This window comes from Sphaeramia orbicularis, chromosome 7, assembly GCF_902148855.1.
Source record: "Sphaeramia orbicularis chromosome 7, fSphaOr1.1, whole genome shotgun sequence".
In the NCBI taxonomy this organism is placed as follows: Eukaryota; Metazoa; Chordata; class Actinopteri; order Kurtiformes; family Apogonidae; genus Sphaeramia; species Sphaeramia orbicularis.
The window spans coordinates 37,012,563-37,143,163 of NC_043963.1; the positions used below are offsets into that span (position 1 = coordinate 37,012,563).

General features: G+C 38.2%; 11 protein-coding genes across 25 annotated transcripts; 9 read left to right on the forward strand and 2 right to left on the reverse strand.

Moving 5' to 3' along the window:
- Positions 1 to 563: 563 nt before the first annotated feature.
- Positions 564 to 14,847, reverse strand: troap (trophinin associated protein). The gene is made up of 16 exons (XM_030139831.1): positions 14,714 to 14,847; positions 13,966 to 14,059; positions 12,072 to 12,309; positions 11,527 to 11,983; positions 9,443 to 9,561; positions 9,226 to 9,277; positions 8,256 to 8,401; positions 7,116 to 7,170; positions 6,765 to 6,910; positions 6,613 to 6,667; positions 6,435 to 6,517; positions 3,762 to 3,848; positions 3,257 to 3,361; positions 2,893 to 3,151; positions 2,605 to 2,807; positions 564 to 1,103 (listed from the first exon to the last, which is right to left on the reverse strand). Exons 2-16 carry the CDS (start codon positions 14,025 to 14,027, stop codon positions 1,047 to 1,049), a joined length of 2,124 nt encoding a protein of 707 aa, XP_029995691.1. The 5' UTR covers positions 14,028 to 14,059; positions 14,714 to 14,847; the 3' UTR covers positions 564 to 1,046.
- A 1,065-nt stretch (positions 14,848 to 15,912) lies between these two features.
- On the forward strand, positions 15,913 to 28,344 carry LOC115423110 (differentially expressed in FDCP 6 homolog). Its single transcript, XM_030139833.1, has 11 exons — positions 15,913 to 16,008; positions 17,998 to 18,138; positions 18,240 to 18,425; positions 20,106 to 20,333; positions 20,431 to 20,577; positions 22,685 to 22,793; positions 22,912 to 23,210; positions 24,068 to 24,234; positions 24,983 to 25,181; positions 26,058 to 26,148; positions 27,571 to 28,344. Exons 1-11 carry the CDS (start codon positions 15,913 to 15,915, stop codon positions 27,765 to 27,767), a joined length of 1,860 nt encoding a protein of 619 aa, XP_029995693.1. The 3' UTR covers positions 27,768 to 28,344.
- Positions 28,345 to 30,530: 2,186 nt separating this feature from the next.
- ppardb (peroxisome proliferator-activated receptor delta b) lies at positions 30,531 to 41,357 on the forward strand. 2 transcript variants are annotated; one of them, XM_030139837.1, is made up of 8 exons: positions 30,531 to 30,926; positions 32,995 to 33,404; positions 34,082 to 34,233; positions 34,338 to 34,476; positions 34,952 to 35,154; positions 37,252 to 37,458; positions 38,194 to 38,437; positions 39,596 to 41,357. In XM_030139837.1, the coding sequence occupies exons 2-8, from the start codon at positions 33,074 to 33,076 to the stop codon at positions 39,841 to 39,843; spliced, it is 1,524 nt and encodes a 507-aa protein (XP_029995697.1). In that variant the 5' UTR covers positions 30,531 to 30,926; positions 32,995 to 33,073; the 3' UTR covers positions 39,844 to 41,357. The 2 variants fall into 2 exon arrangements, with proteins under 2 accessions (XP_029995697.1, XP_029995696.1); XM_030139836.1 differs by having other exon boundaries at positions 33,015 to 33,404.
- A 163-nt stretch (positions 41,358 to 41,520) lies between these two features.
- On the forward strand, positions 41,521 to 47,144 carry mkrn4 (makorin, ring finger protein, 4). 2 transcript variants are annotated; one of them, XM_030139838.1, is made up of 8 exons: positions 41,521 to 42,069; positions 42,730 to 42,858; positions 42,985 to 43,235; positions 43,306 to 43,397; positions 44,307 to 44,563; positions 44,654 to 44,761; positions 46,480 to 46,579; positions 46,680 to 47,144. In XM_030139838.1, exons 1-8 carry the CDS (start codon positions 42,029 to 42,031, stop codon positions 46,791 to 46,793), a joined length of 1,092 nt encoding a protein of 363 aa, XP_029995698.1. In that variant the 5' UTR covers positions 41,521 to 42,028; the 3' UTR covers positions 46,794 to 47,144. The 2 variants fall into 2 exon arrangements, with proteins under 2 accessions (XP_029995698.1, XP_029995699.1); XM_030139839.1 differs by having other exon boundaries at positions 46,480 to 46,569.
- Positions 47,145 to 47,554: 410 nt separating this feature from the next.
- fance (FA complementation group E) lies at positions 47,555 to 55,692 on the forward strand. Of its 2 annotated transcripts, none has more exons than XM_030139834.1 (10): positions 47,555 to 47,946; positions 52,209 to 52,794; positions 53,200 to 53,244; positions 53,334 to 53,390; positions 53,488 to 53,631; positions 53,712 to 53,835; positions 54,484 to 54,559; positions 54,686 to 54,752; positions 54,843 to 54,968; positions 55,064 to 55,692. In XM_030139834.1, the coding sequence occupies exons 1-10, from the start codon at positions 47,660 to 47,662 to the stop codon at positions 55,166 to 55,168; spliced, it is 1,617 nt and encodes a 538-aa protein (XP_029995694.1). In that variant the 5' UTR covers positions 47,555 to 47,659; the 3' UTR covers positions 55,169 to 55,692. The 2 variants fall into 2 exon arrangements, with proteins under 2 accessions (XP_029995694.1, XP_029995695.1); XM_030139835.1 differs by having other exon boundaries at positions 53,712 to 53,832; positions 54,481 to 54,559.
- Positions 55,693 to 56,924: 1,232 nt separating this feature from the next.
- Positions 56,925 to 72,669, forward strand: LOC115423114 (piwi-like protein 1). The gene is made up of 20 exons (XM_030139840.1): positions 56,925 to 56,997; positions 61,927 to 62,029; positions 62,127 to 62,255; positions 62,369 to 62,583; positions 62,796 to 62,917; positions 63,062 to 63,142; positions 65,532 to 65,729; positions 65,833 to 65,941; positions 66,148 to 66,274; positions 66,374 to 66,491; positions 66,773 to 66,887; positions 66,987 to 67,174; positions 67,689 to 67,761; positions 68,000 to 68,200; positions 68,517 to 68,620; positions 70,472 to 70,542; positions 70,618 to 70,771; positions 70,855 to 70,980; positions 71,057 to 71,204; positions 72,521 to 72,669. The coding sequence occupies exons 1-20, from the start codon at positions 56,929 to 56,931 to the stop codon at positions 72,635 to 72,637; spliced, it is 2,568 nt and encodes an 855-aa protein (XP_029995700.1). The 5' UTR covers positions 56,925 to 56,928; the 3' UTR covers positions 72,638 to 72,669.
- A 4,359-nt stretch (positions 72,670 to 77,028) lies between these two features.
- Positions 77,029 to 79,802, forward strand: rpl10a (ribosomal protein L10a). Its single transcript, XM_030139620.1, has 6 exons — positions 77,029 to 77,098; positions 77,894 to 77,965; positions 78,039 to 78,119; positions 79,059 to 79,207; positions 79,302 to 79,474; positions 79,589 to 79,802. Exons 1-6 carry the CDS (start codon positions 77,094 to 77,096, stop codon positions 79,757 to 79,759), a joined length of 651 nt encoding a protein of 216 aa, XP_029995480.1. The 5' UTR covers positions 77,029 to 77,093; the 3' UTR covers positions 79,760 to 79,802.
- A 1,228-nt stretch (positions 79,803 to 81,030) lies between these two features.
- On the reverse strand, positions 81,031 to 87,424 carry ngrn (neugrin, neurite outgrowth associated). Its single transcript, XM_030139989.1, has 3 exons — positions 86,952 to 87,424; positions 85,744 to 85,854; positions 81,031 to 81,936 (listed from the first exon to the last, which is right to left on the reverse strand). Exons 1-3 carry the CDS (start codon positions 87,173 to 87,175, stop codon positions 81,363 to 81,365), a joined length of 909 nt encoding a protein of 302 aa, XP_029995849.1. The 5' UTR covers positions 87,176 to 87,424; the 3' UTR covers positions 81,031 to 81,362.
- Positions 87,425 to 93,796: 6,372 nt separating this feature from the next.
- On the forward strand, positions 93,797 to 100,750 carry nfyal (nuclear transcription factor Y, alpha, like). 11 transcript variants are annotated; one of them, XM_030139436.1, is made up of 10 exons: positions 93,797 to 93,913; positions 94,686 to 94,790; positions 94,940 to 95,026; positions 96,188 to 96,334; positions 97,013 to 97,144; positions 97,235 to 97,337; positions 97,436 to 97,605; positions 98,859 to 99,032; positions 99,530 to 99,640; positions 99,758 to 100,750. In XM_030139436.1, the coding sequence occupies exons 2-10, from the start codon at positions 94,710 to 94,712 to the stop codon at positions 99,821 to 99,823; spliced, it is 1,071 nt and encodes a 356-aa protein (XP_029995296.1). In that variant the 5' UTR covers positions 93,797 to 93,913; positions 94,686 to 94,709; the 3' UTR covers positions 99,824 to 100,750. The 11 variants fall into 11 exon arrangements, with proteins under 11 accessions (XP_029995296.1, XP_029995299.1, XP_029995301.1 ...); XM_030139439.1 differs by having other exon boundaries at positions 99,761 to 100,750; XM_030139441.1 differs by having other exon boundaries at positions 97,436 to 97,587.
- A 1,252-nt stretch (positions 100,751 to 102,002) lies between these two features.
- Positions 102,003 to 125,179, forward strand: ahcyl1 (adenosylhomocysteinase-like 1). 2 transcript variants are annotated; one of them, XM_030138203.1, is made up of 17 exons: positions 102,003 to 102,613; positions 111,743 to 111,857; positions 112,719 to 112,862; positions 113,482 to 113,582; positions 113,673 to 113,775; positions 116,561 to 116,655; positions 116,786 to 116,892; positions 117,648 to 117,764; positions 117,882 to 117,945; positions 119,662 to 119,750; positions 119,893 to 119,963; positions 120,219 to 120,313; positions 120,389 to 120,487; positions 122,079 to 122,147; positions 122,336 to 122,414; positions 123,984 to 124,104; positions 124,188 to 125,179. In XM_030138203.1, the coding sequence occupies exons 1-17, from the start codon at positions 102,422 to 102,424 to the stop codon at positions 124,192 to 124,194; spliced, it is 1,668 nt and encodes a 555-aa protein (XP_029994063.1). In that variant the 5' UTR covers positions 102,003 to 102,421; the 3' UTR covers positions 124,195 to 125,179. The 2 variants fall into 2 exon arrangements, with proteins under 2 accessions (XP_029994063.1, XP_029994064.1); XM_030138204.1 differs by lacking the exon at positions 102,003 to 102,613 and adding an exon at positions 108,326 to 108,467.
- Positions 125,180 to 125,566: 387 nt separating this feature from the next.
- Positions 125,567 to 128,885, forward strand: hspa1b (heat shock protein family A (Hsp70) member 1B). Its single transcript, XM_030138198.1, has 2 exons — positions 125,567 to 125,919; positions 126,811 to 128,885. Exon 2 carries the CDS (start codon positions 126,831 to 126,833, stop codon positions 128,748 to 128,750), a length of 1,920 nt encoding a protein of 639 aa, XP_029994058.1. The 5' UTR covers positions 125,567 to 125,919; positions 126,811 to 126,830; the 3' UTR covers positions 128,751 to 128,885.
- Positions 128,886 to 130,601: the final 1,716 nt, after the last annotated feature.

Sequence of the window (130,601 nt, forward strand, 5' to 3'; positions counted from 1 at the left end):
TCAAAAATAGTTGGAGTGTCCATAAAGACTGTTTATAATGGAAAGAAGAGAATGACTATGAGCAAAACTATTACGAGAAAGTCTGGAAGATACTATTAAAGAAGAATGGGAGAAGTTGTCACCCGAATGTTTGAGGAACACTTGCGCAAGTTTCAGGAAGCGTGTGAAGGCAGTTATTGAGAAAGAAGGAGGACACATAGAATAAAAACATTTTCTATTATGTACATTTTCTTGTGGCAAATAAATTCTCATGACTTTCAATAAACTAATTGGTCATACACTGTCTTTCAATCCCTGCCTCAAAATATTGTAAATTTTGCTTCCCCACCCTGTACATTCCATACATATATGGTTCTAACATGTATTTCTTTATATTTCTTCTTTATAGTTCTTCAACAGTGGAGGACACGCATTGAAATGTGTTCCCGACAAAATGGCAGTCATATAGAGCATATTATATAAATAAAAATGGTTTATGTCAAGAAACGTTTATTTTTCCTATGTATGGAGACTTATGGGACACCCTGTACATCATGACTATAATACTGACTGAGTCTGTACTGACCTTTTAAAATGCAATTATTCTTCACACATTCAGTTATTCTAAAAAGTATCCATCTACGTTACCAACAAACATGAGTGTACCTGATATAAAAGATGCATTTTCAAGTGTTTTTTTAGCATCTAGTGTAAGACGACGAATAGAAGGGGTCGTTTCTGACACCAGCAGCTTTCAGTGAACGTCAGGCACAAGGAAACAGAGGACAAAAAAACATACTCCATAAGGTCCATTTAAGTTACTCTGGCTGAGTTATACTAAATATTGTAGTGTAGCTCCAATTAATGAAGTCCATTCCATCTTTTCTTGGAGCTGCTGTTACAATTGTTGCACTAAATTAAAATATTTCTACATAAATCTAGACCTCCTTCATAAGGCAGTTTTCAGTGTTGGACAGATATTTTCAGTTATATGAAAAATATACTCATTAGTGACCAGAGAACCTGATCCACTCTAAATATTCAAAGTAGAATACTTTAAGTGCAAATTATCTGTCATGTAGAGGAGAACCAGCAGACATGTCAAAGCTGATTGGTACAAATCTCTGAAAAAAAAGAAAAGAAAGGAAAGAGAAACACATTATATGATGGATCACATTGTATATGCAATAAAGGACCTAAATGTGAAGCTTGTTGGGCTGTAACACTGCACAGGTTTTATTGTGATTTAAGATAAATACCTGTTTTATTCAAAACCTGGTATAGTGTGAAAGTTACATTGTTTTGGCAGCGATTCTCTGTTGTTTCCTCAATATTTCTACATCAATTTATGTTTTTCAAACATTACCTCTGAATTTTAATGTCGAAATTTATGACACAGATTAAGATAAATCAGGGGTCTTAAACATATTTCAGGAAAAAAAAAAGACCCCCATCCCCCCAGGTCAAAGAGAGCTGGGACCTAAAACTATACCACAACAAGGTACAGGTCAGTCTATGGTGCAGTGACAGAATAAACAGAAATTGTTGTCCCTATAATACCAAATACATACATTATATAATATCAAATTACTAAAAAAAAATAATCAGTGTCAAATTAATATTGTAATAGTTTAATTTTCAATAGTCACAGTCACTGATGGAATTGAATAGTTAAGCTTAATTACATGGGTCCATGTAAAGAAGATACAAAACTTTGTGCCTCAGTATTGTCTTAAATGTTTGTTGTTTTTTTATAATTTGTATGAGCTAATGTTGTTGGACACATTAATACTTTAAAATATTATCAGAAATAATTTGGAAGCACCTGTTGAGGATTCGCTAGGACCTGTTTTATACCATGCTGATAAATCCATGACTTTCCTCTGACACCACCAGAAAACAGCCTGTTCATGTGAATGTTTGGGATGAAATTATAACCAAATGTTTAGCATCTCCAAATGTTTGGGTATCACAAAGATACTTATATTTTATGTGGTCTCAAAAAGAAAACCAGTAATAAACTGAAGGCCATTTGTTCTATAATCACATATTTATCATTTCTGCAGGTATCAGCAAAACTAATTTAATGCTTTTTAAAGCCACTTTAAACAAATTCAATGCCTATGTCCAACTGCAGATACAGTTTTATGACGGTTTACTGTCGACAGGTTTTAACCAGGGTCTGAATAGTCCCTCCTCCTATCACTTCTGCTGAAACTTGGATTTTCCCATTTTTCCAACATTTGCTAATATTCCCTCCACTCTTTCGCCATGGCATGAACACACTCATAGCATGTTGCGTTCCAAGCATCCGGTGCTGTGACTTTGTTTATCGGCCAAAAATAATAGTCAATTAAAAAGGTTCCACCTGTCAATCATCACACTATACTTCCAATCAAAATTATTAAATGCTTATATAATCCAAATAAATCATGAATAACAAAGCTATTTTTCCATCAAGTGTATTTAACTTTTTAATGCCTCTGGACATCGAATTTAACGCTTTTTAATGCCATTTAAGGCCTTAATTTTCACAAAATTTATTAAATGACTTAATGGTTTTTAATGACCCACAGAAACCCTGTTCAATGCTGAATGTTTCCCTCCAAACAGCGATTCACTTACTGTAGACTCGTCAAAGTGCAGGATGGAGGCCAGTGGGTTTCCACAGCGAGGCCGAGGGGGGACAAACCCGGAAGCGTCCGGGACAGATGCCGAGGTGTAGGTGGCCACCTCCTCATCCAATCGCAGGTCCTCCAGAGGAGGAAGACGTTTACGCAGCATGGCCACTGCAGGATTGACAGCACAACTCTTCTGACCAATGAGATCTGTAAAGCACACACCTGTACTTAGTCAAATATTCAGGAATACTAATTGTGGCATTTTTAGTTACACACACTAAAATAAATTCACCTCTGTGCAGGGTCTGAACAGAAGTACTGAACTGTTGGTTCGGTTCTGACACCGGTAATGTCTCTTTACAGCTGCGAGACTCCTCCTCCTCCTGCTTCTTAAAATATGGAGCTCTGAAGAGCTTTTTGCCCGTTGAAAAAAATATGACGGACTCCCTCTCTGAAGCCTGGATGAACGGCTGTCCTCCTCTAGTCCTCTCCTGCTCCTCATCCTCATTGGCTTCAGTCATTGCTACCATTTCTTCAAAGTGGGAATTAGCCTAAAGGTACAAAACAACACACTTAGTTTCTTGTAATAATTTGATAACACTTACGAAGACAGTGATTAAATGTAGAGCGGAGGAGAGTTTCAGTGTTTGTCTTACAACTGAGGACTGAACTGGAAGCTGCTCTGCTTGTGTCTCAGGGACTTGGTCTGTCACATCCGAGCTCTGCTCATCAGGATCAACAAATAATCTCTGAACGACCCCCTACAATAGAGAAAGGGAAACAAATCTTAAATGACAAATGACTTGACATGACCTAAACATTGATCACATATAACCAAAATCACAATAATACAACAATAACGTGACGCTTGAAGCACAAATCACATAAACCCAATAAAATGCAAAGATCGCTGGCACTACGAAAATTGTGGGTCATGTCATAATCACAATATCTATAAAAATGAGGGCAAAATTGTTTTGTTTTTTTCATACTGTCTTGCCCTGTGTTGATTTACAAACATGAAAGATAATTCAGATTTTGAAAGAATCTACTACTTGAGTTTTTTGTTTACATGCTTAGCCCTGCTTTAGATTAAAAATACATTTGTTTAAAGATCCTCTGAACAGGTTAAAGGAATCTGTCCTAATATTCTGTCCTCACCTCTTGGTCTGGCTGAATGTTTGTCTTGCAGCCCTTCAGTCCGGGTGTGATTGCATACGGTGACTGCTGTGATGACATATGCCACTTCTGAAAAACAGTATCATTGTAAAAGCGACTGCAGGAAATATGCCAAACAGGTGGCAACTCCAAGTTATGACTAACGTCCACTCCAAAAATCCGTATTTAGAATGGAGAAAGGGAAAATAAAAACTTGTAGAATGACTGAAATATATAAGTCTGTGTAATGTTGCTAGAAAATTATTCACCTTAAAAAAGCTGTTTTCTGGTGTACTTTTTGTAAATGTCCATTATTAAAACTAAGCTGGATAGAGTCGTGTTGATTTAATCTGTATCTAAACTATCAGCCTCCTGCACCATTTAACTCTTTCAGTGCCATGGGCCAATTAAATCGGCTTTACGAAAACAACCTGTAAAGTGCCACGGGCCGATCAGATCGGCTTTGGAGAACACGCCACATTTGTGTACAAACAAACCATCCACCCCCATTTCTTTCTCACATTTCGATGACGTTCTTTCTGTGTCCCCCTTTTGAGACCAAGCAGACGGGAATTTGAGGTCACGTGACCGAATAATATTTTTATATCTTTTTAATGTCTCTTATTCTCCGGTGTTTCATCAGAGGGAGCCCTCCATGCCGGGGGGCGGCTGTGGACTCCGGGGGCTGTGGCGCCTTCTCTCACTGGGGTCCGCTCCTTTCTGGTGGGTGGGGGTCCCAGTTGGCCCTCTCCCACTAGTTGGGATGCGGGGCTGTGTTGCTGGTGCCTGGTCGCCGGCTGCATCCTGGTGCGGATGGCTCCCTGAGATAGCGCCTCCTAAATTGATGTTTTACTTTTACTTGTACATTTTTGTTCTGGTCTACCCGTGCTCAGTCAGTCTTCTTAAGTATGTGTGAGCTTGTGGGTTTGCATGTATATGTGTGTGTGTGTGTGTGTGTGTGTGTGTGCGGGTGAGTGGGTGGGTGTGGGTGGGGGGCGGTACTGATTTTTAAACTGATATGTAAAGCACTTTGTGCTACAGTTTTTAATGTATGAAAAGTGCTATATAAATAAAGATTATTATTATTATTATAAATTATGCAAATTACGATCAATAATGAATCGGCTGCGTCCGGTGCGTTTTGAATCTAATCAGCAATCGGTCGGATGTTACCGAGCGGTTTCCTGCAGGATTCTTCAAATATTATAAAAACGACGCGAAATACTGAAAAACGGCCAAATTCTGTGGCACTTTTAAGGCTTATTAGCCCCTTAACTGTCTGGCACTTAAAGAGTTAATATCACATTGATTAAGACAATGTGAACATACTCTGTCAGGGGTGTCAAACATGTGGCCCTGGGGACAAATGTGGCCCGCCAAAGTGTCCATTCAGGCCTATGGGATGAATTTGTGAAATGCAAAAATTACACTTAAGATATTAACTATCATTTTAGTTCAGGTTCCACGTACAGACTAATGCAATCTCAAATGGGTCACATCAGTAAAATACTATCATAATAATCTATAAATAATGATAACTCCAAATTTTTCTCTTTGTAAATGTAAACATTTTCCTGTAATTTTCCTGTATTTATACTAAAACAATCATTTCACAAAAAATGTTAATAACCTGAACAAATATGAACAACCTGAAATATTTTAAGAGAAGTAATTGTAATTTTAACAATATTGTGCCTGTTACTAAATGTTTTGTGTATTTGTAGATCCACTGTGATCTGTAAGTTGTAATGTACATGTGTACATGATACACTGAGGCAGAATATTGTTAAAATTGCACTTCTTTCCTACAGGTTTCTACAAGTTACATTTAAGACTTTTTAAGACTACTTAGAACACAATTTAATACCCATTTCACAGCCTATTCAATGGCCATACTGGCAAAAATTTGTGACCTCTAGAATATAGGAAAATATATTTATCTATATCTGCAGAGATTGAATATTACATACATACTGTACACAGAAGTGAATGCTCTGTGGTCATTTCTCACCAGAGGCTGCCAAGTTAGGAATAATTGGTTCCTACTTACCTCCACCAAGGAGGTTATGTTTTTGTCGGCGCTGGTTTGTCTGTGTGCAAGATAACTCAAAAAGTTATGGATGGATTTGGATGAAAATTTCAGGAAATGTTGATACCGGCACAAGGAACAAATGATTCAATTTTGGTGATCAGGGGTGGGGGAGCCACTGATCTGCCTTGGTGGAGGTCTGCGCTCTCCGAGTGCTTCTAATTTCAATATAAATTGTCAGGTTGGAACGGGTGGAACTGAGGTGACTAACGTTAGTTCCTTTGCAGCTTGGACATTTAAACACAATACAGCAAACAAGTTTATGGCAACATAAATTAAGACCTACCATATCAAATTTAATACCTTTTAAAGACTTTTTTAAGGTATTAAATGCAGATTTGTAAATTCAAGACTTTTAAGACTTTTTAAGACCCTGCGGGAACCCTGTCTTAAGGAATTTTAGGCTGTTCATGTTATTTACATTGTTTTAAAGGACAGTTTGTAAATGTAAACATTTTCATTATGGGAGGGAAGTTTGGAGTTGACATTATTTATATACCATTATTTTACTGGTCCAGCCAACTTCAGACCAAATGTGGCCCCTGAAACTAAAATGAGTTTGACACCTATGCTCTATGTCTACATACCCTGGAGGACATGGGCTGATGTCTGGTGTCTTGGACTCTCTGTGGAGTCCATATCTTCAGTGGAGTCTCTGTCTTTGGTACCACTACGGATAAAACACCAGCGTCAGATTGTGTCCAAATAAATAAAGAGATGGAACTGAATTAAGACATTACCCAGAGCAACAAAAGCGCCTCTTACCCACTGGACCTCCATTTGGCTTGGCATGACTTTTTTTAACTGGCACTCTCTGGGCCTGAGAAAAAAAAGCGACAGAGCAAAGGAGCTTGTGTCATGTCACAAAACAAGAAAGAGAACAAGCAGGCACACAAGCACATGCAAAGTGTACATACTGTGTAGATTGAGGTGCCTCTGCCTGAAGGACGCACAGAGATTCGGGGTGTGACACCGATGGGTCCTGCAGCTTTGACCCCCTCAGTCTGCAGGATACTCTGCAGCGCAGCGGGGTCTGGAGAGAACTGGACCGATTTAACACATCCTGTAAGAAAAGCAGCAAGAATGCACACAATGAAATCCACAACCTGTTCTCCTTCTCCCTACCATTAACTTTCTGTTACATTTCATGACTTTAAAAACATGGTGACGAGTAACTTGATTTGAATTGGTGATTCCACTAAATAAAAGAAAATGATGAATTCAGGGTAAAAAGGAGAAGTGGTGCAACAACAGTAAGTATATCTTACCCCGTGCTCCTCCATTTGTCTCCGCACAATCTTTTTTAACCGGCACTCTCTGAGGCTGGAAAAAAAAACAAAACAAACAAACAGTGAAATGAAAGTCAGTTTGTCTTTCAAAATGAATAGAATAACTAAACCGCAGAAGAGAAAATGTGACGGAAAATGTAACAAGATTGAACAAATAACCTTCACAAGTCACATCAATTTAGTGTCAGGACTTATAATATGTGTTCTGAACACTTTGAAGGAATTTAATTATAGAGAACTGAAGTCCCGCCCCTTCCACTGTGTCCCAAAGGACCTTCCTATAAGTGGTGGTCAATGGCAAGACAGGATTTTTTTGATCTTGTGTGAATTGTGTCATTGACACATATGTTTGTCAATTAAAAGACAATTTTACAAGACTGTTACAGTTTGTTGTTAAAATTGCAACATCTAATTGTGTCTTGACACAGCTCAGTGGACTGCATTCCTTCTCGCATGTGATACATATCACCAAAACAGCTGTTACTCAGCATATTTCACCGTTTTCTTCAAGGAGGAGGTGACAAAGCATCAAAAGAAGTGAAAATCACTACAAGCTCACTCATACTGAAGAATTCATGGAGAGAGACAGTTCTGATGGTGTCACCTCTGCGACTTTCGGGTATGTAGTCTGTGTATTTATGTGTTTTTACTGGCTGATACTTCAGTTTTACCACAAACTGTGACTTTCTTGGAAAATTATCTTTGAAACTGACAAACATCACATGTGTAAATGATGGCATTATTCAAACAGAACCAAAAAATGTTTGTTTTTCACCACTGACTGTAATTCAGTGTTTCCAAAATAAAATCCCAATGGACAGAACTTCAGTTCTCTATACATATTTCTGTGAAACTTTCTGTGTATTTACTACTGAGGCTATGATACCAGTGAGAATCATAATTGTCCCTGGGTCTGTTTTCACACCTGCTGCCTTCAGTTAGTTTGAATGAACCTATTGTGAGCGTACTCCTTAGTCTTGTTTGTTTGGGTGTGAACATAGTATTCACACTCCACTGTGGGTCAAAACAACCCACAGTCGAAGACGTGGCGTCAGCCCGCTACGATATTAGTGGTAGGAATAGAAACCGAAAACACAAGCACATGCAAAGTGTACGTACTGTGTAGATTGAGGTACCACTGCCTGAAGGACGCACAGAGATTCGGGGTGTGACACCGATGGGTCCTGCAGCTTTCACCCCCTCATTCTGCAGGATACTCTGCAGTGCAGCGGGGTCTGGAGAGAACTGCACCTTTTTAACACATCCTGTAAGAAAAGCAGCAAGGATTCAGACACATGGAGAATCTTTACATTAGACTTTGTGCCATTTTCCCAACATTTCCCTTAGTTTTGTTACATTTCACATAAAAAGATGACGAATGACCATACTTTGAATTAGTGATTAGACTAAATATATTTTATGTCATTTTCGGCTCCTGTAACTTATGCTGAAGATCGTTCTTTGTTTCAGCTATGTCTCTGTTAAATTACAGATATTTGCATGACTATATCCAAAGACGATTTACTTCATGAATGACAAGACCCAAAAGAGACAAGATTCATCTGATGTTAGGTTGTCCTCATTTTGATGGTGATAACAGGTTAATTTAAACATAATCTCATTAAGTCATCGTGCTATATTTATTCATCACAAAGAGTTACTGCCTTAAAGAACTATTTGTTTTTTCTTACATATAACTGTATGTTTCCATAAATGCTAAATTGTACAAAATATACTGTGTATAAGTCAGTATATGCGTTATAACTTGTAATGCACCGTTTTAACTGTATTAGATATACATAGCTTTATTACCTCCACCAAGGAGGTTATGTTTTCATCGGGATTCGTCTGTTTGTTTGTCTGTTAGCAAGATAACTCAAAAAGTTATGGAAAGATTTCATTTTCAGGAAATGTTGATACTGGCACAAGGAACAAATGATTCAATTTCGGTGGTGATTGGGGGGGGGGGGATTTGTCTTGGCGGAGGTCTGCGCTCTCCGAGTGCTTTTCTAGTTTCATCTGCGATCATAAACTGAATGAATTACACATTAGGTTCCCTTTTTCTTTTTAGCTTCCTTGTTCCGCTAACCTGTACTGGGTCCAGCTTTCTGTTGACTCTTGAGGACAGAGACTCGCTGTGGCTGCAAATTTAAGGGAAAAAAAAAAAAGAAGAAAGAAACAGAAAAACAGGCAGATGATCAGTGGGCAGTCTCATGATCTGCCTTTCAATGACATTTGTCAATGTCATTATCTGCACAAAGAAAATGCATTGAGTTTATGAAGCCACTATAATGACCTCATCTTACCAGATAGTTATACGGCTTGGACTGTGGACTTGCAGATACGAGGCCAGTGGTGCTTACTCCCTCATTTCGGAGGATACTGAGCAAAGCTGCAGGATCAAGTTGGAAGGTCTCGACTTTATCTGAAATACAAAGAAATAAACCTTATACAAGTGTTGACAACTATTCAATAAGCTGTCAACAAATACATGTCAAATCCAAAGTGAAGTCTGACAGGTAATCAAGAAAACTGTGATATCTTTAGTTTTCTAATGAATAAGTTTTAAGTATGTTGTTGCTCAAGTAAGATTGATTCCATTACATGAAGAATATGAGGCCGATAACAGAACTAATCAAATATACATATACCATTGTAGAAGATGTTGGCCATATCTGTGACTGATGGCACTAAATGTACACAACTGTACATAGTGATATAATCAAATGATCCAATATAAACCACAACATTAAGATTCACAAGGCTGATTATTTGGCATTTTGAGATATTTACCACTGCCTGATTATTTTTGTGTATTTGTACATTTTTTGTGTGAAGTATCTTTTATTAAGTGTTTTTTTTTTTTTTTATTCCCTTACACTTATTGTTGTTTTCTTTTATTTCCTTTTTTCACTGTTATTAAGTTTTTCTGTCAATACTGTTTGTCCTCTTGAAAATGTATAATATTTCTAATAAAGGATTATTTTACAAAGCAAGTTTAACTCACTGTGTCACTGAAAAACTAGAACAGATCTTTCAAGGTGGAATGTTTTGTTCCCTGCTATTGCATGAGCTAATGCTGTGAATCAGTCAAAACACTATAAATGCCTGACCTTTTACTACTGTGTTTGTTTCACTGGTTCTCCCAAATGGTTTTAACATTTTAGTAATGATTTAATTGTCAAGCATTTAATACAAGTTTACAGATTTCTAGTGAATTATATACTGGTATTGTATTTTCTCACTGTACATAGTTCAGGTACACTCCAGATACATTACACATATGAAATATTAGTGCTATCATTTTAAAGTGTCTTTAAAACACAATAACATGACATGGTTGGTACACTGACTTTTCACTTTAAGAGGTGATAGGAGTTGAGTTGGCAGTTTTTCAATTCATTCCAGGACATATTTATGTTCAGATTGCTAAAAGAATGTAGATTTAAGCATCTGAGATGACATATGAACGTGTCCTGAGTGATCAGATCTCAGTGTCTCGATACTTGATCTGATCATCCAGAACACATGTTAATGCCCAGTGTAAAACCGGACCAGTCTACACCGCTGTCTGCTCAACCGATACATAGTGTGCCATACACAGTGTTAAAAGTATTGAGAACTGTGAAGACGGTCTGGAAGTAATTTTTTCTACAATATACATTTTTCAGAAAAAAACTGTGATATGGAAGTCAAGAGATACATCAACTTTTAAAATCAGGATAACAACAATAATGGATACCCTTCACTTAGAGAGGACCAGATACACACTTAACGACAAACTGGGAGAATATGAAAAACTTTGGAAACCAGTGATGTCATTTATGGAAGGGTCGGACAGATTAGATCCACTATATAAGCAGTAGTCCACAGCGTAGCACTATACCGAGCTATCTCAGTGGCTCTGGGGATGGGGAGGAGGGGTGGGGGTGGGGTGGGTGAGATGTTAAATTGTGTGTGTGTTTTTTTTCTCTCTTTCTTTCCTCTTTTCTCACTTTATCAATGCTATTTTCCTTTCCTTTTATTTCTGAATGCATGTTTGTTATGTTGATATTAAAAATGAAGCATAATGTACCAATCAGGGGATCTCAAATCTGTACTATCATAAGGCTTCGCAATAAAAAATATCTGAATCAAGAACATGTTATTGTACAGCTGTGGCTGAAAAGAAGTTAAGGAGGAAAGTGGTTTTGAGCAAAAAAAAAAAAAAACCCAAAACAAAACAAAACAGAAAAAACAAAACCAAAAAAAACCCAAACCAAAAAAACCTGTGATATTCAAAAAAATAAACACAATATCAACATATGCAATAAGCCCATATTGGCAAAGTAATATATCTAAGCTGGCTGTAAAACTGAAAAATAGTCAGAAAAAAAGACAATTAACTCACCAGTCACACTTTTTGCGGAATTACTTCGGAAATGCTGACTTGCACTCGAGGTCTTAGATGCATCATTAAGGCTGAGGAGGTTCATGTCATCTGAACAGGTGTCTGCACTAACGGCAGCTTGTGCTGAGATATTCTGATGCAGAACATTAGTGGGAGCAGAGGATGGAGGTTTAAACAAAACAGCTGAGGTCTTATGAGGTCCCATCTGTCCCGGCTTTTGTGAAATGCCTTCTGGACCCTTGGTGGACTTCCCATTGTCTTTTAACAGAGCCGATTGTTTGGAATTGATGCTTTTTGCTTTAAGATGAGAAATGCAAACATTTTTGTCGGAGTTGATAGTCCTTGTTTGCAGAGTAGTAAGAGGCTGCTGATTTTTTGAGGCTACTCTGGTGTTCTTTGGCTGAGACAGGTTGAAAGGTACAGGCCTTGTGCATGGCTTTTTCGATTTAGCTTTCCCCTGCAGCAAAAACAGAATATGATAAAGATGCAAAAAACATGGAATTTAACACATCATTTAACTTGGTGGAAGATTCAGAAAGACTTACAGTGAGGGGTTTCTCCTCCCATCTATGGTGGGACTGAGTGAATTCAGAAGGAGTCTGAAGATGAAGTGACTTTACAAGCACTGGAAGCCTGCTCACAGTTGGTCGCACAGGAGCCTTCCTGCTCTTTTCTGAACTTCTTGGATCATGGTTCTCAATATTTTGGTTCGGAGGGTGAGACGCCGACATGAGTTTGGAAGGCTTTGCTTCCCCTGCCATTTTGTTTTGTTCATTTTTTGTTCTGTGTAGTACAAAATAGTCAGTAAAAGACAGACGTAACCATCTTGGAATCTCAGTGGCACACACTCATTTTCATACAACTGACCTAAGGGCCTGGCCAAGCAAGTAATGGAGTGAGAAAGCTCTGCAGCAATACTAATCATTCCACATCTGTTTTTAAAAAATAATTTAGCAGCAACCATAATAGCTCACATTGTAGCTCTAAGCAACTTTAACATGCCATTAAGGAATTATAACCAAATATTTAACAAAACATGAATTTATCATCACTGACAAAGTAATGGAGTGAGAAAAAATATACAGCAGTTATTCAAGGTTTGGAAAAAATACCAAAAAGTGCTGTTCCTCAAGGAAAGTGCAAATATTTAGCATACCACTTTTCTGAATATATAAGAGTACATTATGCCCAAAATGAAACTGATATCATTGTTATTTTAGTTTTAAAAGACATTAATTCATGGTAATGGAGTGAGAAAAAAAAGTAATGGAGTGAGGTGTTTTTTCAGTGTGATGCACCAGAATAATAATCAAAGACTTTATGAAGATACTAATAAAATTATCAGTCTTTGGCCATATATGTTTCATTACTATGTTTAATACACATCTTTCTGCTGTTTTTTTTTTTTTTTTTTTTAAATAACATTCAAAATCATTATATTTGATTATTATGAAATATAACAGACATAGGCATACAGGGTGGGGAAGCAAAATTTACAATGAAAATTTAGTTGTTTTTTCTCAGCAGGCACTACGTCAATTTTTTTGAAACCAAACATATATTGATGTCATAATCATACCTAACACTATTATCCATACCTTTTCAGAAACTTTTGCCCATATGAGTAATCAGGAAAGCAAACGTCCAAGAGTGTGTGATTTGCTGAATGCACTCTTCACACCAAAGGAGATTTCAAAAATAGTTGGAGTGTCCATAAAGACTGTTTATAATGGAAAGAAGAGAATGACTATGAGCAAAACTATTAAGAGAAAGTCTGGAAGATACTATTAAAGAAGAATGGGAGAAGTTGTCACCCGAATATTTGAGGAACACTTGCGCAAGTTTCAGGAAGCGTGTGAAGGCAGTTATTGAGAAAGGAGGACACATGGAAAAAAAACATTTTCTATTATGTAAATTTTCTTGTGGCAAATAAATTCTCATGACTTTCAATAAACTAATTGGTCATACACTGTCTTTCAATCCCTGCCTCAAAATATTGTAAATTTTCCTTCCCCACCCTGTATATTTTGAACATATTTATTCATACATTGCTATTTTCATTCTTAATTTACAACCTTTACTGTTCTTAATTTACACTGTATTCTCATATATTTTCTTATATATCGAGGTGTAATTCAGGTACAAATTAAATAAACAAGGTTTTAGAAACTTGAGATATATATCTTTCATGCTGAGTAGTCAAAAATATTGTTTTAGAGAAAAAAAAGAAATTGACCCTGATGTTCACTTTCGCTTGGCCAGGCCTTTAAATAAAATTACTAAAAGTTTTACCCTGAGCTGTCATTTGACAAATTGCATTTTACATTCTGTGCTACAAATAAATTTAGACCAATCCCAAAAATACTACTGCACTTATCATAGAAGCAAGCTGTACAAAGTAATGTTATATCAATCCAATAGTTTGTAAAAAATCGTCACCTCAGAATGTCTGTGCAGATTTTCTTCTGGCTTTGTTGACGAAGGACTGGAGAGGAATCCATGCTGACGACAAAAGGAAGAATCTACTGATGATCTGAAGGTGTGAGAAGAAGCAACAAATGGTACTCAATACATTAGAGCAGGGGTGTCAAACTCTGGTCCCCGAGGGCCAGTATCCTCCATGTTTTAGACATTTCCCTCTTCCAGCACACCTGGTTCAATTAATGATCAGCTCATCATCATGCTCTGCAGAAGCCTGATAATGATGTAATGGCTCCCAGGTGTAATGGAAGAGGGAAATATCTAAAACATGCAGGACACTGGCCCTCGAGGATCTGAGTTTGACACCTGTGCATTACAGCAACCAAGCAAGAAACACAATAGAGGCTAACTGCAAACAGGATATCATGATAGTCAAAATACACTGAAGGGAATCTACAGAAGCAGAATAATCTGTAAACGCAGGAACCAACAAACAGTGAGTAAATGAATGCATCAGGACCTCCAAACCAGAATAAGAGGACCTGAGAACCAATGATTAAGAATAAAAATTATTAAAATAATCAAGACTCATCAATCAAGAAAGATAATAACTGCTCAGCCAACTCTAAGTGTGATTTGCCAAGAACAAAAAGTGAAAACAATTTTGTCTTGAACAAATGGCTAAAGTTATAACGCTTACTTCGTTAGCAAATGCTACATACGACATAATGCTGCGCTAAATACGTCATTTACACTCTATACATACGATAAAAATAAAACGACGATCCTGGTACTTCCTTCCGTGCATCCAATTAAGACTTCCAACACAGTTAATTCCAATTCTATGGGGTTTTAAAAGCGTCTCGTGAAGATGGAACTTGAAGACTGCTCGTTGAGTCCTTTCACACAGCAGTGGTTTGTCAACTTCCTGAACCCGCAGCAGTTTGTAAAAAGCGCGCTTCTGTATTGGCCAGACTGGGAAGCTATTTCAACCAATGACTGCGCACAATTTAGTCCTCGAGCTGCTGTCCACCAATGGTTCCCCGATTTGAATAAACAGCTCCATGGTAACGACGCAAAGTGGTTTACCACGTGATGTGGATTTTGCCGCGACCTCCCCCACTTCAGGAATGAAAAAGAACAATACACGATAATAATAATAATAATAATAATAATAATAATAATAATAATAATAATAATAATAATAATAATAATTATTATTATTATTATAAATACAATAACATAATAATAAATAATATTTAAATAATATAATGATAATATTTAAATACAATTGAATTTGTTTGGAGGGAATTTAAGATAGTGTGTAAATAAGGGTGAGTTGATTTTTTTTTTTTTTGTCCTTCTACCATCCCAAAGAAATTGAGCAGCAGCTAAGTTAACACACTTTTTTGTGCCATCAATTCAAACAGCACAGTCAAATTAAAGATAAGTAACTATGTCCGACTAAAGAATTATACATCTTTATTTTTTCTGTTTATTTTAATTCCACCACTTTAATAATGTAATCAAATTATAAGTTGTAATCTGTTGTTTTCAGCATTACTACCCGAAAATGAACATAAAATCCTCCTCATCCAGGACCAGGCAAACCTTTGTGAAACCCTTATACATCAATATTAACACTTTATGGTAAAATTATGTGTATTTATATGTCTGCAGAATTTATGAATTCAAGACCATTTAGTTTTTGTGTTGTTTGTGATTCTGAATCCTTGTCAGGCTGGACTTCATGCGTTCATCATGCACCCATCCGACCCTCCCTCCTCGTCAGTGACAGTAGATGTCCACTAGGGGTCACTATCAGCAGAATGCCAAAGCCTCATGTCTGCCTGACAGCAGCAGCACAGCGTGGGTGTCTGCCTGTCACCCAGGGGCCCGTGTCAGCAGCAGAGGGAAGAAGAAGACACGCAGAGGAGGAAACCAGAAAGTACGGCTGTTACAGACATGGACCTGCGGTCTGAGCTGCTCAAGTCCATCTGGTACGGCTTCACGGCCCTGGATCTGGAGAAGAGTGGGAAGGTGTCCAAGTCTCAGCTGAAGGTGAGTCCACGACCCTTAAAGAAGAGCTTTTACAAAACTTTTTCATAAGTTTCACTCATTTATTTATTTACTGTTTGTCTCAATATCTAACGCAGATCTTACTACTTCACATTGTGAGTTCTATGAGATGGAAATATTTGAAGCACCCAACAAATAAAATGTCACCACTGTATTTGTTATTTAGTCTGTGTTGAATTTCTGCTTCAGGAAATCAGGGCGTACACAAACCTCATATTACTTATCTGAATATTTCCTGTATGAAAGTATTTTTAAACCACATGCCCTCCAACAGCGAACAAATTTGTTCCTTATATTTTGAGTAAAATGCTTTTCACTGCTGAGATGGCCAGCACAATATGCACCTCTGTCTGGCAAGAGCACCAGAGTAACAGTTTGCTCTCAGTCTTGATATGAATGGAAGCCCTCATCTCCAAGCTGGGCTTGAGACTGGGCCACCGTGTACCAGCTTGTAGTGCAAAGGATTCTCTGGCACCGGACTTGAGCAGACAAGAGCCTGTTGAATAGAGTATGTTCCCAGCATGAGTTTGTGTTATGTCAAAAGAACATTGTTACAGGCAGTGAGAGCACACACAACACAGAAGCATGCTGGGGATTGTTGTCTCTTGCCACAACGCTTCAATGAAGCCACTGTATTTATGTTGATCTCATCGTTATGTCACTTGGTCTCGGTGTGGCTCAGACTTCATTCCAGCCACCTCCACGTTTTAACTGCCTGTTTGCTTCTGGCTCACACACTCTCAGCCCCATGACAGGGCTTATCCCCCTCATGCATACAGCCCGACACAGGCCCCATGTTCTCAGACAGAAGCAGGCAGTTTGCATGCAGTGGCTTCAAAACTGACAGATGTTGCAGCGCACAGGAGACCAGATACAGGATGTGGTTATGTCTCAACACCCGGAGACTTGTTTTCTGATAACATGTACAAGATATATTAAGATGTCGCAGACACTAGTTTTTTTTAAATGAAAAGTCTGATTTTATGGAACTTTTTTGCCTCACTTTTAAGACATCAAGTTTATATACTTCTACTTTCACTACACTGAGTTCACATGACTGCATATTTTAGTAATGTACTCATTGTATTTCATTACTTTTTCATTATATTTATTGTCTTTCATTGAATGATTAATGTAATTTAATCTCTTCTTTTTGTATACTGTGTCAATTCACATATTGATACATTTCTTCACAATTTCTTAATTTTATCAGGGTTATAACTCTCCCAGGGATGTAGGCTACTTTAACCTGTTAACCTCCACTTTTGTCACAGAACTGTAACCCTAATCAAAAATTAATGGAACTTAAAGCTAGATTTAGACTTATAAAAAAGTGTAAGTCTTCATTTTTAAAAGGAGCATCTTCTAATATTTGAGTTTAGCATGTAAAACTAAAACACAACCTAAACTCCAGAACTTCACACATGACTTGGATGTAATACTAACCCTTAAAAATAAATGAGTCTGTAGTGACCCGGTGGATGTAAACAGGATAAACTGCACTGTTCTTCATAAAACCTGCTATAGGAATAAGGTTAATTCAACTCATGATTTTGCTTAAATAATCCTTTTAGCAGTTTCATTACCCTCTAGGTAAATGTTGACCATGCACTTTCTAATTATGAAAAATGTCTTGCTGACTCTGGTCACTGTAACCTTTTGTATCTGTCACAATAATGTGCAAACAAAACTATTTTTAAAAAGTGCAACAAGAAACAAAAATTCAAAACTTACTAGGGTTTTCTTTGTGTTGGTTCACATTTCCTGATGATTGATGCAAATTTTTATCTCTTATCAGTACAGCATTTATGCCTATAACACTGTGACACATTTAACTCTTTTTCCATCTGTCTGACAAAAAAAGAGAAGGAAATCTGTGACACATTTGTTTTCTGCATCTTCTTTTATTTTACTTTGTTGTTTTTGTACATTTTCAACTGTTATTCTGCCTTGCATGCTGTTTCTTCCCAGGTACTGTCCCATAACCTGTGCACAGTCCTGGCCATCCCACATGATCCCGTAGCTTTAGAGGAGCACTTCAGGGACGATGATGATGGTCCGGTCTCCAGTCAGGGCTACATGCCTTACCTCAATAAATACATTCTGGATAAGGTAATAACGACAGATGTTTCTTAGGTTTTCTTATATCATGGTGCCCTACGCTTCTGTACTTTTAGAAGTGTTCGGTCCTTAACCAAATGGAAATATTTCAGGTCATTGAAGGCTCTTTTGACAAGGAAAATGTGGATGAGCTCTGCTGGACTCTGACGGCAAAGAAGAACTACCAGCCAGACAGAAATAGCAGCACTCTTTTGCCGGAGAGGGATGCTTTCCGCCTCTGGTGCCTTTTTAATTTTCTGTCTGAGGACAAATACCCTCTGGTTATGGTTCCTGACGAGGTGGGTTGAATTAGAATACTTTGTTACAAAAAAAAGAGATTCAGATGTGCAGTTCAGTCACTGTTGAAGTTTTCACATATGAGTAGAAAATATGATTTAACCACAATTACTGTTACAAAATACACCTGAAATGAACATACTTAATATTACAATGAAAACAACCAGTTTACTGAATCTTAACAATATAGTTGATTATTAACGTTTGTTGATTTATCTCTAAATTAAACCACATTGGCTTTGACTGTTTTAAGTTGCTGTTGTCAGTTGTTACACACAATTTTTTAATCTTTTGTCATTTCATCTAAGCAAAAATGTTACAAACACTAAATACACCCAGGATGAAACTTTTTTTCTTGCCATCATGGAACACCGTGCTCTTTTCAAGCAGCAGTGTGGGTTTGTTTCTCACTTGCAAACTCTCATTTTGGTTTCCTGTGGTGTGTTTTGTGCTGCTGCTGCCAAGAGAAAGCCCTAAATTTGAAGGGCAGCGTAGTTTCTGTCATGCTGAGTTTAAGAAAACTATCCTGTTTTATTTTGGCACATGGTTAACACACACAGGCCACGGTACAAAATCTGTGGTCTAATGTGTACTATGATGTAAATGTTGTCAGTAAGGTGTTACTTAAGTGCTTTAGTTAAGACTCATGAATAAAAGAGACTTTTGTGAAAGAGCAGCAGCAGTACTTACTGATCATCACTGAAGGGTTTTAATAAGATAAGTAATACCAAATGATAGTGATGTTCTTTAACTATTTATTAGAATTTACTCTGTAACTGTAGAGGTTCAGGGTGAATCATAAAAACTAAAACTAAAAAAAATCTGATTCACAAAAAATGTTATATTAAAAAGTAATTATGTCACTGTCTGTAAAGACTTGTCCTCCTGAAACCCAGGAAAGTAATTATGCTTTTTGTATTAAATACTTTTGCTAATACAGCTTTTTCACATACATTTTTACTTATTTTTTGTGGAATGTCCTTTGTAGTTGATAATGTTTTATATTAAAGAGGTCAAAAGTTTGAAAAAAAAGTTTGAATTTGAACCCTCCAGGTGCTGCAAAGCTATCTTTATATTCTGGCAACAATTGAGTGGATTTCTACAAGCCGTTTCAATTCCTGCTTAATTTGTTACGTTTATAACTAGTTACGACAGGACATTTGCACATTTAAGGTCAAGACTTCAGACGAATATTTCTCTGAGTACGCCATAACTGTTTGTCAGCAGCAGCGGTTGTAGTCCATACTGAAAATATGTCCAAACTTTGAGCTGATTACCTAAAATGTTCAGTTGTTCATTTTATTTATGAACTCAAATGACTGAATGGGACAGAGCAGCACAGCCAACAACCTGGAGGGGGTGGGGTGTGAAGTGGCTCATTTGCATTTAAAGGGCCAGCGCTCAAAACGAACTTTCTGGTGTCATTACTCAGTACTAGAGTTGAAGATGGACCTGTGGAGTTTAATAAATGAAGAATTCAGACCCAAGCATAAGCATTTACAGTTTATGTAGACCACAGGGAATGGTTTTAAAATGCAGAATTGATTTCAAAAAAGCAAAATATCACTCCTTTAAAACATTGTCAACTGTATTGTCAACAATAAAGTTATGGAAAAAATGCATTGCTCAGTTACAAGAGGATATAATTTGAGTGAATCGTCTTCATTGCTGCTCCTGTTCAGGTGGAGTACCTCCTCAAGAAGGTCTGCATGTCCATGAGTATTGAGTTCAACTATGTCGAACTGGAGGATTTCTTCTCCCAAGACTCAGTGCAGCAGAGCGGCATCACTGTTTGGGTTTTTCTGGAGATGATGAACTCAGGAAAGATAACAAGAGGAATCGATAAGAGCATCGTCAGCATGGCTATAGAGGAAGTGTACAGGGAGATAGTCGGTGATGTCCTTAAAGAGGTAGGGGGGCCGGTTGGTTCATACAGTGGTCTGTGTTTTGACTTGTGATTTGTCTGTTTGTGTCGGTGAGAGTTCATGATGGCTTGGGTGTCTGCAGGGTTATCTGTGGAAGAAAGGCCAGCTGAGGAGGAACTGGAAGGAACGCTGGTTTACTCTAAGGCCGAGCAACTTGGCCTACTACACTGGAGAGGACCGCAAGGACTGCCAGGGGAACATAGCTCTGGATGGGAACTGCTGTGTGGAGGTAAGCAGCTATGGAGGATCACAAAACATTACTTATACTGCAACAAAAAAATATGACAACTTTTATGCAGCAAAGTTTTTTTTCGCAGTCCAGGAAAAAAATACATGTCTCTTGTTTCACAAAAGTATTAAACTGCAAAAATAAAACACAAAGTATGACCTTGTTCCTAAGCTGCATCTGCACTAATATATTTTTATTTTGAAACGTTCTTTTACAACAAAAGCATCTCCATCCATGTTGCGATTTTGGCTTTCAAGGGGTTTGATTAGTAGCAACAGATATGGGAATTATTACAGTAACAGGTCATCTGTGGTGAATGTAATCACACATATCATAATAAGAAGCTGAATTTTATTTTTTATTTTAGTGTTCATATTGAATTAACAGTGGGTTATCATGGCTGATGTCTTGTTTTGTCACGTGAGATTGATATGGTAAATCTGGGCGCAGTGGCTGCATCATTTTTTTATATTCACGGTACAACACAAAGCAAGAGTTTATAAATTAAAACAAACTCAACAGCATTTCCATAGGGATCCTAAAGCACTGTATTAGCGTAGCCATAAACTGCATCTCTCCAGTGTCAAAAAAAGTGAAAAACAGCTTTAGCTTGTATAAGTTTTTATAGATTGGCTTTAAAATTTAAGGGGTTCCTTCCTGTCCTGTGCTTCTCTGTTCCACCAGATTTTATTTATTTATTTGTTTATTTATTTCAAACATGCAAAGAAACAAAATAAAACAAAAACAAAATAACATTTAAATGAACAGAGTCTGTCTTCAAGTACAAACAAGTCTAAATTTGCATGGTTGAAAAGGAGTAGGAAGAAGTATAAAATGAGGAAGAAGTATAAACTCATTGAAATCACTGTGAGAGTTTTTATGTAATACTGCCAACAAATAGGAATGATCTGAAGTCCTTTGCAATTATAGAGCACTAGGGCTCAGTGAACATTTTTTTTCTGTTTAGATATGTTTATTGAATTTCTAAATACAGAATACAGAGGTATTCACACTCATTAAAAAAAAAGAAAAAAATCAAACAAAACCCACTTAACACTCCCAAACCCCTTGCTGTCACTAGAGCTGTATGTATATACAATATGGCACTGTAGATAGAAATAAAATTACATATCATAGTATTACATAGACACATACATCTTAATTTGTTAAGGGCCTTGTATATGCATCGTAGGATTGTCAAAAATCTTTTGGAGGAATGATGCTCCTCCCTTTAGAGTTCAAAGACTTGTCGAAACAATGTCAGTGAGCGTCGAAGTTATTGCGAGGGCATGTGGTAAAGACAAAACCGACATGACACTTCAGGTTGGTTTTTCCTTTAATTCCATCTGTTTATCATCCTGTGGGTGGGGAAATTCCCAAGATGTTGTGAGATGAATCTATAAAGGTCATCTCACCACTTCAGGATAATTTCACCACTTCAAGAATTATAAATTAAAATGCTGAATTAAAATAATCTGAGACTAAAGTGAAATAAATTGATTATTATAAGGAGTTAAAAGATAAAAAAGGCAGGTAACTGCTGCATTATAATGTGTATAAAAACAACATTTGGAAAATAAAGGTTCCTTTGTTTCAGGTTCACAATCAGATTTCCTCACAAATCTCACTGACCTCAAGTGAACTTCAGATTAACCTGTAGGATTTAGAAACGGGATGGTTTTGTAAATGCAAAGCCCGGTTGGGTTGGAGCAGAGTGAGTGAGTTACAGCAACAGTTGATGTGAACACTGAGTCAATTATTAGCTCATCAATGCCAAACGGTTGTCAATAACACACAGAACACTGACCAAAACAAAACATCAAGTTCTCTATGTTGCAGTAAAAAACACTACAGAGTGAACCATGTGTCACTCCACAAGAAAGTGAGCAATCATTTGTCTAAAATCATGCTTTATTATAGGAAGTAGACGATGATCAAATATTGTTTGGTCGTTCAAAATGGATGAAAAGCGTCCTAGATCCAGTGAGTTCTCAGTTTTTCTTTCTTCCCCACTGTATGAAATAAAAAAAAAAAAGTTCTCACATGTAACAATGAGAACTAAACACATCATGATGTAACATTGTGGGATCTCTCTTTTGTGGGACAGGTGCTTCCAGATCGGGATGGGAAGAGGTGTATGTTTTGTCTGAAAACTCTCTCTAAGACATATGAGATGAGCGCCTCAGACACCAAACAGAGACAAGAGTGGACTACAGGTCAGACCAGCCTCAGGTTCACCAACACTGATCCATCCATAACAGTCATATTCTCCTACATTTATTGACCTTAACGGCTCGATCATCTTATAAAGGTTTTAAACATTATCCTCCGCAGCCATTCAGACAGCCATCCGCCTGCACACGGAGGGGAAAACGTCGCTCCACAAGGACCTGAAGCTGAAGCGTCGTGAACAGCGTGAGCAGCGAGAAAAGAGGCGACAGGCCAAAGAGGAGGAGCTGCAGAGGCTGAGGGCCCTGCAGGAGGAACGGGAGCGTAAACTGGCTGAGCTGGAGCTGCTGAAGGAGGCGCAGAAGCAGGCGCAGACCCTCCTGGAGCAGGACGAGCAGAGGAGGCGCCAGCAGCACGAGCAGCTGCAGAAGGCCCTGGAGGTGCAGCTCCGAGAGGCAGAGGAGGTGATTAGATTTAGTCTTTGGCTTTGACTCTTCTTTCAATTTCAGTTTTTGTTTTTGTTTTACTGTATCGATTCGTTATACTGTTTTATACTCATGCAAAGATTCATGGCAGAAAGTTTGTAGTATTTATACATGTGAATGCTGCATAGAAAGCTCATAACCTGTCCTCACCTATTTGACTTGACTTTTTAATTCAGATTTTATACCTAAGATGTTAAATTAAATTAAACACAATAAAAATAAAATAAAATATAATATTTGCCTTGCTTACAGAATCACAGTATATTGAATTGTAACCCATATCTCATGATGCACATAATACATTCCTGCCCTATTTTTAAAGTGCCACTTAACTTTATATTTAATTTTTCGGAAAACTCTTACTTTCTTAACTTTTTTTTTGGGAATATGGGGTGTTTGCGGGGGTGACGTAAAAAAAAAAAAAAGTCATCAGTTCGTCATCTGCCTGTCTGTCCGTATGTGTAAAAACTCTGGTGTGGACTGAAGGCCTAGGGTTTTCAAGTGCATGCACATTATGTTTAAAATATATATTCAGGTAGGACAGATGAACCACACCCACAACAGCTTACAATAAAAAAAGTGTGTGTGTCTGTCAGAGTGAAAACCTTTCTCTGTAATTTTATTTTATTTTATTTTATTTTTGTAATCATATAAAGTATACAGTTGTTTTTATTTCAGTTAATACAAAGGTTTCTCCCATATAGTTTTCATTGTTTAGTTTTTATTAAGCAGAAGAAGAAAATATTGAGTGAACAAGGGTGAAGTGGACACTAGCAGTACTGAGTGTATGTGTGATTAAATTATATTTGTGTGTGTGTGTGTGTGTCTGTGTCCAGGCCCGGGTCAGCATGCAGGCGGAGATGGCTCTGAAAGAAGAGGAGGCAGAAAGGCAGAGGAAGAGGATCCAGGAGCTGGAGGAGATGCAGAAGCGACTGGAGGAGGCACTGCAGCAGGAGATCAAAGCCAGGCTGGATGAGGAGGCTTTCCGATACGCTCAGGCAGGGTAAAGTCTAAACAACACACAATCAGAGACTTCCATACGCTGTCATCCAACGATAAGGAGTCAAGATCCTGTCAACTGGGCTTCATCAGCTCTAACTATGAGGCATGTTTCTTTACTACATATAATATGCTTCAGCTGCTGACTGGAGTTCATGTTGCGTTATGTTCCTGAGGAAGTTGAACTGACAGCAGAGGAAGTAATGAACACAGTGTCATCTTCTAGATCTTTTGTGTTGCCATTTGTGTCCCTCCATCTTTTCAATCTGATGAAATTATCACAAATACGAAAAGCGCTCTTTATCGGACTCTATGCATGTTTACTTTTCTAAATCTAGGGTTTCTGTAGCGATTGAAAAGATTTAAAGCTAAAACTAGGAGCAATTTTCATATAAAAAAAAATCTAAAGAAATAAAACTAATAAAAACCAACAGAAATAATGCAACCGGAGCTAAAAATAGAATTGCAGATAAAGTCAGTTTCATGGTTATATGGTAAATTTAATAAACACTACTACTACTACTACTACTACTACTACTACTACACAGTACTTATTTTTTTTATCTTCTATGAATTATTTTCCTTATGGTACCTGAAAAACTAAACTCAAAGTCCTCAAAATAAAAATAAAACTACTGCTCTTGCAAACTTAAACTGACACCAAAAACAAAGGTAAGAACTATGATAGTGCTGCCTGAATTTTTGAATGACCTTTCCTGTAACTTGTTGTTTGTGTTTCCTGTTGGGTCCAGGTTGCTGGCTGAGGAAGAGGAGAAAATGAAGGCCCTGATGGCCCTGCAGGAGGAACAGGAGGAGTACATCCTGAAAACGCAGAGGGAGAAGCAGGAGCTGAAACAAGAAATGGAGGCCAAAACCCGGGCCCTGGATGAAGCGCAGAGGCAGTTGGAGGAGGTCCGCGCCAACAGGCACAGGGTGGACCAGGATGTAGTGGTAAGAACCAGAAAAAAAAACGACAACAAAAGCCTGGAGCTGAAAAGGAAAATCAATTATTATCAAAATGGCAATGAACTGAATCCAAGTAATTGGTCTCATGCTGGTAACTCGCTTGTTAGGAACCTCAGCTTCAACTTCATCTATGGTTTATAAAGCACTTTTGTTTTCATACTAAAAGCAGCCAAAAGTGATTTACAGAGCAAAACGACACAGAGAAACGGGTAAAAACAAGCATAGTTACGTTAGTTAAAACTACATAATAAAGATAAGATAAGATAAGATAGGTTTTGTTTGTCACATGTGCAGCCAATAGTAATACAAAATAATAATTACACACGCAGCACACAAGATAAAAATATAATATAAATGTATATCTAAAGAAATGTAGACTTAAAAGGTCTTGTATATACATTAATATTAGTGCTCTTGTCTATATATACACACATATGCTACAGTCAGTTAAATAGATAAATAAATAACAAAGTGTTTGTGTTAAGGTTTCATGTGGCATATCTCAGTCTGAAACAAAACAGAGCTTCCATATCCTGTCTTTCCACAGTTCAGTGATTACAGCGTTCATCCTGGAGTTAAAAACAGTCTGTCTCCTGAGATTTGTTTCCCTCCTTTAAAGACTTGCAACTAATGCCAATACAGAGTGACACCAGCTCATTTAATACAATATATTATGTTATTTCTGACCGTAAGCCAACCAGCACTGCACACCTACACTATAACCATGTTAAAAATGACTGAATGTTTTTTTTTTTTTTTGTGTGTCGAAGGATTTATTTCAGAATGTCTCAAAGTTACATGATGATGCTATAGGTATTTCTCACATTGTTTTAAAGATTTGATGTTTTTTTTTCCTGACAGGCTGCCCAGAGAAAACTTCGACAAGCAAGTACCAACGTCAAACACTGGAACGTACAGATGAACAGGCTGATGCGACCAATCGGACCGGGCGGTACGTATCATAGTCACTTAACAAACATGTAATCGAATATTTTCTGGAAGTCATGTGCAGTATTTCCTCATTTAACCTTTTAACAACTACACTCTCTCCGGTGCTGCATTTTGCACTTTACAGCATTCAAATGACTGTAATTCCTGAACTGTTTGTGCTATCCACAAAATTCAAACAGCATCCAAAAGCTGAGATCCTGAGTTTTTTGACACTATATAACACTTTATGGCAGCGATGTGGGGACTCTATTACAAGTAGAAAGGAACTGTTACAGTGGCTTCCACACAGGCTAAAAAATGCCTGGAAATAAATAATATGAATCCATAATATAGATACTGAATGTTTAAGACCAAAAAGCATGTTTGAGCAGATGTAAAATAGTTGAAAGTTTATTCTTGCAATCCCAAAAAGCTTCGTATTGGACATTTACAGTTGTTTCTAATGATAAATATGCTAAAAACTTCAAGTCTGTTTTTTCCTTTTTTTCTAAAACACATTGTTTTAAGTATTTATTATTTATAATAATGATAATTAATGGCCAGATATTGAAAGTTGAGGTCTTTCTGAAAACAAAAGGGCAAAAGAATTGGCAAAAAAGACATTTTCTGACACTTTTATTGCAAAGTAAACATGAAGACACCTAGGCGACTTGTTATAATGGCAGTCTTAAAATGTACTGTACTGTTGTTAACACAACCATGATGTAGTTGGGTTGTTATTTCTATTCATCCCCTTCTGAAAATTGTATTAAATTATGAAGTTAAACCATCAAATGACAGGAAAAACCTTCCTCCCGCAGCTCTATCCACTCAGTGAAACAACTAAATATAAAGATAAGGATGTGACACCGTGAAGGAGGCGACTTTTTAAAGCTTCTCTGTTGAGCCACTGAGTAAAACAGTAGAGTCATATCTGATGGATTTTCAACAGCGATTAATAATTATAACTGATAATGTGAAAACATCTAGAAGCAGCCCTAACTTCCTGTCGTAGGGTAGATTTTCTACAGCCCGAAAACACATTGGAGAGTAGATGCAGAAGTCTCGTTTCCCCTCCAAACACTTGAAATACAATAAGCTGAACCACATAAATGAACTGTTTCACACAGTGTTTGTAATTCTTCCACTGAAGAATTGTCCTACATTTGACTGATTCCACAAAGAGAAGCCTCATCAAACTAATTAAAGGCCCATTCATGATCAGAGGGAAATAAGTCTTTAGTTGCAGCACTATGGTCTTTAGTTAAATATGATGAAACCTGCAAAAGCTCTGAATAGCCTGATGTCATGTGTGAGATCAGTTTTTTGAATAGTCAGTATTTCATGTCTAGTTCTGCTCATTTACTTCCCTTTTTCAGCACTCGTCTGTTTACACGTACTTAAGTTTCATGAAGTATTTTATTTGCAATGTCTGTGTTTCCAGAGAAAAGACCCTCATTGGGGAGCTCGTTCTCAGCCTTCCAAATCCCAATGCAGAGAGACCCCGGACTCCGTCTGATGAGAAGAACCGGGTCAGAGGAGCAGAACGAGGAGAGCAAAGAGAATGTCGACAACAGAGCTGGTTGTGACTCAGACAAACGCCACTCTCATGCCTCCAACGGAGACATGGATATCCCCTAAAATACATGAGTCAGAGGGTGTAAAGTCATGTCTGTTCACTGTGACGTGAACATATGACCCAACCTGTAAAACAGGGGCATGTCTACACCTAAAACTGAAGTTACTACCATTTTACTAAATGGATTTACTGACCTCAATTCACAAAGAGCAACAGTTAAAAACATGTTTACAGCTCAATAATGCTTCACTGAAACCTGTATGAGGCCTGGTCTGGACATGAACTATACCTCAGTGCAGAAAAATGAACTATAAGAAAGACTCTGTTGGTACAGAACCATTTCTAACATTGAAATGTTAATACATACATGAAGAGAAGCTCATTTATTTAGCTCTGTAATATATATTAATAATGTTATTTTGTTTTTATATTTTTTTGCTGTAAGTCTATGGCCAGTGGTTTGACTTCTTGACTTTTCAAGGTGATTCAGTATTAGAGTTTGGTGCAGTTTCAGTGTAAGAGTGGCACTGATAAACAGGAAAGACACAGAGAAAGAGAGGCAGAGACACCTCATTAAACTTCCTGTTTCTACTGTCAGCTGACGTGTAAATAAAATTATTGATGGCTGCCTAAATCAAATTTCTGTCTGTGTTTTTACTGTAAAGACTTATTTGCAATGGCCAGGTGAACAACTGTAAGATAGATAGATGGATAGATGTACTTTATTTATTCCACACTGGGAAATTACAGGATACACTAAATACATTAAATGTTATTAATATTTAATTCAAAATACTTAAAAAGTTTTTATTACAGAAGCACATCCCCTCTAGTTTCTATATGAATCCGCCTCTTTTTACTTGATCTGTGTCATCAAACACTTATCTGATCCCTCTTGGGTGATAAAAACCTGATACTCATATGTGAACAGAGACATCACCTGACAAACACAGCAAACTACACATATCAAAAACTGGTTAATATTAATTTTCACAACTGCAGAAAAAGACAAAGATTCCAGATGGAAAATAACTAAGTGGATACTGGACTCCACTGCATTTGTCTGACAACTTATGTTACTTCTCAGATTCTCCTTTTTCATCCCTGTGCTCATCATTCCTTTATGGGTTGAGTTCCTGTTTCTAAAGCTAAATAAACTATAAAAAAATAAATAAAAAAATTCGGATTTGTGGCAAAATACACTGTCACAAAGATGAAAACTTTATTTTTCTGAATATATTTTTCTATTTTTCAGGAAATGTTACCATTTTAGAGGTGTATTGCTCTCACAGGACAGAGATGCTACATAATGGAATTGCTTATAGAACATGATACATTAGTGCTGTTACTTAAAGCAGCATTAATCTGAATCCAAATACATCACATATTATAGTAAAACACACCAGGGACCATTTTACTACTCACTGGCTAATCTTATATCCCATACTTTGAGAACATTTTACTGATAAAAATAATACTCACAGACCTTTATTTAAGAAATGTTTTGAATGTAGAATTTTACTTTTTCATTCATTTTTATTGCATCGTATTAGTAGTTTTCTAAGTCAATCTGCTTGTACTTCATATAGATGTTTCTGTTTGTAGATAGTGGAATTTGAGGTTAACCATTGAAACAGTCTGGCCAAATGTTTGGGCAGTGACATAACTTTTATTTTTGCAAACATGTCTGCCTTAATTTGTTTTTAAAATTGCCACATGTGTCTGAGGTACATTGAAGAACAATTAAAAGCATTTTACAGTTTTCAAATCATTTTACTGAAAAACAAAGTACACTTAACCCATAAAGAACCAGTGCTACTTTTGTGGTAGCTCCCAAATGTTTTTTTTTTTTTTTCTCTATATTTAACATTTCTTAAGTGATTTGTCACCATTTATTATGAAATAATCCTCTGTATTTTACATTCTTCCAGTGAAAATCAGGTATTTTCCTAAATTTAATTCACTGATCATGTAGATGTTCATAAATGCTCAGGTTAAACTTGAGGATTTTCATACCAAAAAACAGAGAAAACTGAAGAAAAAGTGACTTTTTCAGTAAAATATGTTAGTAACTGAACATAAAACAAGTGTCTATGACAGCTGTTATTTATCAAACTCCATGGGTTGCAACTGCATTTTACTCCCGTTATTTACATGTATTGATAGGATTAGTGGATTAACAGGTATTATACATTTTAGATCAGTAGATGGGTTTGGTCGATGGTGGATGTTTGGGTCTTTATGGATTAAGGAAAGACTCCTTTTGCAACAGTGACATCAATTTTTTGCCACAAATGTAGACTAAATAAAATATTAAAGTAAAATTAAAAGGTTTTGTCAATTAAAAACTACTGAAACATAAAGAAGTGATGGCAAGCAAAATCAGCTTTTGTTATGACTTCTGATAATTACTGCATGTGCTTTTTACTTCTGAATATAGATATTTTATTTTTTTTACTAGTGGGATATTAGTATTTGACTGAAATAATACTTTTGATGCAGATGCACCTGCATAAACAAAATACAAGTGGAATTTGGTAGGAGAAAAGTGCTAGGCCTCCTTCTTTAACTCATGCAGCCTAATGTGGTCCACAGCATGTTCAGCTGTGGAGTGTGAGTGCAGCTCCTCAGTAAATGTGCATGTTAGATTATAGACACAAACTGTTCACAATAACTTGGAGAGACCTTGACTGTGCCCACAACTGTTTGCAGGCTCCGGTCTGCGGCGTGTTGTGTGTGTGTTGTGTGTGTGTTGTGTGTGTGTGTGTGTGTGTGTGGGGGGGGGCTGTGTACTGGCATGTGACAGGGGAGGGAGGGAGAAAGGAGAGGAGAGAGGAGGGGGGGGAGTGAGCCAAAGCAAAGCAAAGCAAAGCTGGGAACAACAAGGGGAGAATCGGGGAGGGATTATCAGTTAACTATGCTTATCTGCATGTGATATGGCAGCCCACTGAGGTGTCCAGACGGCCGTGTCTTTCCTCTTGAACCCGGTGGTTTGTCAGCTCGTTGTCTACATGAAGGCCCGGATCAATCTAAGTTAGAGTTAGCAGTCTGCTGTTAGCTCCTGCTGCTAGCTAACTCCTGCTACTGACTTCAAACAACTTGTCAACAGCCGATCGATCCCGGACCGGACACGGGGCTGTTTTCACCGCTTGTTTGTTTTAGCCGGTGGACGATTTCTTTTACCCTGAAAATCTCCCGAGCCAGAAGCACTATTGAGAGAGGTAAGCTAAGTTGGCAAACCAGCTAACGTTATTTAAAGGAACACACGGGAATGTGGGTCAGCCACGCTAACAGCTAGTACTATTCAGTCAACATTCAAGGTTAGCGCTAACTAGCTAAGTTAGCTAGCCGTGCCACTTCGACGACCGACTGACAGGCTAAAAAAGCTACTAAGTTAGCACTAGTACTGTCTGCAGAGGGAGACAAAACTTTTGGTAGCTAAGTCAGTACTTTTACCATCATATCATGCGTCGAATGCTTGTATCCAAATTACAGAAATGTCAGTGACTCATAAAATTCACAGTAATGTTAGCTGATATTTCCGAGAACCAGTGTGACAGGTTGTTTGAAGTATCACTAAGTTTTCACGTTACTCATTTATTATGTTGTTTGTTGGAAACGACACAGAAATTAACTTCTGTGTTTGTTTTACTGTGGGCCATAAAGTACAACAAGCATTCCCACATAATGTGTATTTGTCTTCAGTAAGAAGCCGCTGTGGCTGTTTGTCAGGGCGCAGCTACATACATGGACGGATTAATCCACTAGGGGGCCCGGGGCAAATATGTAACCCCCTCCTTCAAAGCCCACTCCCCCACCACTACCAGCACAGCAGTGACCAGCAGTGTGTACATAGTGTATGCACCCTGTCCCCTTAAAGCATCCACTCAGTACAATGTGCACCCTGCCATGAACTGAAGCAAACAATAATAACAGATGTCTCCTGGCTCCAAAAAAAAAACACAGTTTACTTTTTGAGGTAATCTAACTAAAACGTCCAGACCAAACACTGTAGCTTGGCTGTGTTGTCATAGGCCCAGGATGTTTATAGTAATAGGCCGCCTATTTGTATCAAGGGTTATGCTGTTTGTGTTGATTTTAGATCGCATGATGCTATGTACATTTGTCTTTTAGGATTTTTTGGCGGTTCTCTGCATTCTTAAAGTTGGAATTTTAGGCCTTAGGATGTCTTTAACATTACATTGACAAATATAATGTGGGTTGACTTCCATGTGCTTGGTTGAAGCTTCTTGAGGAGAAAAAACTAAATTCTTATCGAAAATCTAAAGCTTGCTGCACCATAAGTAAGAAAACAGTCAAATTAGGAACTGGGTAAAAAGCCATTAGAGTTGTTTTGGAAGTAAAAAACAAAAAACAAAAACAAAAACCCAAAGCCATAAGCAAATGCCTATCATGACTCGGTATTGTTATGTAATCACATTTGGCTGTGAAATAGGTCTTATATTGCAAATATTATCTTAAAAATGCATTAAAAAGTTTAAAGTGAACATGTAGAAAACTGCAGGAACATGTTTTTCATCTAGGCCTACAGGTTTTACTCTATTTACTCTCAGCAGTGGATGCATCAATGAGCATTATTCCATGCAAATTAATTTATTAAAACAGGAAGACTATTGGAGAAAATTGTATTGCCTTGCTCAGTAGTCACATATGACAAATTTGCCTTCGTGTTAAATTGGGTCTTTCTTTTTTCAGCTGGCTTGGTTGCTCTGTCTCTGCTTGTAGGTAATCCTGGCATGACCACTCGTCGTTTGTATATCTGTGTCATAAGCCTCTTACGATCAAGGGCATTCCCTGGCTGCTCAAACACAACTAGGAGTAGGGGAGAAGAATCCGGACAAGACAACCTGAAATAAACCCAGTGTTTAAGAATTAAGAAATTATCTATAGTAAGACATGAAGCCCAGTATTCTGAGTCTACTATTTAATAGTTTGTAATTTATCATAGCAGTATCTCTTAAGAGCAAAATAATGTGGACAAAAATTGAATTAATGTATGGAATTCATACATCCTGGTTATTTGTTGATACAACACTTAATCAAGTCAGAGTCTCGTCAAAAGCTGTGGTTTAACAGAGTATGTGTTAAAGGACTATAAAATAAAACTATGTGAAACTAACATAGCAAACAAAAAATCTAAAAACTTTAAAAATACACACAAAGTAATGGAAAACAACTACATAAAATGATCATAACATCAGTTTAAAGATACACTTCTTAACATACTGTATATTAACCTTTTATTGTATTTATGCTTACTCTTTACATGTTCTGGTATTCTTACCCAGTGGAGCTATGATGACGACGTGACAGGAGGGGAGGTGCTGAGTCAGCTTCAAAAGGAGCCATGGATGGGTTTCAGCAAACTGCTACAGAGCAGCACGAGCGGGTGAATGGCTACTGCGAGCCCAAGTCCCCCCAAGACAGTGATGACGTCAGGTGGACAGCACCCGAGGGAGAGTCTGGAGGTTCGGACAGCTGCGGGGGGACCAGTGTGTCCGAGCTGACAGACCTGCAAGAGCTGAAGGCCAGGGAAAGTGATGAGGAGGAGGAGGAGAAGGAGGGAGTGCTTTCTGCTACAAGCCTGAAAGGGGACCAGAAGAGACGAGAACAAGAGAGTCTAGATCAGGAAAATGATCACAGCAGACAGAACAGCAGTGCAGGATCCAGCTACACAGGTAAAATTGTACTTGTATTTTACAGGGTTCCCACAGGGTCTTAAAAAGTCTTAAAAGTTTTGAATTTCCAAATTTGCATTTAATACCTTAAGAAATCTTTAAACGGTATTACATTTGATATGGTAGGTCTTAAATTATGTTGCCATAAACGTGGCTGTATTGTGTTTAAATGTGCCTGGTAAATGTCCAAACTAGAAAGAATGTAACGTTAGTCTACTCAGTTCCACCTGTTCCAACCCGACAATTTATATTAAAATTAGGAACCAGTTATCGCTAACTTTGCAGAAATGATTACAGAACATTCAGTTCTGTAGACAGTATGTATGTAATATTCAACCTCTGCTGATGTAAATTAATATGTTTTCCTAAATTCTAGGAGTACCCACTTTTTGTAAGTATAGCTGTGAAATAGGCATTAAATTCTGTTCTAAGTAGTCTTAAAAAGTCTTAAATTTAACTTGTAGAAATGTGTAGTAACCTCTTTTAATAAGACAGTCCTTCATCAGTCACACAATGTGTTACAGCAACCAAATTGATATTTATAGCATAGATAGAAGACAATAAGAGCAAGATATAGTGTAATATGTGCAGTAGTTTTTGCCTGCAAAAAACGATTGCACATGTGAATGAAACGTAGTTTCTGGCCGAACTGTTCATGTCTGTTTATCTTTACACAGACCTGTCCCACACCTCGTCTCCTTCGCTGTCAGAACAGCTGCGTCTCGGCCGAGAAGACAGCACAGGGTCTGGGATCAGCGTGGAGTGTAAAGTCTGTGGCGACAAGGCCTCAGGCTTCCACTATGGAGTCCACGCCTGTGAGGGTTGCAAGGTAATGCAGTTTGTGTTACAGTGGAAAGATTGCAACAGGTGATAAAGGCGGTTTTGGGTCGTCTTATGTGACTCGCTGAACCGGTTGTGTTGTTTCTCATCCAGGGCTTCTTCCGACGAACTGTGAGGATGAAACTGGAATATGAGCGGTGCGAGCGCTCCTGCAAGATTCAGAAGAAGAATCGTAACAAGTGCCAATATTGTCGATTCCAGAAGTGCCTGTCTTTAGGAATGTCCCATGATGGTGAGGGAGGGAATGTCGGAGTTAAGAACTTTCTGAATTAAGTTGCATTACTCACATTCTTTTTATAAATCCAGACTTGAAGGAGAAGGCTATTTGCTGACAAGAGTTTGAAGAATTTTATTCAGTCTGAAATAAGTAACAAATCTCATTTATTGCAAATCCTTTCTAATCTTCTTTTAAATCTCATTACATAAAAGGGAAAATGCAAAATGGAGCATTACAGTACAGCACATATTAACTGGTAACTGATTCTTATTGACAGTAAAATGCACATAGCCATGTAGTCTCCTCCAGGCAGGAATAAGATTCTTACACACAGTTAAAAAAAACCAGATGGATTTAATGAACTTCTGCTTTACTAAAGGCTTCTTGTGTCTTAAAACTAGTAACTTGTTTCTAAAAGCAAAAGTAAAGCCATGTTGGAGTACCCAGCCCTGGTACATAATAAACCCAGCATGTGTGTGTGTTTTCACAGCGATCCGATATGGACGCATGCCTGAGGCAGAGAGGAAGAAGCTGGTTGCAGGCCTGCTTGCAGAGGAAGTGAACCTCAGCAAACCCGGCGGCTCAGACCTGAAAACTTTAGCCAAACAAGTCAACACAGCCTACCTGAAGAACCTCAGCATGACCAAGAAGAGGGCCCGCAGCATCCTGACAGGCAAAACCAGCAGCACCTCTGTATGTTCCAACTGGATGAGTAGTTTTTTTCTTTTTCTTTTTCTTTTTCTTTTTTTTTTTTTTTACAAATAATGATGGAGATTTATAGTGATAAAAAAAACAGCTACACATTGATACTAGTTTGAATGTTTTCATGAATGAATATAAGCAAATTATATGTAAAATACAGTCATTTTCTGTCTTGAGGTTAATTTCATTTGGCTGATTTATGTTCAGGTATTCATCTCCCTGAAAAGTGTATTTTAATGAGGTGTTGGATGATATACAAACAGATGATTCTTAACTGTGGTAACCAGTCGTAGGGGTGGACCACATCCTCAAGGTGTTTGTCACTTTCCTGTGTCCCTATGTTTCACATTTACTTAAAGATCATAATTTGTTAAGAATTTTACCTAGCACAACATAGTTTTAATGGGGTTAGTTTCAGAGGTAGGTATTTAAACAGGTATTTCCACACACTTTTGCAATTTCCAGTATTTTCAACAGTATACCTCCCTACCTAAGTTCAGAATTTAAATGTCTTCTTGTTCTCTACCTATTAATTTATGTGATAACACAAATAATATTTTTCTAAAGCATTTTCTTATAAAGTATTGGGTAAGAAATTGCCTGTGTCTCAACTGTTCAGAGTGTGGCGCTTAAAGGAGTGACATTTAGCTTTTTTTAAAAAATGGAATTATGCATTTAGAACACTTCCCTGTGGTTTACATAAACTGTAAATGCTATGCTTGGGTCTGAATTCTTCATTAATTAAACTCCACAGATCCATCTTCAACCCTATTTCTGAGTAATGACACCAGAAAGGCCGTTTTGAGCACTGGCCCTTAAAATGCACATGACCCACTTCATGCCCCACCCCCGCCAGGTTGTTGGCTGTTCTACGCTGTCCTGTCCAACCACTTGTGTTCATTAATACAACCAACAACTGAACATTTTAGGTAACTGGCTTTAAGGGTACGTTTACACGGCAACACTCCGCAAAGATTTCTCCTTTGCGTTATAAAATCATTCCGCGTTAAGACGAAGCCGCTATGATAACGATCTGCGTTCACATGAGTCCGCGAGGACAGCTGAATACGCTGTAGTGGCCATGGCAGACCAGTAGCTGGCGATGTAGAGCTGTAGTGAAACAGTGGCGGTAAAACACGCGCCTGCGCACAAACGATTTCCGGTTTAGACAGCCTTTAAATCAGGAGAAGAAGAAGAGGCGGACAACACAATTTACAAACAACAATGGCGAGTGGTCGTACAAAGACGCAGGACTTCTTTGTCTGGACAGACGAGCTGAGCACAGTTAGCAGCACGTATGTTGTTCTGAAACCGGCCATTGTTGTTGTGGTTGTTCCTTCTTTTTCTGCAGCTTTATTGTGTCATAGAGGCTGGCAAACCAGCTTGGAGGCGCATTACCGCCACCAACTGGCCCGGAGTGGGTTAACTGGCGGTTCTTGGCTGCGCGCACATGCGGTGACGTCATATTTTACCCCGGAACGCTCAGATTCGCGTTAACACGGAGCAGAAATGCGGAGCGTGTCGATAACATTCCATCCTGGACCCTGGTATCAAAAGTTTCCGGATTCAGGCACTCTAGGCACCGTTTCCATGTTAACAGAAGGCTAATCCGCAATGAAATCTTCCCGGAGTCGACTGAATCCTACGCCGTGTAAACGGCCCCTAGTATGGACTACAACCGCTGCTGCTGACAAACAGTTATGGCGTCCTTGGAGAAATGTTTGTTGGAAGTCTTGTCCTTATATGTGATAATGCCATGGTGTAACTAGTTATAGACGCAACAAATTAAGAAGGAATTAAAACGGGTTGTAGAAATCCACTCGATTTTTGCCAAAATGAATATAAAGATAGCTTTGTAGCATCTGGAGGGTTCAAATTCAAACTTTTTGAACTATTAGGGTCCAAATACACACAAATGTACCAAATACTAATAAAGTGGGTTTAGCAAAATATGACCCCTTTAAGATGTGTCATGGCAGCTCCATTCACAGTGATTGTTTGACTTAACTCTTCCACAGCAGAAGTGTGTCCATGTGATGCTGATCCTGAATTGGCTGATCGATGGTCTTGTTTTTGTCCTCCCCTCAGCCGTTTGTGATCTACGATGTCGACACTCTCTGGAAGGCAGAAAGTGGTTTGGTGTGGAGCCAGTTACTTCCTGGTGCGCCCCTGACCAAGGAGATTGGGGTCCATGTGTTCTACCGCTGCCAGTGCACTACAGTGGAGACTGTGCGGGAGCTCACAGAGTTTGCCAAGTGCATTCCAGGGTTTGTGGACCTCTTCCTTAATGACCAGGTAAGTCACCTCACCTGGACACAACAACAGCATTTCCAGCTCAGTTACTATAAAATTTAGTTCCAGAAACTTTAGTGACAGGAGCATAAAGGTTCTTTCACATTGTTGGTTGTGCAGATTTCCACTGAGGAAAAGTGACAGCAGTTTTAGACTGTCAATCTGTCAGTACTTTTTTTCTGTAATTCCATAATAATTTTTAGAAGTACAGATTTAAAAAAAAAAGAAAAAACCCCGCCCCTCGCATGTATTGTAGCTTATTTTGGCATCAATTCAGCTGATGTCATCATGTCTATGCATGTGGTGATGACACCATAGACAAATTTCAGGCATTATAAGTAAATGGGAAGAAAAAAAAAGAGTTTTAAAAATTAATACAAAAGTTGAACTTTGACCTACTTTTCCCAAAATGTAATTACATCTATTCTGGGTCAGTGGCAATCTACAAACCCAGTCTGGTATGAATTCAACCTATAGTTTTGCTGCTAGAGTGTTAACAAACAAACAAACTAAACCAAAAATAATGCCCCTTGCCTCCTCTTCAGGGGGGCGGGGTAAAAAGTGAAATGTTAAGCAAGTGTCTGAGAAGGGAGTTTTTTGGGGTAAACAGTTCTTACAATGGAGCAGGGACATCCACAGGATCCTAGTTCCAGGGAAATGTTCCTGCAGTAAAGTGCAGCTTAAATCTTTGTGGACAGTGAAGGAGGAAGTACAGTAATATTTATGCTCTTTCCACAGGTGACTTTGCTGAAGTACGGTGTACATGAGGCTATTTTCGCCATGCTGCCCTCTCTCATGAACAAAGACGGACTATTGGTGGCTAATGGTAAAGGCTTTGTAACCAGGGAGTTCCTTCGCAGCTTAAGAAAACCCTTCAGCGAGATCATGGAGCCCAAGTTTGAGTTTGCAGTTAAATTCAACGCTCTGGAGCTGGATGACAGCGACCTGGCCCTGTTTGTTGCTGCCATTATTCTATGTGGAGGTGAGAATTGTGAGAAATGCTATCCGCTTTACATACTTGTCCTTTAACCTCACATCTTCTTTACATGACTGTATTTTATATTATTATCATTTTCATTTATCTACCCAACTTGTATATAATTTTATGTTATTGTTTACCTCATAGCAGAAATGCCTAAATCATATTTTTGGCCAAATTGTGAAATCAGCATAACTTTACTCTCCTAACACTGCCACTTCATTTGATGCAAATATCACAATTTGGCCAAAAATATGACTGGTATGGTAATTATGCTGTGAGACTAACGTTATGGCCAGGGTTTTCCTGACCATTATAATATTTGGGTAACATTCAGGTTTAGGTACAATCTAAGCCAAATTAGTGTAAAACTAGCGTGTTGAGCTGTGGGGATCCACAGGGTCTAGATGTGGTACTTTTTATGCTGTTGTGTATTCGTGCATGCTGTGCCACACTTGTCCAGCAGTCACTGCCAAAGTGTTCTAGGTATAGCAATGTGATTGTATGGCTATTGTATTCCAAAATGACTAATATCTCCCAAAATATTGGTCCTATCAACTTGCTGTTTTCGCTAGTCTGTTCCTTGACCAAAAATACATAAATATGCCAAACTGCAACAGTCAGCTCTTTCTGGGTTTGGTGTGAATCTCAAGACGCATGCATGCACACACAGAGGCCACTTGACTTTTATAATCTAGATCAGCTCTATTAACCAAACATTCTTTTGCCCTGATCTAATGTTTGTAGTTGGTACAGACTGCTAGTTTTAAGCATTTTTTGGTGATTATGGATATGCTCTAGATTTTCTTTCTTATATAGAGTTATGGTAATAATGGTCCAAAATGATGATGATGCATCAAATTTTCTTGTGAGTGGACCCCCAAACAGCCCACCTGCATGCTTATGTTTCTCATAATATTAGGAAAATGGTGTAATATTCCGTAATTATGTGAAAATAAACATACAGTTTTAAGTCACATACTATCAAATCTTCCACAGTGAAATATTTATATTGTTTTGAGTTTTGTGTTTGTTGTACAATGTATCCTATCATCACCAAATGATTTAATTCTAGACTGTAAATAAACATTGCTGACCCTTTATTTGCGTGATGATTGTTTGCGGGGTGACTGATCATAAGGTGACTCTTTGTCCTCCCAGATCGGCCCGGGTTAATGAACGTGAAGCAGGTGGAGCAGAGTCAGGACAACATCCTCCAAGCCCTGGACCTCCACCTCCAAGCAAACCACTCTGACTCTGTCTACCTCTTCCCCAAGCTGCTGCAGAAGATGGCCGACCTCCGTCAGCTGGTTACTGAGAACGCTCAGCTTGTCCAAAAGATTAAAAAGACTGAGTCGGAAACCTCGCTCCACCCTCTACTACAGGAGATCTATAAAGACATGTATTAGTATTCTCCAGCACAGACTGCTTTTAGCAATACTGTTACAGACTGAGTTTATAATAATAATACACTGCATCCAGTACAAGCACTGTTCCGTAATACGGGCATGGATTTTAACATGTACGAACAAGGCAAAGTTACATGGTAGGGCTAACACAATCAGCAAGGTCTTCTCAGTGTCAGCACAGTAAAGTGTGTGTGCGTGGGTGTGTGTGTATGATTGCGTGAAGAGCATCTGGAATCATTTGCTACAAGTCCTAGTTTCCCATTTTCCCACAACGGTCACTTAACAGAGTGAATGATATGTTTTCTTACCAAGGCTACTCCCATTTCATCCCGATAGTGAAGCTGACCCCTGAGCAGTGTCTAGAGAGAGCTTCTCCTCACTTGCCTCACCTCGCCTTGCCTCGCCTTGGTTCAGCTCGGTTTTATGCTGTAAAGGGAAAGCACTTCATGTTCAGATACCAGTGGCAGAGATCAAATAGAACTGTGACACAACTTCTTTTGATACCAATGTCTCCTGCAGAGTGATTGTTCTAAGACTTTTTGGTGACTCGAAAGATGCAGAAATTGTTTATTTTGTTTACAGCATCATCATCATCATGATCATCATCATCACAATGAAAGAGCACTATCTTTGCCATTTGGTTTATGCAACACAAACTGGGCTGGCTCCAGCAGTGTAGAGCTCCCTCAATGCAGCTGGCTGTGCAATACCATTTGCATTTGTCAATAAATGTGGAAACCCCCAAGTTATATATAGGTTTTGTCTTAAAGCCATGTACCCAAGTGGTAACTAATGGACAATGCTGCACAGATTTAGCTGAAGCTGACACTATAAACACCTGACCCGATGAAGTACAAGGGACAGCATGTTTTCTTTTCTGTTTCAACACACAAAGGATCATAAACTTGCCATTTTTTAAAAATAGTTTTCTTTCTTAGTTTACTCTTTGTAATTATGTTACTAATTATTTGTAATTGTTGATCATTATTTGTAAGGGCAAAACATGAATTATTATCTTGTTTTATGTATTAAGTATATGTGTTATTTCAGATTACATGCCTGCCTGTTAAGTCCAGGTTGTACTAAATATATCATCAAACATAACAAGAAAACTTTTATTTGATGATGAGGGATTTGGATTACCTGAAAGAAGTACATGACATTATCTGACAAAAGCTGACAAGAATTAACAAGTCAACATCTAAAAGCTGTAAAATAAGTCATTTCTCTGTTCACATAGTGTATTTTCACAGTCTTATGTTAGAAATTCTTTTAATGTACAGTTACATTTGTCTTACAATAGCCCAACATCAAATGCTTCCAAGTGTTGTTTTTCTATTCCGCAAGTTTCTTTTCACTGTACTTGATCTGAATGGACTACACAGTATGTCAGCACACAAAACACCTGCACACGTCTTATGGAAATCCTCCTCTTGTGCTCTTACTCTTGTCTTTATCCCTATCTACCTCTGTGTGATGTATGATCTGTGACAATATTCCACTGTCTCATCTAATCTCTTGACATTCTTGCCTTAATTCCTGCCACTGGAACACATTGGCAAATATCTATCTATCTATCTATCTATCTATCTATCTATCTATCTATCTATCTATCTATCTATCTATCTATATTTATATAATTTTTTTTTTTTTTTTTTAATTTTTATTTTAATTTTTTTTGGCTTTTATGTGCAGTGTGCCAAGCAAGCAAAAGGTGTGGATGGATAAAACTAGAAAGTGCACCAAAAAAACCCAACTTGTATGTAAACTACCTCTATGGCTGTGTGTTAGTGATGGATTGAGATTATTTGTGCACAGAAACGTGTTATAACTTGAAAGACTTTAGTCCCTGTAGTCACATGTAACCAAGTTGCAGGTAGTTACATCTCGCTCATAAACTTTATTAGAACGATAAACATTGATTTTTCTCCGTTTTTATTTAACATCAATCAGCACATCTCGAGTCGCATTGCACTGACAGATGTGACCCAGAGCATTTGGAGAGCTTTGATTGGTTCTATTTATTGATTAACGTAGAATCTGAGCGTCCTTACGTACGAACTGCAACGTCACGTTTCTATTGGTTGTCGTTAATTAATGAAAGGAAACGGCTGTCATCTATTTAGATCACACATGTCTGGCACCCGGCGGCATGCTCAGAAATAGACGGAGGCAGTAGTCGGAAATGGATCCATACGCGTCTTCTCGGGTTGGACGTGTGTGCAGGTAAGACACATGAACAAAGTAGAAAACTAACCCTCATAGTCCACGGAGGTCTAACACTAGTGAGCTACGTTCACGAGTCGATTAAAAAAAACAACTATGACTTGATACGTGGAAGCCAAACAGAGTGGATTGTGTCTTTTAAGTTAATTAATTTCAATAATTTTTCTTATGTACGGTACATTATATCTAGCGTAAACTGACACATTCGTCAACTATGAGCAGTTGTTAGAGTTTATGGTGGTATTTAATTTGCAGTTGCTTAAAGCTCTGATTTCGGACTGCACGTAAACAAACTTGCTTTTCGAGGGGAACGCGTAGATTTAATGTGTTCGCTAAAATGATCTATTAAATCTGATTACACGGTGTTTAGGCGTTTTAAAAAGACAACTGCAAGCGAAGAGGGTTTTTTTTTTTTTTTTTAGAGACTAGACTTGGTTCTTCGTGGATTTTGACAAACTTCCTGTTATTATATTCTCAGATTGACCCGATAAGATTAAGACTTCAGGTTAACTCTAATATGAAGTCTAAAAACCATGGACTTTTCATAGAAAATGCCAGCATGTTGTATGACTGCATATGACTTTGAAGGAAAAAAAAAGTAAAAGTAATAGATTTAGTAAGTGATACTGACTCTACCTTTTTTTTTTTTTTTTTAAACAGGTATTTCTTAAATGGCAATTGCAAATTCGGTCTAAGGTGTAAATATCTACATGAATCATCAGTGTTGCCATCAGTCCAGATATGCCAGTACTTTCAGAAGGGTACATGCTGGTATGGTGTGCACTGCAAGTAAGTTTTGTTTTTTTTTGTTTTTTCTTTCCCCCCCAAGTTATAACCCACTACATGCATGTTGTGCACTTAAAGTTGAGTTTATTCATTCATTCAATTAATTTTTTTTTTTTTTTGTATTTGTAGATACCTCCATGTGGTTCAGAGAGAAGGTGCTGCTGCTGCCTCTGCTGCTGTGGGTAGAAGGAGCTCAGTGCCCAGCGTGTCCTCACCCAGTGTGGCTAGTGCTGTGCCAGACAGAAGAGGGTCAGAGCCAGCTCTGCCGCAGGCTGAGGCCACGTCCACACAGCAGTGCAACAGAGGAGTCCGGGTGAACGTCCCCAATCCTCAACAGTGCACAAAACATCTAGCAGCACATACTGCTGAAGAACAATCTGGTATGTGGACAGCCCTGTTTTGGATGGTGGTCATGTGCACATGTGAGGTTAACTTGCTTTGGTTTTGCAGATTCTCTGGACTCTAGTTCAGCTGCTTCTCAGGAGTCTGTCCAGAGGGCTGAGGTCAATAAAGCAGAAACAAGTGATGGAAGAACAGCACAGGTTTGAGTGTTTTTAGTATTTTTTTTTTTGTTTGTTTGTTTTAATTCTTTGCCAGTGTGTATGTACACCCATTTTAAGAGACTGTGAACAATGACAGTCAGCACTAGAAATATTAATTTTAAACAAGGACTACAGAATGATCAAAAAACCCCTCAGTGTTTTACTATTGATTATAAAATGAGTTGATGATTTAATTTCTGATTGCAGTGTGCTCCAAATCTTTTTTTTCTTGGTTTTAAGCATGAGCAGTAGCTACTTTTATATACAGGAAAATGAGTTTTTGCCCTATTTCTTAAAAAAAAAAAACACACCTAATGAGCTCATTACATGGTTAACAAAAACCCACCATTCCACTAAATTTCTGTTCTTGTGGAGCTGTTAACATCCTGATAAGACTTTTTAAGTTGTTTGCTACGGCAGATGTTCCTGTGTGAGCACAGCCTCCCTCTTTCATTTCTGCAAACACGCTCTTGAAAAACTAAACTCTATCCATATTAACATGTATCCAAACCCTGATACCCTCTTTCATAATGTTTAAACGTAGGCATATTTCTCCCTCTGACCAGAAAAGCAGGCTTTCCTTTGGTGCTTTAATCATCTCTAGTCCAGCTGACCATAGACAAGGGACGCGTTTCTCAACCTGCAGTGAAATTTGCAAATGAGACGTGCGTTTCCAAAGAACCCTTATAAAACTGGAAGTATATGTACACATCCCATATGTTTTAATCGGAAAATGCTCCATTCAGGAAAAAGGCCTAATTAAGGTTAACCAAATGGAATATGCTGTTTACATGATACATTTCAAATTCAGCTTATTGTCAGTAGGGACAATAGTGCAATATTTGTGTGAATGCAAACATGTTCTTTGTGTGACATTTGTGAACCTAGAAGGCCTCTGTTTGTTTGCAGGAGTCTCCTTCCACTGACTCCATTGAGAAACTGGGAGCGGCTGCTGCTGTTGCCTCTAGTCCATGGAAAATGGAGGAAAAACAAGCTTTTCTCCGGAGCAAAGACATCACCTGTGGGATCTGCATGGACAAGGTTTTTGAAAAGCCAAATGAGAGGGACCATGTTTTTGGGATTTTGCCAAACTGCAATCACTCCTTCTGTTTACAATGCATCATTACCTGGAGAAAGACAAAGGACTTTGGGCAGGATGTGGTGAAGTATGGTCTTTAGATTTGAATACATTTACCCACCATTGACGATGCACAATAAATAATTTGACAGGAGTATTTATTGTGTGTATTCCTCAGGAGCTGCCCACAGTGCAGAGTGAAGTCTACATTTTACATGCCAAACAACTACTGGGTTGAAGGAGAAGAAAAGGAAAAATTAATTGTTGCCTTCAGAGAGAGATGCAGGTATGGTGAAAAAAATCGCCAGAAATAAATGTAAAGTAACTAATAATCTTGTGTCCCCTCATACAGATGTTTTTTTAATTGGCTGAATTCTGTTAAGATTCTGTTGTCGTAATAACCAGGATTTCAAGCTTTTCCTCTTACTGGACATGCTAACATGAACTCTGAGTTAAAATTAAATAATGTAAAAAAAAAAAAATGTGAAAAGTATAATATGTGCTTTATTCAAAATATTTTTTTTAAACCACATGAAAATATGAACTTAGTCACAATGCTTTAAATGTTTCTCATCAGGTTGTCTGGAGGCTTCAGCAAGTTGCGTTTCAGGCCCAAAGACCCATTTCTGTTTTTCAAGTTCTTGTTGAATTTGTGCGTAAGATAATGGATTTCAATAGCACAACAGCAAACAATTTTAAATTAATACTTCTATTAGTATGGGTGCTTCTATGAAACTGGGTTCATTGTGGTGCCTGGCACTTTGTCAGCTTTTTTAGACCAATAATAATGAGAAATTTAGACATATTTCCTTCCAGGATGTACCTAATGATAACCTCAGATGAATGCAAAAAAATTATATTGTTGCTCTGAGCCATCCCAAAATGAATGAATTTTAAATAAAATATTGGGACCAAAAATAGGACCAACATTAGGACATGAAAAGCGACCTAGGTGTCAGTGCATTTGATCTGGAAAACATGGCTTGAAATGGTCTTGTATACAGCTATAAATAAAGACACTGTTAAATTTGGTGATTCTAGTGGTTTTTCTAATCCAGACATGCAGGTTTTTCATGAATCTTCAGCCTCATTCCAGGTTTCGTGAAACCCATCGTGTCCACTGGCGTTACATGCATAACCTGCCCATTTAAACGCATATAAATTGCGTGTGATTTTGCGACAGTGGTCATTTTTTTGTGGAACACTCTGCCTTGCACAATTAGTTCCATTCCCAAAATGTACCTGAGAAATTAAAAAGATATTCACAAATATAGTAGCGTGTAATTTTCGTGTCCTTTTTACAGTTGCATGCAGTTTTTTTTTGTATAAAAATGTGTTTTATCTGAAAAATAGTTTCTCTTTTTATCTCAGTAAATATTTATTTTTAAAATGGACCCAAAGTCCTTCCAGACTTGCTTCATAACATTAGTCTACATCTGGTTTGAATTTTTAGCCCCTCTGTCCTGTTTTTGGGGACCAGTTCTGTAGAAACGCCCATTAGTAGCAGTCAATGTCATATTAGACCAAACAGGACACTGTGGTACATGGTATGTTGATCAAGCGGCACAGTTTTTATTTGCATATTTGATTACAATCTGACCAAATTTTCACCAGTTACATTTTCATTTCAGAGACTGGAGTTGATGCACTTCTGTAGATTTTGAAGTTAAATATGACTTTTTATAGTTTCAAATTGCCACTCAAATCCACACTTGAAATAATTAATTTGGTATTTGTTTTTAGACTGTTTAGGCCTTTTAAGGACTAGCAGAAACCCTTCTTGTATCTAAATTTGGTAAATTGATATGATCAAGATTTAAAATGCAGCTTTACATGCAAAACCTGCATAATGACTGAGGAACACACAATCAATAACCACTAACAGTAGACGAAGTATGTGGGGAAGAAAGCAGATGTTAATGGAATTCAGTTAAATAAATCAATAAGTTAGTAACCTGAATTTATTAAGTTGTCCCATTCAAACATTGTTTCTTGTAATTCTAGGAAGAAAAAGTGTGACTATTACATGCAATATGGCTGCTGTCCCTTCAAGGAGGAGTGCCTTTATCGACATGACCCAACTTCAAGATGCAGGTTATTTGCGGTAAATTTCTTATTCAGTATGTTCTTGTCTCATTGTTGGATGCATGGGATAATATTTGTCGATGTTTTTAAAAATTGTCTTACCTGTTCTTTCTCACCAGTATCCTGAGGAGGACTATGATGGTCTAGATCTACTTAACCTTGTCATAGCCCTTTTTGATAACGATGATGACTCCGACTTCCCCTTCTATCTATTCAGGGATTGTGAACTCTAAGAATCTTTTTCACTTTTTTTTGTCAGTGCCTGAAACCACTGAATGGGGCTTTAATTCTACCCATTTGCCTCAGGACCATGTGCCTGTGTTTTGACTCTTTTTCTGTCCTCATTAGAATAGTAACTATTACTTTTAAGTAGCTGTACTCAGTATCAGGGTAACAGTATCAACCATGGACCAAATGGGTTTTTAGTTCAGTCTGACTGCTGCTGTTCATTTTACTGACAGACCTTCCTTCAGAGTGTCTGATGTGTAAAATTCTCTTACAGTCTGGAATAAGAATATCCATACACACAGCTCCCTCTGCTCATAGTTTGTCACTCTTGATCTAAATGTTAGCAACCCAGAGAAGGAAAATGTGACCTTCAGTCACTAATGGATTTTGTAATTGAAGTGTTTGGGTTTTTTTTTACAGTTCCCTGGCCTTACTATTTCATAGATGTCGCACACTGTGTAATTTTCCGTAGCCTACTTTGCTCTGACCTCTGTGGTATTTTGCACCATTTTTGATATTTTAAAAGTAGTACTGTGCGGATGCTATTTTAATTGTCTAAAGATGAAAAGTGTACTGTACCTTCATCTTGCTAATATCTACTCCTGAAAATACTTGCAAGTGACTCCTTTTTTGTCAAGAAGAACATAAACGGGTAGAGGTTTTATTTCTTTTAAACAACTTGTACTTGTACACAGAAAATAAAACTTTACTTCACATTTTGTCTCACTGAAAAAACAACTTGTCATGCTCCTCATTGACACTTGGCTCCAGTCTAGTGTCAGTACCACTTTTGAACACTAGGTGGAGGTGTGTAACAACTGGTGCATAATCCACGAAGAAGAAATGTAAACACAAATGGCGGGTTGTGTGGATGGAAAGTAGAAAAAGACTAAGGAGTAGGTTTTCGACAGTACATCCGCGGTTAGGTGTTGTATGTAGGTGTGTGCGTTGTTTTCTTAACAGCGGCATGTTTGGGAGTCGGTTTGACGGCCAGTGTGTGCTGCTGGTCCGGTCTCTGCTGTCCGGTGTTCACAGAGCGCTGGATGTCTTCCACAAACAGCAGCGTGTTAGCTCCGAACCAACTCTGTGTAATTTAATAGAAACACTATGTCAAGAGGAAATAACCTGCCCTGTGTCCGAGGCACAGCTTCTGACTGTGTGAGTAGAAACCCGCTTAAGTTTCACTGAACAGCTAACACTAACCCTTGTTGTGGCGAATTCTACTCCCTGCCGAAAACTGCTCCCCCTAAATCAGCCATGAAGAGGACAATGTGCACCAAATGCACCCTGTCACAACTTTTTCTCCTTTCTGACTGTAGGGTATGAAATTAACTGAATTATTCAACCTCTTAACGCCATCATAGCTGTGTAGCAATTAAGTAATGAATAATATTCTAAGATATTGCAGTTATGTTTTTTTTATCTGGTTAATATTAACCCTTTCATCCATGAATTATGAGAACCTTAGTCAAGATTTATTATCATTTTTTTTTGGAGTGTTTTTATACCTCCTTAGGCATAAAAAAAATTGCGATCGAGTTTTTTTTTTTTTTCATGAAGTTACAAAAATGTCCATGCATTTAATTTTTTAAGTAAAGAAATATGTATTTAAAACCCAATATCAGAAAGTAAAATGAAAACAATGACATAAAAACATTTTTGAGGCTGCTAATTTGATGTTTTCTTACATTTTACCATACTCCAATGCTAGGTATTACCTCATAATATGCAGAAAACAACTCTTTGTTTAACAAATAACAGATTTACACGTAAACATGTTACAGCAGATCAGGTTTATCGAGAACAGCAAAGTTATAGTAATGGTATGAATTGCAGTGTATTATGGGATGTTGCATAAGTGTCCACTGTGTTGGCTCATATGGAACTAAAACAAAAAAACCAACAAGAGAACAGCTGGAGAAGAACTGTCCACTGGAGTGACCACAATGCATGAAAGGGTTAAAGAATGCGCAAACTGTAAGGTATATAAAACTGTCTAAAGTTAAATCTTCGATACACAACACATAAAATATATAACAATAAAAACAGATATCGTGGCTGGGGATGCAGTTTTCGGCAGGGAGCAGAATTCGGCACCACATATTGCCGAAAAGTGCATCCCCCCAGTACAATAAACTTAAGAAGCTACAGGAGTGGAATGTACGACGGCGTATTAAGGCCACATAAGAAATGAGAAAAAAAAACGCTTGTCACTACGAGAATAAAGTAGTTATATAACGAGACTGAAGTTATAATATCATGAGAAGTTGTACCTACTCATCGGTGTAGAACTGTGAACATTTAGTGCAGTTCTCCTTTCATTTGGGGGTTAGATACAAAGACCAAATACTGAGTCTGTCCTCCATCAACACATTAACCCTTTCATGCATGAATTATGAGAACCTTAATCAAGATTTTTTTCCTGAGTTTTTATTCATCTTTAGGCATGGAAAAAAAAATTTGATAGATTTTTTATGAACCTATATTTCATGGAGTTACAAAAATATCCACTCAGCTGGACACCATGCATTTCATTTTAGAAGCAAAGAAACATGTATTTACTGATATACAGTGGGAAAACTATGAAATAAAAACACTTTTAATGCTGGTAATCTGACGTTTTCTCACATTTTAACATACCTGCATGGAGATAATATGCAAAAAAACAAAAAAAAACAAAAAAAAAACGTTTTGTTTAAAAAAAAAAAAACAACAACAAAAAAACAGAAAAAACTGTTAATTACAGTCATTGCCATTTTTTTTTACACTCAAACATGTTAGTGCAGATCAGCTTTATCTAGAACAGCAAAGTTACAGTAATGGTATTAATTTCAGTGTATGGGATGATGTATAAGCGTCCACTGTGTTGGCTGATATGAAACTACAACAACAAAATCCATGAATATACAAGAGAACAGCTGGAGAAGAACTGTCCACTGGAGTGACCACTATGCATGAAAGGGTTAAAGGGCACATTAAAGAGAGTTTGCACACATTTGGGTTTGTTGTAAGACCCAAACTGATTTGTAGCAAATTTCCTCTTTTGTGGAGGAGAAACTGATGAAGTGTTCAGCTGTAGGACTATCAGTGGAAACACCAGAGAGGTAAACACAGAGGCTTTGTGTTTCTGAACAAACTGAGGATTCTACTGGGAGTTTAGGAGTCCAACAGAAGGGAAAGGAGCTGCCTCACTTGTAGCCTTCGCTGTAAAACCAGAAACTCTGTCGAATTTTCAAAATATTACGAATTTAATCTCATAAAAGTACGACTTTATTCTCGTTAAATAATGAGTTGTCTTTTTAAACTACGACTTTATTCTCATTAAATAACGACTTTGTTCTCGTTAAATAACGGCTTTATTCTCGTAGTGACAGGCGTTTTGTTTCTTTTTTTCTTCTGTGGCCTTAATACGCTGTCGTAGAAGTGACTTGAGCAGCTCACATTTGGAGTGATTCTGGTGTGACAAGGTGAATTTGGTGCATTTTGTCCTCTTCATGGCTGATTTAGGAAGGGGGCGCTGTTTTCAGCAGGGAGTAGAATGGTCATGTTACGTGCCTGAATTAAGTTTCTTTATTCATCTTTTATAGCGTATACCTGTTCTTTCCATTTGCTTGCCAACCGTTGAGAAGCTCAAGTACTGACCCATGGCTTTAGTAATACTACTACTACTAATGATGAATTATTTGTTAGAAATATACACAGTTACTGTATCTAATGATAACTGCTCCCTTCCAAAGCCCCACTACAACACTAATCCCTCTGGAAGTTCAACAACATTAACCCATAAAGACCCAAACAGCCACTGGCAACTAAATCATCTATAGATCTAAACTATTTAATACCTGTTGATCCATTAATCCTATCAATGCATGGAAATAACTGGTGTAAAATACAATTTGTCATCTTTTCATGGTCATTAGATATGACCCATTTGGACGTAGATAAAGGAAATACCATCATCTTCTACAACATTGATTCACCAGTAAAACCCATGGAGTTTGATAAATGACAGTGGATGGAGACGCTTAGTTTTATTTTCAGTTAATGATATATTTTGCTGAAAAGGTCACTTAGTTTTCTCTGTTTTTGATACAATAGCCTTTGAATTTACTCTGAGCTTTAATGAAGATCTACTGGATCAGTGGATCAAATATAGGAATATACATGATTTACAATGAAAGATGCAAAATACAGATGATAATATCGCAATAAATGGTGATAAATCATTTAAAGGAGTGACCTTTAACTCCACAGGTTCATCTTCAACCCTGTTTCTGAGTAATGACACCAAAAAGGTAGTTTTGAGCGCTGGCCTTTTAAATGCAAATGAACCACTTCAAGCCCCACCCCCCTCCAGGCTGTTGACTGTGCTAGTCCAACCAACAACTGAACATTTTAGGTAATCAGCTCGAAGTTTGGACATATTTTCAGTATGGACTACAACTGCTGTTGCTGATAAACTATTATGTCGTACTCGGAGAAATGTTCGCTGGAAGTCATGACCTTTTATGTGCAAATGTCGTGACCTAACTAGTTATAGACATAATAAATTAAGCAGGAATTAAAACGGGTTGTAGAAATCCAATCGATTTTTGCCAAAATGAATATAAAGATAGCTTTGCAGCACCTGGAGGGTTCAGATTCAAGCTTTTGAAACTATTAGGGTCCAAATACACAAATAAATGTACCAAAGACTAATAAAAGTTGGTTTAGCAAAATATGACCCCTTTAAAAGTTAGATGAAAAGAAAAATTCATTTGGGAACTGCAACAAAAGTAGCACTGGGTCTTTATGGGTTAATTCCACCTGTGTTTGACATGGGGAAGATGTCCTGGAGAAGACAACTGTAATGTTTTCCCGATGTTTTAAGTGGAGTAAAGATAATGTTTTGGTCATAATCTTCAAGTAACAGGTTTAACCTTGTTCTGTCGATGTAAACAATATAAAAAAAATGCTTAGATTCATTCTTTCTTCAACCTTTATTTAACTAGGAAGAGACCCACTGAGATCGTGATCTCTTTTACCTGATCGACCTAAAGGGGACAATATACCATATTAGCGCAATAGTTGGTGTTTTTTCTGGTAGTTGGCCACAGGAAGTAATATGATACTCTTGAATTTGCAATCAGAATTGTGTTGACCAACATTACATTAATCAGCACGTTTGTTGTGTGTTTCTTTGGGCTAATTTCTAAGTATTGGAATGTCATTCAATTTCTTAAATTAAAAAAAAACCTAAATTGTCATTACCTAAGTCCCCCACAAAGCTCGGAAACGCTCCGTCTTGTGTTTTAAACTTATGAGACATCTCATAAAAAACATCAGCTATGCACTAGTAATGTCTATAAGTGTTAATTTAAGACTCTTGATTTTACTTGTATAGACCTATGCCTTACACAAATTTTTCCTGGTTTCTCCAGCAAACCCTTGGTCTGCCTGTTCCCAGCATTATTCAAACAAAACCTGCTGTCCTTCATTCATCTGGTCCACTCTTTTCTTCCTCGGGCCACAGTCTTCCATCTGCTTGACTGTCTCAGTCATGACTCCCCTCCAAACCCCTGGGTCGCAGCTCTGGTTAGACAGCTGGGAAGAACCCTGTGCCCCCACAGTGGGGACCCTCTTTACAGTCCACTGTGCAGTCAGAGACTCCTGGACCTGTCACAGCGTCTAGGTGGCTCTGGTGAGGTCGGAGGGTGGGCCAGCTGCCTCAATGGTCAAACGGTGTCATCATCTGCTTCTCAAAGTGCATCGGGTTTATCAGAGCTGGGGACACAAAGGAAAAGAAAGAGCACCTTTATTGCTCTGGAATCAGACAGTGAGGAGGCTGGACAGCAGAGTAAGCGGATGAAAATGGATCTGTGTGGCAACGAGGGTCTAGATGCAGGAGATCAGGGTCAGACTGAGGACACAACAGGAATATTAGAGGGTGCTTCCATTGGAGTATCAGCTGAAGCTCTGCAGCCATCACCAGATACACCATGTGATTCCCTGCCTGAACATATAAAAGTAAGAAACACAAGCAGGCGAAATCACATTTTGAGATGATCGGCACCAGCTAGTTATTATAGCCAAGCTTTGACCAATGATTATTTTATTTACTTTAAATGCAGAATGAATGAAGATAATTTGTTTGACATTTCCTATCAGAAACAAGGAGATGCTGCTAACAGCTATTTAATTCTATGCTAAGTGGACAAAACATACATTTTATCATTAAAGAATTGGTTGGAATTTATTGGATGGCTTCTAATGATATTTTTACAGCTGTCAAACCAATTCTACTTTTCTTCACACATGTTCTAATTAGTTTATTTTTTATTTCAAATATCAACATTTAAAACCAAAAACAACAGAAAATGATAGGGAAAAAATGTCATTGATAACATAATATATGTATCCTTGTTTATTCAGGTTTCTGTTCTTCAAATAAAAGAACTGTTGGAAAATCAGGCAGAGGTAAGAAGAAATATTTACTTCTCAACAGGAAAAACAGAACAGATTTAAGGAGACGCCAGTGTCATGATGTGTTCCCTGTTTGATTACAGTGGGACCTGGGCTCCACAGATGTGTTCAAAGTGCTGAATGACTGTGACCCACCTCAGGTATTTTCTTAAACTATTTGGTTCACAGTATTTGCTTTGTTAACCTGAGTCATCAGTTATGCAAAGCATTCCCTTACCTTATTCCTCATTAATTTAGGTGGAGGTTTTATGTCGGATGCTGAGTTTACCCGACCTACCAGAGCAGACTCTGCCTAAACTGTGCAGCAGTGTTTTGGCTCTCTCTCCTGACCTCAGCTACAGCACAGCAGCAACATTACTGAAAAGCCTCCTGCTAGAAAAGGTACCTCAACAAATTATAAATGATGTCAAATCAGTAAATTTGTTAAGTACTGATGGAATGCTCTGCTGGTCAACATGCAGGTCCTGTCCCTGTCAGAACCAGCCTCCAGATGTCTGCTCAGTGCAGTCACATCATTATGTAGCTCCTATCCCAGACCGATGTGCCATGCTGTAATTGGTGCAGTGCTAGAAGACAAAAACATTGGTGAGGAAACAAATCTGCACATTTAAGAATTTAATTTAATTTAAGGGAATGTTAATTCTGGTCCACACTTAGACATAGTAGAGATGTGCCTTAATTAGTGCCTTAATACCACCTGCTGTAAAACAGAAAGAAGAGGAGGTAACAAAATCAATTCTTAACTAACAAAAAACTGATTATTTGAATTATCAATAATGGAAATATAATTGCGACTGTTATCCATTTCTGGAAAATCCTCCTAAATCTTACACACACGACCTTTAAGTGAGCGCTTTATAATATTGTATTAATTATTATCTAATATGATATAATAGTTTTAATTTACACATATTCGCCACTATCTTGTTGTTTATTTGCACTTTTGCATTTTCTTGGTCATTATGAAGCACTTATTAATGCCTGTATTTGCCTGACCATACTCTGCAGCTGCAAGTGTTGCCTTCAAAAAAACCTCCTAATTACTGTTTATTATATTAAGAAAATACATTGTATGTGCCACAATCTTTCAGGTTGGTCGGTACTTAAGTTCTTTGCTTAACATTAATAGCAATGAAGCAGCCACCCTAGAAATAGCAGACATTCTGTATCTTGGAATAAGGAGAAAAAAAACCCTCTTCTTGCTTACGTTTGAAAATGTATTTTGTTTTTCAGGGAATCCACAAGCTGATCTGCTGAACAGACTGATAGAAAACTGCTTGGATCCCCACTACAGACTCGTGATGCTTCAGTAATATTATATGTTGTTTAGATAAATTACCTGCTCAGGAATGCTGTAATATGTTAAACCAAGAATCAGAGTGGACTCTTTTGTTTGTGAATTAAATATCCAAACTTGTATCTTTTCCTCTTTAAGAATGACATTTGAAATACAGTGGAATGAGGCAGTGCTCTCCATTATTCACAGCTTACTAGATTCTAAGGTAAATCAGATGCTTACTTGGAGAAAATGTATTTGAAAACACAGTCACAATACAGTATTCAGTGTCATTGAGTTACTTGTTTTCTTTCAGCCTGACCTTCATGAAGAGCTATTTGCACAATTCACCAAACAGCTGGTCAACCAGGCTCCTCAATTTACAAAATCTGTGAAGTTTGCCAAAATGATGCTAACAGTCCTCACCAAATACAGCAACCACGTGAGTTTCTTTAGTGAATCAAACAATATATCAGTAGAAAGTGGGAGAAGTCATTTTAATCATTGTGTATATGTAATTTATCTTTTGTTTCCCAGGTAACTGCAGCACATAGAAACGCTCTGTCCAGTTGCCTGATGCTGAATGAGACCTTCCTCAAAAAGCCTCTGCAAGCTGCTTTGAAAAGAATCACACACACATAAAACATATTCCATGTAAAGGCATGTTAATAAACCTGTATATCTGTTTCTTCTAAACAATTTCTTAGCTTGAATTCAAAACGCATGCATAAACCATTCTTATCTGATCATTTTTTTTTCTTACTGACCACTGCCACCATACAAATTCCACCTGAGGTTTTACAGGACATATTATACTGTATGTCATGTGAAACTACTAATTTAAGGCATCTAAACTGTGAGGACTGTACACATTAAGGCACCTTCTATTATCTGTTACCGAATGTATGTAGAATAACTGTTATATAATTTATACTCCTTTGCAAAGGTGTATTTCCTGCCAATGTAATTTGATACTCTAAATTCTTTGTTTTGTTGATGATGCTCGACTGTGTGTTCTATATGTATTGTGTTGCTGACTTTTTGATGGTGTCTGCTAAAATCCGATTTGTTGTGCAGCAGGATGGATTTCTACTAATTTGACCGTTTATTTTGTAAAGTATTAAATGTGTAAAGATTAAATTATCTGCCATGTAAAAGTGAAAAAAGAAGTTGTCGACTCATATTTTGGATTAATAGTTATCTGAAGATTTTAATGTTGCCTTTTTCTGTCATTTTTGATACATGAATTTCTCATACGTTAATTGTTAAATAAAAATAGTTATTTATGTAATGCACATACATACATATCATGGTTAGGTAAGGTGGGTGTTTAACAGCAGTTTGTATAATTGGTTTAACATGGAAAAATATTTAATTTCCCAGAAAGAAATGCAGAAATATACATTCAGTGTTCAACTAAAATGAAACACACTTCAATTATACATTCACTGTAGATGGAAGTTTTGTTTGTTTGTTTGTTTTTTTAGTCCATTTACTGAATTAAAAAATGGAGCGTTGCTAATTGATGCAATTGATGTTTTATTCTCAGACCTTTCCACGTAGGAACAAAACCAGTGGAAACAGCTGTGGATACTTCTGTATTTAGAATGTGCTCTTTGCTGTCATCTAGTGGACAAAGCGGAGATCACATTATAGAAAATACGCACAACATCATTTGTGTATCACTGCGATCAAAAAAGTAGTTCTTAGACTTTTAGTAAGCTTTTTACTCTTTCGTCATTCCTTCAAGGTTGCATAGATTAAGATTGTTTTTAATAGTTTAATGAAATAGATAACCTCCCATTATTTAAACTCAAGGCATGTGTTGGTTGTCTTTGGGCAGCATGGGCGTAAGATTTTGTGTGTGAACAGGCTCATTACGCATTTTCACCTGTTGGCTGAGCGCGTGCAGACACGTTGTGTTGAACAGTGAAATCTTTCAAACGTGAGTAACATGTAAATTTGGGGAAAAAAAGTAAGTTTTAATAATAACTCTCACGAATTGTCACGAATATGTTTTATTTGATCAAGTTTTTATCGAAGTCGAGGCATCGCTACTAGCTTACGTTAGCCGGCGTGGACTAACATAATTAGCTAGGCCTCGCCAGTTAGCTTAGCTAATGCCATGATGCTATGCATGTATTTGTAAAAAGGCAATTTAATCGACGTTTTTATGTAACTGTTGAATTTCTCTTGATAATTTAATAGTGCTTAAAGTTAATTTACTGTGTTTAACACAATATAATTTAAAGTTTAATCAGTGCACATTCAGTCGTCATTTTTTCAGGTATTAATGTTGCTCATTGAAACTTTTTTTTTTTTTTTTTTTTTTTTTTTAAATCTTTTTACATTAATTGTTAGTTTTCATTAGTTCTTTGCAGTTGACTCATTTGTGTGTGGAAATGACCGGCCGGGCAAGAGCAAGGTCAAGAGGAAGGGCCCGTGGTCAAGAGACTGCGCCCCCTGGAGCAGTAAGTATAATGGTGCAAGTATTCATAGCATTCACCCGAGTACACATATATCACAGTGGGATAATGTTCCACAACACGTTAAAGAACCGAACATGTTTATGGAGTTGCATCTTGTAGGTGTTATCAGTGAAATGTACTTAAATTATGTGAGATTGAATAAGTTTTTGTTTATGTGTTGGATTTTACTGCTGTAGAGGGTTAAGGATGTAATGTATTTCACCTATTTTATGAAGAACTGAGTAGTAAAATCTTAAAATATTTATCAAACTGTGTAAGATAATGTGTTGAATTATTACAAACTGTGTAACGGGTGTCAAACTCATTTTATTTCAGTGGCCACATACAGTTCAGTATGATCACAAGCAGGCCGAACCAGTAAGATAATAATATAGGAGCCTGTAAAAAAAAAAAAAAATCTGGTCTCAAAATGTTTTTTTATTTTAGTGCAAACAGGTAAAATTGTGAAATTATTTACATTTACAAATTATCCTTTCAGGTATATATAACAGGTCAATTAAAAACACAGTCTCTCCACAAGTCATACCATATGCATGAACACATTCAAAATGATCACAAAATCAAAAATGAAAAACTTGTAACAGTCCCAGTAGATTAAAGAGTTTATTTTGCCCAAGATGAAGGAAAAGTTTAGATTCTTTAAACATAGGGTTCCCGGGGGTTCTTAAAAAGTTTTGAATGTGCAAATCTGTATTTAATACCTTAAAAAAAAGTCTTATAAAGTTATTAAATTGGATATGTAAGGTCTTAAGCTATGTTGCTATAAACTTGTTAATTGTAACGTGTTTAAATGTGTCTGTTAAATGTCCAAGCTGCAAAGAAAGTAACATTAGTCTACTCAGTTACACCTGCTCAAACCCAACAATTAATATTGAAATTGAGCACCAGTTATCGCTAACTTTGCAGCCCTCAGTGAGAAATGACTCAGAACGGTGGGAATTGTTGGAGTAAATAAATACATTTTCCCAAATTGTAGGAGTCACAAATTTTGGGCAGTATGGCTGTAAAATGGGTATTAAATTCTGTTCTAAGTAGTCTGAAAAAGTCTTAAATGTAACTTACAGAAACCTGTAGGAGTTCTGTAAATATACGTCTTCTGTAACATTCACAACCAACACATTTGAAGATAGGAGGGGGATGAAAAATTGTAAATTGAAAGGAATTTATAGGTTTCAGACAAATACTGTAGGGTTGAATTACTAAGAAGACTGAAATCCCATACAAATGAAATGAGTAAAAGTACTTAAAAACATGTTACCCTTAACTCACAGGCTGCCAGTGACATCTACAAACATCAATTCAAATCCAAATGTTGACTGCCAATGACGTCTATAGACGTGAATTATGTTTTATAATGGGGGGCTGGGGGGACTGGTGGAGCTTGTTGGGGAAAATCAGGCTTGTAATTATAGAATTCAGTGTACTGACGAACTGATCCTTTAGGTGGCAGCACTAGTAGGATAGGTACGTGGTGGCGGGGCAGCAGGAAGTTGTAGAATGAGAGAGAGAAGATAGTGAAATGAATGAAATTGGAAAAGTTAAGGCAGCTCACACTCAAACTGTGTCTCTGTGGTTCAGAGAAAAAGAGTGTTGCGATGGGTCAAAATGACAACAAAGACACCAGTCAAAGGAGGGAGCTTTGTAGAAAATCAGCCGTAGAGGATCAAAGTGGGCTGAGCGGGGACCATGGACGACACCCCCCCCCCCACCCCCACCCCCCCCTCGAATGTGTCGTTGTCTGTTACAAAACTTCCAATCATCATCATCTCCAAAACTGCAATTCTGATTGACTTCAAACTTGGTATACAGCTTCTTTATGATGATGTCAATAAAATTTAGTGAAATTATTTGGATCTGGATCTGATTGTGGATTTGGTGCGACTTTGGAAAATTTCCCCATTATAAGCAATAGGAAGTGGATTGATGCAATAACTCAGTAAATATAAATGATATCAAGTTGAAATTTCTACAGCACAGCCCTGATGGGGAGATGACCAAAACATAATGGCCACATGGATCTTCCTCTGGATCCGAGAACTTATGGAAAATTTAACATGGGCTCTTATGGGGGAAAAATTTCAATCACTTTCTTCTCCAAAACTACAGTTCTGATTGACTTCAAACTTGGTATACAGCTTCTTTATGATGATGTCAGCACAAGGTATTGAAATTATTTCGATCTGGACCTGATTCTGGATTTGGTGCGACTTTGAAAAATTTTCCCATTACAAGAGATAGGAAGTGGATTGATACAATAAATCTGTAAGTATCAATAATATTAAGTTGGAATTTGGCTTTTTTACAGATCTGATTGGAATATGACCAAAACATGGGCTACTTCTGTGATATAATAAAGACATATAACTGAGTGATAATAAATGGCATCTGGATACATTTCCCAAAGCTTTGAATTTGGCTGGTAAGCTACAGGGCCATTGGTCCTATTTTTTTCCCACCCATTCAGTGTATGAATTAGTGATAGTAGTAGAGGGGTGGCCAGCCCTGGTCCTGGAGAGCCGCTATCCTGCATGTTTTAGATCAGGGGTGTCCAGTCCTGGTCCTCGAGAGCTACGGTCCTGCAGGTTTTGGATGTATCCCTCTTCCAACACACCTGATTCAAATGATAAGTCTATCATCAAGCTCTGCAGAAGCCTGATAACGACCATCAGGTGTGCTGGAAGAGGGAAACATCTAAAACATGCAGGATAGTGGCTCTCCAGGACCAGGGTTGGCCACCCCTGTAGTAGTAGTAGTATGAACACAGGACTGTCCATTGTGGAACATAAAAGTGTATTAACTGAAATCAACATAACAGTAAACAACTGTTCAGATGTTTGAGGTGTCACTAAAGCTAAAAATATTGGCATCAGAGTCACTGTTCTGCTTGACATGCCTCTTTGCACAAAAAGCTCATTTTCTTAGTTTTTTTGGTCAAAAACAGGTGTTTATGCTGAAACCACCTAATGTTCTACTGCTGATTACAAAAGAACCCAAAAGGCTAGAAATTAACTTTTATTCCTGATAAAAGGCAAGGCAAGTTTATTTGTATAGCACATTTCAGCAACAAGGCAATTCAAGGTGCTTCACACAGGACATTGAAATAAAAGAAACAAAAAGAAACACATTTAAAACATTATAAAGGAAACATATAAAAGGTGATCAAAAACAGCAAGCAAGAAAACAACACATAAAATCAAAAAAAATAAATGAATAAAATAGAATAAAATAAAAATAAAAACACATATTAAAGTAAAAGTTGCAGTGCAGACTTTCAAAGAGAATATAAAATTTAAAAAGTCAAAAGCCTTTTAGTCAAAGGCAGCAGTGAACAGGTGAGTCTTTAACCTGGACTTAAAAGACTCTCAGCAGACCTGATATTTTCTGGTAGTTTGTTCCAGATATATGGAGCATAGAAACTGAACGCTGATTCTCCATGTTCTGACTTTGGGAACACAGAGAGAAAGAAGAGAGTCTGCATGTTCTTTTGATAGTTTCAATGTTTATGTGGTCATAGAACTCAATATTATGTGGGTCTTGAAAGATCAGTCAAAATGCTCAAACCCTGGCAGTATGGGGCTCTTTGCTCTGGAAATGGCTGGCAGCCAATGAGTTAACAGATAGAAAAGTAGGCATAGCTCATGGGAGACTTAAGTATTCATACGGCATATATTCAGGATACAGTGACATAATTCATGTCGTAATATAGTATAGCATCAGTATTTTCTCAGAAATAACTGACACATTGACTGGCTGAGCACTGGTGTTGTAAGTACCTATCTGTTCATCTCTGCATTTCTGTTCCTCACATGAAGACACTAGCTATCCCAGTGTCATATCCCACCTATTTTGTTGTTCCATTGTCACAGGGAACCTAAAAAATGGTGGAGAGTATCATAGTAGAAGTCTTGTTGGGAATTAGACCTGAGGTGTGACACCTGCATGGGTTGTACAAACTGTGGTAGGGGCATGACATTAAAAATGAGTTTTTGTCTTATCTGAAGTGGTATTAGTTAACTGAAATAATTAAATGTGTGATCCAACGTGGGCATTAAATAAAATAACATTTTACATTAAATAATATGACATCTGCACATTGCCTACACAAATATGCCACATTGTGAAGTGAGTGAGAGATAGTGAGAGATGAGCAGGGTGCAGACAGGAGTGAAAGTTAATTACCATGTTAAGAGGGATGCTGTCTGTCCTTGTATAACATAATGTGCTTGGTTAGTATTAGACTTGTTACGTACTCTGAGAACAGAATTTTCTACTCACAGCATGGTTTGGGAGTTGTTGCAACTTGGTCTCAACACACTGTTCGGACAGAATTTTCTTCTTGTGCAGTGTGTATAATCTATTGTGCGATTGGTCAGAAATTCTAAGTGGGCATGGTCAATGTGGAAAGGTGGAGGAACTCCCATGTTTTCGGTACTTCAGTTTCTCATGAGGATGAGATGTCCTGGCCAAAATGAACTAACCTCTTGTTCTTGCCACCTCAAGAAGACAAACAAATTTCTCTGTTCTCGCAGCATATATTGCAGGCTTTATGCAGCATGTTCAGATCTTGTCTCAGATATCTTTGGCCATTTCTGTAAAGGTCTGACATGATGGAACACTGTACATGACAAATAACTTGGTGGAATAAAGTGACATATGGAACCATTGATGTTAATTCCTGATCCAGCTGTTTGGGTTAGCCATGGACTGAGCCGTTTCTGACATCAGATTGCCTTACCACTTTTGTTCTTGGGTAATTTGCACTAATAGCTTTGAAAGGTTTTCTTAACTGCTGTGTCAGTAGTTGAAGTAATGCACCTGTTGATTAATTGTGCATGAATAATGACATGAATTGCCTTAATAGATGAAATGTTCGCTAAGAAAACCGTTGAATGTTATTTACCACTCTTCCAGAGCCAGGCTAGAGAGCCTGCACCACCAGCTGCCTTGGCTTCCGAGGCTGATCGGAGCGGTAGAGGGAGGCAGAAAGGTGCTCCGGGAGCATATGCCACAGAAGGTAGAACGAAACCCCAAGTTGTGACCTTGCTATTTTCATGTTATATTTTAATATAAACATCAGAACTAGACAGCCTTGTTTTTGTTTTTTTAATTAGCTCTTTCGCAGATCTCAGTTGGCTTTCAGCAGGTAAAGCTTGGAGAACGAGGTGGACGCCGCCGGGATTTTCATGATGTTAACGTTAACACCAGGATGGCGATGGAACATGTCAAAGAGTCAAAATCTGGTCTGTCATTTTCTTTTGTTGTGCCCTATTCAGTGTATTTTGTCACTCTTGAATATGCTGTGACAATAGTTGCATGCATAGTGGATTGACTTTTCTTCTTTTTATTTTTCCAGGTACATCTGGTTCTATGATTGTGTTGACATCCAACTACTTTCGAATCTTGTCCCGCCCCCAGTGGGTTCTGTATCAGTACCATGTGGACTTCCAACCACCAATGGAGTCTCGCCGCCTGAGAACAGCACTCCTTTATCAGCATGACCAGTTACTAGGCAAAGCACAGAGCTTTGATGGAGCGCTGCTTTTTCTACCCCACAGGCTGCACAGCAAGGTACTCGGTGTCTTCTAGAATTGCTTGCAGCTTGTGAGTGATGAGTGTAAGAAAATACCAGAAAATGTAAAATAACAAAATTACTCTTTGGGTTTTGGTGGGGAATTATAGTTGCATCATTTTATGTCCAGGAAATTTTGGTTCACCTTTGAGTTATCTCAGGTTATGACTGGTTTCCTTCTTTGTACTGAAATATGTGCCCTTGTGTGTAGGAGACTGTGCTCCACAGTGAGACGAAGAATGGAGAAAAGGTTCAGATAACTGTCACCCTGACAAATGAACTGCCACCCACATCTCCAGTGTGCATCCAGTTTTACAACATCATATTTAGAAGGTTAGTATTGGGGTTAAATTTCAACATTTTATTGACCTTGGAAAAATAACGGACTGTTGTGTGTTTGACAATTGTAGTGCAAGTAATTAGATCTGATTTAACAAAAGTTTGTAGTTTTGTAGACGGCATGTTCTGTTTCTACAGGATTTTGAGAATCCTCAATATGCAGCAGATTGGACGCAACTACTACAATCCAAATGATCCACTAAACATCCCACAGCACAGGTATCTTTGTCATTTTTGGACCAATATTATTGTAATATTGTTTCACTTATATTTTTTTTAACATTAGAAATCAGTAACTCATATGACAGTAAGTATGTTAATTTAAAGAATACTCAAAGTGTGCCCCCCCCAGTTTATTATTGTACATTGTAAACATTCAGTCCTGTCCTGTTGAACTGTTACCGTCTTTGCCAGACCTCTGCAGGGCTGTACTGTGCATTTTAGTGCTTGCATTTAAAGCATCTGTTGGTTAAATAACAAACTGGAGCACGCGTTGATTTGATTTTGATTGTACTTGTAACATGGTGCTTGCACAGGTCTGGAAAATCTTGAAAAGTATGGAATTATGAAAGGCTGTTTTTCAGCGGCTGTTCTCCGCTCTCCTTTTCGAGCACAGGAAAATTTTGTTTGACCATGTTGTACTGTTCTTTGTTATCTGATGATTCTATGTGCTCAAAATAAAGCTACACTACTACTACTACTACTTCTACTACAGACCTTGAAAAGTCTGGAATTTTGTGTGAAAGTCTTAAAGTCTGGAAAAGAATTTCTCTCATAGTAGAATTGTAGAGTATGTTTAAAAGTTCACAATTTTATAAGATAAGAAATACATGAGGGAAGCATAGAAAAAAAACTAGATATGATTTCCCTAACCAGTCAGTAGTGGAATGATTCTAGTGAAACTTAATTGTGTGATATTCATGAACTGTTTTGATTTTCATATGTTTTGTAAACGTTTCTGTCAGTTAAACATAATTTACTGGGAATTATGCATGCATGCATGCATTCATTCATTCATGGATCTATTAAAATGAAATTTTCTGCTACACACAACGGGTATAATCTCAACCAAAAGTAGGCACGCAAGTAGAAAAGTACATAAAGTCAAGTTTGGGGGGGGGGGGGGGGGGGAGTTGAAAGTTTGGCAAAAGTATGGAATTTTGATTTGGATTAAGAGCAAGCTCCCAGTTATAAGTTTATGGTATTGAAACTCATCATTTGGAATTTCTAAATACTGATCAAACCCTAGAGTCAGCCTGTTTGGTCCTAGTCAAAATAGTGAAACTATGCTCTTTAAAACTTTTCACTTGAACAGTTCTTTGCTTGCTGTGTTGTTTGCTCTCCCATCAATGTTTAATTAAGATTATAAGTATAAGATTACAACTACTCTCCTGTCAATTCATTAGTGAACACTGGTTAATTACCCTAGGCCCTTGACAGAGGGTATTGTCATCAGTTTGTCGTCTGTCCGTCCGTATGTGCAAAAACTTTGGTGTGGACTGAAGGCCACGTTTTAAGTGCGGGCACGTTATGTTGAAGATTAAAATGGTTCACAGTTTCAGAAACAAGCTATTAAAACCGATATGTGAGGTTATGTTAACTCTTTAAGTGCCAGACAGTTAAGGGGCTAATAAGCCTTAAAAGTGCCACAGAATTTGGCCGTTTTTCAGTATTTCGCGTCGTTTTTATAATATTTGAAGAATCCTGCAGGAAACCGCTCGGTAACATCCGACCGATTGCTGATTAGATTCAAAACGCACCGGACGCAGCCGATTCATTATTGATCGTAATTTGCATAATTTATAATAATAATAATAATAATCATCATCATCTTTATTTATATAGTACTTTTCATACATTAAAAACTGTAGCACAAAGTACTTTACATATCAGTTTAAAAATCAGTACCGCCCCCCACCCACACCCACCCGCACACACACACACGCACACACATATATACATGCAAACCCACAAGCTCACACATACTTAAGACTGACTGAGCACGGGTAGACCAGAACAAAAATGTACAAGTAAAAGTAAAACATCAATTTAGGAGGTGCTGTCTCAGGGAGCCATCCACACCAGGATGCAGCCGCCGACCCCGGCGACCAGGCACCAGCAACACAGCCCCGCATCCCAACTAGTGGGAGAGGGCCAACTGGGACCCCCACCCACCAGAAAGGAGCGGACCCCAGTGAGAGAAGGCGCCACAGCCCCCAGAGTCCACAGCCGCCCCCCGGCATGGAGGGCTCCCTCTGATGAAACACCGGAGAATAAGAAACATTAAAAAGATATAAAAATATTATTCGGTCACGTGACCTCAAATTCCCGTCTGCTTGGTCTCAAAAGGGGGACACAGAAAGAACGTCATCGAAATGTGAGAAAGAAATGGGGGTGGATGGTTTGTTTGTACACAAATGTGGCGTGTTCTCCAAAGCCGATCTGATCGGCCCGTGGCACTTTACAGGTTGTTTTCATAAAGCCGATTTAATCGGCCCATGGCACTGAAAGTGTTAATAGCTGACTTTCAGATTGAAAGTGACATTTAATCTGCACTTCCGATAAAAAAAAAAAATCTTCTGATCCTGCCAAATAATATCTTTTTTAGGTTGATCATCTGGCCTGGCTACGCCACAGCCATCTTGCAATACGAATCATCCATCTTGCTGTCCATTGATGTGAGTCACAAGGTGCTGCGTAGTGAGACAGTCCTCGACTTCATGTACAGCCTCAGACAGCAGTGTGGAAGTCAGCGTTTTTCTGAGATCTGTGCCAAAGAGCTTATTGGCCTCATAGTCCTCACCAAGTATGACCCACATGTCAAAAACTATGCAATAACTTACCCATGTTTGTCTGTTGTTGATGTGATAGATGTGTTGGACTTCTACTCTTGTCTTTTACATTTTTAGGTACAACAACAAGACTTACAGGATTGATGACATTGCATGGGATCAGACACCCACCAACACATTTAAGAGAGGAGATACAGAAATTTCCTTCAAGAACTACTACAGAACTGTAGGTTTCACATGTTTGGTACAAGTGTTTTATCAGTGGGAGATTAAAGTACACTAGCACTCAAACACAATAAATGGTATTTTGACCAAAAATTGTGGTACAGTATGATGGAATCTTGAGGGAATATATAGCATCATTAAATATCTGATGAGATTACCCAACGCTTATTTTCTAGCCAGTGTTGAAATACTTGTTTTTGTCCTCAGCAATATGGGCTTGACATCACCGATGGGAACCAGGTGCTACTGGTCAGCCATATTAAGAGAATGGGTCCTGCGGGGGCTCCTCCTCCTGGCCCAGCCATGCTTGTTCCTGAGCTGTGCTACCTTACAGGTCACTGTGTGCACTATTTGGACAATTTAATTGCCAGTGGTAAATGGAAACCATTAGTCTAAGGTTGTCTTTGAAATAACATGTCGGTGTGTTTGACAGGCCTGACGGATAAAATGAGAGGAGATTACAGAATCATGAAGGACTTGGATGAATACACCAAACTGAACCCAGAGCAGAGGGAGGGACGCCTCAAAAGATTTATTTCGAACATACAGAAGTAGGTCATAGTCATGTGTTGCTGGTAAAACCATGTTTATCTGAGACCTTGGCCAAGACATTCATATATAGCTTCAATGACTGCATAATTCCAAAGACAGTGAAGGCAGTTAAAATTGATAACATTGGATTAATCAGTTTTTAGCACCCACAATTCTAATTTCTCTGTTCTTTCTCAAGCAGTCAAAAGCAAATGGTCAAATGTGAAATGTAACATTTTAACAATTACAGATTTTGTGACGTCATTGGGGTTTGTATTAAATTCTGAAAATTCTTTCATAGGAACACTGATGCACAGGCAGAGTTGGATAATTGGGGACTGGCTTTTGATAAGCAGCTCCTGAGTCTGAAGGCCAGAGTCCTGCCAGCAGAGAAGATTGTACAGGGATCAAATTCGGTATGACGTAATTGCAAATAAATGTTACATATTGAATGAATTAAAGGTATTTGTTAATATGTTGTTTGTAAAGAAGTTAACTATCCGGTGAACCCCAAGTATGAGTACAGTGCCTGGAAAGCTGATTGGACCAAGGAGATGCGGGGGTTGCCTCTGATGCGTTCTCCTCCGCTGAACAACTGGATGTTATTTCACACCCGTCATGCTGGCAACGCAGTGCAATCGCTTTTGCAGTGCATTGAGAGAGTCTCGGGCCCGTTTGGCGTCCGCTGTAGAAGGCCTGTGATGTGAGTTCTAGCACAGTGTGTTTTGCTTATACACTACTGTAATTTCTGGACTATTAAGTGCACCTAAAATATAAGCTGCACGCTGCTGTCTCCACTGTCTCACCATCGATTCACTGATGCCAAGCTTATGTGCAGCAGCTCTATTTCCATCTTTGACAGCCAGTTTGATCGGCTTTAACTTGAAAGCTGCCTCATGCATTTCTTCATGTGTTTTCCATGATGAGGATGTGTGCCTGATGGGCAAAATGACTGATCTGAAGAATTTAGTGTGAGTGCGTTTGATTAACAGTGAATTAGCCGCATCATTGTTTAAGCCTCAGGGTTCAAAGCATGTGAAAAAAGTAGTGGCTTCTAGTCCTGAAATTACAGTATATATGTATTTCAGCCTTACAAAGCTGAAATTACTAAATAATGTCTGCCCAATGATTGATTCTTACGGTTTGAGGTCCATAAACATCTTTTGACATGAGCTCTGAATGGGTGAATGTCTATAACTGTGTGCTGTCTTTATCAGGATTGAATACAGTGATCAAATGGAGGCTCTCCTCAGAGCCCTGCAGCAAAATGTGGGACCACAGACACAAATGGTCAGTGGGGAAAGTTTTACAAAACTCTTTTCATCATGTTTAGTGCTGTAACTTGGTTTGTGTACATTAAACTTAAAAATAACATCATTAGATTTATAGGTATGTTTCATTTGAATTATTTACAGTGTGTTAAAAGTTCACAGTGGTTACTGTACACATGTAACTAACACATGTAACTACACAAGAAGGCATAATGTAATGTGTGTAACATTCACACCATTCTTTTGTCCTACTGTAGGTGGTAGTGGTCCTTCCCAACAATAGGAAAGACAAGTACGACTGTGTAAAGAAGTACCTTTGTGTGGACTGCCCTGTTCCCAGCCAGTGCATAGTGTTGCGCACCATCAGTAACAACAAGACCATCATGACTGTGGCTACCAAGATTGTGCTCCAGATGGCTTGCAAGATGGGAGGAGAACTGTGGAGTGTGGAAATTCCTGTAAGTCAATTGCATAAATTGCTACTTGGGACAGAAATTTTCTTATGTACAGTTGAATAGAAATTGTCCTTTTCATGTAGGGCTTAAGATTTTGGGGAGGGTGAATGAAACTCAAACCTTCCACTATGGTCATATAAGTTAAACAGATTTCATTATCATATTCTTCTGATTTGACGTCTAATATAGGTATGTGCACTTAAAAGCCACGTACTAGCGAAGAAGCAAATTTACAACTAACGGACTATATCACGGTTGTCAGTTTGATTGGATTTGAGTAACTTCTTCTTAAATCTTTTACCTTTGTGAAACTGTGTAGCTCAAACAGCTGATGATTGTTGGGATAGACTGTTACCATGACACTACAGCTGGAAGACGGTCCATCGGCGCTTTAGTGGCCAGTCTTAATCAGACCATGAGCAGGTGAGTGTCTACAGCAGATACAACTGACTGTGGCCTCGAGGCTAGGGTGGTGTGTGTGTAGTTGCTGTCCTGTTTGTATTTATACTTGATCTGAGAGCTGTACGGTTTTTCCCACAACTTTTCGTGCCTCAGTAAAAGTCAGTGATGTAGAGTTTGGTAGGAAGCAGATTGTTTACATTAGAGATATGGGTTTTTCAGGGCCAATACCGATTATTAGTGATTAGAGAAGGCCGATAACCGATATTTGGAGCCAATATTTGCAGTAAAAGTGCCAAAATTGGTATGAAAATTTTTGAATAATGCAAACACTGAACTTCGTTTAAATGCCTAAAGCATGTTTATTTAATCAAACAAAAAAATAATAGCTCCAGAAGTGCATGGATTTCCTAGACTCAGAAGCATCTCTTATAACGTTGAATAAAAGCTTAAATAAATAGCTCCCTTAAATTTTTCCACAGTAAATAAAGTAAAATTTAAATATAACTGTAATGACTTATCTTTGTTTTAAGTTCAAACACAACAAAAGTACAGGGAGACTCTTGTAAACTCTTGGGCCACATGCTGACATATGCTCAACTCATCATGCTTCATTTATTACAGCATTTGGGAAGCCTTAAGTTGATTTCATTATTAAATTTTATATTTTACCATGCGATAGCAGGGACCCTGTCATTCAAAACTATGTTGCTACATTATTAATGATTAATATGACAAAAGCTACATAAAAAGTATAATAGTTGCTATGAGTGCCATTAAACTCCTGACAGAACACAAACAGCCTTTAGGGCTTTAAAAGCCCACACAGGATTTAAAATGTTCCACCATGTTCAGATAAATCACTTCTGAATTTTACTCTCTGTCATCTTCACTTTAATTTTCAGATCATAGGACTAGAAAGCTCACAGCAACATTAGTAGTTGTGAGTTGCAGAGTTCTTCATGTGACTTTAACGCAAACACACACTATTACATTACATACCAACACAGTCTCATCCCAAATAGTCAGAAATCGATGCATGCGGTCAGAGCCCCATAGCGGCACTATTTGACGCGGGGGGTACTCCTCCGCGTCAGATTTCGACGCGGAAGGAGTGCGCACCGCGGAGAGGCGAAGTTTTCTCATGTGAGAAGCTCCGGAGAGAAAACACATGTCAAAGGTAAACGCAGAAAACTCTTCTGAAACTGTACTAAACATCCCTGTGCTCTACATCTCACAACTACTACTAATGTTTCAGAAGAACGTCAGAGCAGAGTAAACATTAGCGGCAGCTCTGCTAACACACATTACCTACTGACATGTCTGAGAATTAGACTGCTGATAATATGGAGATGGAAACAGTCTGTGATAGAAAAGCATGTGTGTGGGATTAAGAGAGCGCGCGTAAAAAACTCTGTTCACTTGTTTTAGGGAAGCACGCTGAGATGGAGTCTGATGAGCTTTTACCAGAACATTAGTTCATCAGTCTGGCTCTAAACGGTCTATGTATTAGTAAGGGAGAAAATGTATGTAGAACACAGTCTCATCCCAAGTCAGTCTCAGTCTGTGTGTGGGTGTGTGGACAGCTTCTGTGTCAACCAATCAGAGAGAGAGAGAGAGAGCCGTGACTGCATCTGAGCTGAAATAACCCAGTTTTAAATTGATTTCTTAATATCGGCCCGTCGGATTAAAAAAAGGCCGATACCGATATACGTCAAATTTCCAAATATTGGCGCCGATAATCGGCCCGGCCGATAATCGGTCGACCTCTAGTTTACATCTGAATAGATGTTTTGTTTTGACTAATAGTATTTTTTTGTCATGCTCTGGTCTTGAATGGGTGATATGTGAGATGTGTTAATTTTCCTTGTCAAGGTGGTACTCACAGTGTGTGCTGCAGCACAAAGGACAGGAAATCATGGATGGACTGAAGGGGGCTCTGTCTGGTAAGTTACTGCATTGTACAAATATGTCTAATTTTTCAACCCCAGCATAACTGTCTCTTCTGTTGTGACTTTCAGGGGCTCTGAAAACATATCTCAAGTTTAACAACTGCCTCCCTTCACGCATTATCGTGTACCGAGATGGAGTCGGAGACGGCCAACTCCACAGTGTTGTGAACTATGAGGTTTCTCAGATCATGGAGTCCATTAAGTCTATGGGACCGGACTACGTGTAAGTTGGAGTCCCACTTGTCCTGCATTTAACCAAAATCAAAACATAAAAAAATTACAGCCCCTTCTACGTGACTACCATAGGCCAAAGCTGAGTGTGGTGGTTGTGAAGAAGCGCATCAACACCAGATTCTTCTATCGCGGTAATGGCAAGGTGTCCAACCCTCCCCCTGGAACAGTTGTGGACACCGATGTCACACGTCCAGAGTGGTATGTTTAGGTCGCTTCTTCCGTATATTCATGACTTATTGAAAACTGTAACTATTTTTCCACATTACATTACTAGGTATGACTTCTACATTGTGAGCCAAGCGGTTCAAACTGGAAGTGTCAGTCCAACCCATTACAATGTGGTGTTTGACATCAGTGGACTGAAGCCTGATCACATGCAGCGCCTCACCTACAAGATGTGCCACCTGTACTACAACTGGCAGGTAGTTTACCTTTTACTGACCAACTCTTGATTTTCTCAGAGGAGATAGTCCTTAGGTTTTTCTGAATGTTGTGCTTGGTCTGGATGTAGATATATTCTAACTTGGTTGTTGCAATGAGTGTCCTTGGAGTGAATGTGTCTAGTATGTGAGGATGTATGCAGTAAGTTTACTGTGCAGCATTGGATATTGTAGTTGATACCACTGAGACTATTTGTATGCACACTAAAGCTCTGATCATTATCTGATTTCCGGAGTTATCAGATTATGGAAGTGATCGTGTAAACATCATAATTAGAGCCTGACTGATTAATTAGCCTGCCAATTATAGTGTATCACCGATTAATCAACATTGGTCAATATGTAACCAATGTATTAACTTTTCTGCTGTGCAGAGATTCTGTAGCTTTGCTCCTGTGTGTCTGTGCTGCCCAGAGAGTTAAAGGAATAATAAAGTGTGTTCACTTTCATTTTGATAATCACAGACTGCGGACAGGCACACCTGGGTATTAATACTGTATATTAATATTTGCTTCCAATTTAAAGAATGATTTACCAAACAATTTTTATGCCACTACTTATAAAATATAGACTCAGATCTTTTCCTAAAAGTCTGCTCTCCCCAGCATAAAAACTATAACATCTACAACCCATGGTTCCCCACGGGTCACATACTAGTCTAATATAAGACTATTATACAGTGTTTTAAAGTTGTGTAAATTATCTTTGTGAGATGAACAATGATGCAACTGTTAATTCACAGGTCCACCATTATCCATTATAAGACTATTATGTCCAGTGTATATCAATGTTATTTCATATATCGGCCAGTATATCTGTTATTGGCAAATATATCAGCAATTGGCTTTTTTTAGCCACCAAAATCGGCACTGGCCCAAAAATCCCATATCAGTCGGGCTCTAATCATATGTGACATGCTTTATCAGATAACAGCAGTTGTCTAATTATGAGAAATCATAATGTGTACCCATTAATTTGATTTATTTCATTCTTTTAAATATGCACATGTAAAAAGAAATTGTAGAAAATAAAAGTGTTGTCAAATGTGAGTTGAAGACATTAATAGGAAGTTTGAGTCTACACTTCCATGCATACTCTGAAAGAAATCCAATAATGGACTGAAATGTCTGAACCAGGGTTTTGCAATTATTGCATTTCTGAACTTAAGATAAATGCATCAGATCCGATTCTTACAATTATCAGAATCCTCCCATTTGTCAGATTTTTATGGTCATGTAAACAAACTCACCATCTTTGTGAAAGAACAGAGAAATTCTTGTGTTTAATTTGTGTTGTAGGGGATCATCAGAGTGCCTGCTCCATGCCAGTACGCCCACAAACTGGCCTTCCTAGTGGGTCAGAGCATCCACAGAGACCCCAGTGTGCAGCTGGGTGACTTGCTCTTCTACCTTTAAGTGACAGATTACTGAAGGGATTTATACAGGTTACTGAAGGGATTTATACAAGTTACTAAGGATTTATACTGGTTACTAAGGATTTATACAGGCTACTAAGGATTTATACAAGTTACTAAGGATTTATAAAGGTTACTAAAGATTTATACAGGTAACTGAAGGATTTATACAGGTAACTGAAGGATTTATACAAGTTACTAAGGATTTATAACGGTTACTAAAGATTTATAAAGGTAACTGAAGGATTTATACAGGTAACTGAAGGATTTATACAAGTTACTAAGGATTTATAAAGGTTACTAAAGATTTATACAGGTAACTGAAGGATTTATACAGGCTACTAAGGATTTATACAAGTAACTGAAGGATGTATACAGGTTACCAGGTTACTGAAGGATGTATACAGGTTAATGAAGAATTTATACAGGTTACTAAGGATTTATACAGGTTACTGAAGGATTTATACAGGTAACTGAAGGGATTTATTGTTCACTTTGACATTTTTAAGTTTTAAGATTACACATCAGTTTACATTGTTTTGGTAAGAGTTGGAAACAGCCACCTGTGTGGCAGCAACTTGCTGTTGAAGGTATTAGAGGCCACAACATTTGTCAAGGTTTGTTTTTTGTTTAACTTGTGCTGTTGAATAAAGAGAACGAACATCTGTTGGAGGTTTGAGTAACTGGATTTCACACAAAAGACTTCCCAGGATTACTTTTTTCTCTTTTTTTTTTTTCCTCTTTAAAGGTGTGGGAGAGTTTCGTGAGCAACATTTCATCAAATCTGTAAAACCTCAGTCATAGCCTAAGTATCATGAATCTGTAAGTCTTTCTGTGATTACTCACCTGAATCTCTTGCATTACAGTGAACAGTTTCATAGTGCCATCCACCATAAACAGACCATATGTTTACAAACAGCCGGGAGGTAACTCGGGCATCTTCAGAATTTTGTCGCAACGTGCATTGTCAGAAGCGAAGGCGCGGCGCAGCTATATGATATTATATGGATGAAAAAAAATGCGGAAACGGCTGAAATGCGGAAACGGCTGGAGGCATATGCATAGAGGGAAGGGAGCTCTTGCCGTTTACGCCTCGTGTCTGTAGCAGCTGCCGCTGCCAGACAGCAGAGCGAACCGGCGTTTCCCACAATGCACATCGCGACAAAATTCCAAAGATCCCCGAGTGACCTCCCGGCTTGGTGTGTAAACATATGGTCAGTTTATGGTGGATGGCACTTCGACATTGTTCACCGTAATGCAAGAGATTCAGGTGAGTAATCACAGAAAGACTTACAGATTCATGATGCTTAGGCTATGACTGAGGTTTTACAGATTTGATGAAAAATTGCTCACAAAAGTCTCCCACACCTTCAAAGTTCAGAGGCACAGGTCTGTAGTCATTTGGATGCACATACGCTGATGTAGTAGCAGTAACAAAGTCTGTAGTCTTTACTGTCAGGTCTTTAGGTGGAAAACCTTTAAAGAAAATAAACAAAGAAACAACAATTATTAAATTTACCTACAAATGTGCAACCATACAGTAATCTTAATGTGCAGCAATACCCAATCATTGCATAGAAAATACTTTTTTTTCCTGTTTTTATGACAAATGGCACTCTGCTTAAACCCTACCCAAACTCACTACTACAACCACAATTAACATTAACTCCAACAACTGGAAAACTACCCAGGTGGTTTACCCTTAAGGTACAAGGTAATATTTACTATAAAACCACAAAAAAACCAACTGCTTAACTAAACCAATGGCTGCTGTATTTGCATACAGGCGGCTTTAAATCTTAATGCATTAATCACCTTTGTGCGCTCACACAGCTGATGCCAAACCCAGGCAGGCAGCATACAGTAATACTACTGCTGTGATCAAGCTGGTTGCACTTTCCATGCTGTATATGAATGAAGCTTTATACAGAGTAGTCTCACTGGCTGCCCCTCTACAGTTTCCAAACATCTGTAGTTGCACAGTACTCGGTGTTTCACATGAGAGCCGCAGCAGCATTCACTCCACATTTGAATATCTCATTGCGCACTCATTTGGGACACCTGCAGTCTTTGAGGACAGCACGCGGAATGGCACGGCGCACAGCTGATGCCAATGTGGTTCTGATTGCGCTGACCTGAGACGTGGCCTCTGAATTTTACACACCTTTTTAACCTTTTCCTTCCATGTATTTTCCCACAGTGAATTTAAACCAGTTTGACTTTACACCTCCCACTTCCTTATGGGTCAGAGCATCCACAGAGAGCCCAATGTGCAGCTTGATGACTTGCTCTTCTACCTCTGACAGGTTTTTGAACCTGACTGAAGGGATTTATGGTTCACATTGACATTTTTAAGTTTTAAGATTACAAATCAGTTTAGATTGTTGTAAGAGTTGGAGACAATCACTTGTGTAAAAACTTGCTGTTTAAGATATTAGAGGCTACAGCATTAGTTCAATGACTTACTGAACAAAGTGCACTGTCTGCGTAAGGGTTACTGTAGAGGTTATTCAGACTGTTCAGCATAAACTGTCTGGAGTAACTGCTTCTGTCAGACTTTAAACTGTTCTAATACCTCACAAAGATATCCTTTTTCTTGTATTTTTGGGTATCTTATTTGCAATACTGCAAATGTCTACAAGTGCTTCTTTTAATTCTAAAAAATTGTTTTCAAATAGTTGGTTTTTGCCTCCTGTTTTCCAAACAGTATGGCTTTAACTTGGAAAAGTATACATTTGTATTTGTTCATTATACAAGTGAGCCTTGTGGTTGAGAATTTTGATAGTTTTCTGTTAGTGGTGGTGAGTAAAAGGCTGAAACTTTTGTGTTAAAGCTAAAATGTCTGTTTAAAATGGCTCCAAAGTTTGTTTCTTCACCGACAAATACAGTTTCGTTTTGGACTAAATAGTGCATCAGTTATTCACAACATAGCATTTTGGTTCAATCAGTAATACTAATCCACATATATTCAACCACAAATCTACCTTTAAATCTATTCCATGGGTCTTTAAATTATGTTTTGATGTTATATCAGCTGTCATTTAGGTTCAGCTGGGGTTTTTCTGGTGTGCAATTGACCCCAAATTTGCTACTTTGTCAGTAGATCTGAGCTGAATGTTCAGCCCATGTTTACGTGTGAGGTCAGGAAGTAGGCTATGAATCTGAATGAATGTAGGTATTGTACAGAGGTCACCTCAACATCAACCAGAATGTAGGAAATCACGTCTACTGAATTCAGACCCTAGCCATGTTTGTGCTTTACTGAATGTAACTTCAGTATTGTCTGTCTTCCCCACCAGCACCAGGAACATGCAGGAGGAACCATGACACCAGTCCAATTAATTCTGTCCAAGCCACCGTCTTGTGTGGCTGCGTGTGCGGCACAATTTTGGTCACACCCAATAAAATCTCACTCTAAGGGGTTTTGAGAAGTTGGCAGTCCTGAGTTTGACAGTTAACTGACCATTTCATCTCGGGAGGGGGGCAGGACACTTGTAATTTTGACTTGATGGAAATTTAGACCTGCTCTACCAAGTGATTGTAACCGAGCGTATTGAGAATGAGCCCTGACGGCGTGATGTGCCAAAAAAAAAAAATGACAGGCTTAACGTGGGAGGCACTTTATTTCTCCACACACCGTCCTTAACACAGCAGCCCTCACAACTCAGCGCTTCCACCCACACCACACTTCCTGCCTTCACAATAAAAGCACTCCTCGCCACATCCTGTCAGTTTACATGAACAAATCCTTCCACAAATGGGCAGAACAGAAACATCGCTTACATCACAGGTGTCAAACTCCGGTCCTCGAGGGCCGGTATCCTGCATGTTTTAGATGTTTCCCCCTTCCAGCACACCTGACGGTCGTTATCAGGCTTCTGCAGAGTTGGATGATAGGCTCATCATTTGAATCAGGTGTGTTGGAAGAGGGAAACATCTAAAACATGCAGGATACCGGCCCTTGAGGATCTGAGTTTGACACCTCTGGCTTACATGATGAATCAACTTTGTGTTATATATTGTGAACTTGGTGTGTATTATCCTGGTAATTTCTCTGCGTGAGAAATGCAAGGTGTAGCATGTGAATGGGTTGAAATGCGTGGGCGTGAGACATGAGATCCCTGCATTTTATCCATGAACTGTACAGAACAAATTGGCACATTTAAACACCATGAAATGTAATGTAGAATACAACAGGCACACAGAGAGTACCAAAAAGTAGAGGTACTTCAAGGGTAAATATTACAGGTAGATAAAAGAACAAGTAAAACAAATCGTTAAAAAAGAGGGAAAAAGGTAAAAACAAAATCAACAAAATCTTTAAAAAAAAAAGATGTATTTTTTATTGAAGGCAGCGGCGCATTTCGATGACGTCACAATCGGCCCCCTTTAATGTGTGTAACTTCCTCCTGAACTTCCTTTTCACCGTAGCAAGACGAGAGGGACAAGCTACCGAGATGAGGTTAGAGCCGATTTCACAGAAAAAGAATAAAACTAACCTTGTCTGACGTTTGATAATGCTTTTGGATTAAAAAATGTTCATACCGTTACAATTCCTACAATTTGTTGGGTTGTTTGGGTGTATTTTAGAGAATGGTTCTGCTGTAAGTGTTACGTATGGAGCCGGTTCATGGCGGGTGAAGAATCCACGTTAACTTTCCTAAATGTAATCCACTGTCATCCACCGACATGAAAGCGCCAAAGTCACTAATTCTCTGCTGGATGTATATATAGTTTGTTTCGGATGACTTTATATGACATTTGTTTGGATATTTTTTCGTCATCTGAGAGCTAATTCCAACTCGAGCTGAGAAGCTATAGTTAAAGGTTGTGGAAATTACAGAATAATACAAATGCCCATCTTCAGAAGGAGATGAAGTAAATTAAAGGATTTGGAATTTTAACTGCATAGTTTACGTGTCATTAAATATGACGTTTTTACAGATTATTTAATGCATAAAGTCAAATTTTCAAGAAAGATTAAAAGAAACATTTGGTTTTTGTAAAAGTAGTGAGTGTTGGAAGATAAAATATTTATTGGCGATGCAAAATTATACAGCTTTAAAATTGGACAATGGAAATTTGTTAATTTTTGACCAAATTCGTACAATGGATGTCTTATGATTTATGCTACATTTTGGTCAATCTTAAATTGTTTGTGTAATCCCAAACAGGAACTGTTTTAGGTGTAATTTACTAATTAGACCAACATGTTTGGTTAATAGGTATCTATAATATGTGCACTTTTATGTTGCAGTAAGGTCTCCAGAGATACGTTGTATGAAGCCGTGAAGGAGGTCCTGCAGGGCTCCTTGACCAAGCCAAGAAAGTAAGTGCTTAAATTGAGTTTTTGCATCTAAATGCCAAATTGGATACTAGGCCTAACGTACTGTGTTCTATAGGTTTGTTGAGACGGTGGAGCTGCAGATCAGCCTGAAAAACTATGATCCCCAGAAGGACAAGCGTTTCTCCGGAACAGTCAGGTTTGACCTTTTAATGTCTCACCCAACCTTCTCCATGTGTGCTTCCAGCCCTGTCTGAACTTTATACAGTCTTTCATATGGCTTAAGAGTGATGTTGACCATTACAAAGGTAGTCTTGACAGGCCAGGGTCAGACATGGAGAAGTACTCTGGGTAGTCTGACTGAGCTGACCCAGCCTCAGCTGGTGAGGTGAAGCAGGCGGACCCCTACCCTGGGTCTTAAAACATGAGGGGAGGCTATTGGTGGCTGAGCTCAGCTCATGTCATCAAGCCGACCAATTTATATTGTAACTACTGAAGACACCGGCCATGGTTGCGGTATGGGTAAGAAATTTTCTACTACAAAGTAAAATCAGGGAGATGAGCATGGGTGTTATTTGGAGATAGATGTCAGAGCATGTGAATCTTATGATAAATCAAATTATGTTTAATGACCAAACCACATGGATTTTAATCTTTGACTTATTTAAGATCTTTAAAACATTCAGGAAAGGAGCCCTGGTCAAACTATCTGTAGATAAGTACTATACTGTCTCTATATTGGTAACACAGTACATGTACATATATCACACAATTCATTGAGAGACTGCAGTTAGAACTCAGTTCTTTCAATTTCAAAGTAAGTTGTAGAAAGTCATTCTACCACAAATCTGGGATGGTGATCTAAAGTTTTTTTTTCTTGTGATAATTGATATAGTATCACAAAACTAAAGCATATTAATATTGTATTACACTCCTACTGCCAGGTAGACAGTTGTGAGCAACTTGAAATTCCAAATGCATATTTGTGACTAAATGTGTGGATGTGATGTCTGTCACCATGATATTGTAGATCACTGTTGGTGTGAAATCTCCATCCATACTCTGCCTCACTGTCAGCTGGCTCCTTTGGGTTTGAAGCAGCGTTTACAACTTTGTTAATCACCTTGTTCTTCTGCAGGCTGAAGACTCTGCCCAGGCCAAAGTTCTCAGTGTGCGTCCTGGGAGACCAGCAGCACTGTGATGAGGCCAAAGCTGCCGACATGCCACACATGGACATCGAGGCCCTCAAGAAGCTCAACAAGAACAAAAAGCTGGTCAAGAAGCTTGGTGCGTGTTTTTATTTTTATTTTTTTATGAAAAAAAAAAGAAACTGAGTGAGAGTTTAAGTTTAACATTTTCTCTTGTCTCCCCCTCCCTTTAGCCAAGAAATATGACGCCTTCCTGGCCTCTGAGTCTCTGATTAAGCAGATCCCTCGTATCCTGGGCCCTGGGCTGAACAAGGCTGGCAAGTTCCCCTCCCTGCTCACCCACAATGAGAACCTGAATACCAAGGTGGACGAGGTCAAATCCACCATCAAATTCCAGATGAAGAAGGTACATTTAACAGAACGAAACATGCTTTTGCACAAGAATCAAATTCCATATACAGATACTGATGGTAGTTTTCAGTGCCTGATCGTGCATTGACCTTCTTGTGTCACCCTGTAGGTGCTCTGTCTGGCTGTGGCTGTAGGACATGTGAAGATGAGTGAGGATGAGCTGGTTTACAACATCCACCTGGCCGTCAACTTCCTTGTGTCTCTGCTGAAGAAGAACTGGCAGAATGTGCGAGCCCTGTACGTGAAGAGCACCATGGGCAAACCACAGCGCCTCTACTAAACTACAACTTTTCTATTAATAAAATGTGGAGATGCTCCAAAGTTGACTCTGGGCCTTTCTTTGACAATTTTGTGTCTGCACAGTTGTTGGGTGTTTTTTTCTTTTTTTTTTTGGTGGATGATCTCTTAGGTAGTTAGTTTATCGTTCTGAAGGGTTCACTGAAAATGATTTTTTAAAAAAAAAGAAAAACTTGCTGAGAATCATACACTGCCACTTCCCTTGCTTATTGTGGAAACTTATTTTTTTTCTCATAAATTTTCAACTCAACTTCACTTAAAGCTATACCTACCAATCTGGCATTTCACACAGCACTTAGTAAAAAATTGAGCATGAACAACCCACCTCCCTCCAAAGCCCTGCCTGCTTCCCCCTGCCCGAGTTCTGACGCTCCCCTCCTCTCACCTGATGCTGGAGGTGCGTTCTGCTTCGGTGTGGCCGTGGACCCCTCCCTCAGCAGTCAGACAGATTGTCCATCTGCCACAGCTCCTGTTTCATTAGGAGACCCTGTATTTAAGGGTCTGGTCTGTGTAGTGCTGGGGTGCCCAGGCGATGGTTGTGCATATTTTCTGGGGACACCTGAGGTTTCATAGTCCATACATTTATCATCCTACACTCAGTGACACCACATATGTGTATGCAGAGTCCTGTGTTCATAAAAGCTGACCTTTGTGCAGATAGTCTGCAGTCATGTACACTCGACTCCCAGACTTCCTCTCCATCCTTCATTCACTGGACCCTGACGGCTGCAATCAGGTTCTGTTTGTTCCTCTTGGTTGTTTAATCTGTTTTTTCCCTTCTGTACATGCATTTGAGTCCTATCCATCCACATCCCTAGACGGGAGACTGCGGTCAGTGACAGGAGGAGCAGCACGAGTGGAACGTCAGATTCAGAGGTACTGATATCAGATGCAGGAGGGCGGTAATGGATGACTGACAGGAGGCTCAGCCATGCTCGGCCAATTATTTTATTAGGATTGAATAAAATGATTGGTCAGACTTTTATCAGAAATACATGAGAATTAAACATTTTTGAGTTTCAGAACCTGGTGGATTTCTTTTACATTTTAGTTTGACACGCCTATTAGGAGCATTTTAAGATTACAAAAGAAAAGTGTAAAAATGCTACATCATACAGTAAAGCGTTAACATAACTTGGTGTCTGCTGACCCATGATAGTCCTGGTTCCTGATGTTTTTATTAACCTTTGTCATTACTGCAGTGATACCCTTAAAGGGATAAAATAAATGGAAGTGTTAAAATCATAATGAAATAATCAGTTAAATTTTTGTATTTTCAGTTATTGAAGATCTTATTACATGTATGGAGAGGGTGGGTCTAGATACAACTTCTAAACTTACAGAATTCAAGGAAAAGATCATTTGAACTAAGGCTTGCATGTCAAATTCATACAACCATCATGAGATGACCTCTCTGGAATTTTTCTGGTGAATTGGTGGGTGAGGCTGTTCAGTGACACCCTTAGTAATAAAACAATTCCAAGACAGAAGACCAATGGCCTTGTAATAATCCATTTATTCTGCTGGGCAGTTATTAATAGAAAAATACTTCTCATTCATATATTAACATTACTTGTGGCAAATCCTCAGATTCTATACAAAAATTTTCCTTCCACATCAAAGAAATCCTTTCCAACTTGCACCACAGGAGAAAATGTCACAGTCTCCATACACTGTTCAAGTTGTTCTTCTGTCAGAACCTGTCCATCCCAGCTCTCCTCTTCCTCTTCCGTAACTCTGCTGGTTGCGTTTTCTTCCTTTGTTGATCTCACTAAGGTGTGTTTACTAGTATCTGCTGCTGACAATCTACCCAGAGCAGCAACTGGAACAGGACTCACGGTCAGGGATCCTGAACCTTCACCTCGTAGCGTCAGAGTCTGGTTTTCCACGGGGACCACAGTGTTTTCTGTGTTTCCAGGTGGGAGTACGGCTGCTGCACTGTTACCAGTCAGTCTCGGTCTTTCCTGTACTTTTACGACACCTGATGGCAAAGTCTGCTGATTGAGTGCCACCATCACCTTCGTGTCCTGTTTGGCTTTTCTTTCAGGACTGGGGATGAACTTGGTCCTGAGAACTCGAAGGATGACATCAGGGCTGACGGAGAAGCCTTCTGCGAGACGCTTTACTGTCCACTCCTCTGGCTGCTCCGCCTTTAAATATCTGTAAGAATACAACGTTTTACTTTAGTGACACATATTACACACTTTGATAAAAAAAACATTAAACCAGTGTTTTTCAACCATGGGGTCAGGACCCCATGTTGGGTCGCCTGAAATTCAAATGGGTTCACCTGAAATTTCTAGTTATTGATAAAAATTTTAAAACCTTACTAATAAAAAATATATGGTGAGTTGAGAGAGACAATCACAATCCATAAAAGACATGACAAACTGTGAAGCTGAAGCTGAAACTGAAGCACTGTAGTACTGTTTATGTTTCAAATGTTCATTGTGGTCGGTTTCAGATGTTGCAGCTCTTTCATAATTCATAGTTTGAGTTCTTGTTTGTTCAGTATTAATTGTCAGCCTTGTAAATCCAAGCTGGACTGACTGTACATATCCTGACCAAGGAAAATAAAATTCTCACTTTGTGCAGTAATCTACACCTGGCTTTTCTGCCTCTGGCCATAATAATGAATATTATATAGACTAAATGTTTAATAAAATTAACGTTTATTTGCAACATAGTATAGCAAACTATTACATGATCAAAAACTAATTAATTTTAGCCAAAAAAAAAAAGGTTTCCGTTTTGAATGTCTGGGGTCGCCAGAAATTTGTGATGTTAAAATTTAAAATGAGGTCACTGGTCAAAAAAGGTTGGGAACCACTGCATTAAACACATTTAGTCAGATCATGTTAAATATCCAAAGATATTTATTCCGCTCAATAAATATTGACTATGAAGCTAAAACATGGAAATATAACTTATTCCTGTGAGTGTGACACAATTAAGTTTAGGCTGAGTGAAAGAAACGAGGGAGTAAATTCAGAATAGGGAGAGAAAAGGACTAATGCATTATTGGTCTTGCATAAAAATTTATCATGACATTAAAAAAATATAGAACATCATCTTTTAAGCTTTATTTATGCTAAAAGTAAAACGTTTGTAAAAATGTAGAAAATAAAAATGTAATATCACAGTCTCTGGAGTTACATTTTAATACTATGATGTGATGAAATTGGTTCAGAAAAAGCTTGGAATTGTAAATCAATGTCTGTTGAGTTAACTAACATTAAAAATTTGTTGAGACACATGGAACAAGATTAAATCATGGAGTATACACCAGACTGACCCACTACAAGTCATAGCTGACAATAGGTACCATACTAAATTGGAAAACCTCAAAGTCAACATAATACCAAGTTATAAAATTAAACCACTGGATGTATTAATACAGGTCATGGAATGTACTAAAAAATAAACACTTAAAAAATCTTTATTGATGACAGGATGTCAGCATTACTCAAACTGTATTTTAGAATTTATCTGCCTCATAGATTAAATGTGCTATATCTGACATAGTTTAATAAGATGAATTGGAAAACAATGACAAAAGTGCTGGTTAGCTGATGTTTGCAATGTATATGATAAAGTATTATTATACAAATTTATTGGTTTATGTACATTTATACAATAGATTTATAAATCTACTAGAAACATCCTGAAAAGTGAATGTATTGTAATGTGCAGTGTTTTGAATGAGATCTGATAGCTCTGAGACAGATATTCCTTTTGAATGAAACCCATACTCTCATTAACCCATAAAGACCCAGTGCTACTTTTGTGGCCATTCCACAATATTTTTTTCTGTATATTTAACTTTTTTTTAAAGCAATTTATCACCATTCATTATAATATTATCTTCTGTATTTTGTGTTTTTTCAGCAAAAATCAGGTATTTTCCAATATTTAATTTACTGATCATGTAGATGTTCATAAAAACTCAGATTAAAGTTGATGGTTATAATATTAGAAACAGAGAAAACTGAAGAAAAAGTGACTTTTTGGCAAAGATATCATTAACTGAACATAAACCAAGTGATTCCATCCACTGTCACCAGTCCAACTCCATGGGTTTTACTGGTGAACCAATGTTGTAGAAGATGACATTGTTTCCACGGTAACTACGGAGCCTCTGAAGGTCCAAATGGGTCATATCTGATGACCATAAAAAGATGACAAACTGTAATTTACACCAATTATTTACATGGATTGATGGGATTAGTTTTTCAGATATTGTTAAACATTTAAATCAGCAGATGGTTTTGGTTGCCAGTTGCTGTTTGGGTCTTTATGGGTTAACTCTTGCAATTTCACATTTTGACCCAACCTAAAACCAACCAACATTTTGGCTTAATTCTTCTTTATTAGTGACTCAAACTTGGTAAGGTTTAACTAGTTTTATTCTGGAGGTTTTTCAACCAGTGTAATACATCTGCAATGACTGTGCAATTATATTTTTATGATGGACTAAATAACTTCTACATTTGGTAACAATTTTTGATTTAAATTAATGATTTAAAACAGATCTATACTACTTAAACTAGGCCCACCAATGTTTTGCTCCCATGATGATTTCATATTAATACTTAATTCTACAATTCCTGGCAATAAATTAAAAAATCAATTCATTCACCATTGGGCAAAGTCAAGGTAAAGTTAACATCTGGTCAAAAAAATTTAAGTACAATAATCTACACCAAAGTTATGTTTTTGGGTAGGTAATTACTTATATTTTTAGGAAAATGTATTTTGAAATGGGAAAAAATTTGAGGAGTTTTGTGTGAAAGTTTTCTGACATCATTCTGGATTCATTTTCTAAACTCTCATAAACTAAATGTGTTCCAAATACATAGATATTTGACTATTATATTATCTATATCATATTCTAAACACACAGTGTTTAAAATTAATAAATGCATATATCTATGCAAAATACATTTGACTACAATGTTAATATTATTTGTATGTTGTAAATATCATTAAAAAAATACATGTAAATGATATTGATAATAGAAATAAAAAACCGTTTAATTTGATATTTACTTTCATTGTCCATTTGTGACATTTTTGGCTTTGTCCATCTGTGACGCTGTCATTTGTCAAAAACTCTTGCTATTTAGGTATGATACAATATTTTTTTTTCCTCTAATCAATTATTAGGTTGTAAAATAGAGGGTTTAAGGTATACACTGAATAAATTTTAGGATGAAAATGTCATACGAACTTCACTTTTGAGAACTTTGTAATTCTTGCAAAAAAGAAGGCACATTTTTTGTCCATCCATGACGCAGTCGTTTTTGATATTTTTCATTTAAAAATACTTGAAACTAAATTTTGCCCTTTGAGTATGTTTAAGATGGCATTTAGACCTTTCCAATTATGTGTAATATTTGTCTTAAACTTGTCTGGTTCAAAAGTTATGAATCAAAAAGTAGTGGGCTGTCCATCTACAACGCCCCTGACCTCACCCCAGTGTTTCAGTGATTTACTAAGACATTTTCCATGAATTATCACCTGAGTTTGACCTATTTGAAAGTAGCTTGCTCAAAAGTGATTCACTATACCTAATAAATCTTTTAATTTTAATGTCGAAATTTCACATTCACTGTTGTAAATACTCGGCAAAAAAGCCATGCTTTACTGCATTCTATAAGTTCAAACAATAAGTACTCTGAGAAGCGAAAGGCAATCAAAACTGTTGAAATCTGTACTTCCCTTAATATATTCATCTGAACTTTGACACCCCTAGTATAAGCTGGCATACTTTTTTCTCTTTTTCCTGTCTTTCCAATCTTCTTTTTCATCTCTCCTTTCCTTCTATACATGATTATAATTAAGCATTTACATAATGACCTCTATTGCAACTGATTACTTTGTATGTTTGATATGAAAAGTCTATATTTGTATCGTAAACTATGCTGTTCTAAATAAAGTATTAAAAAAAAAAAAAAAAAAAATCACCTGATTTGCTCAATAGCATCCCAGGTTAAACTCCTCTCTGGTGCTCCTGAAGGGGTCATCTTCCTCCTCAGTATGTGATACTTCACAGTCTTCTGCCTCTTCCGCCCCTCACTGGAAAACATGACACACATTGTAACACCACAGATTGGTTTATTACTTTTAGTGCTGGGGAAAATAAATGAATGAATGAATGAATTTATTTATTTTTGGTTTTACATCAATCATTGTACTCAGTACATCAGTCGTAATAAACATAAAAACCAAAAAAGGAATAGGCTAGAAGCAAAAGCTTATTTTTTGCCTATCCTTTTCAACTAATACACTGCTTACATCAACTTAAATGTGTACAGCATCAAGCATTCACACCAAAATAATAACAAATAAAAAAAATAAAATCAACAACAAAAACACATCTACCATCTCAGTTCAATATTTCTGAATAATTTAAAATGCGTGATGGCCCTGCTGATTTCTTTTTTTCCTTTTTTTTTTTAAACTGCGGAAAAAGTGACTTTTCAGTCAAATCTATCATTAACTGAACATAAACCACGCATTTCCATCCACTGTCATTTTTCAAACTCTATGGGTTTTACTGGTGAATAAATGTTGTAGAAGATGACAGTGTTTCCACGTTCACTACAGAGCCTCTGAATGTCCAAATGGGTCATATCTGATGACCATGAAAAGATGACAAACTGTTTTGTTTTGTTTTTTTTGCCAGAATATATATATATATTTCCCAACCTTTATTTATTTGGAGTTTTATAGAAATTGGGCAATAAAAATATTGTATCATATGTGACATCAATTGAAAATAAATAGTTGCACAATTTCCTTTTTTTTCTCCTTTTTTTTTTTTAACATGCAAACAAACCCAAGAACAAGAACAAGTACACCAACCTTCTCCATTAACGAAAACACACAAAACAAAGACAAAAAAAAAGGTCTTGAAAGGTTCACATTTAGAATATCGATACAGTATATGTTACACAAGATGAATTACTGAATAGAAAAAACAAAAAAGAGGACCAGGCGGAAAAATTACCATAAAGGTCAATCTGGAACAAAGGGGGAATTTGTTTTCCTGACTAGTTGGAACAAAGGATTCCAGATTTGTGAAAACTTACCAGCAGAGGCATAAAGTGTCATTCTAATTTTTTTCTAATTTGAGAAAATCTAGGAGGTCTGTGAGCCCTGCTGGTTCTTACTTGAGCAGGGCCTGCAGCTTGTCCTCCACATCCTCCAGTTCATCCCCTCCTTCATACACCTCCTCATCGCCGTATGTTGAAGCTCTGTCTCTTTGGGTCAGTCCGTTCCATGTCCTGGTGACGCCTTTACTTACAAACCGACGGCCGGTAAAAGTAGTCGAGGGCATCGGTGACAGAGCTCCAACCCTGGAGAGCAAGGACAGGAGCTGCAGAGGTCGGGCCATGTTTGTTTGGACTCCTGTGGATCCAATACTATCCCCAAAAGCGTGTTAACCACAGGCACGTAACCTAGCTAACATCTGTGTAACAACCCAAGACACGACTATCAGACCTCCCTCAGATTAGTTACAGACTGTCACTGTTGAGCTCATTTATTAATACCAACTTCCTTTACATTGATTAAAAATAGAAACTAACTCTCACCAAACTAGAAACATGCTAAAGACCACGTGACGGCGCAAACTCACTTATGCAGTCAACTACTTCCGCATACAAGAGTTATCTGACGCAGTGCTGCCGACTAGTGGCCTGGAGGTGAAGTGTCTTTATCAGACAGCAGAGAGACAAAAAAAAAGGATATTTAACCCTTTCATGCAGGAATTATGAGAATCTTAGTCAGTATTTTTTTCTTGAGTTACAAAAATGTCCACTCAGCTGGACACTATGAGTTTAATTTTTGAAGCAAAGAAACATGTATTTAAAACCCATCATCAGAAAGTGATATACTGTGTGGAAACTATGAAATGAAAACATTTTTAATGCTGCTAATCTGATGTTTTCTCATATTTTATCATGCTCTAATATTAGTTATTACTCAATTCATAAAGATAATATCCTCCTGAGACCCAGGAAATTGACAAGTTTAGCTTTTTTACACTAAAGAATTGTCTTGTTTGGAAACTGTGTAATGCAACAGTTTTTTCAGATACATTCTTAATATCATTTTTATTTATTGATTGATTTTTTAATGGAATGGCCTTTGCAATGGACAGCATTTAAGTTAAACTGTCAAACTTTTGTTCCTTATAGAGGACAAAATGCATTGCTGGGTCTCAGGAAGATATGCAAAAAAAACCCAACAACAACTTTTTGTTTCAGAAAACTGTTAATGACAGTCTAATAACAATTAGCAATTGATTTACACTTAAGCATGTTACTGCAGATCAGGTTTATCAAGAGCTGCAACGTTACAGTAACTGTATGAATTGCAGTGTTTGAGATGATGCGTAAGAGTCCACTGTGTTGGCTGATATGGAACTAAAACAACCAAACCCAGGAATATACAAGAGAACAGCTGGTGAATAACTGTTCACTGTAATGACCACTATGCATGAAAGGGTTAAAGGTGGGGTAGGAAATGTTTTCCTGGAGCATTTTTTTTTTTTTTACTATATTACTTAAAATCCCCTTCACTCCCCGATTACAACCAACTAATTAAATGCTCTAACACAAAAATTTAAAAAGTAGTCACCTGTGGAACAGACAGGACCGAAAAAACACCATCCAATCATTTTACCCGGCCCATGGAAATGACTGAATGGTGATATGTCTATCAAACTCAACTGTCACTTGTCCCTCCCCTCTCCCCCCCTCTGTACGTACCCCTCTTCGTGCATGAATTGCGCGTTCTCAGAGGCTTGGAGCACAGGAAACGAAGCCAGAGCCAGATCTTGGTTAGCTATATTAGTTATATTAGGATGTAAAATTTGCCGGCAAACTGTTTAGTCACAGACATAAATCCCTTGGGGCCAAAGAGGGCGTTGGAGGCTCCGACCCCAGCTCCAGCTCCTGCTCGCGGATCCATGTGTACCTCATTCAGTCCCCTCCAACACCCCCGCTCTTACAGAACAGCCCCAGTTCATACCTAGCTGGCTACTGAATTGATGCTGTGCAGCGCGCGTGAACACTCGGGAACAGGCATTGCGCGTGCCAGTACTCTGGAGGCAAGGCTTCAAGGGGATGTCAGAAGAAAGGTGTTTGGACTTTTGAATTGTGTATTTTCAAAATGTAGCTCACTTGAACTGTTTTTCCAAGATCTCCTACCCCACCTTTAATGGAGAAGCATTCACTGCTGGCATGTTTTCAATAAGGTTGTTTCTGTACAAATAACTTATTGTGTCTGTCTCCATCATGTGTATTTTTTAAGTAAAAATGAGTAAAAAACGAAGTAATTTCATCATGCCCAAACAGCCACTGTCAACCACAATCATCTACTGATCTAAAATGTTTAATAACTTCTATCAATATCCTATCAATACGTGCAAATAATTGGTGTAAAGTGCAGTTTGTCATCTTTTCATGGTCATCAGATATGACCTGTTTGGACGTTCAGAGGCTCCCTAGTAAACATGGAAGTACCATCATCTTTGCCAGCATTGATTCACCAGTAAAACCCATGGAGTCTGATAAATGACATTCGATGCAGACACTTGTTTTTATGTTCAGTTGTTGATATCTTTGCTGAAAAGGTTACTTTTTCTTCAGTTTTCTCTGTTTCTGATATAATAACCCTCAACTTTAATCTGAGCTTTTATGAACATCTACATGATCAGTAAATGAAAAACAGGAAAATACCTGATTTTCACTGAAAAAACACAAAATACAGAGGAAAATATAATAATAAACTGTGACAAGTCACTCAAGAAAGGTTAAATAGAGAGGAAATTAATTTGGGAACTGCAATAAAAACAGCAGTGGGTCTTTATGGGTTAATAAAAGTTCTCCAAGGTGTTTCTGGTCTTTCACCATCATACACCTTCAGTCAGGTGACCCAGTCGGGTGTGGTCAGTCCTCAACTTGTTTCTAGGTAAGTTGTGCTGTCCACAAATCTAATAGTACCATTGTCACCAATAAACAAGTGAAACCCCACCCCTCGCACATAATGTACCTTATTTTGGCATCAATCCAGCTGATGTCAGCATATCTACTGCCTCTATATATGTGCCAAGTTTGAAGTAAACTGAAACAAAATTGATGTTTTTATAGACATTTGAAATTTTACCCATAATAAGTAAATGGGAAAAGAAAAAACATTTTAAAAAATTCATACAGCATTGTGAATTTTGACCTACTTTTCTCAAAATATAGTCACATGTAATCTGGGTCGCTGGCAATCTATAAACCCAGTTTTGTTTGAATTCAACCAATAGTTTTTTTTCTACAGATGTGAAATTTTGCCAATTATAAGAAAATGGGGGGGAGAAAAAAAAAACAAAGATTTTTAAAAATTCTTTAAAAAATGTAAATTTTTTTTAACCTATTTTTCCCAAAATGTAATGAGATCTATTCTTGGTTACTGGCAATCTACAAACCAAATTTGGTATGAATTCGACCAGTAGTTTTGTTGCTAAAGTGTAAACAATCTAAGAAACAAAGACACAAACTGAACCAAAAGCAATACCCCATGCTTGCCTCCTCATCGGGGGGCGGGGTAATAAATGTAAACATGCAAGACACTTTACATAAGAATAGTGTATAAGGCAATAGATGACTATATCATAAGAAAAAACTGAATCATGTTTGATAAATACACATTAAAAAGGAAGATAAAACATAATAAAACCTTTTCTGTATTCTTCTGCAGTTGCTTTAGTGGTCATCAAATATTTTCACTTCATTGTAATCTCCCAGAAGTGACTTTATATATTTCATTTTCACTAGTTTTAAAGGAATGTAATTGTTATTATCCATATGGTCCTTCCAGAAACAAAGAAAAGAGTTTTTCTCCTTTAAGATGTAGGGATGCCAAATGTTGTCAGGACCTTTAGGTTCTTCATCATCAAGTCAGTCTTCATGTCTTTCATGTTAATGCCAAACACAATACTTTCTTTGTGAGAGGACGGTGCTCTGTAGTAGGATGTTGGTTGACAGCCAGTCCTGCAAATCTTTCCAAGATGTCAGAGAGTAGCCACAAACAGTGGAAAAACAGAAAAACAGATGATCCGTGGTTTTAATTTCAGTTTGCCAAAAAATATGCACTTAGTATGATCAGTAATAACTGTCAACACTGGCAGATAACTGGGTGGATTTATATTATTCAGAGTTTTTTTAAAGGACTACTATTGTCTGGTGGTATGTATGTTATATAGAACATTCTTCATCCATAATTCTGAGAATAGTCAACTTGAGGTTTTCTAACATCACATTAAGAGCAGATTATATACATCCATATTTTAAACAAATATTTAGGAGACAGTAGAATATAAGTAGCACTGCATCCAGTAGATTTCACACACCCACACCCATAAACACAGAAATAGATTTTTTTTTGACTGTGCAATATTTTCTTACACTGTACAATAAGATAAATTCTATTTGTCACATGTACAGGTATACATAGCATAACACACAGTTAAATGTATTTTTGTAACTGCAGCCAATAGTATGCTCAACTATTATACAGTAAATGGGCCTCAGTGAGATGAAATATTTAATGTAAATGCCGTTTATACCATGCTCTTTTTATATGTATTTTTTCTCTGAACTTTTATTTTTTCCTCATTATTCTTATTCTTATTTTTTATTTATTTACATCTTATTATTTCTGTTTATTAATCCTGTTTCGAATTAGTGCTACTAACCCTTTATATGCTGATACTTTTATATTTCTTACTTTAATCTTCACTTTTAACCCATAAAGACCCAAACAGCCACTGGTGACCTAAAGCATCTACTGATCTAAAATGTTTAATACCTGCTGATCCACTAATCTTACCAATACATGTAAATAACACTTTTAAAATGCAGTTTCTCAGCTTTTCAGCAGCATCACATGTCTTTTTTTGGACATCAAGAGACTCTGTAGTGAACATGGAAACACTGTCAACTTCTACAACACTGATTCACCAGTAAAACCCATGGAGTTGGCTCAATGACAGTGGAAGGAGACACTGGGTTTATGTTCAGTTAATGATAGATTTTACTGGAAAAGTCACCTTTTCTTCAGTTTTCTGTTTCTGATACAATAACCCTCAACTTCAATCTGAGCTTTTATGAACATCTACATGATCAGTAAATTAAATGTAGGAAAATACATGATTTTCAGTGAAAAAATGCAAAATACAGAGGATGATATTATAATAAATGGAGACAAATCACTTGAGAGAGGTTAAAGGAATGGAAAAAATAATTTGGGAACTGACACAAAAGTAGCACTGGGTCTTTATGGGTTAATATTACTATTCCAATGCTGCTGTAACACTGAATTGTCCTATTGTGAGACAAATTAAGAATTATTTTATTTTATATGGCTAGGTATTTAGTTATGAAGAATCGTTTTATTTATTTTCCCATAAAGTTGGAATGAAATATTTTTGCCTCTTCTCATGAAATGATTGTGACAATGGAATTTATTTTCAATAGACAGTGTAATTGGAACTCAGTATTGCACCTGGTTAAAGGTTATTACTGATTTATATAAATAAGAAAAAAGAGAGGAATGTGTCTGAAAACAAAATTATACCAACTTTATATGTAACAGTGTTCAGATTTAGTTACAGTACCACATAGGCCAGGGGTAGGCAACCTGTGGCTCCGGGGCCACATATGGCTCTTGGGCCCTTTTCCAGTGGCTCAATGTGGCTTTGTCAACAACCATATAAAAATTAAGAACACTTTTTTTTTTTTTTACACATTTTGCCATTGCAATAAAGTGATCCTGATGTTATGCAGTTGTAAAAATGTCGACTCTACTCCAAATGAATAAAAAACTATATAGTAATAGTAGCAAAAGTAAATTACTTTTTAATTTTATACCACAGAAGGTATTCATCTGTATTCTCCATTGCAAAGAAAGTCTTCACCTACCAACTGATTTTTGCATCAAACAAAAATAATGACAAACGTCACTGTTTTCTTTAGTTTTGTCATTTATTTGTAGTTCTGTAAATGCACTGAAACTTTGATTTCTTTTCCACATACTTTGTAAAAAATAATCCTAAAGAGCTTCTTAAACAGTCACCAGTTTGAGGAAAGCTATAAGGCACAGGTGTCAAACATGCGGCTCGGGGCCCAAATCCGGCCCGCCAACGGGTCCAGTCTGGCCCTTGGGATGAATTTGTGAAATGCAAAAATTACACTAAGATATTAACAATCCTTTTAGTTCAGGTTCACATTTAGACCAATTCAATCTCAAGTGGGCAGGACCAGTAAAATACTATCATAATAACATAAAAATAATGACAACTCCAAATGTTTCTCTTTGTGAATGTAAATATTTTCATGTATTTACACTAAAACAAAGTATAATTTTGCTAAAAATGTCAATAACCTGAAATGTCTTAAGAGAAGCAAGTACAATTTTAACAATATTCTGCCTGTTACTCAATGTTTTGTGTATTTGTAAATCCACTTTAATCTGTGAGTTATAATGAACATGTGGAAATGATAAACTGAGGCATAATATTGTGAAAATTACACTTATTTTTTCAGTTTGTTCATGTTATTCACATCTTTTGAAAGGATAGTTTGTAGATGGAAACCTATTCATAATGTACAGTAAATAAACTTTTTTTTGCTCTAAAACAGAGAAAAGTTTGGAGTTGACATTATTTCTATATTATTATGTTATTATTTTACTGGTTCGGCCCATTTCAGATCAAATTCAGCTGAATCTGAACTAAAATGAGTTTGACAGCCCTGATATTAGGGGATCTTTTGGCTCCAGACAGTTTGGTTTTTCTTTTTCTGTCCCACAATGGCTCTTTAGATTGCAAAGGTTGCCGACCCATGACACAGGCAAATGTGACTACACAGCGACCCCTGCCGGCCTTTTCCAGACCTTTGCCGTGCCGTGGCCCTGCTCTCCTCATGCTTTCATGTGTCACGCAGCTGCGCACCAGCCTGCGCACCTCCTCCCAGGCGCCGTTGTTTCATTTGCGCCATTTTGTCCGCTCACTTTGTTGATTGGGCTTTAGCGAGCTGTACTAGAGCCAATCAGAGGGAAACCGGACAGCGAAGACACGGTAAGGCAGACCCGATTGAAGGCATTGGTAGTTGTCAGCACGGATTGGTTTGTCAGGGACCAACCAAATTACTAACCCTGCTAAATGCAAAAAAATCGAATGGCAGTTTGATTTCGACCGCTGCGTCCCAGAGTGGAAATAACATGTTGTTTCCAATGTCGGCTCTTGTTAGGAAACATGATCTCTGTTGGTCGACAAGCCTTAGCTAACGTTAGCTTAGTAAGCTACAAAATCGTTTGTCAAACAAAGGAATGGTTGGTAATACCGACATCCAGTCATCAATAAACGCTGTCAAGGACACCATCCCTGTGTATAAATGAGAATAAGCCGTCTGAAGGCTGGCTTTGACTGCTTTTAACGCGTTAACTAGCCTTTCCTGGTCTTTCTGGTATTTACCATGTACTAAATATTCACCAGCCAACCGAGCTAGCATTGTTAGCTTCCTCACAAAAAACACTCAGTTAAAGCATTTAAGCAGCCAGTGTATTTAGAGGCTTCATAAATATATAACTACTGTAGATATCAGACCATTATATTCTGTATCTTAGTCTCATGTTGAACTAATCTAATCAGTCTTTAAACCCGTTATTATGCAAAACATTAGGGACATTTTACGTTAGAGTGACGCAAGACCTAGCTAACTGTTAGCACGAATAAAATGAACAACCTTGCCTATCCTGTGTGATGAAGGTGATTACGTTTTATTGCTAACATAACGAATGTTTAATGGGTGAAAAGAATACATTTTTCGTTATCTTCTTTTTTTCTCAAGAGAGGCTTGGGACAATAACAAGCTATGGAGCAGTACACCACTGCCACCACCACCACTGGGGAGCAGATAGTAGTGCAGACTGCCAATGGACAAATCCAGCAGCAGGTGAGCTGAGACCCATGAATTTTGCTCTGTCTAATATATTGACTTAATCTAATTTAGTCTCACAGGGAAGAGGAACCCAGAATAAAGACGATCCCATCAGTGCAAAGGCTAGATTTTCCAAATAATAAATTGTCCTGCCTTGTCTGCAGACACAGGGCACAGTGACGGCTGTGCAGCTGCAAACAGAGGCTCCAGTAGTGACGGCCTCAGGTCAGCAGGTGCAGACACTCCAGGTAGTGGTGTCACCGCCGCCCTGTGTCAGTGTCATGACATTGTTGCAATTCACGAGTTTGCATGCTTCACCCCAGACTTTTTTTTTTTTTTTTCAACCCAGCTCAGTGGTATTTGGTTCATCCTCCCTCCCAGCATGCTTTGCAGCTGCCTGAACTGCATGTTCCTCAGCACAGTGTGTTGTGTGGCAGCCTCAAGTTTCTGCTTGTGCTCTCATGGCTGTTGAAATATTTGTTTTTGTTTCTTGCTTTTATAAGCAAGTTACATAAACCAGACATTTTTCATTGTGATGTGGATGAAAGCCATTTAAAGCATGAGTCACGTCAATGTGTTTCGGTGAATCTTGCAGGGAAAAAAACCTTCCAAGGTTGACTTGTAACTGTAATCATTACAGTTTTACACATAGTAATATTCATTTTGGCCTTTTTTGGTTTCATGGTCCCCATCCTAAATGCAGAGTTCCTTCACTCAGGCATTTTTTCCCCTGACATGTTTGCAGCCATTGGCTCTCACTCATCAAGGTATCATACCAGCCATGTTCAGTTTCAGACTTGCCTAAGTAGATATCTTAGTTTAACTACAACACAACCATGAATGCAAGGAGGATGTGCGCATGTTGCCAGAGTCAAACTTAACTGAATAAAGGTTTAGAATATACTGTAGTTTGTAGCATATTGACACTGGAAGTAGATTATTTAAAATTTTTGTATGAGAGAAATAATGGCACATGTTTGTACTGAGAAATTGTATTTTCACCGTCATTGTGAATATGTATGATAAATGTGCTGTACAAGACTGAAACTTGGTGAATGAGAAACATTTTTATTTCATGCATACCAGTCCTCCTTCATGCCCATGACACTCATGTTTGTTGAACATTTATCTATCTGATGGAGCCCTCAATATGTGGGTCACACAACTGCGAGGTTAGTTTGGTTATTTATCACAAGTCATTTGCAATAGTGAATAAAGTTGTTGCACATTGTAGCTTTCCCCATATTGTGCAGGCCTAATGTATATCATGAAATGAAATTTAAGAAATATATTCATTGATTGAATATTCCTAATTCTCCTGAAACTGTAACAGTCAGATACGAATTGAAATCTGTATAAGAAAAAAAACCTGTGGAAGTGCAAGTATAACGGCATCCTGTTTCTGTCTGTAGGTCCAGGGACAGCCTCTGATGGTCCAGGTGAGCGGTGGGCAGCTCATCACTTCATCAGGGCAGCCCATCATGGTCCAGGCTATGTCAGGGGGTCAAGGTCAAACCATAATGCAGGTTCCGGTATCTGGAGCCCAGGGACTTCAGCAGGTAAGGAGTGAAGCGCAGTCACCAGATCAGATCATATTCTTTGTGAGTAGAAGTATCGGCTAGTGACATGTTTTGGAATTGCATTGTGTCTCACAAAGGCCTCTTGCTTTTACATTTATGAAATTTTTTTTGACACTGTATTGACCAAAAATATTAGTTGAAGTTATTTTTTATGCACATAAAATCATGGCACAATCATTTGTATTGAGAAGCAAATTAGCTCATTTAAATTTAACAGACCGTACCAAAAGTAGCGGTGAGACTCGGATGAATGCAAATGCAGATCCCCCAGTTATTCCCCATATTTTACTCAAATATTCCTGTGTGTTTGATTCTATGACAATGTTCCTAATATTAGATTCTAAAAACTGGTACTGTTTCTCACCGTTGTGGCCCTCAGGTCAGACTCTTGCAGTACACAGCTTTAGTATATCATTTGTTGATAAATACAATGGTGGGTGCATAGTCTGTGTAATTATCTATTGTGAACTGACCAGATTATAAACAATGAAGTTTATATTCCTCACTGCATCTGTGCTTATAGATTTTGTTTTAAAATAAATGAATGGATTTCAGCAAAGGTTTAGGAGTTTCTGCCAGAACTTGGAGAGAATCTACCTCTTTAGTAAAAAAGCTGAATGCATTCCAATCCGAGGGTGGTTTTGTGTTCCTGTTCAGATCCAGCTGGTGCAGCCGGGACAGATCCAGTTGCAGGGCGGTCAGACCCTCCAGCTCCAGGGTCAGCAGGGTCAGCCCCAGCAGATCATCATTCAGCAGCCTCAGACAGCCATCACTGCTGGACAGAACCAGGTGCCAAATCCTGTCAAGTTTCTCCTGCTTTGATGTGGAAATATGTTTAATTAAAGCATTATTACTGAGTACCCTCACATTTTCCCACAGGGGCAGCAGATCAGCGTGCAGGGCCAGCAGGTAGCCCAGACGGCTGACGGACAGACCATCGTCTACCAGCCTGTAAATGCAGACGGCACCGTACTACAGCAGGGTAAAGTCAACTCTGCCTTCACCTTTTAATGCGTCTCCTCTGTGTTATACCTGGTTGTCCTTATGAATAAAAATGATGAAGATGATCTGTGCTTGTAGGAATGATCACCATTCCAGCCGCCAGCTTGGCAGGCGCCCAGATTGTACAAGCAGGCGGTGCCAACACCAACACTACTAACAGCGGCCAAGGCACTGTGACCGTCACCCTGCCCGTCTCCGGCAACATGGTCAATGCAGGTGGAATGGTCATGGTAAGACCCTGTGCAGAGGTACCCAGCATCTTTTTTTTTTTTTAACCTTTTTAAAAACTTTCACATGCCGGTGGGTGATGTGGTGGAGGTCACAGCACATGTAAAGCTCTCCCATGTTTTATTATAATTTTTTGTCAGCAGTAAATGTACCACTGGACTGGTGTTCACACTCAAAATGAGCCCCGGCCTGTTTGTCAGGCGTTTTCACCTTTTGTCTGATTTTAGTACGTGTAATTATTGCGAACAGTGAGATTAATTTTTGACTTACGGGAGGATTTATACTTAAGCCTGTCATTAGTGAATAAGTTTTGGTGACTAATGCAGTTCCTGAACATTAACTGAGACACAAGTGTAATTTAACAGTAATAACCAGAAACGTGTTTGTGTGCACAACAGTACAACTACCCTGCACACTGTCCTCTATTGTTTAGTAAAAGATAATTCAGAAGCACATCTATATCATCTACATTTTGAAGTTTAGTCTTAGTAAACATTCATGAATATGCAATATATGAAAAAACACTTATTTTCCCAAAATGTTTTTGGATTAAGAGAGTTAATTTGCATTATGGCAAATGAAGACACCTCAAATAAATGATTATGTACCAGACATTTAATTGATCTAAGTGATCAGCTCATTGATTCTTAGCTGGTACTGTTTGTATTGAGCATATTTTTTTTCTGTTTAGTTACTGAGTACATTTATATGTTCAAAATGTTGTTTTTTGCTCATATTCTGAGAAAAACAATATTCCTACTAAGTCATATACATGGCTGATGGAGAAGAATGTTACTTATTGCCAGTCTACATTGAACCATACATAGTGATGATTAATACAACATAATGACAAGAGTCCCTGGTTCTGGTTTGCTTCTGTGGATCAGAACAGGATTTTTTCCAGTATTTTGCACCAGCAGTGGATTATATGACCACGTGAACAGAACCTTTCACTTTCTTTTCTTCAGCTAACTTCTTGAAAACGCCTGTGCAATTTTTTGATGAGAAAAAGCTACATTTGGAATAAACTAAGCCTAACATGGTGTTTACATTTCAAATTAAAAATATTATTTTCAGAGTAATTAGTGGAACATTTGTGAACATCTAACATAGTTATTACAGTTATCAATGCTGTATAGATTTAATGCACTTAGATACTATTTTCTGTCTGTACATAATGATGTCTTCCTTGTTTTTCTTTTTTCTTTTCATATTTTTTCCAACATATTCTAAGTTCTGTGTGCCTTTTGTGTGTGTTTTCCTCTGTTGTTAGATGGTGCCTGGAGGTGGTGGAGTTCCCACAATGCAACGTATCCCACTGCCAGGGGCTGAGATGCTGGAGGAGGAGCCGTTGTACGTCAACGCTAAGCAGTACCACCGTATCCTGAAGCGGAGACAAGCCCGGGCTAAGCTGGAGGCAGAGGGCAAGATTCCCAAAGAGAGGAGGGTAAATAAGTTTGGTCATTATAAGTGTTTTCGTTGACATGTAAACTCAATCTGTAAACAATAGGTGATTCCTGCCTCACTGTTTCAGTTTATATTAAAACAAAGTGGATTCTAATGCAAACATTTTATCACACATAGTGATTTGTTTTTACCACATTTCTTCAAATTGTGACCGGGACCTTTATTGATCTCAACTGCTGAAGGCATTTGGCATGTATTAGGGATAGTCCTTTATTTCTGCTTTTCCTCTGATAAGTCATATTTTCAGTTAATATGTTATATATTTTGTTGTGTGTCTGCTCCAATGAGTTTTTATTTGAGGAAATGCAGAAGTTTTATTTAACACTGACTAAATGTAAAATAGATAAAACACAAGATTTGTTCGACATCTGCCCATTCAGTAGTTTTTGTGTAATTGGCAGCATTTCAACATGTACTCGTGCAGATCTGGCTAATTATTTTCAGAAGGTAACTTACAGTTTTGTTTGTTTTTGTCAGAAATATCTTCACGAGTCCCGTCATCGTCATGCTATGCAGCGTAAGAGAGGGGATGGAGGACGTTTCTTTTCACCTAAAGACAAAGAAGAAATGGCTTTGGCCCTGGCACAGGTACGGAGCTGTGTGTGGAGGGATTTTTACCAATTATGTTTTGTGGCTTAAGGTGTTAAAACAACCACAGTATTTTGTGTTGATCTCACTGTTTTTCTTTTCTTCTCCTCTCCAAAGCAGCAGCAGGATGTCGGCCAGGCAGGTGGAGATGAGACGGTGGCTCAGATGATTCGAGTCTCATAGCACTGTTGACCAAACCACCCTTTATGTCTTTGAACTACATCTTGCCTAAGACTCCTCATCCCAGCCAAACCATCTGTTGTACCCCCTCCTGTCATTTGTGCTCACATCTGCCCCACCATCATCCACCCACCTACCCACAGCTCCAGTCTCTGTTGGCGTTTGGCCCCTTCACTGGTCTTCCAGGCACCTGGCCACATGGATGCTGAGCCTGAGGACTGCTCTGTTCCTCTTCTCGCATATCGAAGATGCTTCCGGCTTTTGTGGTCAAGCTCTTAGGGCCAACGTTTAATTTAATTTATCTTTTTTTCATATGGTTTTGTTTGGACAATGTTAACATGTGAAGGTTTGTGGAACCAGGTCAGAAATGACAGCTGTGAAGCCATATTCTGTTGAAAACTGGTCCATTTAAAAGTTGAGATTTGTCACCAGGGGATACTTTTTGCTTATATTGTATTTTTGGTGAATGGTACAGCCTTTTGATTTACTCATTAGGAGTTAATGATAAACTTGTCATGTGTCTTATGTGATGTTTTGAATTTTGAGGTTTTTTTTTTTTTCATCCCATGTACTTTGGGGGACACTCTATGTTGTAGGTGTAGCCTACATTGTTAAGCAGTGACTAATGTGCGATGCTAAAGTTGAAAAAATTTTGTACAGAAATTATTTTCCCCTCAATGTATATTGGATGTACTAAGTTGCTCAGTGGATGGACTTGGTGTTCATAGGTTAAAAAAAGAGTAAGTGTTGCATCATATAACATATACTATTCATGTACTTATTTAGTAGTCAGTCCACATGAGTGTTCTTGCTTTTTTTATTGTAGTTTTTTACCCATGAAGTGCAGTCCTGCAATGTTTTTTATAATTAAAAAAAGTTGGAAGGTGAATTCATGAAACATTGTCAATTAAATTTTATGAAGTAATTTCATTTTATTTGTTGTTACTTGTTGAAGTAGTTTAATGTATAATGTTTAAGTCTTACTTTTTATCTTAGAATACAGTGCGTGGTCTGACAGCAAATCACACGTTTAGGTTCAACAGACAGTGTATAGCTTTTTAGATTATTTATTTATTATGGACAGTGCATATTGATGAACATCTACAACAATTGCAGCTATAAATATGACAGATTGTAGCAACAGTGCAAATTTCCGTCTGTAGTCCCTAGGCAGGTGACGAGAAAGACAACTGACAAGAGACAAAACAACACAGTGAGGACAATCTACTCATGGTTACAGGCTTGGTTTTCATTCATCCAATGTTAAAGTTGTGATTTGGAGGAGGCATGTGATTGTGAGTCTCTTATGTTGGGTGGTAAATTTTTCCAATATTCAGTTCAGTGACAGAAAGCATAGTTTGTCCGAAAGTAGTGCGGTTGGACTATAGCTTTAAAAAACTGTATGGAACCACTGTCAATTTCCAGACCTCGGGTGTGAATAAGAGATGGTCACAATGCTGAACTACAGTACTTGCATTTTTGCATCAGAGGAAGCAGGGTTGTTCTATCGAGTATTGACTTCAAAAGTTAAAACATGAATATTGCACTCCAAAAATGGATATATTTTATATTTACATATATTAGTTTCCATTTTCTACACGTACATGGCAAAGAAAGCTTATTTATACAGCATGTTTCATACGCAGACAAAAAGGCATCCAGATAAACATGCTTAAGCAGTAAGAAAAATATTTCCTTAGAATCTAAATGACACTGCTTGTCTTGGGAATGTTATTGTAGTCACTAAAGGCCAATAAGTTAATTTTACTCAGTCACATGCATATAAACAGTAAAACCAAGGACTTTTTTTTTTTTTAACCAAGACAATGACTTTGCATCTCATCAACTGTCACGATTTTACAGATTTAAACCAGTGAAAGTACTCCTTAAAAGAGCTCAAATATAACATTCACAGAGCACCGCTGAGTTATTTTCCCTCCATGGGACAAAGTAATAAAGGTTTGTCCTCTGAACTAGACCTCCCAGGTTAAACTGTCCCGAGCAGGATCCACCAATCACAGTTCAGATTTAGAGACTTACATCCACAGCCGGCCAATCATATTCGATGAGGCGGGCGTTCTACTCCCCATCGGATGCTCGGCCGTCACAGTTACTGCAGCCATGGAAACAGAACATGAGCTCGCGCCAACACACAAGCATCGCGTGTAACGACCTCGACTTATGTAACGGAATAACGAGTCTCCGTTACCGAGCCGCTTCCTCCCCACCGGCTCTCACTGGCTGATAACCGCCTACACACTGCCCACTTGTTCAGGTGACAGCCCCAACACACCGCCCTCTCCCCTTCCCCGTCGGAGATGTAGCTGTCTGTGGATGACAGCAGACCTGAAGGACCGAAACAAGTGCTCTGATACAAACTACTGCACCTAGCAAACAGGCTAATTCTCTCCTGAAGTAAGCTAACTACTTAAGCTAAGCGCCAAGGTCTAGTGGAAGTACTTCAGAGGAGATTCGGTCATTTTAAGCCACGAAGCAGAGAGAGAAGGGGTGAAAAAAGGCGACATACAAGCCGTCGTTAGTCTGAACTGAGTCCAGAACCGGCTTTTCTCCCCAGGACCAGAGCAGCACCACCTGGATGCGATGACCGACGCGGTTGTGGACAGCAAGACAGAGGTTAAACAAGGCACCAAATATGTCAAAGAGACTGAAAATGTTGCGGAAAAATATTCAGTGATGACTGTGAGCAAAAACAGCAGTGATGTGAATATGAACGTAGGGGAAATGCCCTCCGCAGCGTTCACCGCAGTCCCGACTCTGAAATCCGTCAAGAAGGTAAGAAACGTGATCCACGCCATCAGTCACTGTCACCGGGCAAAAGACGGAGTGTACTGTAGGCAGACACATGTGAGGGGCACACATCCACGCAGGTACGCATTGTACCGCAGCGGAACACTACAGCAGAGCTAGGGAAACCACTGTGTGTTCATCTGTGCACATTATCGTGTATACATAAAGCACCATTCCGCATTTTTAGTGTAAAGTTGTCAGCAGAGGTTAATGGTGCATTGTTGGATGTGATGCTGCAGTGCCCAGTTAATCCCACACTATACTGTATGTTACAGCCATCCCACTCTAGGATCACTCAGTCCATGCAAGTCTGCAACGTGAGAGCTAATCTGTACCATTTTGTCAACAGCCAACTAAAGAATGTGAGAAGTTGGAAAACAAATGACTTTCTCATACGTGTTATTTCTATAATAATAGGTTTGACCGTGTTATTACTGAGATATCAACATATAATTGAGTAGCAGCTTTAACCAAATTGGATCAACATCCAGATCTGCCTTTATGTTGCCTTTAATTCACTATGTCTATATCATGCCAACATCCTGCGAGCAAGAAAGCCCTTAAACCTCTGGTTCACAATCTGCAAATAAAGAGATGGTCTAACATGCCTGAGCTCAGACAGGGGGTCTGCTTTGTACTCTCTGGTATTTTTGCCTCAGAAGAATTTCAGTCCATTACAATGTAAGTGTAGAGCTTTACATTCTTTTAAGGTTTAAGGGGTTAAAATAATGAGAAAAAAAAACTATGATGTCTATACTGTGACGATGGAAGTCTACCTGTGGGATGTCTTGAATTTGGTTTTGGAGTTCACTGCCATATGTGGGCATCACCAATGTCAGTCATGGAAACGGAAAACTAAAAATGTATTAGCAGCAAAAGGTGCATTTCAGAGAAATGGCCTTGCATTTGTTTGCTGTTATACAACAGCACAAAACAATCATCAGACTGAACTGCTGAAATCATCACACGTTCACCTCTCTGTGTAACAGCTGGCAACAAGCAGTAAGCAAATACAGAGCAGACAACAGGCTGATGGCTGTCTGTGGGGGTTTCAAGAGTCACTGGGCTGGTAATTAATAAAACACTGAAAACATGACTTGGCAGTTGGATATCTCTTCCACAGCCCAGAAGTTCACATTTAGTGTTTTCACACTAGTAATACACATGTTGACATGAGACTGGGTCAGAGAGGTCACCATTCAGTCACTGTTCGTGTCTGACAATATGAAGTGCTGGTCCCCTTCGATAATCTTTGATTTATAGCACCAGGCCTTTTTTCAATGTTTGAAACAAATTATTATATTTCTAAATTTCATAATATTATCCAGTCTTTTTATGGCTATGTTGTTCAGTGAGGATTGGAATGTACATGTTAGGGGATTTAGGGGCATTTAATTATAATAATTAAAGTGGAGTATAATCATGTTTTCATAGTGTGCAGTCACCTGGAAATAAGAATTATCCTGTCACTTTAGAAGGAGCTGTTTATATCTCCAGAGGGATCAGCTCAAAATGGATTTCTTTTTCTTCTTTTTTTTGTTTTATAGTTGGCAGCATCCAATGATAATTTGCATTCCTGTCATCTACTGTTTGAATATGGACCTGAGTTAATAAACCTCAACTAAAAAGCCCAGAACACACTGAACAGACACTGGCTCTAACAATGAACTTTCACATTTTTAGCAGTCACAGAATGGGGTCAGGTGACCATGGGTATTTAGTCGTTGCAATTTGCAACTTCACTACTGGATGCTACCTATCATTACTAAACCTTTAAATATGATTCTGACAGGTTTCCAAAATGGACCAGTTTGGTTCTCCAGATTTAAAGACAGCTGCACCTTGTACAAAACAAATCTTACATTGAGGATTCAACATGGAATAAAATAGCTTTCAAATTTTAATTATAGTGGGCTCAGTTGTATTTATAGCAGCTAATTTCACAAATGTACATTCATATTTGTCTAAAACAGATTGAAACCTGTGGAAACCCTGTTAAATAATTTGCCAGACACAGCTACTGCTTTAGTGCTGAATGCAAGGCTTCAAGTTACTCTAGCAACAAAAATGCAGGATTGTTGGATCGACCTTGTGAAAATTTGCATGTGAATCCTGACTTTTGCCTCTGTTTAGCTCATTTCCCTATTATTTTCTCACAAATCCGTATTCTTGTGGCATGTTTCTACCTCTGTAAGCTGCCTTATCTTCACTCTTCACTCGCTGTACATAGTATAACTTGTTCATTACAAAAAACAATTGAATTAGTTGTAGTTTTCAAAGCTTGTTGTCTAAATATGCATATAAATAATTCCCAAGCATTGCAGAGTTATATAAGACACTCGCCATCAGATAAGTAACACCACAAACTACAGCTTCCATAATATACCATAATACCATAATATAGTGAGAAGAGTGAATTTTAACCTATCGTTTACAGGTCACACCTTATATTATCCTGTGATATATAATATTTTTCCCAGTCTTTGTCATATGATGATGATAATGTCCCCAAGAGGGGGATGAAATAATCAGGATCATCACAAAACATATGAACGAAAATGCCTATTTTTCCAGCAGCAGGGCTTGTAGAACTCCGACTATTACCTTCGACTCCCTGTCTGACGAGGCAATAACGTCTGGATTGTGAGGCGCCTCAGGGAACCTGATTGAAAACATATTGGATGGCAGGAATGTGCGCTGCGCTTATGAAAACAAAGCATTGTGTTATGAATAAATGTGAGAGCCTGGTGTCAAACTGTGCCACCTGTTTGCATAAAAAAAAACAAATGCGCCAAAGTAAATAATGAAGATGTAAAGTAAAAGACGAAACATTTTACAATCCCAGAAAGCACAACGCATGCGAAAGCAGATGTAGGAAGCTGCTGGGTGATAATCAAATGACAAGTGGCATGAGCTAAACAATCAGCAGGGATTATTGAAATGAAATGAGAGGGTACGTGTGGGTGATTCAAAGTAAACCCCTACTCTGCCTCCTCCCTTCTCCAATCCATCTAGCAGTTACACAATACGCCCCCCTGGGAAAAGAACTCACTCACTGCAAATTTATTCATGCATCATCGTTTTATCTGATCCCTGTGGGCTGTTTTACAGAGTGTTTATACCTTATTTTCACTCTCGTATTGTCTGTCACATTCTGGTGCGTGAGTTTCATGAAGGTCAAATACAGATTTGGCCCCCCCCTCATAGGTTTAGAAGTTGGTGTGAATTGTAGTAAAGCGTTAATAAGTGCTGTTACAGAAATTCTATACTGAAATGTACATAAGATTTACTAATATTCCCTTCTTCTGCAACTATATCCAACAATTGCACTGCATGTCAGGGGCATTTACGGTACTTTTTACTCCACTACATTTGTTTGAGAGCTTTAGTTACTTTTCAGATCACAGTTTTAAATCTTTTTGCTGTCCAGTGATTTATGGAAAGTCCATCTTAGTTTAGCTAGAAAATATACAAACACAAAGCTGGCTTTTTACTCATCCATTCTCACAGGACAGTGATGCTACAAACATATGGTGATGTTATAGAATATGATGCATTGCTCTAGATTAAACTAACGGAGTGTAATGAGCTCAACATGTGCATCAGTAAAATGCAACATAAACATTAACACAACAGAAAAATGACTCCAAAGGGATCATATACTGTCACGGAAAAAATGATTAGACCACCCTTGTTTTCTTCAATTTCTTGTTAATTTTAATGCCTGGTACAACTAAGGTACATTTGTTTGGACAAATATAATTATAGCAACAAAAATAACTCATAAGAGTTTAATTTAAGTGCTGATATCTATCCATTTTCCATGTTTTCTTGATAATAACCAAAATCACTAAAGTTCTTACATCAATAGCTGTGGCATTGTACTGCCAAAAACAGTGCTTTTAGGGATTCCATGTTTTCTTTTTGTCTGTTTTAGTCACATGATACGCACAGAAGTTAGTACTCGATTGCGTAACCACTGTTTCTGATGACATTTGATGGTCTAATAATTTTTTCCACAACTGTATATATAATGGTAACACACTGACAGGAACTATTTCCCTTCACAGTGACTACAATTACTTTTTATACATTAAATACATTTTGTTGATAATTCTTTCACAGTGCTTTTACTCAAGTGTAAGATCTGAATCCTTCTCCCGTTGCTGGTTTGGAGACATGCATCAAACAACATAAAAGAGAATCTGTCCTTACCTCAGACTCTTCTGTTCCTGATTGACTCTGGTGACCTCCAGTGGACCAGGGACAGAAAGAATTAAATCAACACCAAGAAGACTGCATTGTATATAAAGCAGAATTGACATCAGCTTTCAAACATTATGAAACCAAAACTGTAAAAGATACTACAGTAAAAATATAAGGTGTGTCATTACATAATAATTACAAATATAGAATAATGAGTCGTGCAGTGAAAATATTACACTATAGATTGGGCAGATATATTACATTTACAAAATGTCTTATCTTTTCAAACTCCTACTCTACACATTCTGCACAAGTAGAGTATTGTGTGTACCTCAGCAGGACCCATATTAACATTTTGGGAAAAGTCACTATAAGCTGAGAAATATAACACATTCATACGGACTAGTCTCATCTTTTTTCAACTACTATCACCACTGAGCCTTTGGCATTTAAAAGGATTTCTCTGGCTTAACCTCAGTATTTGTTAGCCTTTTAATTTGTTAGTCTTTAATAATATTTGCCTTCAGTTTACTTTTTGGTTGCTCTTGTAACAGTGACAGGTTGCATTCCCTTGTAGAGATGCTTATGTAATATGATTGCATGTCATTTTGGGGAGAACTAAGGTACTGTGGCTAAAATAAGCAGATGTTATAGTCTGAGCTAAAGGTCACAGAGTTGTAGAGGAGGGATTTGGGTGTTAGACGTGTTTTTTCACAACACTGTATAATCCGTCATGCCCGCGTTCATGTAAACAGCAGAAAAAGGAAGTGCCCTTATTTCACTGGGTCAATGCTGCAACATAATGACTTGAAATGACATTTTAGTGAAATAGTTAAGCCCTCCTGTCTTTGACTTGTTGAATGTGAATGCAATCAGGCGCCCATTGATATTTATACTGTCAATATGTGTCTGGATTAGACTGTATGTCTGTCAGATCAGATGGGGCTGTAAAGCACTGGTAGTTTCTGGATAAGTACTTAATGTCGCCTTATGCCAAGCCCACTTTGAGCCCTTATGCCACTAACTGACAGTTACACCACAGCTTAAGTCTGTGACCTGGCCTGCTATCTAAGAGAGAAAGGGTATTTTTAGCTGGAGGATGGGACTGGATGGGCTGCTTATTGATGCTACAGAGGGCTAATGGAAACAGGGTTTAGCTCCTGTTGTCAATCCCCTTTTATGTAGCAGTCCAAATATGGAATGGAAGTCAAATGCATTTTTGTGTGTGTGCATGTTTTTATTCTTTGTACCTATTTGAGCACATGTACAAGCACTTTAAAATCAGCCATAGCATGCAATGTACTGACTTTAGCAGCTGGTTGTCAAGGGCAGAACCAAAGAGAGTGAAAATGAGAGAGAGGGAGAGGGAGAGAGAGAGGCTCAGTTAGAATAAACCCTCCTTTTCTCTAGGCCTCTCTCTCTCTCTCTCTCCAGGTTGGCCATTAGAAATCACGATAATAGGTGGGAACCTCCCCCCAGCTCTGCCTGGGAGTGTTCTAGGATAATAGCATCAGGGACACCTAGTACCATCACACAGAGGACATACAGGCACAGGGAAGTAGGCTGGAAAACTGGAGAGACCCGGCAGTGACAGGCAGCTATGGCACACAAACACGGGCACGGGAGAGAGAGGGTGAGTCGCTGCTAATGCATCACCGGGAAATCATCCAACACACTTAAACATACTACTCATCCCACACACAGGTGTGCCACAGTTGTTTGCCATGTCAAAAGGTCTATCACTTTTTTTGCACTCGTGTGTTCTTTAACTTTTGCAGCGACATGCAGACTGTACATGCACCTCTTTTTCATAAACTAGGAACAAAAATGTTCGAAACGCAATTATAAATCTGTGTAATCATCCCTTTAAAAGACTAATTTAGAGAACTAACCTGTGTGATAGGCTACTGTGTAAGAGTAGCAGAAACAGAATGCTGTCTTAAGTAACCCTTGAGTAATTCATCATTAATCAGATTAACCTCTTGTTTCATTAATGCATTCTACCACAACGAGACAGAACAGTTCTTTAACTGTGCCGTTTGTGAACTGGAAAAAAAAAAAAGGAGCCGACATTGATGAAACTGAAGAGAAGGCACAAAACCTTCTCTCAATCCTCGGGAGTCTAAACCGATGCAAAGCAAACATAAAAGTACTATTTTGCAAGTGCATGAGACAGAGCACACTCTCATCTGTGAAAACAGAGACATGCAGAGCTCTCCTTGGTTCATACTGACTCACATGCTTCTCTTGTTTCTTTACACTGACACAGGAGATTATTGAGGCCCAGGTGTCGCTGGTCGTGGACAAAGATTGTGAGATATACACAATTAGTCAAAAAAAAAGTTAATTCTGGTTGTTTTATCCCTTTAATTACTTGCACTTTAAATGAATGGAGGTCGCATCAATAATACTGAATCTTGTGGAAAATTAAATTATTATGAATCATTAAATGGTTGTGGCGATGGTTGTTTGACCCCCGTCACAAATATACTTTACTAATATTTGTACGATGCCTGTCAGAAATCTGAGTCATGCCTGCCAGTTCACACACCCAGCTGTGAGACTGCACACCAAGACGTCCTCTCAGCAACATCAAGCAATGAACAGTTTTCTTCTCATTTAGTTTTTCATTAGTGTACGGCTAGTGTGGTTTCAAACACAAACTTTCATGTCCAAACAGTAATATCTGTCAGTTCTGGTAGATAAAGTCTATATGTGCAGTAGACATCACACTCAAATGTTCCCAGTTCTCTGTTATTAGTTCATGCATTCATCTGTTCCCGGATTTATCATATGTGTGTTGTGTCAACTCAGCTGTCCTGCATGGTAGTTTTTACTCCAAACACATCCTATGGACATAGAAAATAACCAGAGGAATCCAGCAGTGTCATCTCAACGAGTTTAAACACCAAATAGATTTTTTCCACAGAGGAAAAACGACTGTTTAAGAAAGAAAGTTAAAGTGAATAATTAAAATAGAGCAACAAGTGGAGCCCAAATAAAAAAATAAATAAATAGAGGACTCACTAATAAATAAATCAACTTCGGTCTGAAAGCTGTTGGTCTGATAACATGACTTGTTCGTGTTGTTTTATATAAATTCCTGAGAAAGTCAAGGGACACAGCATCAAAGAGTGGGTTTGGATTTGATCCCACTCCACTTGCCTCTAAGCCAGCCAAGACAGAGGTTGGATTTGTTGGAGACAGTGAGAGGCAGATTCATGTCAGCTCACTGTGTCAACTGCAACAAGTCATTAGTCCATGAGTACAGTAAAGCTGCACGGGGTTAAAGTGATACTGGACTCTCTTGTGAAACCCCAAAGGGAATTGTTTATCAGGTGACAAAATAGTCAGAATAGGTCTGAAATGAAATGTGTTTTATTTTTTGTCATTTATATCAAGTACCTGGCATTTGTTTGCAAGACATCACAAATACAAATGCTGTGGTATATGTCATTTCATTGCAGGATTACAGATTATTTTACATCTCCGCTTTTAACAAAACATTTATCTCTGCCAAGCACGGCAAAAAGATCCCTTTCATCTTCTTCATAATGATCCAACCAAAAGAAGTAAATGCAAATATCGCATCACATAAATATCATATCACCTAAATGGCATTCTGAGTGTCAGAGCCACCTGCACTTTCCTATTTTAGTAAAAATGCTGAGTAACTATGTACCTGCCCAGAAACAGTCTCTAACAGGCCCATTTATTCACAGTGCAGGTGCATCCTTCCACCTGGACTCATACGCATCCATTTGTAATTATTAGCCAAATCAGTGTTGTTGGATTTATGTTGCAGAAGTTAGTGACTCTTCACCACTGTGATTAACCCATCTTTATTTGACAGATAGTTATATTATAGAAAGCTGCAGTTAAACCCAAATCAATGATTTTGACCCTTAAAGACCCAGAACTGTTTTTTGTAGAATCCTCCAAAAGAATTTCTCTGTACAATTAACTATTACCAAGTGATTTATCACTATCTGTTATAATATTGTCCTTTGCATTTTTCAGTGAAAATCTTGTATTTTCCTATATTTAATTCACTCATCATGTAGATGTTCAGATGCTCAGATTACAGTTGAGGGTTATTATATCAGAAACTGAGAAAACAGAAGAAAAAGGGACTTTTTCAGCAAAGACATCAATAACTGAACATAAAAACAAACCTTTCCATCCACTGTCATTTATCAAACTTCATGGGTTTTACTGATGAATCAATGTTTCAGAAGATGACGGGGTTTCCACGTTCACAACAGAGCCTCAGAATGTCCAAATGGGTCATATCTGATGACCATGAAAAGATGACAAACTGCATTTTACCTCAGTTATTTACACATATTGATAGGATTAGTGGATCAACACTTATTTAACATTTTAGATCAGTAGATACTTCTGGGTCTTTAAGGGTTAAAAACTGTGCTACTCTAACCTTGGTATCTGTCGGCTGAGATTGACAATATCTGATCCAGTCAGGCCCAGAACACATCCAGCGTAGCTCAGTGCTGATGTATTTTATGTGATTCCAGGTGTTTGATCTTGGACCCTTTGAAGGTCTGGGTTGACACGATGAACCACTCCAACAACAGAGGCCTGTGTATTTGAACAAAGCGCAAATCACAGACAGAGCAGGAGGGCCGTCTAAATATAGACAACAGCTACCTCTGGCTGATCCACCTGTGATTTACTGTAACAGACGCAGGTGATTTAATTCTGAAAGGACCGTTTAAATATTTGAAACAGGATAAATGAACAAAGAGAAACTAACAAAGCTTAAACACATTATCTATTTGTTTTTTGCTCTCTTAAATGCATTGTTGGCAATTACTGCACACACAAAACATTGTCTGGATTTATGTTGGTTTGTTTACATGGTGCACATTTTTTTGCGATTCTACGCAGATCCAGTTTGCAAACACAGAGGACAAACAGGAATTCAGCAAGTACCCAACCAAGGCGGGCCGCCGATCCCTGTCCCGATCCATCTCGCAATCCTCCACAGACAGCTACAGTTCAGGTACGGAGGGAATTTTATTCCAAATCACATGTTCAATACAGTATGTTTGCAGTGTTTCATATATTAAATATTTTGAAAATGGCTCTCACAGCAGCAGTGATTTGTTTTGATGAATTCATTAGCAAGCGTTTAATTAATTCAATTTTTCTCTAATAACCTGATTAATTAAAACACCAATGTATCTACAGATTGACAGTTAATTATAAGACACTAATAGGAACCAGTTTCATTTTGTAATCATTATGTGAGGGGTGGCTGCTGAGACATCTGACATCTCAGGAAAACCTAAAACTAAAATGCTGTTTATAATTGAATATAAAACCTCTGTAGAACATAGAAACATGCACATTTGAATAATACTACATACTGGGCACACACATATGATACCACCAGTCAAAATGTCCTATTAAAACACACAATTCAGGAAACACTTTAGATACCGCTCCAACTTTAAAGAGCTAAACCTCTTAAATGTGATCAAGAAGATGATGGATGGTCATAAGTCATCAAAGCTGAGCTGCATTTACATTTTTACTTGTTTTTTTCCATTGTTTGATTTTTTTTTTTTTTTTTTTTTTTTTTTGCAGTATCTGCTGTTTTTGTCAGTTAAATGCTCTAAAAGACTGTTCAGTTGGAATTTGGGCGAGATGTTGTCAGTTTCTAGAATAAGCAGAAAGCTGTTTCCAGACCTATACATACATACATACATACACATACAGTAGATACAGTATGTATGCAATCTAGAGGAAGCACACACACAAACTCCTCCCCTCTTTCAATGGATAGGAAGTCTATATTTCAGAATTGGCCCTTTTGTCTGTTTTTCTACAATAGTGACCCTTTGTATTCTCTGTTTCCCAGCTGCATCCTACACCGATAGCTCAGATGATGAAACCTCTCCCCGGGACAAAGCCCAGGTCAACACCCATGGCAGCAGTGACTTCTGTGTGAAGAACATCAAGCAGGCCGAATTTGGTCGCCGCGAAATTGAAATCGCAGAACAAGGTACAATTTACCCTACTTGGCACTCTGACACCTCTGTACTGACTTTGCAGAGTCAGATATACACATTTTGGGGGGATATGAGACTCTACAGCATTAGTTGATATAAAGGGGACTTTTGGGTACCTGTTGCGACTTTTCTCCCAGGTACGTTTCACATTCAATCTGCTGCTTAGGTACTATTCGAGTCAGCAGTTGATAAAGGTCCTTGTGACAGTTTGTGACCTGAGGTTTAGGCTGTGTCAGTGTTATTCTAGAAACATGATCTAGTTTGTTTCTCTGAGTTCTATTCATCACTAGTTGCTCATTTTCTCAGTTTAATGCCCTCTTTATCACCTCAAGTATTTTATTTTGCAAAACACCTCCCCTCTTTTCTGTTTTTCTGGATGTTTACATTGCTCATGTGAGTGGGAAGTAGGCGTGAGTGCATGACAAGTGTTCTTCAGACCCAGAGTCTGGGAGGGAACAGCTGTCACTGACATTGTTTTTCAATCGGTGCTGATTTTACAGCCGCTAACTGCATAGTCACCATGAAGAGCGAGGCCCTTTTTATATTGTCTCAAAAAAAAGCCTCACCTTTACACCACTGTGCTAACTCCTGCTTCGTTTTCTCCTTCCACAGACATGTCTGCCCTGATCTCCTTGAGGAAGCGAGCCCAGGGAGAGAAGCCACTGGCTGGGGCTAAGATAGTAGGATGTACCCACATCACTGCCCAGACTGCAGTACGTCCATGCAACACGTCAATGCCCTTCTCATCTGCACCTCTGCTGACTGCTCATGTATCATACGTCTATCCCATAATTACCTTTTAGGTCCTGATAGAGACTCTGGTCGCCCTTGGGGCCCAATGTCGCTGGACTGCCTGTAATATTTACTCCACTCAGAATGAGGTGGCAGCTGCTCTCGCTGAGACAGGTAAGCGAGTCTGTCATATGTTTTATTACCTCTGTGCTTTCTAGTCCATGGTTGATTCATTTATTTTTCTGTCAGCCTCAAACATCCACCTGTCATGGGGTTGCAATACACTAAGGGCCGACTCTATTAAAGGTTTGCGTGTATTAAAACGTATGCAAACTCATTGCACATGCAAAAAAATGTACAAACTGATTTACTAACAGTGCATAATAAGGGTTGCGTCTTTCAAAGGCGCAAAATAGCGTGTCTGCATCCAGTTAGTACATTTGCCACAATGAATATGCAATTTGGGGCATTTACACACAGTTGTGCGTGTGTTGGGAGGAGAAAATGTAAATATATTAATTTAGCACACGCAAAGTGATTTGTCAAACCCGAAAGCAGTTTTGCTGATAGAAACTGTGACTATATTTAACACATCTCAAAAGGAGGTGCAAATGGGTTGGATGTATAATTGCGCACGTATGGAAGTGGTTAGGAGACATTGAAATGATGAAACGAGATGCAGAAAATGCATTTTTCACCCTCCTGTGAACATTTTTGGAGTGACAGAAGAAAAAATAACTGAGACATATGCACCCCCCCCACACACACACGCACACACATACACACTTTACGGGACTCTTTTCCACTCCTGATGATTGTGATTAAAAATATGCACTGACATTAGGTTACAGTGTGACAAAATTGTGTGCATGTGACAGTCATTCAATCCAACTACCCCCCCCCACACACACACACACGTGCATGCACACATGCGCGCGTGCACACACACACACACGCACACACACACACACCTTTAAAATGAAAACTAAATGAATGAATGACTGAGTCATGCAATACCTTCTATGACAAAACTCCTCCAACGTCACATTCCCGTGCATCTGGATCATTCAGTCACTGTTCCCATTAGTGCTGCTGTATCCCAGAGCAATTTCTACAGTGTATTGTCTCCAGTAGCGCATGCAAAACCCTCATTTAAATAGGGCGGTCACCAAGACTTTGCGCCTGTTGTAATTTGCGCAAGCAATCTTTGTAAATCACCCGCAAACCATGGTCACACCCCACACGTAAAATTCTAGATTGCGCAAGCAAATTATTACACGCAAATTGGGATCTTAGTAGATCCGGCCCTGAAAATATTGTTTTAATAGTCAAATATTTCATTAAAGGAGTGATTTTTACCTTTTTTTTTAAATGGAATTATGCATTTTAAAACATTTCCCTGTGGTCTACATAAACTGTAAATGCTATGCTTGGGTCTGAATTCTTCATTAATTCAACTCCACAGGTCCATCTTCAACCCTATTTCTGTGTAATGACACCAGAAAGGTTGTTTTAAATGTTGGTCCTTTAAATGCAAATGAGCCACTTTACGCCCCACCCCCTCCAGGTTGTTGACCATGCTTTCTGTCCCATTCAACCAACAACTGAACATTTTAGGTAATCGGCTCGAAGTTTGGACATATTTTCAGTATGGACTACAACTGCTACTGCTGACAAACAGTTATGGTGCACGCAGAGAGATGTTCATCAGAAGTCTTGACCTTATATGTGCAAATGTCGTTATGTAACTAGTTATAGATGTAACAAATTACGCAGGAATTGAAACAGGTTGTAGAAGTCCACTCGATTTTTGCCAAAATGAATATAAAGATAGCTTTGCAGCACCTGGAGGGTTCAAATTCAAACTTTATGAACTATTAGGGTCCAAATACACAAATAAATGTACCGAAGACTAATAAAAGGGGATTTAGCAAAATATGACCCCTTTAAATTTTATTTCATTCCAACACCATTTTACAGACAAAAACTACATTATTTTACACAAATAAAAACTGCTCCCTTTCTGAAACTCAAGTTGTTAATGACCATCCAGCCAGAAAAAATTAACCTAAATGTAATAAATCATTTTTGTTCCTATGAACAGGACAATAAAAGAAAAATGAACCTCACTTTCATTTTCACCTAAATCACACAGCAGAGTTTGTCCTCCTCTAGATGGCATTAAACCTGTCACACTATATGACTAATGGTAATGTTCCTGTACACAACTGTGCACATAGGGATCTGTGTCTTCTCTTTGAAATGGTACTTAACATAGAGGCCCACACTGCAGTTGTTCTTTATTCATTTATAGCACCTACCAACAGACCATTTTTCTCTATACATGATAAACATTAGATCTCTAATCTCTTGAACATCACTAAGTAACATGCACCACAGTTAAATATCTTTTTAGTGAGTCTCTGATCTGACATCTTCACAAGTCTGTTCCAAAGCTGAAGCATGTACATTTAACCTCTATGATGCAGTGTTGTATGGTCAGTGTATATTCATAAATTATAGAGTTAACTTTGTTGAGTCCAGATCCCAGTCCTCTACCTGCTGGACTAGAACACTACAGATTCATCATTATTCAGGATTTTCCTTTGAAGTGTACTATTTGTGTCTTGATTTACCACTAGTCTCCATTTCTTGTACTGACTTGCATGTTTTTTTTTCATGTTCAGCAAGTAAAACTACATCATCCGCATATATATTGCGTTTTTCCTCTTAACAAGACATTGCTGCATAAAAAAGATAGCTAACTGCTGTTTCTTTTTTAATGTGAAATGTACCAATACTTTATATGGCTGAAAATATAGTGTTTAATAGTAAATCTGCCTGATGTGTTACACCTGACTGCGTATGGACAGTACATTGCTGCCTAATGGAGCAGCTTTCCGTCCTCCTCTGCTATCGGTCTGTCTTTTCCATTAGATGTGTGTGTCGTTTCCTGCAGGGGTGCCTGTGTTTGCATGGAAAGGTGAGTCAGAGGACGACTTCTGGTGGTGCATTGATCGCTGTGTCAACACGGAAGGCTGGCAGGCCAATATGGTATCAACCCAACAATCCAACAATAAACCTATTACCAGACTGTTTTTATATTACTACTACTACTACTACTACAGTTACTACATGCATTGCTTTATTGAGAGGCTTATGTTGGCTCTGATGTCTCTCTTAGATCTTGGATGATGGCGGTGACTTAACCCACTGGGTTTATAAAAAGTATCCCAGTGTCTTCAAGAAGGTCCGGGGCATTGTGGAGGAGAGTGTTACTGGAGTGCACAGGTGAGAACAGGTTTAGATTTGGGGTTTTTAAAACAAAGCGAGAGCTACAAAAATGCTCTGCCTGTTTCCATTATATTTTCATCAATTTGAAAGACTTTACACACATAATTTTCTGAAATGACTGATGCTTTCCAAAATGAGGGCTAAATACCAGACTACTGTACTTTCCGGACTATAAGCCGCACCTGACAATAAGCCGCACCCACCCCATCTCCAACATCTCACCATCGATTCATTGATGCCAAGCTTACGCGCAGCAGCTCTATTTCCTTCTTTGTCAGCCGGATCAATCGTTAGCCCAGAAAACATAAATTAGCTGCATCATTTTATAGCCGCGGGTTCACAGTGTGTGGAAAAAAGTAGTGGCTTATAGACTGGAAAGTACGGTACTTAAAGTCATTTAAGCTAACACACACTTTTTGAAGTGTGTTTGCATTATTTTGTCCTCTAGATGGAGCAGAGCTGGAGGCAAATCAAGCTTCCAACAAAACCAGCTCCAGATTCTAAAATAAACAGTATCAAACGTTATATTTAGTCTTAATATACACTGACACTGAAAATTGATAAGGTCTCTGCTCTGGTTTGACTGGATTCTATTTGGGATGCATGACAGCATCTGACCAGAGGTCACAGCAGCTGTGCATGTTCTCCTCTCAGTGGAATCAATTAGCTTTGGAAAGTTAGAACTCGCACATCCTGACACTCACTGCACATGCGTGCCTTGTCTAAACACGTTTCCCCATGTGTCCTCTCAGGCTGTACCAGTTGTCTAAGGCTGGAAAACTCTGTGTCCCTGCGATGAACGTGAACGACTCAGTCACCAAGCAGAAATTTGACAACCTCTACTGCTGCCGTGAATCCATCTTAGATGGGTGAGAATCATCCAGTTTTACATAATTAAAATATGAGATAACTAATAAGTTTGCATTTTTCACTGTACTAAAAGTAAAAGAGGAGTAAGAGAATGTCATTGCTCTTTTTTTCAACAGCTTGAAGAGGACCACGGATATAATGTTTGGAGGCAAACAAGTGGTTGTGTGCGGGTATGGAGAGGTGAATCATGTTTGGATTATAAACAGTGTAGTGCCTATTTACCATACTTAAAAAGACACTGAAGAGCTACTACTGTAATGACGTGTAAAAGTTCAGCTTTATTCAACCCTAGCTCAGCTCTACACTTGCTGATCTTCAGAAAATTCCATAAAGGCACAAATAAAACACTGCAAGGAGTGACATTTATACGGTCAACAAACAATAGGCTTCCTCACTAATAAACAGGCCTGCACGGAATCGATACCTGTAGATTTTCCAGGCTTAAAGGAGTGATAATTTGCTTTTTTAAATGGAATTATGCATTTTAAAACATTTCCCTGTGGTTTACATAAACTGTAAATGCTCTACTTGAGTCTGAATTCTTCATTAATTCAACTCCACAGGTCCATCTTCAACCCTATTTCTGAGTAATGACACTAGAAAGGTCATTTTGAGCACTGGCCCTTTAAATGCAAATGAGCCACTTCATACCCCACCCCCTCCAGGTTGTTTTCTGTGCTGCTCTGTCCCGTTCAACCACTTGTGTTTGTTAACACAACCAACAACTGAACATTTTAGGTAATCGGCTCGAAGTTTGGACATATTTTCAGTATGGACTACAACCGCTGCTGCTGACAAACAAGTATGTCGTACTCGGAGAAATGTTCGTTGGAAGTCTTGACCTTATATGTGCAAATGTCGTGACGTAACTAGTTATAGATGCAACAAATGAAGCAGGAATTAAAATGGGTTGTAGAAATCCACTTGATTTTTGCCAAAATGAATATAAAGATAGCTTTGCAGCACCTGGAGGGTTCAGATTCAAACTGTATGAACTATTAGGGTCCAAATACACAAATAAATGTACCAAAGACTGATAAAAGTGGGTTTAGCAAAATATGACCCCTTTAAAACAGGTCTCCACCGTTGTAGCATTCATTTGATGATTGTGTGTTGCTCTGAGCTCTTAACTTTAAAAATGAAATTAACCACTAACAAATTCAGCCCCCCGCCCCTGATTTCCACCTTGTTGCAGCTTTAAATGGATATTGCCTAACACATAATGAGAAGACATGCTACAATGAATCCCACAGTTTTTTCAAAAAACAAAAAAGAAACCCTGCAGACTCAGTGATCCAATTTTGGCTTACTACTAACCAGCACTTGAAGGTGCCCTACCTAGTATTTAAGGTGTATTCTTACATACTATGTTCAACCTGTAACGGTTACACCCAAACAGAAGACTTGAAGACAAACACTGAAAAGAAAGGCAGATAACCAAATAAAATAAAAAAAGGAAAAAGAAAAAACTATGTACAAGTAGGGAGTGAGCTTTTCCATACAACACAATCACTGATTTGTGAAAACAATCAGGCCAATGGAGTGTGACATAGTTGACCCAGTTTTCCCAGTATGAAGCGAATTTCTCCAATTTGTGATTCACAAATGCTGTTGTCTTTTCCATTTTTATAAATGTCCATTGTGATTTCCAGCCATCCATTTATAGGTGGGCTCTCCTGTAATAGCCATTTCATGGTGATAGTCTTTTTACAGGTCACCAGCAAAATCTCTTTTCGTGGTCTGGCCCACTTTAGATTAAATTGGGCTGAATGTGGCCCCTGAATTAAAATGAGTTTGACCCTCCTGCTCTACAGCATATTTGGACATTTCCTAGAACTATTACGTGAACCGTAATGATCATTTCTGGTAACTGCAGTGCTGTCCTGTGGTCTTTAGGTAGGAAAAGGCTGCTGCACTGCTCTGAAGGCCCTGGGAGCCATTGTGTGCATCACAGAGATCGACCCTATCTGTGCCCTGCAGGCATGGTGAGCACCTATCCAGTATCCCACTCTTTTTATCTCCTTTACTCTTTCATGAGCTAGCATTACCTCCATAGTGATCTTTTCTCACTAGTTCAGTCTGCGCTGCTTAAATTGTTATGAAATGTATCTGTCTGTATCCAAACAGCATGGATGGTTTCCGAGTGGTCAAGCTGAGCGAGGTCATCCGGCAGATGGACGTGGTGATAACGTGCACTGGTACTGTGTTCCATGCAGAGACTCCCATTACTTCTGCTTTGATAAGCACAGTGTTTACAGCACACAAATCCATGCCTCATTTAAATAACCCAGTTGAGAGTTCTTTGTCAAAACCACACTTTTCATCTAAATGATCCAATGTTCCTTAGATTTTTTTGCAATCGAATTGCAACCAGGAACACAAAAACAGAAATAGAAGTTCGAGTACAACCACTCTGTATCACAGGTGCTTTGTTTTTTTCATATAAATAAAAGGTAACAAGAACGTTGTCACTAGAGAACAGCTTGACAGAATGAAGAATGGCTGCATCGTCTGCAACATGGGACATTCCAATACTGAGATTGATGTGGTACGTAATGCATTTCTACACTTTGTACTATGTCTGTATGGGAATTTGTGTTTTTCACTCAGTTTGTGCCCTTAGGCGAGTCTGCGCAGCCCTGAGCTCACCTGGGAGAGGGTTCGCTCTCAGGTTGACCACATCATCTGGCCTGATGGAAAGAGAGTCGTTCTGCTGGCAGAGGTAATGTCCCTCCACGGCCTGAGTGGCATATCCTCAAATAATTGCACCTATAATAAAACCAAAAGAACCTCTACTACATATAAGCCATAAACACATTCGTCTAATCACTGTACTCCACTACATTGTTCTGAAAAGCTTTAGCTACTTTTCAGATTATAGTTTTTCATTACCATCCACATTTCCAAGTGTGTTGCAAGTTTGTAAGAAAATTAAGGATTGTTTTTTCATATAAGTTTAGAAAATTCAGTAACCTTTCTAATACTAACTAAATTAAAAACTCTTACTTACAAAGCTGAAATCAGGTCATGAAAAGTAAGTATAGACCATAGACTTAACTATTATGAAACTCAGGGTTCTCGTGGGGTCTTAAAAAGTCTTGAATTTATTTGTGTGAGAACAGCATATCAGCCACTATAAACTCAAGATACAGGCTTATCCATTACAACTTTCTGCATCAGTTATATCCGACTCCAGAAAAAATCCATAGGTCTAAACCTGAACTCTCTGATGTATGCTTCCGATGTGCAGTAGAAATTGGCTCATTCTTACATTGTGCTTGGTCATGTGTGAAAGTCAGAGATTTTTGGCTGGGCTTGTGTGATATTTTGTCTAATGTTACCAAGAGTTCAATACCCCTGGATTCTGAAATTTGTCTAATTGGAAATTTTATGAAGATTAATGAACCACTAAACAAATATCAAACAAAATTCCTCGAAATAGCCTTGGCAGTGGCTAGAAAAATTATTGCTGTTACATGGAAGTCTGATTCTCCCATTCCTTTAACCAAATGGTACACAGAGATGAACAGTTGTGTCCCTTTAGAAAAAATAACATATAGCCTAAGAAAGTCATATAAAACTTTTGTCAGAATTTGGCAACCTTACTTAGACTATGTAGGTGCAATTGTAATTTAACTGGTCTTATTGTGTCATGCCATGTATCCTTTTGAACAAAAAGTAAGAGCAGGAGCTTTTTTTTTTTTTTTCCCAAGTGAGCAGGGGAGGGAGGGAGGGAGGGAGGGAGGGGGGCAGTATTTGTCACATTTGTTTGTTCCATTGTTCTCTTTCTTCATTTGTAAAATGAAAATTCGAAAACCAAAATAAAATATTAAAAAAAAAAAGTCTTGAATTTCCAAATCTACATTTAATACCTTAAAAAAGTCTTTAAAAGGTATTAAATTTGATATGGTAGGTTTTAAGTTATGTTGCCATAAACTTGCTGGCTGCATTGTGTTTAAAAGTGTCTGTTAAATGTTCAAGCTGCAAAGAAAGTAACGTTAGTCTACTCAGTTCCACCCGTTCCAACCCGACAGTTTATATTGACATTAGGAACCAATTATCGCTAACTTTGCAGCCCCTGGTGAGACATGACTCAAAACGGTGGGAATCAAAGTGTAAATCAATACATTTTCCTAAATTCTAGGAATCATGAATTTTTGCCAGCATGGCTGTGAAATGGGCATTAAATTCTGCTCTAAGTCTTAAATTTTACTTGTAGAAACCTGTAGGAATCCTGGAAACTACTAATACAACACTGTCTTTTCATAGTGTGGTACCTGTGTTAAAGTTCTGCTTTTACCTGTACTCCTTAGGGTCGCCTCCTAAATCTGAGCTGCTCCACAGTGCCTACGTTTGTGTTGTCCATCACTGCTACCACTCAGGTTAGTGATGCGTTCTCTGACCTACACAAGGGGAGGCTGAGTTGGAATGTAATGTCTCTGCACCGACAGCACAGATGACTAAAGTTTGAAATCAGCTGGAGAACAGTGCACCACCCTGATAATCTGCATAGTGTCCCCGTGCACCGTTGGGAGTCTTACAGCTACTTTTTGGTTTGTGTTGCGTTTAGGCTCTGGCCCTGATCGAACTGTTTAACGCTCCAGAGGGACGTTATAAACAGGATGTGTATCTCCTGCCCAAGAAGATGGGTAAGAACAGACAATGAATACTACTTGTATTACAATTCTGAACTAACTAGCAGATCATCAGCATTGTTAAGATTTCCGTATCTGGATATTTAAATCTGATATTAAGTAAAATACAGCTCTGGAAAAAAAATGAGAGACCACTGCAAAATTATCACTTTCTTTGATTTTACCATTTATAGGTATGCGTTTGAGTAAAACGAACATTTTTGTTTTATTCTCTAAACTACCGATATTTCTCCCAAATTCCAAATAAAAATATTGTTATTTAGAGCATGTATTTGTAGAACACGACACATGGTCAAAATAACAGAAAGATGCAGATATTTTCAGACCTCAAATAATGCAAAGAAAACCAGTTCATATTCATTTCTAAACAACACAATACTAATGTTGTAACTTGGGAAAAGTTCAGACATCAATATTTGGTGGAATAAACCTGATTTTCAATGACAGCTTTCAAGTGTTCTGTCTCTCCTCTATTGCTGTTGGATGACTTTATGCAGCTCCTGCATAGAAATTCAACAAGCTCAGCAATGTTTAATGGTTTGTGATCATCCATCTTCCTCTTGATTCTATTCCAGAAGTTTTCAAAGTGGGTTCAGGTCTGCAGATTGGGCTGGCCATGACAGGGTCTTCATCTGGTGGTCCGTCATCCACACCTTTATTGACCTAGCTGAGGCCAGGAGCATTGTCCTGATAGAAAAAACAGTCCTCAGAGTTTGGAAACATTGTCAGAGCAGAAGTCTAGTAGTTTTCAATAGTTATTTTTGGATTCCAATTCTTTTGCGCTACTAATAGCACTGTATTTCCCATCCAGCTAGTCCTATTGCAAGAAGATAGTGATAGCCACAGTAGTGGTGTTTATATTGCTTCTTAAATTAGACATGGATCAGGGGTTTATTCAGTAGAATAAGGTGTGTTTGTGTTGGAATTCAACAGACACAGGAATGGAATGGCTGTCATACATGCAGACATGCTGATTTCAGAGGAAATTGCAGTGGTCTGTTAATTTTTTCCAGAGCTCTAAATGTTTTTAAGAATGTGCTACTATGGCTCTGGAATAGCCGCCTGTCTCACTTATAGGTGTCAAAATTATTATATAATCACTACATCACACTTATTGTTAAAGTGTATATGCATAATTAAACTACCTCTGACAAAGGTCACAGAAAGATAATTATCAAGTAAATGTCAACTCACATTTCAATGCAGACAACCTTACTCAAATATTATATTTTTTTCCACAAGTACTCAGTGTTAAAACTAACATTAAATAGTAATGAAACATTAACACAAAGTACCAAATAGTACAAGCAAGTCATACACTGGAGTTGCAGGCTTATTTACTGCAAATGTATATCTGAAATAAAATAATTCAGATAGGTCCCAAAAAGATCCAATTGATGTTTAATTAAAATTAAGAGATATAGGTTGTAGACATGTTGTACTGCTTATGTGATACTCCCTGTTATTATCTTGTAACCTGACCTCAAGTCTAAAACATTTAGTAAACACTACAGTGAAAAGCTCCTCACACAGTCTATGTGTTTATCTGTGTCTTTCTTCCAGATGAATATGTGGCCAGTTTGCATTTACCAAACTTTGACGCCCACCTGACAGAGCTGTCTGACGAACAGGCCAAGTACATGGGCCTCAACAAGAATGGACCCTTTAAACCCAACTACTACAGGTACAACTCTGTTATTCTACTGGCTATGTAGGCTTTACAGTCTGAATTAACATATAAATAATCCCCTTGTATTTTTATTACAGGTATTAATGACGGTATCTGATGACGTGACCCTCAACACATAGTTGCCCTGGGATAAACAGAGATATCTATTTTATTTTCTAAACTGCTACAAAATGGACGAATTATTTTACTTATGCTGAATGTAACTTATTAATAGCAGTCCAGACATGGTGTTATAAATATAATATAATATAATAATTAAGGAGACCTATTATATAATGTAACCAACTATATTTCACATGTCTTGTGTGTTTAAAAAGCCTGCTTGCATGCTTTCATGTGTACGTACTTACTTATTTGCTTCTGATTATGTTAGTAGATCATTTAGTTGATTTGTTTGTTTACCCTATTTACGCACAGTGCCAAATGTTGGCCAAAAAGAATGAAACAGAAAATACCATACAAGTTACGTCTGTCATGACACTGAAGTTTTATTAGTACATTCCATGAGCCAGTGTTGGCACTGAGCCATAAACAGCTCGTGTATTATCTTTGAGATGTTTTGTTTTACATGCAGTTAATTCTTTGAATGGTATCTGCATACATGCCTTAAAAAGTAACATCCAGTCAACCTCTCAGCTCAGAGTACAGCGATATTACTTCAAACTATTATATAAACATCATGAGTCAGTGTTTTTATTTTAAGAAATTCTAATACCCTGTGAATGTCTCGGTCCTTATTTAAATCTTTGACTCATAAGACAGTGGCTTAAGAGGAATCGCAGATTGTGTGTGACCTTAAATTTAGCTAAAAACTGCAAGAGATGATCCTGAATGGATGTTTAATGTGCTTATAACACATTATCATGTGGTATGTGTTGGCTCATGTTAAAGGTAACAGACTGAGAAGTTATTATTTAACACCACATTTCCATTTTCCTTCTCAAACACTGGCTGGTATTTCAATAAAACATTTTCAGTATTTTGACTGGATTTTATTTTTAAGGCCATGGTATGAATGTGCCTTTTTTATCATTTACCTGGAGAAAAAAAAAATCAGCACTGACCTTAATTAAATGAACATTCCTTTTGTAAAACCACATCTGTCAGTGGTCGCATTTCTATGTCTTCCCTCTGTTTTCTCGTAGTAATAGCAACTCTAATGTATGAGCTATATATTTCAGGAAAAAATAGATTTTGTGTTTGCCATATGATTGTCACTGTCTTAATTTTGATCCAACAGGGTCACCTAAAAATATTCCATGTGATCAAAATGCAAAAGTGTGTACTTTGTATGTAAAATTAATGCATTGAATCAGCAATAAAGCAAGCTCTTTTACCAGAGAAAACAACTGAGAAAGTTAAATTATGTTTATACTGAGAAAAAAACTGAATCAAAGCATGGGGCCTTGGTGAGTGGTTGCATAGTTTCCATTATTTTGGGGATAAAGCGGACAATCATGGCTGTCAACACTTGGACATACCTCCCTGAATGAGCCTTAGTGCTACATTCTCTACATTGTGTTCCGTCACCGTCAGCCTCGCTGGCCCAGCGTCAAACTGCTGTCCCGCTCTGGAATATTCAGGGGCTCTCGCGCAGGGCTGCTGCACTAGCTGCTAATATTAACAGTTGAGTCACTGAGCTCAGAGGGGGGGGGGTCAGAGCTTTCTGGAAACCTGGTTGTAACTATATAAGCAAAGGGCCTGAGTCTGTGCAGGCATCAGAAGAAGAAACAGCAGCAGAGACAGAGGCTGATACAGAAGGAGACTCAGGAGGTCTTCAACATCTGAACAGAGTTACTACTGAAAGAAGTAAGTAGCAACTGAAACTTATACTATAGGAGGATTTAGGATGTACTCTTTGGGATTATTTGAATACATTCCCTACCTATGTACTTAAAATGACTATACAAACAATACATGGTTAGTTAAAAACGTGGGATAAAAGGTTTAGAAGTTGTGAGATTAGATTTGTTTCAGGGGATAATGAGACAAAGTGAGGAATGTTTCATTTTTAATCCTAAACAGATCTGACCATTGAAAAAACAACCTAGAGATGTTTAAAAGTAGTTGAAGTATTACTGCATAAAGAAACTTAATAGTGAGTCTGAGAGATTATGTTTAACCTTTGACAAACTACTTTATCTCAACTTTTCGACTGCAGCCTAAAAAACTTGACCTAATAAGAAGACTGCGAGAGTCTTTTGACAGTTATAAAATAATACTTCATTCAGTTTTTTGTCATCAACTTATTTGCATTTGGAAAGCCTTGATTGAAATGTAAGCACGAAAAATATCTGTAATTTAGTCCTAAATCAATCAGTTAAACTTGACTTCTTTCAATGCCAGTGCTTTTAATATAGTTGTCTCAGGAGTTTTATAGTTAATGAAAACAAAGACTAAAACTGAAAACCTGAGTGAAGAAAGCATTTAAATAAAATACATTTTATGGAAAACTAAACAACTGCAGTAACAATGCAACACAAACTGAAAATAAAGAACATTTTAAAAAGTCAGCTCGGTTTTCTACCCAGTTAGAATTGCTCCCAGTCTACAAGAATATACAGTAATGGCTTTGCACATTGTTTTTCTTTCATTTAAAGATTTTTGTAATGTTTGGGAAAAAAGCTAATATTAAAACTAAACTCGTTGATTCCTCCAACTAAAAATAAAATGTAATGAAACTTTGTTGTATCCTTCCAGGTTCTTGAAGATTAAACAACATGTCTTCAGCTAAGGGAATATCCATTGGCATTGATCTGGGCACCACCTATTCTTGTGTGGGAGTTTTCCAACACGGCAAAGTGGAAATCATTGCCAATGACCAGGGCAACAGGACCACCCCCAGCTATGTGGCCTTCACCGACACCGAGAGGCTCATTGGAGATGCTGCTAAGAACCAGGTCGCCATGAACCCCTCTAATACAATCTTCGATGCCAAAAGGCTCATCGGCAGAAAAGTCAATGAGCCAGTGGTGCAGTCTGACATGAAACTCTGGCCCTTTAAGGTGATCAGTGATAATGGAAAACCCAAAGTGCAGGTGGAGTATAAAGGTGAGACAAAGGCCTTTTATCCAGAGGAGATCTCGTCCATGGTCCTGGTTAAAATGAAGGAGATTGCTGAGGCCTACCTGGGACAGAGGGTGTCAAATGCAGTCATTACAGTCCCAGCTTATTTCAACGACTCTCAGAGGCAAGCCACCAAGGACGCTGGGGTGATATCAGGTCTGAATGTTCTCAGGATCATCAACGAACCCACAGCAGCAGCCATCGCCTATGGTCTGGACAAAGGCAAAAGAGGAGAGCGAAATGTTCTCATCTTTGATCTTGGTGGAGGCACCTTTGACGTGTCCATCTTAACAATTGAGGACGGCATCTTTGAGGTCAAAGCCACCGCAGGAGATACACACCTCGGTGGGGAGGACTTTGATAACCGGATGGTCAACCACTTTGTAGAGGAATTCAAGAGGAAATACAAGAAAGACATCAGCCAAAATAAGAGAGCAGTCAGGAGGCTTCGGACAGCCTGTGAAAGAGCAAAGAGGACTCTGTCCTCCAGCACACAGGCCAGCATTGAGATCGACTCTCTGTTTGAAGGAATTGACTTCTACACCTCGATCACAAGGGCTCGGTTTGAGGAGCTCAACTCGGAGCTCTTCAGGGGAACACTGGAGCCTGTTGAGAAGGCGCTGCAAGATGCTAAACTGGATAAATCCAAGATCGATGACATTGTCTTGGTTGGTGGCTCCACGAGAATTCCCAAAATCCAGAAGCTCTTGCAGGATTTCTTTAATGGAAGAGAACTGAACAAAAGCATCAACCCAGATGAAGCAGTGGCATATGGTGCAGCGGTCCAGGCTGCTATTCTTATGGGTGACACCTCAGAAAATGTTCAAGACTTGCTGCTGCTGGATGTGGCTCCTCTGTCTCTTGGTATTGAGACTGCAGGTGGAGTAATGACGCCTCTCATCAAACGTAACACCACCATCCCCACCAAGCAAACCCAGATCTTCTCCACATACTCAGATAACCAGCCTGGTGTGCTGATTCAGGTGTATGAGGGTGAGAGAGCCATGACCAAGGACAACAACCTGCTGGGCAAGTTTGAACTCACCGGTATTCCTCCAGCTCCCAGGGGTGTACCACAGGTGGAGGTGACCTTTGACATTGACGCTAACGGCATTCTGAATGTGTCTGCTGTGGACAAAAGCACCGGCAAAGAGAACAAGATCACCATCACTAATGACAAGGGCCGCCTGAGCAAAGAGGAGATCGAGAAGATGGTGCAGGATGCCGAGAAGTATAAAGCTGAAGATGATGTACAGAGGGAGAAGGTCGCAGCCAAGAACTCCCTGGAGTCATACGCCTACCATATGAAGAGCAGCGTGGAGGATGAGAACATGAAAGGAAAGATAAGTGAAGAGGATAAAAAGATGGTCATCGACAAGTGCAACCAGACAATCTCCTGGCTGGAGAACAACCAGCTGGCTGAGAAAGAGGAGTACGAGCACCAGCAGAGTGAACTGGAGAAAGTGTGTAAGCCGGTTGTGACCAAGTTGTACCAGGGAGCAGGTCCAACTGGAGGCTGCAGTGGCCAGACCGGAGGCAACTCCAAGGGCCCCACCATTGAGGAAGTCGACTAAAAGTAATGACTTCAACTGAAGCTATGTTTACAGATACACTATATCACTGTTTGGTACAACAAAGTCCTATTTTCACTGTTTTTTTTTCTGACTTCTTAAAATAAAAGTTCTATATACAAACTCTCTTTGACTTTGTTTCTTGTAATGGTGGAATACGGATATTTTATAATGCATGACATGAACATCGAGGCATTTCAGCACACAAACTTTCAAGAACACACAATACTCAGCATCCCTCATGTTAATCACTGGTTTATACCACTCTGAAAATCACTAGTTAACACAAGTTATTTAACCTCCTGAGACCCAGAAAAGTACAAGTTTGGACTTCTTTTAAAAAAATTAAATAATTACCTATATTGGAAACATCATGATGCAATAGTTTTTCAGATGCATTTATTAAAATTTTTATGGCATGTCCTTTGCAGTGGACAGGGTTTTGTTTTTTGTATAAAGGAGGTTAAACCAAATTACCTCTAACACTATTTTTCCATTTAAGATGCAGAGATCACTTAGATACACATTCTGGGGAGCACTTCGAGAACAGCCATCAGCACATTTGACAAAAATAGAAACTGTGTTGTCTTGCAATCCTTATAATGAATAAAGATGAATGAAAACATTGCATTACTAATCTAAATAAAACACAATACAACGACCACTACAACACAAGCTAAAGAGAACTTTAGTGTACTTTCCAATAATGCAAATGGGTGATGACATGAGAATAAAATGTCTTTGCACAATATGGGAACTTTAATAAACAATAAAAAATAAGAAAAACTAAAGAAAAGTTAAGGAAAACTTAAAGTGTACTAACTCTGAACCATGTCATACTACACTTGCACTGCTTAAACCTCTACCAACAAACACATAGATCTGAAAATACAGAATTAACAGATATTGTTGGTGAATCTGGATGATATGATATTATACCTAGTCTATATTTCTGCCTTGGAGTTTTGTCGACATCGTTACTTTAACACTTTGACATTTATATAAAACCTTGACAAAAACAATGGGCTCTCTGCACAGCCCCACTACTTCCTGAATTCAAGGCAGCTCCTTTATTTTCTGTCTTTCATTAGTGGACACACTGTTTAATCAAGGTGTGTCTGACCACAGTAGTCACAACAAGAAGGAGCAGAAACACCTGGATTAATCAGTGTCCAATAATGGAAAAACAGGAAATAAAGGAGCTGCCTATTTTTTTAACCTTTATTTCAAAGATTAAAGTTAATAAAAGATCAAGCATACAACTGACAAGGCCACAATAACTTACAACAATCTTAACATACAAACAAATACATACAAAGGGATTCTTAAACATTAGTTTTCTTTACAAAGTTCTTCATATAGTTTGACAGTTTTATCACATTTAGAATAGAATAGACTTTATTTGCCATTTGCACAGATACACAGCAGTATAGGCGCCTTGGAATTCTTGTGCGTTTCCCTGAGTCAGAAAAGGGAGTTTGAACAAAAAGTAAAGATATAACAAAAGAACAGGTGGATACAAGACATAAAACATAGCTAAAACCTACAAGAAAACAGTTATTGCACTTACAGCTCAGATGCACATTTGTAATGTTTGTAACAGTATAGTATTATATAAAAAGGGGGGTAATAGTAATGATAGTAAGTGTCCTGAGAGGTAAACAAGAGGCACATTTGAATTAAAGAAAAAGTACTGTGACGTATAGCAGGTTATTGCACATTAAATTTAAAGTACTAGGAGGTACATCAGTATATTGCACATTCAATTAAAATAAAATACTGGGAGGTAGAGCGGGTTATTGCACATTCAGTTAAGAGCATGGTATTTGTAAGTGTCTGTGTCAGTATGGGGGA

What these genes read in the sequence shown, in the direction of transcription:
- troap (XM_030139831.1), bottom strand. Translation starts at nt 14,027, where the DNA reads ATGGATTCCTCTCCAGTCCTTCGTCAACAAAGCCAGAAGAAAATCTGC. An exon ending in GAAAGCTGGACCCAGTACAG is followed by an intron (nt 8,402 to 9,225) that starts GTTAGCGGAACA and finishes CTTTTCTTACAG; the next exon opens with GATGTGTTAAAAAGGTGCAG. An exon ending in GACAAATGGAGGAGCACGGG is followed by an intron (nt 6,911 to 7,115) that starts GTAAGATATACT and finishes CTTTTCTTACAG; the next exon opens with GATGTGTTAAATCGGTCCAG.
- LOC115423110 (XM_030139833.1), top strand. Translation starts at nt 15,913, where the DNA reads ATGGACCTGCGGTCTGAGCTGCTCAAGTCCATCTGGTACGGCTTCACG. An exon ending in TGTCCAAGTCTCAGCTGAAG is followed by an intron (nt 16,009 to 17,997) that starts GTGAGTCCACGA and finishes GTTTCTTCCCAG; the next exon opens with GTACTGTCCCATAACCTGTG. An exon ending in AGCTCCGAGAGGCAGAGGAG is followed by an intron (nt 23,211 to 24,067) that starts GTGATTAGATTT and finishes GTCTGTGTCCAG; the next exon opens with GCCCGGGTCAGCATGCAGGC.
- ppardb (XM_030139837.1), top strand. Translation starts at nt 33,074, where the DNA reads ATGGATGGGTTTCAGCAAACTGCTACAGAGCAGCACGAGCGGGTGAAT. An exon ending in TTTAGGAATGTCCCATGATG is followed by an intron (nt 34,477 to 34,951) that starts GTGAGGGAGGGA and finishes GTGTTTTCACAG; the next exon opens with CGATCCGATATGGACGCATG. An exon ending in ACCTCTTCCTTAATGACCAG is followed by an intron (nt 37,459 to 38,193) that starts GTAAGTCACCTC and finishes CTCTTTCCACAG; the next exon opens with GTGACTTTGCTGAAGTACGG.
- mkrn4 (XM_030139838.1), top strand. Translation starts at nt 42,029, where the DNA reads ATGGATCCATACGCGTCTTCTCGGGTTGGACGTGTGTGCAG. An exon ending in CGGGTTGGACGTGTGTGCAG is followed by an intron (nt 42,070 to 42,729) that starts GTAAGACACATG and finishes TTTTTTAAACAG; the next exon opens with GTATTTCTTAAATGGCAATT. An exon ending in CAAGATGCAGGTTATTTGCG is followed by an intron (nt 46,580 to 46,679) that starts GTAAATTTCTTA and finishes CTTTCTCACCAG; the next exon opens with TATCCTGAGGAGGACTATGA.
- fance (XM_030139834.1), top strand. Translation starts at nt 47,660, where the DNA reads ATGGAAAGTAGAAAAAGACTAAGGAGTAGGTTTTCGACAGTACATCCG. An exon ending in AAAGCCTCCTGCTAGAAAAG is followed by an intron (nt 53,632 to 53,711) that starts GTACCTCAACAA and finishes GTCAACATGCAG; the next exon opens with GTCCTGTCCCTGTCAGAACC. An exon ending in TACAGACTCGTGATGCTTCA is followed by an intron (nt 54,560 to 54,685) that starts GTAATATTATAT and finishes TTCCTCTTTAAG; the next exon opens with AATGACATTTGAAATACAGT.
- LOC115423114 (XM_030139840.1), top strand. Translation starts at nt 56,929, where the DNA reads ATGACCGGCCGGGCAAGAGCAAGGTCAAGAGGAAGGGCCCGTGGTCAA. An exon ending in AGACTGCGCCCCCTGGAGCA is followed by an intron (nt 56,998 to 61,926) that starts GTAAGTATAATG and finishes CCACTCTTCCAG; the next exon opens with AGCCAGGCTAGAGAGCCTGC. An exon ending in GATGTCACACGTCCAGAGTG is followed by an intron (nt 70,981 to 71,056) that starts GTATGTTTAGGT and finishes TTACATTACTAG; the next exon opens with GTATGACTTCTACATTGTGA.
- rpl10a (XM_030139620.1), top strand. An exon ending in CGTTTCTCCGGAACAGTCAG is followed by an intron (nt 78,120 to 79,058) that starts GTTTGACCTTTT and finishes GTTCTTCTGCAG; the next exon opens with GCTGAAGACTCTGCCCAGGC. An exon ending in AAAGCTGGTCAAGAAGCTTG is followed by an intron (nt 79,208 to 79,301) that starts GTGCGTGTTTTT and finishes CCCTCCCTTTAG; the next exon opens with CCAAGAAATATGACGCCTTC.
- ngrn (XM_030139989.1), bottom strand. Translation starts at nt 87,175, where the DNA reads ATGGCCCGACCTCTGCAGCTCCTGTCCTTGCTCTCCAGGGTTGGAGCT. An exon ending in AAGCTGCAGGCCCTGCTCAA is followed by an intron (nt 85,855 to 86,951) that starts GTAAGAACCAGC and finishes CATGTTTTCCAG; the next exon opens with TGAGGGGCGGAAGAGGCAGA. An exon ending in GATGCTATTGAGCAAATCAG is followed by an intron (nt 81,937 to 85,743) that starts GTGATTTTTTTT and finishes GTATTCTTACAG; the next exon opens with ATATTTAAAGGCGGAGCAGC.
- nfyal (XM_030139436.1), top strand. Translation starts at nt 94,710, where the DNA reads ATGGAGCAGTACACCACTGCCACCACCACCACTGGGGAGCAGATAGTA. An exon ending in GAGCCCAGGGACTTCAGCAG is followed by an intron (nt 96,335 to 97,012) that starts GTAAGGAGTGAA and finishes GTTCCTGTTCAG; the next exon opens with ATCCAGCTGGTGCAGCCGGG. An exon ending in TGGCTTTGGCCCTGGCACAG is followed by an intron (nt 99,641 to 99,757) that starts GTACGGAGCTGT and finishes TCCTCTCCAAAG; the next exon opens with CAGCAGCAGGATGTCGGCCA.
- ahcyl1 (XM_030138203.1), top strand. Translation starts at nt 102,422, where the DNA reads ATGACCGACGCGGTTGTGGACAGCAAGACAGAGGTTAAACAAGGCACC. An exon ending in AGTGTTACTGGAGTGCACAG is followed by an intron (nt 116,893 to 117,647) that starts GTGAGAACAGGT and finishes GTGTCCTCTCAG; the next exon opens with GCTGTACCAGTTGTCTAAGG. An exon ending in GAGTCGTTCTGCTGGCAGAG is followed by an intron (nt 120,488 to 122,078) that starts GTAATGTCCCTC and finishes TGTACTCCTTAG; the next exon opens with GGTCGCCTCCTAAATCTGAG.
- hspa1b (XM_030138198.1), top strand. Translation starts at nt 126,831, where the DNA reads ATGTCTTCAGCTAAGGGAATATCCATTGGCATTGATCTGGGCACCACC.